The sequence below is a fragment of the Carassius carassius genome, chromosome 47 (assembly GCF_963082965.1).
Source record: "Carassius carassius chromosome 47, fCarCar2.1, whole genome shotgun sequence".
Classification (NCBI taxonomy): domain Eukaryota; kingdom Metazoa; phylum Chordata; class Actinopteri; order Cypriniformes; family Cyprinidae; genus Carassius; species Carassius carassius.
Window position 1 is genome coordinate 11,895,040 of NC_081801.1, and position 142,990 is coordinate 12,038,029.

Consider the following 142,990-nt stretch of genomic DNA (forward strand, 5'->3'; position numbering starts at 1 on the left):
TTTTGTTTTTTTTTTAAGAAGGCGTTTCGCTTAAATATATATATCAGAATAGGAAAGAATGAATGATTGCAACTTCCAATTCATTCTGACTTTAACTTATTTATTATTACATTTTCATTCAAGATTTTCTTTTTCTCCTTTTGAGTGATATACAAGTTTTACTTTACCCATCATGCCTTTTATATTGAGAAAAACATGACATTTAATATATGCCTTTACATTAAACATGTGGTTTTGTGTTATTTTCAGGTTCCTGCAACATAGGGGAAGGAATCACATACCTCCTACATCGACCGTTTATCTGCTCAAGACATCATTTAATTTTTTTAATAAGATCTTGAGTTCTGTCATGGAGGACTAGACACCCGTCATGGGATGTCCAGCAGAGAGAAAGACTTGAATGGAAACACTCTGTGGTCACATTTTTATGTTGGATTTTACAATTATTTCCAAAGAAACCACCATTTGTCATTTAAAAATGTGTTTAGGTCAGTGTAACTGTGGTGTATTTCTTAGTGATCCAGGATGAGCTCATCTTATACATCCAAACAAGCTGTTTGTTTGTGGCTTGTTTTATGAATCACATTATGTTCACGCAGTTTTAGTTCACTCCACGTGTCACTAGTTCTGTGAAAAACAAAAAAACAAAAAACCTTCTGTGAAGCCCCTCTTGTGTAATCGAGTCATGTTGTAAGTACATGATTGATAAGGAGGACTTTTTTTTTTTTTTTTTAAGGGGTCAGATGTTTGTGTTATCCTATTTGTCTGGCTCACACCGTTCATCTTCTGCACACACACAGGGTATTCAAGTCTTTCTCTCTGCTGGACATCCCTTTCCCCTAGTTTTGTTAAATGGAAATTATACAAAATAGTGCATTCCTGAGGAGTTTGTGTCGCAGTAGTGGCCCTGCAGATTTACAGTATGATAATTCATCTGAACTCTTTCGTATATCCACGTATGCTAAATTCCCCACCACTGCTCCAGTGACGGAGCGAAGTCTCGCTCGAGCGGGCTTTTATTACACTGGAGTGGGCGACTGTGTCCAGTGTTTCCGCTGCAATATGACGGCTGACAACTGGAAGTCTGGCGACTGCCCTGCTGAGCGCCACAAACAGCTGTCTCCCAACTGCAGCTTCATCCAGAGTTTACCTGCCACCGCAAACCTCCTGTCATCCTCCCACTCAGCCTTTTCCCCACTTCGGAACGTAGCCATCCTGCAGCTGTCCACCCCCGGATCCGCTGGAGCATTGACCACTGCGGCATCTGTTTCTGGCCAAACAGAGGAGCAGGTGGGTTACCTAAACATGGGTTTCAGCAACCTGGCACCTTCCAGTCCCATTTCTTCACGTGTAGTGGAGGATATGTCTCACCAGCGACCACCGGCTTGTCATAATCCCACTATGCGTCGGGAACAGGAGCGCCTTGACACATTTCAGAACTGGAGTCTTGCTACAGTATCTCCAGCTGAGCTCGCCAAATCTGGTTTCTATTACCTTGGCCAGGCCGACAGGGTGGCTTGCTTCAGTTGTGGCGGCCAGCTTAACAACTGGGAACCAGGAGACCGTGCGGTATCTGAGCACCTGAGGCATTACCCCAACTGCCGTTTTGTTCGAGGCGACCGTGCAGATAATGTACCGTTATCTGGTTGCGGCCTTTCCAATGTATCCAACTCGGCAATGCAACAGTGTGAAGAAAGGCTGCTTACGTTTGTCAATTGGCCCTCAAGAATACCTGTGCGACCAGACCAATTGGCTAAAGCTGGTTTTTACTATGTTGGTAAGAGTCTTGATGATATTACAAGTCATTCAAGGTTTAACTTTTCTGCTTTGATCTCCATACTTACAGTTATTTCTTTCTGTCTGTCGGTAGGTCGTAACGATGATGTGAAGTGCTTTTGTTGTGATGGTGGACTCAGATGTTGGGAATCTGGTGATGATCCATGGGTTGAACATGCTAAGTGGTTTCCAAGGTAAAAAAAAAAAAAAAAAGTGGCATAATTTTCTATCCCATGATGACGTTATGTGAATATTACTTATGCATGCATGTTTTTCTAGATGTGAATACCTGTTGCAAGAAAAGGGCCAAGAATTTGTTCATCAGATTCAAGCAAGATTCCCAAGACTATTTGAACAGGTATGTTAAAAATACTGGTGTCATTTGTTATTCAAACAATATGATGCATGCTGATGGATATCTTAACCTAGTTTACATGTTTTACAGCTTTTAAATAATGGAGACAGCAATTCAAGAGAATTTGTTGATCCACCTGGTAAGTTTTCAATTGTGCTGCCCTACATGTGATACTAATTTCCATATCTTTTAGCGTTGATTATGTACTTTAAATTTAGTCAGTATTTCATGTCAAGTTTTGTGTTCATTAATTTCAGTCAAGTTTATTCTGGCTGAAGTAGATTAAATTAGATTTTTTAATTTAAACCCATGTGTAGTAGTACACCTGGGTCCTGGAGAAGACCGTTCAGAAGATGCAGTGATGATGAACAATCCCGTGGTGAAGTCAGCGTTAGAGATGGGATTTGAGCGTAGCCTGGTGAAGCAAACAGTCCAGAGCAAAATTCTTACAAGTGGAGAGAATTACAAAACCGTTCAAGAATTGGTGTCTGATTTACTAAGTGCAGAAGATGAGAAGAGAGAGGAGGAGCGAGAGCTTCTTGCTGAGGAGATGGCCTCAGGTATTTCTACAAAATGTATTTTCTACCAGCTGTACAATGTTTCAAGATTTGGACTTGTCTGAATATAACAGTGTTTTTTTTTTTTTTTACAGATGGTTTTACTTTCCTTAAGAAACATCATGCTGCCTTGACACAGCGTCTAAAAAGCGTCCAGAGTTTAATGGATCATCTTCTAGAGGAGAACGTCATCTCACAGAAAGAGTATGACACTATTCGTAACTGCACTTCAGTCAAGCAGCAGACAGGGCAGCTCATTGATTTAGTACTGTCGAAAGGAAACGCTGCAGCAGAGGTTTTCCGCAACTGGATCAAGAAGAATGACGTGTACCTGCTGAGAGAACTGATGGGTATGTCATCTATGAATCAGATATGAGATAAAGTGTCTGTAAATTTTCAGTGTTACATGTTGTTAGTTGGTGTCCGTGTAAAACGTCACGGCCAATAGATAGAAACACTTGAATCACTTAATAAAAATAAAAAGGTGATGGCTTTTGTAAAAATCCTAAAAAGAGCAGGGACTAATCAGCAACAACCTAATCACTACATAATATTGACAACCAATTTTTATTTTTTGGTCTTACTGCATTTTCAGCCCAGACAAATGAAGCTGCATCACCGAGTCAAGATCTTTCAGGTATATTCAAACATGAGAAAAGGTTTTCTTTTGATTTTGCCCCTTTTTATCTCTAGTCATCACACTAAGGGAATCCGTTAGATCCCACTCTGAAACAAAGAGTTTGTTTAAAGTTATTGACTGTCCATCATTTTCACAGACTTGCCTATGGAAGAACAGTTGAGAAGACTTCAAGAAGAGCGCACATGCAAAGTGTGCATGGACAAGGAGGTCAATATTGTCTTTATCCCCTGTGGTCACCTAGTGGTATGCAAAGAGTGTGCACCTTCTTTACGCAAGTGCCCCATATGTAGAGGACTGGTCAAAGGCACTGTCCGTACTTTCCTATCATAAAAAGAATGGTTATCCTTTGACAAGTAACAAAATAATGGATTGGATTTACAAAAAATTTTTTTTAATTAAAATTCACAACCTGAATAAAAATTAAACGTGTTTCTGAAATAAATTAAAAGGTGAAACTGAACAAATGTCTGATGCTTATCTTTTTAATGCATTGACATTCTGTCTACAAAAATGTATAGAAATATTTTCATTTCAAGATTTGCACACAAGTTCTTCACACTTACACAGCATATGTTGATTCTTTTCAGATTAAAAACATTTACTATATATAATACATCTACACGTTGAATGTTTTAACAGTTCAAGCAATTTACATGTAAAAAGTAGAAGAGTAAATAAAATATTTGTTCTATATGGACACAAATTGAAGCTTTACACACAATTTCAAAACTCTCAATTTCTTGCGTCACAATCTGTTCCACCTTTAAAAAATATTAAAATTAGACTTGTCACCATTTTTTCATAGTCCAAGGTTAATGTAATATTTAGAAAGACAAGTCTTACTAATTACCTGCATGACATCTTCATCTGCAACTTCATAGATGAGTTCATCATGCAGCTGAAGTATATAAAAAAAGTCTCCTCGTGATGGTCTGACTTCTGTGCCTATCACCTGAAGAACGCACTATATTTACAATTCACATCTCCCATTTTAAAGTGAAAATGCTATAATATGAAGTCAGTCATACCTGATCTGATTGGAAGTAGGTGATGTGGGAACTCAAGGAAACGCTGCCTATAATCTATGCAGGATGTTGATGGTTGCTAATTTGTCAATGTCAGCAGCAGAACCCTGCAACAAATCTATTAAAAAAAGTTCAATTTAAAATTTTATTGATCAGTTTCAAGTGATAATGTAAGTGTCTACCATAAAGTTGTTTACATATTACTTTTGTGAACTTTTTTCCCATCATTTAGTGACTTTTGATACTAGTTTAGGGTCTTTTTAGATAATAGGTATTTTTGCTTCACGGACTGGGTTTTGATGTGTGGGAAAGTACCTCTCCACTGTGAGACAGACAACTATCATATGATCAAAATGTCAACAATTACTGGAAACCACACAAAAATACTGCCAATTTGTTTACCATCTCCCTTCTTCTGTATGTGTATAAATTCATTGTCCATCAGCCACTCTATGCAGGCGTCAAAAGCCCCTTTGCTAAGAGCTTCTGATTCAGCTTCTTCCGTGGCTGTTCGGCTGTAATACTGGCTGCCAGAAGAACGCAAGAAGCATCCTCATACTGTGGTGCGCTGACAGCTCATCCAACGATGATCTTCAGTCCAAATAATGAAATTAAATCCTGTACATGCTCAACCATAGCTGTCAACATTGAACATTGAAAATAAGGGAGATTTCCCGGAATCCATCCCCAAAATGAGGGATTTTTTTACACGATTCTTATCCACAAACTTAAAAAAAGCACTAATCATTAACAGTCTAAAGAGTTTATAACTACACAATATATATTAAAGAATGACAGACCAATTGATATGTTAAAAGTGATTTATTTATGAACAAGGTAATATTAATAATAATTTAATATTAATAATAATTGTGTGCTGCGAAACGTCGTTTTTCCTGACAACGACAATTTTTGCAGTAGGCATCATTTGGACCTACATGGCTGCTTGTCAGGTAGTGGAAGGTGGACTCCCATTTACTCAAATATCGGCATAATGTCCTCGGTTTTGGTTGGTGATTAATTCGGTCTAGAAACCCAAGTGCAAGCCACTTCACAGACACAGATAGTTGCGTGTTCTGAGTTAACACAATACGGGATATTTTACGGGAAAATACTAAAACGGGAAGACAGCGGGAAAAGAGCTAGAATACGTGAAAAACCCGGTAAAAACGGGAGGGTTGACAGCTATCATACAACATACTATAAGGAGAAAGACATTCACAAATCCAGAATGGCCCTGAGCATGCTGGTAGTGACGCCCTCACCCTCCCGCTTTTAAATACATTTTTTTGTAACAATTCTAGTTCTAACAGACATCCACGACCCGTGTCCCCAACCATGCTCATCGATCATAACAATTTCTGCAAATTGTGTGAAAATGTAGTTTTACAAGAGTACCTGTAAGAGTAGAAGACTTAAGTGGTATGGAAATGTCATTATTTTACTAAGCAGATCCAATTTGTCTTCTTCAGTGAGCCTGTTGATGTGTCCATTAGCTTTCCTCTATTGTGCAAAGAGCGACATCTAGAGCTGAAATCCAACCAGCTGCTGAAGTGTTACCCATATACCCCTTCACTCTGACCTCTGCCTCCTGAAATCGATTCTGGGAGAAAATAGCATGTATTTCATTAGCAAAATCTTGTCAACAAAATTCCAAGATGGACAGAAATACAAAATTCAGAAATCAACGATTAAATATGTATACTGCACTATGTACTCACAGTTAAAAATAAAATAAAAATAAAAATAAATGATCGACTGAGATAACTGACAGTTATATATTCACTCAGAAAATTGGAGCCAACCTGCAGATAAAAAATAAAATTAAAAATGTCTCATGCCACAGACATGAAAGGAAGAATAAACATGGCCTTTGTCTTGTTTCCAAAACTCTCTTCAGGATTAACAACTCTGAAGCCAATGTTTTTCCTGCACTGGTTGGAGCTAAAAAAAATAAATAAAATTTAGCCTGGGAAAAAATGAGATAACTACATATATTTAGAAAGGTACCATGTAAACAGAAGTAATTCTAAGTTATATACAGTATTTAGTACGGTGCCCGTAAAGTGACTTGTTCGGTTTACTTAGTTTTGTCGTGGCCACGACATAATAACTCGTGGGAACGTGATAATATGTCGTGGCCACGAGATATTAGTTTGTGGGAACATCATATTATGTCAAGGCCACGAGATCATTTTGTCAAGGTAACAACATCCTTATGTCGTGGCCTGGAGATGCTATGTTGAGGGAACAACATCCATTTCTCGTGGCCACGACTTCTTATGTTGAGGGAACAACGTGTTTTTCTCGTGGCCAGAGTTTAATGCGTAAACAAACCTGCTTGACCATAGCAACCCGGGATTATCAGAGATGGATTCATTCATATTTTATTTTGAATTAAGAAATTATTATATTAATTATACGTATAAAATTTATGCCTTTACATTTTATGCATTTATGACCTTTTATGTTAATGTCTAGCATTTACAGTATGCTATTATTTACAAAAGTATTCAGAATGTTAAGTAAAGAGATCGAAATTGAAGCAAAAAAATGAATATAAACGAAATAAAAAATATATAACCAATAATAATAGGCTAATAATAATAATAATGCACACATATTACGTGGGAATTACTATCAGTTAATGGACTTACAAGACTGTAGGATGGATAAAAAAAAGTTTTTATATTTTATTATTCACTTTATGTCATTTATTTATGATAAACTTCATTTGAATGATGACGATCGCATGTAATACAGCCCGGTAGCCAAATCATAAGGTTAATACAATAATTACTTAATTCAAAATAAAATATGAATGAATCCATCTCTGATAAACTGGTTTCTATGGTCACGCAGGTTTGTTTACACATTAAACAAGAGAAATGGATGTTGGTCCCTCAACATAGCATCTCGGGGCCACGACATAAGGATGTTGTTACCTCGACAAAATGATCTCGTGGCCACGACTTCATATGACGTTCCCACGAGTTAATATGACGTTCCCACAAATTAATATCTCGTGGCCACGACAAAACTAAGTAAACCGAACAAGTCACCTTAGGGGCACCGTACGATTCAGTTTGTTGAATGTTTTTTTTCTTCTTTACTTTTTTTTTTTTTTTGTCTTTTGGACCCAGTTCATCAATAGCTTGTAAAATTTCCACATCCATATCCAGAGTGGAGTCTCCTGGCTCCTTTGGTTATTCTGGTTTTGCTTAAAACAGAAAATTTTATTTTTTTACTTAGTGTAACACAGCTTATCAGTGGCATAATATTACATGAACTAAATAAAAAAACATACTTATGGATCATTAGATTTTCTGCTCCCAGATATATCTATTGCAGAAGAGGATGCTTGATGCAGGCAATTTGATTGTCTGTGTTATTTCTCATCTGCAAGAACAAAGGTAAAACTACCAGTTAGTGACAACAATGTTTACATGTAACATCTGACATAAACTACAAAAGCAAAAATAAGATGTTAAAATAAGCTCACCCTGAGAAAAATATATTAATTATAGCCTCAACAACATTAAAAAGCTCTGGGATTTCAACTCTATTGTTTTTAGTGGGAACTCATTTAAAGTCTCGCTTACTTATTTGTGTACATAGAGTTCTGTAAGGTGTTACCATTAAACAGCAAAACATTAAAAGCTGCATATCAACCAAGTTTGTAATCAAAACCATGGAAACGTACACAATCAATAGAAGATCTACAGTTTCAGATTTCCAACATATCATACCCCTTTCTTTACAATGCGATGCTGTACCAATCTATCTTTCTTGTCGTTCAAGAAGTCATCTCATATAGAAATCGTATGACTTTAATATAATTGTTGTTTAGTAAAAACATACAATGCTTTTTTTAGTGAATAAATAAAAAAATATATTACTCCACATAAACAATCTAATTATTGAGATAATTAGTGAAATTTTACTGAAAATAAATTACTGACATTTAATGTCATTCCAGCCAGTTGAACTGGCATATTCAGACCTATTTACTTGAATAGTAATAACTCGCGAGTTATTTCAATGGTCCTGTCGACATTACAATTTGTGTGTGTGTGTGTGTGTGTGTGTGTGTGTGCAAAATCATATTTAAATACAATTATAAAAAAACAAAATAACGTAAAAAAAAAAAAAAAATCAATCAATAAATTAAATCAAGAATATTCCCAGGGGCACAGTGTCGAGGTTCCCCAACTGAGTGTAAAAACATTACACAATATTACAGTACATCCTGTTAGATAGAAAAAAATCTAAATCATATAAAACAGCCAGTTGACATGTATTTTTACTTAAACAGTGGTGATAATACTTATATTACGTTCTTTTTAATGGTGAAGTGAATCAGGTTTTTGAACAAATCTTTTAAGTGAACGATCCGTTCTCATAACTCCAGTGATTCATATTTTTCGTCCAATGAAATAGCATCTGAGGTATCGAGTATATTTTTGTGGATTCGAAAGATTCAATTTATTTGGATGAATTGAAATCCGCACCTGTGCCTTCACTCTCAACCGCAACACTGACATCTGCAGCATGAAGCAAGCGCGCGGAGACATACAACGTGATCACAAAGGACCTTGAATACATTTCTTAAAATCATTTATACCTGAAATTATAATACAATTATAAGGTTTTATAATATTTATTGATCGTAATTTATCTTTAAACATAGAACATATCTTTTATAATATTGTACGGTAGATGGAGCTGTGATCCCTGAGAATGAAGGGAGAAAACCAGCGAGAAAGAAAATCGTTCTTGTATTGGAAATGCAAGCTTTGTAGCTCACTCTTTAGCTTCCGATCTTTTTCATTAGACATTTTTCTTTATTGCTGTATGGATTTAATAATATCCACTTTAATTACTTTTTTTAAGTTATTTAAAATCTGAGTCCTCTGTTTTGTTAGTATTTCCTTGTAGAGAATGATGGTAGTACGGTTGTTTGTAAAGCTTGTTCACTCTTTCAAGCACTCATGAGCAACACACGGGCTCTGGTGAGTTGCACAGTACTTTCTCTGCAAGACTCTTGTTTTTTATATCCATGCTGCAAAGGCTGTCTATCCAGATTAATTCAGGAAAGAAAAAGGTACGTGGTAAAATAAAGTCAATTTTATTATTTTTTATTATTATTTGATCTATTACAAATTCTGTTGAATGTACTTTAAATGTATTTAGGGAATTTATAATGCTATAACATAACTACATTTGTGTGTGTTAAATTAAAAAGCGTCTGAACATCATGAATAACTAACTTCTAAATCATTATCTTTAGGGCTGTATGTGGAAGATGTGGATTCACTTGTGACTTACAAAATGTGGACTACAGATACAGACTGTCGTTTAACGTGTCCAGAAACCAAGATATATTTGGTGTGACAGTATTCGGGGGATGTTTAAATCCCTTCTTTGGCATTACTGCCGGTGGCCTTCAAAGGTGTGTTTTAAAGCATTTACATATTTTAAACATCTCGAACAAACATTTCTGTTGATTCATTGCTGATGTAAAGTGTGATGTTTCCAGATGTATCGATTTGGAGAAAACTGAAGGCACGCATACTGTTCAACAACTTCTTGTTAAAGCTGTGGAAGACTGCTTTATAGGAAAATGTGTCATTTTTGGATTGAAGGTATGCAGCATTTTTTCATTCAATTTGGGGTTGGGCATTAAGGTTACACCCTTTTATTAATTTTGCTAATTTCTTGTTCTTTCCTAACAGGTTCCTCATAATGTTGCCAAAACGTCTTCGCTGTCTGGACAGTTAGTGGCCTGTCAGATCATTTCTCCATGCGAGTCTTTGATGGGATGTACTGTAATTGGTTATTTTAAAAACCTCCTGTGGGCAAATTCTCATTTTGCCAACAGTATCTGTCCATCACAACAGAAAGACTCACAAAGTACACAAAGAAATGAGCTCAGCAGTTTTGATTATACTCCTCCTTCATGTGCAAAGTTGGATTCTCAACACAGCAGTGAAGGATTCACACTCTCAAGTGCATGGCAGTCACCTGGGTTATGCTTCCCCCCAGAAGAATTAAGTAATGACTTGTTAAAGCAGTCCAGAGACTGTAATCATAATATTCTTTCACCAAAGACTGAAGAGACAAGAACATGTAAAAGCACTAGCCAAAGCAACACCAGTCAGTTAAAGCATGTTAACTGTATACAGGATGAACTGAAGAATGAAACACAGAACAGTCACAGAAAATATTTTTCCTCAAGTTGTGACATGTTTGAATCATCAGCACATTTTAACAGCTCTACTGCATGTGACAGTATAAATCCACTGGTCACGTTGTTCTGTGGAAATAATACTGACATAATTACATCCGAATACCTTGTAAGAGCTAAAACCAGAGAAGAATGTGATACAGCTTTATGTGAGAAGTCACTTTACAGTCATTCTGGTCAAAATATATGTTTTGATTTCGAGGACGCACCTTTATCTGAAAGTTTACAAGATTTTGTCAGCGTTGAGCCTCAGATATCGGAGATAATTGACACAAAGGGGTGCATTTTAGGTAAAAGTGATCTAATGATGCAAGTGCAAAACAGATGCTCTCTGACTGAAAATTCAGTGGTCACAAGCATCTCAAAAACTCTTCAAATGCATCTTTCTAGTGAAAAATGGCCCTCACCAATGTGCAGTGTGAACAACATAAGCTGGAAAGGGAACAATGAAAATGACTGTCCGGAAAATCTTGCAACTAAGTTGAACAATGCTGAGATAAGTAAGACTGTTTTGTGCATTAACAATTCTTCAAAAAAGATGATTCCTTTCAGTCCTGACATTATGTGTGCATTCAATCGCTCTAGAAACGACAGGTTGTCTTTTTCGAACAAAAACGAAATCCCTTTAAAAAGAAAAAAATTAACTAGGAGCAGACCCTCTGTAGCTTTTTGTTCAGTAAACAATGAAATGGGGAAATATTTCATGCACTGTGCTCAAAGTGAGGTCCATTTTGTAAATTGCAAAGTCAAGCAGGAACGTATTGTGTTTGATAACCATGAGGAGAAGTACAATTGTTCTGTAGACTTGTTTGCTTCTGGTCAGAGCAGTATGGACATGAACCTTTCGGTTGTGACGGATGTTTCCGAAGTCAATGAAGCTAGGAATGTCAACACATCAGAGCCTGGAGGTTCAGGCTCTCTGCTTTTTTCACCATGTTTGCAATCCACCCCAGTTTCTCATTATGATAACTCATGTGGACAGAAAACCAGGCGAAGTCAAAACTGTGTAGGCTCACTGTGCTCTGGAAAAATTAAGTGCAAGTTTAAAAGAAAGATAATGGATCAGAGGTTAAGTGATAAAAGAAAAAAGGTGGATCATTTGCCGATTGTTGAGTCTGCTGGGAGTTTCTCAGGCAAGTCTGACATGCAGGATGCAAGTTGCAATTTATCTATAAACGAGTGGTCCAAAGATCTTTTTGAAAATTCATTTTGAATTAAAATTGAGTAAGATGAATTACAATATTCTGTTTGTTAATTGTAATTGTAAATAAACAATTTTATAAATGTGTGTTTGAATTATATACATATGTTTGTTAAATTAATATTTTTATTATTATAAAGAATGCATATCCAGAATTGTATATTATTATGTAATCATAATTAAACAGAATCTGCATGTTTAATAATCAAAGTGCTAGCATAACAAATGTATAATAAAATGGTTGAGGAAAAAACACTTTTGTCCTTTACGTCCACCAATACTAATACTATTCAAAATAGACGATTAAAATGCAAGGTATGTAAACCTATTTGCATATGAATGTGCTTCTATTTTATTGAAAAAATAATACTCTATATGTTTTGAATCCGCTGAACCGCTCTTCTATGCAAATAATCCTAAACTGTATATTTCATTTTCAAGGCGATGACGACATTGTACTCTGTTGTGATTTTTGTTGATTTATTGAATGATTTAATTCTTATACGCTCTTCTTGAACATAATAGTTCTGTTTTGACCAATGAAATTGAGCACAAGCTTTCATCAGCCAATCAAACTCGAGCTTTTCAGCGCAGCCAATTGGGAAGCAGTGACGCACGTTCAACTATAAAGCATTTTAGATGACGCGCGGTCTCCACTGAAGTACTACGACCGACATTTTGGAACGCTTTTTCTAAACAGAAAATATCGTTATTCAGAAGCAAGACGCGACGAGGTCTGGCACGACATTCCACGTACAGAGGAAACTCGGAGGAAGTACAGATGTTTAGGAGGACTGTGTTGCAACTAATGTTTGTATAAAAGCTTAAATTGTTTGGCGACGGCCCTCGACTCAACGGCTCAAAGATGTCGGACGAAGGCGCGAGGGAGGACGCCTGCCGCGAGTATCAGTCCTCGCTGGAAGATCTGACTTTCAACAGCAAACCGCACATCAACATGCTCACCATTCTAGCAGAAGAAAACATCCAGTTCACCAAGGATATCGTCGCAATAATTGAAGCACAAATTGCCAAGGTTTTTATGAAAATAGATTTATTTTTGTTTCGTTTCAGTCATCGTCTTTTAGCTCGAGTGTTGCTAACGTTAGTTAAATGACTACGTGACATGAGGCCTGTAATATGGCGCCAGCACGACTACTTGGCTAACGCTTTGTATAAATCGGCGTAAAACACTTTTTGGTGCCATATTATAGTTGACTACTATTGAGGTGTCTTTTATGCGGATTTTTATTTTTATATCAGTCTGAATTTACTGTTTTTGTAGCTCAGAAAAGTCACCAAACCACATTACCAAATTAGGCCAGTTGCAACACAAGGTTTATCTGCTTGTTTGGTCACAGCTGCTCATGAAGTCGGACTTAATGTTGACGCACATTTGGCTTGAAGTTAATAATCCATGTTTTACTTGCTTAATAAGATTAGCAGATAATGATAACAGTCTGGTGGCTCCACATACAGTCTCACTACTATTTTAATACAACGTCGATTTATTAACTTGTACTAATGTTATACTAGTTTACAAGTTATATTTTTCTATGACACTATATAAATCATGTGTTATGAATCATAATTAATCTACAAGAACTCTAGATAGGAAAGAAACGAAATTTCCGTGTTATGTAATCAGCCCAGCGAGTCATCGTCGTTGTGTAGTTTATTCTGTACTTTCCATACATAGGAATTTTGTAAACATGGATTGATTAGAAATCTAAAGTGCAAGACAACCCGTGTTGATGCCAACAATTAATCAGTAATAATTATTTGTATACTCATGGTTGTAGTTATTTCATATCACCAGCTGGTACACGTGGTTTGCCACCAGTGTACATGGATGCATATTATTTGGGAAATCCGAGGAAATTTTTCATATCCTTGTTTATGTTTGCAACCTATTTGAAATGTTGCATTAGTTCTGCTAGTCATGTTGGGCTGTTCCGTGAATGAGCATGCCTGAATTTAGAGTTCTTAATACAAATGTGCGCCATTTAAATACCTGTGTACTTGAACCAATAAAGGGTTTGGGGTGTTAGATTGCTGAGTAATTTTCCATTCTTTACTGCAATGTTAATAAATGGTATACAACTGTGACAATAAACTATGTGAAATGTCCTTTTGTCTTTATTTCCCAGTGTATTTTTTTGTGTTAATGTTGGCTATATTGATTTAATTATAATCTAAAATGCTCTTTAATCCAAATACATTTGCATTGGTGCAGTGTCCTTTCCAATGACATCCCAAGGCTGAATGTGTAAAAAAAATTACTTTTAACAAAATTATTGCAGAATTTTTAAAAACTGCTTCTCTTTGCACGGGGGCATGTTGGTTACAACCTGTAAATTTCTTTTTATGGACTCCTGTAAAATGTAAAGACCAGATGCCCCAAATGAAGATCAAATCTAATTTTGAATTTACATGGATGCCTACAGGAATTAGTTGAATTCCTGGTCAGTACAAAAAATAGAAGTGGAAAAAAAGCCTCAATCATTTTTTTCTTTTTTTTTCCAATTTTAAGGACTTGTGCTTCTTGCTTAAATGATACCAGAAATTGAATTGCACTGACAACCTAACAAAACAATTTTCTTGATGGACTGAGCCGGAAGAGTGAACATTGAAGACGGGGTTTACAAAATATTTGCATTTTTTTTTTTTTTTTTTTTTTTTTTTTTTTTTGTACCTGGGACGTGGGCATTTTTTATTCCTGCATCTGACAAACTTTTACCTGATTTTTGATGGATCTAGGTTTTAAGGAACTTCTCATTTCCTTTTTCTTTTTTTTACTGCAAACAATGGACTTTCCCTCAAGTACTCGATTTTTGTTTTCTGTGCCAGTTCTTTTAATCTAACTTCAACCATTTAATAATCTCAACAGTCATACTCTAATTCTGTGTAGTTGTGATTTTTCTCCCATGTTGTCCTCTAAACTTGTCAGTTTTCTATCACTTTAGGCACCTGCTGGTGAGAAGCTCCCAGTTTTGTACTTAGTGGATTCCATAGTGAAGAATGTTGGAGGGGCATACCTTGAAGTGTTTGCTAAGAACCTAGTCAATTCCTTTATTTGTGTATTTGAGAAGGTACATAATTCTTTGAAATTGTGTCCATGGTATTACTACCGATTGAACGTCATGTGCTTTTTGTCCTCATTTAAAATACTGTTTTGTGCCAATTAATTCCTTTACCTTAATTTTCTGTTACATTTATGAATAGTAAACTATATAGTTTTGTCGGTGTTCTTTGAGATTAAACAGGAGTCAGATATTCTTTCCCCCCTTTCTTTTACTTCACTTTAGGTGGATGAGGTCACTAGAAAAAGTCTCTTCAAATTGCGTTCCACATGGGATGAAATTTTCCCCTTGAAGAAACTATATGCACTAGATGTGCGTGTGAACTCATTAGATCCTGCCTGGCCTATAAAACCATTGCCACCAAATGTGAATGCCAGCATACACGTCAACCCAAAATTTTTGAAACCGGTAAGCTTTTAAGGAGTTCCAACTAGGAGTTCTAATTTTCCAGAGGTGGGAAAAAGTGCACTGCTATGGTTTATCTGAAATGTGTGCTTTTCTCTTTGCGTAGACTGAAGAAAAATCTCCGAAGCCTCCTGCACCACAACCTCCAGCCCCAAGCTTGACACAAGAACAATTAATAAGACAACAGTTGCTTGCAAAGCAAAAGCAGTTGTTAGAACTTCAGCAAAAGAAGATCGAGCTTGAACTTGAACAAACAAAAGCTCAGTTGGTGAGTTTAATAGTCATGTGCTTTATAACAAGATGAACTAGAATGAGCTACATGATAGTATTGGCAGTCTTAGAAGTATAATTTTTTTGTGATGTCAAGTGCAAGTGATATGTTATAGCAGTGGATAGCAGCTTTAGTTGGTATAATGCCGCTAAACCATCATTCTTCATACTGCTCAATCTATTTTGAAAGAGAATTGATCTTTTTTATTATTATTATTATTCTCAAGGCTGCCAGTCCTACTATTGCTTCAAACCACCATGTCGGTGCTTCTGCGCGTATCTCAGCAAAAGTCACACATACAGTTCCTGCACCACAGGTCAAACCTTGGCTTCCAGCAACATCAGAAAAAATGTCAGCCAGAGATCCTAGATTAAACAGAAATGGTGCAACAGCTGTAAATGCAAAGGAACAAGTGATGCATAAGAAGGAGAGTCAGGTCACACCAAACTTTCAGAATACATCAGAAAAAAGAGGACAAGTCTTAGCTGAAAGACAGAGTAAGTTGGAGAAATTGAGAATTCCAAAAAAGGATAACTCCGCTGTTGAGGAAAAGATGAAATCCAAGGCGGTGTCACCCTCTGGAAAAGGTATCCTTGTCAGACCCAGAGGAATGGAGTCTGAACATTCAAAGACTGTTGAACTGAATAAGAAGGACCCAAGGCTACATAAGCAGATGCTTGACAAGACAGATACAAAAGATGATGATTTCCGAGAGAAGAAAAGAAGTTCAGAGAAGAAAGATAAGGACGAAGGTGTCAAAAATTTGGATCATCAGAAGTCCAGCAGCAACAGGGGCAAGCTTATAAATGGCTCTCTAAACAAGCATGAAAGACTTGACACATTTCTGAAACAAGAAATTAAAGTGAACAAAGCAAATGTTCGAAAAAGGTCTCGGTCAAGATCACGTTCCCCACCATTACATTCTCCCAAAAGAAAAGAGAGGCGTTCATCTCCAAAGAGAAAAACCAGGAGTATTACTCCACCCCCCAAGTCTGGAAAGGCTAGGATAAGTAAACATCCACATAATGATGATGCTTTTCCACAATCAAGTCTAAGAGATGAACGAAGTACCAAAAAAAGTGCCCTAGAACCAAGACGATCAAAAAGACCACTTGACGATAGACCTGCTGATCAGAAAGATGGACCACAGCAGAGAATTTTTCCTGCAGAGCATAAAGACACAAAAGATAGCAAGAGATGGAGGAGTGGATGGGAAGAAAATAAAAAGTAAGTGACTTTTAAATGTCAATTTTTAAACATCATTAGACTTTCTATTGTTGAACTTATAACCACTTTCATATTAATAAACTGCCTTAACAGTCCCAAGCAGTCAGAGTCGGATCTCTCACATGGACGACTAAGCACCCAAAGACACAAGACTTGGAACACTAATCAAAGACCGTCTGCACCTCGTACACCTAAACAGCATCGCTTGAGTGTTGACAGTAACATACAAATTCCAGAAGCACTTAATTCTGCAAGTAAACGGGATCTTTTAAGGAAGGTATGTCCATTTCATATTTTTGTTGTTTTGTAATCAGTTTTTCTTTATCCAATACGTTATTAATTAGAATATTGCTAATCAGGACATTTTCATTTCAGGCTAGCAAAAGACATGCTGATGGTGAAATATCCAGTGACGAATTCCTCAATGTAGCCCATCAAATAAACCAACTTTTTCAGTATCAAGAGGAAAGACAGCGGTCTGACTCTTGGGATGAATCATGTGATGAGGGAGTATATCAGTCAAAAAAGAAACAACAAGGAATATCTGATGCGGCGCTTTCTTATCTTGAGCACAAATCTAAGTTGAAAAGAACACAGCTTCAGCGTCCAGGTAAGATTTGTCCTGTTTTTAAATAATGTGTCTGTGAATTGTAGTACTTTTAAAGTTGTACCTAAAGTTTAACATTTATTGTATTTCACCATGGCAGGTAATAATTAAACATCCACTAGGTTGTTGTTGGTGTTTTATAAAGAGTCTAAACTTGAATTATTTTCCTATATTCATTTATCTATCTCTACAGTGCGAAAAGATGGCCAGTTGCCATTGCATGAAATGTTCTATCAGCCTCAACATGAAATGACTGAACAATACAGTGAAATCTCAGAAGTGCATAAAATGTCTGGTGATGCCATAAAGCCTGACCATGAAGATCCTAGAAGAACCGACAGGCCTCTACCATGTAAAGGTTCCACATTCAGGAATTCACCAAGCCCTGTCAGCTTGGACGGGTCTTGTGGAAAATCTGCAGGACCGCCATTTGAACGGTCATCATCTCCTATTGAAATGGATCAACAACCAGGAGACATCAGCCCACGTTTTGAAAGTCCCAACAGTGTGCACTCTGGCACAGGTCCAGATGATGGTCCTATAAGTGTAGAGGTTCTTCCAGGGCATAATCATTTCTTGGAACAGGCAACAAGTGGACGAAACCATGGTGAATCTCCTGGAAATACACCAAATCACTCCTCAGAAGGATCTATGGCACTGGTGAACACGCCACTGCAGGATGCACCAAATATTCCTCAACGGTTTGATAGATATAAGAATTCTCAAGCTCCCTTTGATGAGCCACCTAGCCACATGAGAGAGCCCAGGTTAGATGGTCCTACAAGACCTTATGCTCCTCCTCCTCGGTATGAAGGCAATACGGGGGGATTTGATGGTTCTGGTGGACCCGTGAGGTATCCTGGACATCGCTTTGATGCCCCTCACCGGTTTGAAAGATTTCCCAAAGCCCATGAAAGACCTGTGAGATTTAACAACCCAGCAGTATCACACAGGCCAATGAGGTACACAGAGCCTCGTAACGTGAGATTCGACTCTCAAACCCCAGTTCATTATGACCACCCAATCCACCAAAACAGATTTGTTAATCCACCAAGGTTCGATAATCCTCACATGCAACATGGTCCACCAAGATATGAGGAACCACGGTTCCCAGCTAGACTAATGAATTATGATGAACAGCAGGGTGCAGTTAGATTTGATTGTCCATCAGATGGGATGCGTTTTGAGAACCCGGTGCAGCCTGAACGCTTAAGATTTGATGCACCGCCTGTCATGCCAAGATATGACCCACAAGGTCATCCAAGATACTGCGGTCCAAATATTCCAAACCAGCTCAGACCACAGGAGCCAACAATATATGATCAAACTCAAGGTCAGGCCCCTGTGATAAACTCTGTAGCACCACCTAATTTCAACATCCCACCCATGAACACGTTTGGTGGCCCGGCCCAACAGTTTCCCATGCAGCAAAATGTTTCTCAAGCATCTAACTTCAGTGTGACAGTCCCTACGTCATCGGATTTCCAGGGTTCATTTAGACCTGCTCCTTTCCCTGGTCCGGGTGTTGGAAATGTTCCTCAGCCTGTACGTTTTCCTTACTCAAGGAGTCCTTTATTTTTGTTAACGTTAAAGAGTTTTCTTTTTGTTAAACTTGGAAAAATAAAGTTTCGTTTTTGTCTTGTGAATTTTTAGATGATGGGACCTCAACCCTTTATGCCACCAAACCAAATATCTTTCCAGCCTGGTGAGAATGTCTTTATTTAATTTTTTTTACAATAAAAGCCTGAAATTACTGTTAACTTACCAGCCTACATTTGTTTTGATTGTGGCTTCTACTTCAGACCTGTATTATAATAAGTGAATTGATTATTGATTCAGGTTCCCAGTTTCAGCAGCCTGAGCCCGAGCCATTGAGGCAAATAGATGTGAACGATCTGTTATCAAAACTTCTATCAACTGGAATAATAAAACCTGCACAAACGGACTCAACGACTGGTATGCATACTGTATTGTATTTCATTTATTACCGTTGGACAATTAAATTGCATTAATTACAGTCTTATTTCAATTGAACATGTGTAAAGATTAAAAATGTGTATATATATATATATATATATATGTTTTAGACTCCACTTCAGCAGGTCAGACTTTATCTGTTCCTGAAGAGGAAGAGGAGGAGGAACAAGAGGAAGATGAAAATGTCCCAGACTTGACTGGCTTTGTTTTGGAGGACATGAAACAGTATGTACATCTACATACTGTCTGGAGTCTAGACACAAGTGAATCTGACAGAAATATCTTTATTACTGTGTGATGATAAAAAAATGTATATATATATGACTTAAAGACACCAGCTGTTTTGGCATATTTGTGTAACTTAGGAGACACGACAGCATTATCACCAAACTGTATACTGGAATCCAGTGCTATTCCTGCGGCGTGCGTTTTACTGCATCTCAGACGGATGTGTATGCAGATCATTTGGACTGGCACTACAGACAGAATCGTTCAGAGAAGGACATCAGTAAGAAAGTTACATATCGCCGGTGGTACTATAGTCTGACGGTAAGCTGGAGGCAATCCGGTTTTATTTATTTTCCTTAATCATGTATATTTTCAGACATTTGTCACTAAGAACTGAAATGACCTCCTGAAAGCGGAACAAAGGACTTTTAAAATTGTAACATGATGAAGTGCTTTTTTCTTTTAGGATTGGATTGAATTTGAGGAAATCGCTGATCTTGAGGAGAGGGCAAAGAGTCAGTTTTTTGAAAAAGTTAATGAAGAAGTTGTACAGAAAACTCAGGAAGCAGCCAAAGAGAGAGAGTTCCAGAGCGTTAAGGCTGCCGCAGACGTCGTTCATGAGGTTAGACGATGTACATGTTAACTGTGTGATTATTCATAGTATTAGAAAAATGAAATGCTGAATTAAAGATATCTCTCTCTCTCTCTCCATCTTCTCAGCTGTGTGAGATTTGCCAGGAGCAGTTTGAGATGTACTGGGAGGAGGAAGAGGAAGAGTGGCACCTGAAGAATGCCATCAGAGTAGATGAAAAGGTAAGAATTCTACTAATACAACTAATTTGAAAAATAATATTGATGTTTGATAAAAGACTTAAATTGTTTTCCCTTCTCTTTTAGACATATCATCCCTCATGTTACGAAGACTACAAAAATGTAAGTGTTGATTTGGAGAATGGCATCTTGTTAACATGCATCACACCTACATGTTGAATTCAAGTGGCTAAAACATGCTGTATTTAGGATTCAGATTTTTAAGTGAAGTTAAATCTTTCCATCTTAATTTTTATTTAGTCAATTAAAACACTTCCCCTTTTTTCGTAGACATCCTCCTTTGTGGATTCCACGCCATCACCCAATAAAATGTTTACAGAAAACCCTTTAACAGCTTTCATTAAACAAGAGCAGGGTGATGAGGTGTCATGCTCCAGTATTAAAGAAGAGCCCTCCGAGGATGTTATGGATGCACCAACGGTAAAAGAGGAGGTTCAGGTTAAGTTAGAAGGAGAATCACAAACCAGTGCAATTATTTTCTAACAATGCTGCTCCTTAGCCACTTCTTTTTGTGGTTACTTTAGCTGGTCTTTTGTGTTTTTGTAAAGAAGGATAATTTTTTATATTGCAGAGCTCTGGGGCAGGGACCTCAGCTAGTCACTTTAAATACATTTTTGTATTTGTATTTGCCTGCACATTTCAGGTATTTTTTTGCCATGTGAATGCCCAATGAAATGTACTGTGAAAGATGTACGTTTGGGGTAAATGTATATGTATAATTTAATTTATAAATAAAGATATTTTTGGTATTCTTTGTGTAGTATTGATAAGAAAAGTTTGAATTTGGGTGTTTTTTTGGTTCTCAATGAGTAATTTGTTCTGACTTTTGGAGAATGGTTGAATACTAATTTATGGATGACTTTTTGTTTTGCCTCCAAAAAACAAGGGAAACCCCTTTTCATTCATTGATAATTCCCTAAATCCAGGTTTGGGGCAGATTGTAAATTATTAATAGTTGATGGAACATAATTTACTATGAGTATGTCCCTGACCTTAATATGTAAATGGTTATTTCAGTTTACTACTGTATTTGGTTCAGAGTAATGTTTAGTTAAAAATGAAAAAAAAACTGGGTGTTTCTTTTTCTCTTTTTGCAGAGGTTCAAAGCGCAATTTTGCTTTATTTGGAAAATTCAATAAAAATTGAGAGGAAGAAATAGTGTCTTGTGTGCGAAGTGATTATTGTGCGCTTTTTGACTAATTGAAATTTGTCAGTTTCATGCATAATCCTAAATAAAGTTTCTGTGCTAATGGAACCTTCTCTGTTCATTTATTTGGTTCTGATTATTACAACGTGTCTGTTACAATGTGTCTCACAGGTGTACCTATATTTGTAATATTTATAGAACATGTAAAACTTAATGTGTTAAACTTAAGCATCATTTTCATAGTCTAAAATGGTTAAACTTAAATGCTTTAATTACATTTTTTTAGAAGAAGAAAAAACCTTGGTCAACTAACGTACTTTCAAATGACTTTTCTTCAAAGATATACTACAGTGATTTCATGGAACTGTTATATGATTAGTCTAGTGGTAATGGAGCATGAAGATGGACATGGCTGATTCATATGTGTGTGTATATATATATATATATATAAAAAATAAAAACAAGTTCTACCTCGTCACAGCTAAAACTTGATTACAACAATAATTTAAGCAATTTATGTTTGTGCTACCTTGTAAGTATATAGTTTAACAAATGTTTATCCTAATAAGTTGAAAATATAATACTTATAACATGCTAAGCTATGTTTTTCAACATATTAAGTGAAATGACTGTAATACTTCAGAACTGGCTTCTGCATAAGGTTGAATAACCCCTATATAAAATACAATAAAGTGGCATTGTCCAAATTATTTTTAAATAGATAATATTTGTATTCATGCATATACACATGGTCACAAAATCTTTTAACACAAAGACATTTTCATTGAAATTATTTTTTTAATTTTTTTATGCACTTGCATGAAAGAGAATAATGTTAGATATACTTTAGATATACACGTTGATGTAAAAAAAAATATATATATGGCCAAGATTTTGTGCATTTATTGGATATATGTGTGTGTATAAACAACAAAACAATTGTTGGAATTTGTCATACTGAAGCAGAGATGCCTAAATATAGCCTTTTTCAATTTTAATTGATCTTTTTGTTTTAACCTTAATACATTGATTGCATTTAAATCTAGAGAACAGATCATTATATTTTAATATAATATATTCGGACAGAATGCAATGTTTTCTTTTCGTCCAACCAACTTCAAACAAGTTACATTTTTGTCCCTTTTTAATTAAAAGCTTGGGCACCTCTGATCTTAAAGAAACTTAAACAACACATTTGTTATTAACATAAAAAAAAAAGTTCTACTGAAATGTAAAAATATAATAAAATACATGTACATCAGGTGATTAAAACAAAAGGCAGAACGTTTAAGATAAAAAGTCTAGACATCATTTCTCTCCTGTTTTGTGAGATTCATTTCCAAAAGCGATAGAATCCCAAGGCAATTGCCAGGCAGGTGAAGATACATGCTGTGAAATAAAAGAATAAAAAAAAAAGATCACTTGATATAATGTTCTTAGTGCCCATAAAACTAAATTTAAATTGCATCAACAAACTGAAGAGCCACTAACGATGATTTTGTGTGTTATCAAATTGGGAGTCTTATCTTTAGGACTTGCAAACAAGTCACTGCTAAGTCAAATATATTTCGAGATACATGTCATCTGTTTGAAAAGCATCTTGGGTACATACCTGCAAGATATTTAATCGTCTCTAGCTTGAGTGATTCCAGGAGGGTTTTCAAAGAGGCAACTTGTATGTCTATTTTCTTTGAAGTTTCCACGGCTTCACTTTCTATATCAGCATTCTGAGAAAAGAAAAAAAAGAACTTGACTATAATAATATATTATAACACAGTGGCGGCTCCTGCCAAGTCTCTCAGGGGGGGCAAATGTTTGCTCGATTAATGAGGATAGGTCACCCATTCAATTGATAAATTAACGGCTAGTTAAAGATGTAAAGGGAACTGAACTACTATAGTATTAATTCAAAATAAACTGACATTAGGAATCAATCTCTTGCTCTCCTTATGTTTCTATATGCGCGTTAACACAATACAGCATCAAATAAAAACATTTTACAACGATTTCAGTTTAATAAGAAATAACTGAAGTCACATAAATCACTGTTTTCACAACTCACTTGTATTAATCACATTCCTCACTTACATTACACTGCTTACTTAAATTACAATTTATCCTTATTGCCACGACGAATGAATGGTATTTCTTTCAATGAAACGACACCATTAATCCGCGCTGAGGTAACGTTCGCCGTGATGTTGATCAAGTTCAGCTGAAAAAGGCATAGCTGTCCCCGTCTCTCTGTTTTTTTTTTGCTGTTGTTTTTTTTTCACATTTGATAAAGATATTAAAGTAGTTTTTTGATTTTTTTTCTTGTTGTTAAAATTCAAAATAGTTTTTAAATATTATTGGATGTCACTGTTCCCACCAGCTGTTGCACAAGTTAAGGTTACGCACGATGACGAAAGCACGTTAGGGCTAGCCCTCCCGGAACTCATTGAGATTGCATTGCAGTGCCTGCAGTTTGAAAAAAATGATCTTTGAATGGAAGTCTATGAGAGCACTCGGAGCGATTCTCAGTTTGACAGAAATCTTCCAAAAAGGGGCAGTAGTACACAAAACATGACTCGTCGCAGATTGGACTATTTAGAGGCAGCACAAACAGTCTAGAATAGTGAAAGCTAGCGTAACACTGTGGTTGAATGTAAAAGAAAAAAAATAATCCCTCCGTTTCCTTTGGTGGTGCGTCGCTCAATCGCCCTAATGGAGAAACCGCCACAATTAAAACATATTTACATGAATTATGACAATAAAAGCATTATAATGTAATCATATTGAATAGAAAAGCTTTCTTGTAATCACGGTTTAAATGATTGTGTTGCTGTTAAAACATGTTGTGATCACAACTATTTGTAAACCTCACCATTTTTTGGAACTCTGTTCTGACTTCCATAAGTTTCTTCTCTTGTTCTGTAAACTAGAATACAAAATATTGGATTAATTGTGAATGTTTAAAAAAAAAAATAATAATACAAACTTGCACAAAATGTTAACAAATAATGTTCACATACCATGTCTGTAATTCTACTTCGCTCCAAATTAATGTCTAACTTTGCATCTGCTCTAATTTTTTGACTTTCTTCCTTCAATGTAAACATAAAAGATAAATAAAATATTTGTTAAACAGAAACAATGGTACTGTGCAGAATGATTACTGAAATTCACACAAACTTCTATCTACGTCTACTCACCAGTAGTCTGTTCTTTATTTGCTCCAGCTCTGTTTTCATTTTCTGCATGTCAAATAATAAGGAAGGTGAAGAACTGAATAACTGACATAATATTGTCAATGACACATTTCAGTATGTGTTAAATTAGTATTAACTTTGTGGACAAACAAGTTTTTTACCTTATTTTGTGTTCATATTATGGCGCCAAAAAACAAAGGATGAAATACAGATTTAAACTTTATTCTTACAGCATTTTCGGAGCGTAAATTGGCAAATTCACTCTTCTCCAGGATAACCATGTCTTTCCTGATAGCGTCTAGATGAGCCATGATTTGCTGTAGAGCTATTTCCTATACCAGATGAAGAAACCATTATTGGATTCAATGGGTTTCATTAATAGTCATTTCTGCTGACAGTAGTTTTGTTGGTTGTTTACCTGATGTGCTCCAGTGACCATATCTCTGTATACAATGTCTATATTGGCTGTAGTAAGAGTCACCAGTGCTGTGACAATCACATCTGCCTGCTTTTTCTCAAAGCCTGGATTACATATGCAGGGGAACAAAACAAAACCATCTTAATTTAAACAAACATTATATAATTAATACATTTATTATTATAATTAATACAAATATAATTTCAATCACAAATATCTACATTAAGATTATATTTATACTTCAAAATCTTAAATATATATATAAAAAAAAAAAAATACAACAAATCGTAAATAAATAATTCAATTAATATTAAAATAGCTTGCCATACAGATTAGACCTAGTAAACATACCGCTGGCTTCCAGCTCTTTCACGAGCGCATGGGAGTCAAACGTGAGTTTTCTCTGCTCCAGTGGCGTTAACTCCACTTTTCTCACATCGAATGTCTTGACAGCAGTCGTTTTATGGAATCCTAAAAGGAAAAATACTTCTGTAAAGCCTTGAATTGCGGTCATTACTGCGCTGTGTCGTCGAGCAACACTTACCTCTCTGATAACACATTGGTTGGATGTTGAGTTGATGCAGTTTTAGCAGCGAGGAGAACTGGTATTGTCTCCGTATAAAGGTTCCCCAGCATGACATTGTTATATAAAAAGTAATAAGGGCTAACCTAAATAAATATAATTGTTTATGTGGGAAGTAATTGTTACGCGTATTTAGCTTCTATACTTTTTGTAAATTGCTCAACAGCAGCTAAGACGAGTTCTGGTGTCTGTCTTTCCTCTCTGTCATTCCAGCTCTCAGGGTCAACTCGATTAGCACCTTCTTTAAAAAAAAAAAATCTCCAGATCTGTTCGTTTACTATATGTGGTTTCCTGTTTTGGTACACTTTAGATGACGTTTCGATAGATTGTGAAGAAGGTGGAGTTTTTCTTTTCTTTTTGATGGTAGAAATAAAATAGGCAACTAGAAAGGCAGTTATGTTGAAACAATGCCAAGCGCCCGGATGTTGTCATGGTCACGTGCGACGGTTCTAAATATTATTATTTATTTTATTTTTTTACTTTGAACAGTGTACTGTCTATTTGAAATGAACACATTTCTATTAAAGTTTAACACTGCGATAATTTTTTAATAAATAATTATCCACTCCAGACCGCCACTCTAGCGTTACTTTTCAAAACGCTTTTGTGTTGACCAAACATAAATTTATAGGGGTTTCTGGAGCGTAATTCGTATTGTATATTAGCGAACAACTTTATAATGTTCACATGTCAAAGATTATACTTTTTAGGGCACAAATATCACCGATTATACAAAACAACGTCCTGACATGTACATTTGGCTCAAAGCGGCTTCCGGGTTTCTGAGCCGCTACGCGCCCCCTGCAGGATAGCATGTGTATGTCAGCAACTTTGCACCTCCCAAAGGTTGTAATTCGGCTTTTAGAAATAAAGTTTACCTTTCTCTAAGAATCTGTCATGGCTGCGCCCATGACTAACGATCAGAGCTGGTTTTATGCTCTGGCTCTCGGAGTTTCATTTCTCAAATGTCTTTTGATAAATGCCTAGTAAGTGAATTTATCTCACATAATATACTTTTTGTGATCACATTAAATTGAAAACCCACTGGTATGTCAGAAGAGCGAGCAATGAGACTCATCAATTTAATGAAGAGGAAATAATTATTTTGCATCACCTAATGCCAAGCAGTTTAATATTTAAAACGATTGTATTTCAGCCACTCTACGGACTTTGAAGTACATAGGAACTGGCTTGCCCTGACTCACAGTCTGCCAGTATCACAGTGGTATTATGAGGTAGTCTTATGGATTTATACAGTTTTCATATAATCATACTACATATAACACACAGGTATTCATTTTGTGGCTTAATTATGAAAATTTGTATTATTTTTTTCAGGATACATCTGAGTGGACATTGGATTATCCTCCCCTGTTTGCTTGGTTTGAATATGGACTCTCTCATATTGGGCGTTTTTTTGATAAGGAGATGCTGGTTGTTCAGAATCGGAATTATGCAAGTCCAGCCACTGTCCTGTTCCAAAGACTGTCAGTCATTGTGGCTGATGTGGTCTTCTTTTATGCGGTTAAAGAGTATGCAGCTTCTACAAGCTACAGTTTGATCCTTTTATAGAAAGATGATGTTAAAGGCTTGTTTATGTTGAATCTGGGATGAAGAACATTTGTACTATTCTAGATGCTGCAAGTGTTTGCGAGAAGACAAAGGAAAGGACCTTCTGGGAAAGCCATTGTTCATCCTGGCAGTGTTGTTGTTGTGGAACTTTGGCCTTCTAATTGTTGATCGTATCCTTGGAGATCTTGCCCATTAATAAGTCAAAAGTCATGCATGTGGCTGAGACATGTCATTTCCCTTACCTGAAATTAATTTTGCTTGACTTAATTACTGCAGATATTCATTTCCAGTATAATGGCTTCCTGTTTGGAGTTCTTCTTTTATCAATAGCAAGACATATCCAGGTATTGGCTGTAATTTCTGTGTTATTTATTGAGTTTTATGACACAACTAATAATGTGAAATTTGAAATAAATTTGTATTGTCTTATACATGTGAATTACATTGCATTTCATTATTATTTTTTTCTTATTTGACTTATTGGCAAATTTTTTGGAATATATGTATTTTTTCTGTGTTAACAGAATAGACACTTCGAGGGGGCCTTCCTGTTTTCAGTACTTTTAAACCTGAAGCACATATATCTATACATTGCACCTGCATATGGTATCTACCTGCTGAGATGTTTTTGTTTCACGCAGAGCAATGCAGGTAAGTAAATTTCATTATCACCATTATATATATATATATATATATATATATATATATATATATATATATATATATATATATATATATAAAAATATGAAGAGTTCAGATGCAAAAGCCTATAAGTGCTATCTGAAATTGTCATCTAAAATTAGGATTTTTATCAGGTTTCTATATTTATGTTCAGTTATTTCACTTTAATAGCCTGGAAAAGAACCTGCACATTGCCATTAAAGTAAAATGATTTAACCTATGCATAGGAGCTTAATAAGAATTCTAATTTTAGATGAAAATTTCAGATGGCACTTAGAGGCTTTTGCATCTGAACTCTTCATACATATATATATATATATATATATATATATATATATATATATATACATTCGTGGCCAAAAATATTGGCACCCTTGGTAAATATGATTAAATTCATCTGCATTGTTAATCCTTTTGATCTTTTATTTAAAAAATTCACAAACAAATTATCCTTTCATTGGATAATAAGAATTTAAAATGGGGGGGAAATATCATTATGAAATAAAGGTTTTTCTCAAATACTCATTGGACACAATTGTTGGCTCCCCTAGAAATTCTTATGAGCTAAAATATGTTCCCATTCATATTCACAATTTTGAGCACTCCAGCATGATTATAAACATGACATTTTCCAGCCATGGCTTCCTGTTTCACAGAAATATAAAGAGGAGTGAAAACAAAGCCCAAATTCCCTTAATCTTCCATCAAAATGAGAAAAAAACAAAGAATATATTTCTCATGTGCAGCAAAAGATAATTGAGCTTCACAAATTAGTGAAGTGGCTTTAAGAAAAGAGCTAGAGCAGTGAAAATTCCCATTTCCACCATCAGGGCAATAATTAAGAATTTCCAATCAACATAAAATGTTATGAAACTCCCGGGAAGAGGACGTTTGTCTGTATCGTCCTAATACATGGTGAGAAGGAGAGTTTGAGTGGCTAAAGACTCTCCAAGGATCACAGCTGGAGAATTGCAGAAAATAGTTGAGTCTCGGGGTCAGAAAACCTTTTAAAAAATTGTCAACAGAACCTACATCACCACATGTTGTTTGGGAGGGTTTCAAGAAAAATTCTCCTAGCTCATCCAAAAACAAACTAAAGCATATTCGGTTATCAGACATGACTGGAACTATAAATAGGACTGGCTTCTATGGTCCGATGGAACAAAAAAATGAGCTTTTTAGCAGCAACCACTCAAGATTGGTTTGGTGAACACAGAGATAAAAAGTACCCCATGTGTACAATGAAATATACTGCTGTATTTTTGACGTTGTGGGCCTATATTTCTGCTGGAGGTCCTGGACATCTTGTTTACATACATGGCATCATGGATTCTATCAAATACCAACAGATAGAAAATCAGTAAGTGACTGACTTTGTTAGAAATCTTATAATGGGCCATGTTTGGATCTTCCAACTGTACAGTTAATTCAAACACAAACTTCAAAAACAACACAGGAATGGGTCACTGAGCACAAATCCAGTCCTCTGACCTGAAACCTATAGAAAATGATAGGAGTGAACTGAAGAGAAGAAGATGGAAATCTAAAGGGTCTGGAGTGATTCTGGATGAAGGAATTGTCTCTGATCTCTTGTCAGGTGTTCTCTAACCTCATCAGGCATTATAGGAGAAAATTTAGATCTGTTAAACTGGCAAATGGAGGTTTCAAAAAGTATTGAATAAAAGGGGGCCGTTGATTGTGGCCAATGTGTATTAGAGAAAAACATGATCTATAAATGTATATTAAATTCTTGTTTTTCAGATGGATCTTTGCAGTGGAGAAGTTTCAGTGTTGTGCGACTTGTAACACTAGGAACTATAGTATTGTCTACTTTTGCTGTGTCATTTGGACCCTTTATAGCACTGGTTTGTTATCAATATATGAATCAATTTCTTTGCATAATCACATATATACATTACTGTTCGACTGTAAAGTCAATTACAATTAATAATTTTACTGAGCAAGGAGGCATTAAATTGATCAAAAGTGAATGCAAAGAGATTTATAATATTGCATAAAATGTATAATGTTACATAAGATTTCTGTAATTAATAAATTCTGTAATTTTAAACTTTTATATATATATATATATATATATATATATATATATATATATATATATATTTATATGTATATATATATATATATATTATTAATATTAATATTAAGCAGTAGAATGATTTCTGATGTACCAAGTGACACTAGAGACTGGAGTAATGGCTGCTGAGAATTCAGCTTTGCCACCACAGAAAATAAATAACATATTAAAATAGAAAACAGTAATTTTTATAATATATAATAATAATAATAGTAACGTCTCACAATATTACTGTTTTTACTATACTTTTGATCATATAATGCAGCCTTTGTTTTAATTACATTTGTTTTATTTTAACACAACGTTTCATTGATAAATCTGGTTCATCTTTATTCATCAAGGGTCAGCTTCCACAAATCCTGTCACGACTCTTCCCTTTCAAACGTGGTCTGTGTCATGCGTACTGGGCACCAAACATCTGGGCACTTTACAATATAGCAGATAAAGCTTTTTCCATCCTGGGTATGTTGAATAACTCATACATTTGTGTTGAGTTGCTATAGGTTAAATAGAAAAACTATATTATAATATAGAATCATTTGATTGTATCTTCATATTAGGAGGGTTGACACATTATTCACTTGTTTAGGTGTGAAATTCAAACTGCTTGATGTGAACAAACTTCCTAAGGCCTCAATGACTGGTGGTCTGGTTCAGGAGTTTCAGCACTCTGTGCTTCCTTCAGTCTCTCCTGTAGCAACATTAGTTTGCACGTTACTGTCAATATTGGTGAGTTCATTTAGATTTGTATTCCTAATCTAAATATTCAAGTAGATGGCCTTGTTTTAATCCATTGACATAATATGAATAATAGTCAATACAAAAATGGCAATTGATGTCGAGATTTGCCAACATTTATATATATTATTTTTGTCATGTTGTCCCTTGCAGCCTGCTCTTTTCAAGATATGGCATAGACCTAATGGAGCGAGAGGATTCTTGCGCTGCCTTGTCATTTGTGCCCTTGGATCATTTATGTTTGGTTGGCATGTGCATGAGAAAGCCATTCTGATGGCCATACTTCCTTTAAGGTGTTCATCTGATGGTATTCGTACGTGAGCATGTTCTGCCAGCCACCTACTAAACACGGTTTCTTGTTTTTCAGTTTGCTCGCTGTTGAGAGTCGAAAGGATGCTGGGATTTTTCTTATGCTCAGTGTAACCGGTCACTTTTCCCTATTTCCACTCCTCTTCACAACCCAAGGTATGTCCCATTCAGAAAAACTCATAACATCTCACAACAAGCATTTTGTGTCCTCACTGAGTGTAATTCTTAAGCATTTCAATTCTTAATTCCAGAGTTGCCCATCAAAATATTTCTCATGTTGCTATTTACAATCTTCAGTCTCACGTCCCTAAAAACACTGTTCAGGTCAGTATTAAAATGGGATTAATGGATTTATATTGCCTTGATGTTTGAGCAGAGTATTGGTAATGTGATTCTTTATTTGATTTTTCAGGAAGGGCGGGGCTTTGTTGAACCCATTGGAAGCGACGTATCTCTTGGGCCTGATTCCTCTTGAGCTGATCTGTGAGTTTGTTTACCCGCTGACAGTCTGGGAGAAGACATTTCCCTTCCTCCCTCTCATGCTTACATCAGTTTACTGTGCGCTTGGAGTGACATATACCTTCATCAGACTATATGTTTCATTGTTGACATGTTCAGACACCACTAAAAAGACTAAAATGCAGTGAATTGTGTGATGCAGATGCTGGAGGTTGGGCATAATATCGAGAAGCTGTTTATTTCTGTTAAATTGGACAAAAATGTTTCATTGGACCAAAATGAATGATTTGTAGCTGATATTGGGATTTGTTTGGGGTTGGTTTGTGGGATATGAATATCTTGGTATTTTAAATAATGATGTAATGTAGACTATGTATACAAATGTTTATTTTTTTAAAGGTGTTTCTGTTATTGTATTTGCTAAGTAAATCTGCCTCTGAGCTGCAGTGTTGTTGTTATTAATTAAAACTATAAAAATGAATTAATAGAAATATAAATAAAAATATAGAAAGAAAATAATATATATAAAATAATAGAAATAAAGCTGAAATAATTTTAGCTTATAAATATTAATGTAATTATTACACGAAAACACTTAGAAAAATGTTGCTTAAATTTAAGCACTAAAATTAAAACTGAAATAAAAATTAAAATAAATAGAAAAGTTAATAAAAATGACAAAAGCACATACTAGAATTACTAAATGAAAACTGAAAATACAGAATAAATGGTAATTTAAAATATTAATAAATACTATAATATTATAAAACTAAAATTACATACTTTTAAACATTGGTTTGTTCAAGCATTTTTATTAAGGCAATATAAATATTCCATACCTGATGACATATTTCCTGATTCTTACTAAGTGTAGGAAGACGATACCTCATTCAAGTATTGATGTTGTCCCATAAATATACGATAATCTCAAAGCTTCATATCCAGCATTTGTGGCTTCCGTAAAATATTTTAGAAAATAAAGTAACAGAGAAAACAGAGTCGTGGAAGTCACCTCATGAAAGAACTCACACCGTACTACCTCAGTTTTGGGGCCTTATTTATAGCATAAAATCAGATTCTAAGCAGGCGTATGCATTTTGTGTGTGTGTACATTCATTTCCCTGCATCACATGTATGCATATTTGAGAAATGATCATCAGATCAAATGTAGGATGGTTGTAACATTTTATAAACAAGGCCCCCGATCTTTGGTGTGCATCCAACTAAACTTGTGTTTTTGTACTGTATGCTATGGTTATTTAAATTTTGTGCTAAAAGATCAAGCCTGAGTATAGACATATGTACTGTAACTGTCTTCTTTTTAGTAATGCTGTTAAAATATTTCCAAGTGTAAAAGCACTTTTAGAGTCGTTTTGTGGTTTTCTCAAGTTTTCTAATGCAAGGCTTATCCAAAGGACTCAAGACTGGTAAAAAAAAACTGAAACACCTGCTGACTTTTAAACAGTGGCAATACAGAAATATACATTTAAATGTACATTTAAATATGTGGATTACAGATTCAGAATTTTGGGGTCTGTATGTGGTTTTTTCCCCACATCTTTTATGCTCACCAAGGCTGCATTTATTCCTGTGATGCCAAAGCTGAATTTTCAGCAGCCATTACTCCAGTCTTCAGTGTCACATGATCATTCAGAAATCATTCTAATATGCTTATTTGATTCTTAAGAAACATTTCTTATGATTATCAATACTGAAATCAGTTGTGTTGCTTTATACTTTTGTGGAAACTGACATCTTTTCAGGGCATTTTGATAAATAGAATAACAGCATTATTAGAAATCTTTTGTACAATTATACTTTTTTTTTACTGTCACTTTTGATCAGTTTAATGTGTCTTTCCTGTATTTTTTCCCAATTTCATTTCATAAAATATAATTCTTACTGAACCAAAACCTTTGAATGGTAGTGTCAAAATGCAGTTACTAATTTTGAAAAAGTTTTGACAAGTTTAGATCAGCTACAATGACCTTCTGCATCAGGTAACTTTAGCAGGAAAATTTGATACTTTCCTTTGATATAGTGCTATAATATTTGTGAAATGATATCGGTGGTCAGAGATGGGTTTTAGGGTCTGTTCTGGGTCACGGACAACACAATAAACAGTCACAACATCCCATTGTCAATAACACCAAAGATATTAATGTCAGCATTTTGTGGCCAACTATTGCATTTATGAATTTATCAAATAGTTATATTTCCCATTCAGCCTGGTCAGGTTACCAATGTAGGAAACAGTTCATTGTAATATTATGTTGAATACAACATTCTACAGAAATGTTTGATTTACAGGTACATTTTGTGCACTATTTTTGTTGCTTTTGGATTGCCATTTGATGTGCAATGTAAAATGTAGGCAAAAACCAGCTGAGAACCATTGCTGTATATACATTGTTCATTTCCCAGTTCTTAGTGCAATTCAGGCCACATCGGAAATGGACTGTGTCAGAGTTCACTCCCAGAGCAATATAGTCATGCCATAAACAGCTCAAGCACAAGTACATGGATTATATGATGTGCTCTACTGAGCCTTTCCTTAAAAAGCACCACACTGCTCACTTCTAAGCTTTGCCAAGTCTCCTGAATCCTTTACAGCATTAGAAGATTAATGTTCAGCTGAGGACAGCTCTGATGCAAGGCTTGGTATCTCCACTGGGGTCAAACCGCACCATGCTTGGACAAAAGTTTCCCTGAGAATTCTCTGTTGAGGAAATCACACAGGAGCTGTGGGAAGCTACATCGGTTCCTCAAGAGTGGGACTACCAAACTCCACTTTCATTTTGTTTTCAGGTGGGGAATTTTTCTGGTTTCTCTGTCCTTAAGATGGAGTTTAGCCTGCTTAACTTGCATTGATTGGTTTCTGTCGCCCTTCGACAATAATGATCAGGACTGGAGTGAGGTCCATCAGTTTCTTCAGCATATCCATGATATCCGGATGATCTCTGGCTCCTTCAATGAACTCTTCCAGCGTCAGTTCACCTGAACATTTAAGTAAAGGGAGATGTAATCAACTAGAATATTTTAATGCATATAGATGAAGTTTTTCATAAATCAACTCAACATAAATCTCACCTTCTCCGTTAACATCAATCTTTTCAAATATAAGAGCCACTACTTCCTCTGGCAGAATTTCACGATTTCTTGTAATGTCTTGTATAGCCTGTTGTAGAACAACAAAAACATAAAACTTTTTCTCTTTTATAGAAACATCAATGAAATTCTATTACAATTTTTCCATCCCTAGAACTGTAGCATTATTGTATGGCGTTGCTGAGCAGCCACCTGAGGTCAGCTGAACATGAGACCTTCATGACATGCAACACTATTTTCACTCTAAGAAGTGTCAAGTCCCAGAGACCCCTGTACAGAAACAGCTCAAGGAAGACCGTTCTCTAACTGGATTAAATCAGATCATCTACAAGTTAAGCAGACTGATCCAATGTCCATGTTAACATGATCTGAACTGCAGTAAGGTTCTAGTTTTGACTTTCTATTTTCAGCTCGTTCGCAAAGATCTAATGTGGGAGAAAATATAAATGTAGGTTATTCAGTGATTATCCTAAGCAGAGGTTAACATCTCCATATTGCGTACTAGTGCACTATTCTGTAACGTTTTGGTATAAATAGAGCAATTAGTGTGAACTGTAAATACCTGGATGATGCACTTAAATAATCCGAAAAATAAAAGAAGTGTGGAGTTTTGGACACTTCATGCTCTCAACTCTCATAGCTTTAATTACGTGGCAAAGAGGGAGGGGCTATCAGACTCTGATTATAAGTGACAAGATAAGCTCATATAATTCATACACTACGTGGTTAAGTGCATAGTGTGTATTGTATCATTTGTGCAAAAAAAACAAAAGTAAGCTAATTGGAATGGTTTATGGTATTTGTTAAAAAACATTCACTTACAGTAAATATTGTTTCCAATTCATCCTTGTCAATTTTTCCATTGCCATCCTGGTCAAAAAGTTTGAAGTACCATTTCAGTTTCTGATTGATTTCCCCCTTGAGCATTAAGCTGATCGCAGCGATATATTCCACAAAATCTATGTATCCATCCTAAAGAAAAGAAAAAGAGGGACAGTTCATATAACAATATATATATATTTTGTTAGGCCGTTTTAATATGAACAATTTGAACTAAGCAAAATGGAAACTAAATATATTTTCTATATATCCAGAGGGCAGAATGGAAACAACCAACAAATGACTTGGCCTCATAACAATATATATATATATATATATATATATATATATATATAAAACTACGTTTTACATTGTACTATATATATATTTATTTACTACCAGTATATATTTGCCATATATTTTGGCCCCTTGTTTTTTTTTTATAAAAATAGGTATTGTTAACCAGAGTTGACCTTGTTTTACCTATGAGCTCCTGAGCTCTGGTGCACAGGTCTATTTGAAACAACTATTTAGGATCACACAATAAATAACGGTTATGTAACACAGCTACGAACGATGATATGCAAGATTGGAAAATTACATCTTAGTCAACATATTCAGAAATTACAATGCTTATTGATATTACATGCAAATTCAAGAATGAACCCTCACCCCATCCATGTCGAAAGTGAAGAACACCTGGTCCACATAACTGCTGGCATCCTCATTCATGCCCTGCAGTCCCAGGATGGATTTGAGTTCAAAAAGTGTGATTAGGCCTGATGGAGACTCCCTCATGAACTTGTTATACCAGTGGTGCATGTCCTCAGCGAGGATGGCGTCCAGACTTGTGTGTGTGTTCCCCATGGCCCTCACACACCTTCAGTCCCGTTGCTGGTCCAGGCGGTTGCTGGCCCGTCAGCTCTGATGACGAGGTGTAAACTGGCCTCCGCACACAGTGACAGCACAGGATACTGAATGTCTGAAACTATTACATCCAGGTACCAATAAAAAGTGGTGGCACCTTAAAATATCTACTGCTAATGGGATAATGACAAGACCTGACCATTAAAGAGTCACTGGCACAGAGTAGCTAATGCTTATATAACAGCGTTCAGGCCTCAGATGAACTGTTCGTGCAGAGTGCATCAGAGGCCACCTCTCAGTATGTTGTGTTACACTTCTGGAAGGTCTAACAAGGTCTAGTTATTCATCTCTCTGAATGCAGATTTAAAATAACTCTTTTATTTGTACAAAATACATTTAAAATTTAAACAAGCATGATAAAATTATGCTAATACTGACTAACCCTAAAGTCATTTTGCCAGATAATGAAACATGAAAATTCAATACTATTTTGTCTGAAAATATATATATATATAAACACACTATAAACTATAACCAATCATTTTAAATACTTCTAGTGAATTTACGCATTGCAACATTAAAATAACAATTAATAATTAAAAATTTTGACATTACAACATTCAAATATTGTATATGTTTGTGAAAAATGGATATTCATTTTGTTATTTGCTAGCAATTAAATTCAACAGTGCTATTAAATGATTTTTTTAATGATTATTAAATACTTGAAAAAGTTTACACAATTAAATATTGACCATTAATGCGTATATTGTGCATACCTACATTTATTTGATCAATGGTTTCTTATGCATAATCAACATAACATTTTATTACTTTATAAAAGTATATTATTATATGATTTATTGTTTTGCATAATCTGTGCATCATTTAAATTGGAAAAAAAAAAAAAAAGTTTTGCATAACCAGCTAAACAATTTTACAAAATCCAAACCAAAAAAAGGTTCCAGATTTTTAGTTTTACAAACAAAAATCAGCTGCAAATTGTGTAGGTCTGTTTTCAAAATATGAACTAAACTTAAAAAAAAATGAAAAGAATAAAAAATTGTTTAATGATAATAGCAAATGTACAATCACTATACTGTTGCAGGTGAAAAAAAATTGCTGCTCACTTTAATTTTTGTATATAAAGCACTCAGAATTAAACAGATGAATGGTGAGAAAGCAGATTTTGCATTTTATGGGTAATGGAGTTGTCACAAAACTATTGGTGATATGACCTGATGATCTTCCATCCTGGTTTTGTTTGCATGCCAGTCTGATCGCTGACTTTTCTCATTTGAAAGTGGTGACGAGGCAGATCCGTGCTCTTCATTAGGTTCTTAATATGGTTTAAATGGGATTAAGTGACTGCAGTCATTACCTGAACCTCTCAACTCCTGCCATTTCTAAAGATCTACCAGTAAATTAGTGTAAATTTGTGATGCCGAGATTACCAGCAGCGACTCAGTCAAACGTCACGTGAAGGAACTAAACAAATGAACACATTAATGATCAAAGTGCCGCACATGCAAACATAAAAACACTGAAATGTGATTAGCTTGTGTGCAGTCTGCATGCTCAAACCTGACACTGAAAACCAATCAGAGAGCAAGACAAGGATGTCATATGTAATACATAGTATCAACTGTAATGAAAGTATGATTATCAATAATTATTTGTATTAAAATATTACATATTGTCCAGTCAGAACAGTAAAACGAAAAGTGAACAGGCTGTAATTCCTGTAATAATTGTTATCCTCATCATTTATTTATTTATTTACATCATACTTTGCCATGACAATATTAGCAATCAGGACAAACCAAAATTCTGGTTGTATTTCAGTAATAGCTGAAATAGATTAGGAAGCATTATTTGATCCACCATAATCCTTCCTCCCCTGACCTTAAATTTCTGAACCTAATCTTTAATTAATCTCATTGCCATTACTGAACAACACTGAATGCTTTCAGGACTTAAACAAGTAGCATGATATGTGACCCTGGAGCACAAATCCAGGCTGGGGTATATTAGTAGCAGTGGCCAAAAAAACCAAAAAACCTTTTATGCCAAAAATCATTAGGATATTAAGATCATGTTCCATGAATATATTTGGTAAATTTCCTACCATAAATATATCAAAACTTAATTTTTGTTTCGTAATATGCATTGCTAAGAATTCATTTGGAAAACGATTTTCTCAGTATTTTAATTTTTTTTGCACCCTCAGATTCCAGATTTTCCAATAGTTGAATCTCAACCAAAAATTTCCGATCCTAATAATCCTTATTTATTCAGCTTTCAGATGATTTATAAATCTCAATTTCGAAAAATTGACACTTAAGTTTTGTGGTGCATATCTGGGTCTATCCCATAGTTAAGTATTCTACTCTGTAGTCAGAGCCAATATTAAAACACAGAACACATGCTTAGTGAGAGAGCTCTATTTAAATGATAATCTGTCCCTCACTAGAGCTTCCATGAGGTCAGCACAGATCCCAGAGATGAGAACAGGTCTAACGCTGAAAATCTGTCAGTGCTCTGATTAAGAGATTTTATAAGAGAAATGAAATATTTATGGTACTTCTGCTCTGAACATATACATATATATACATATATATAGTTATTTGCGCATTTGTTTTAGCAAATATTTGTCTGAAGGCCAGATCTTATGCAGAATAGGAACAGCCTAGGGTCATGACCTCGAGGTAAGTCTTCTCTAGAACCAGAACTTTCCATCTTAATGATCCTTACATATACTGATGCTTAGATACATCAATATTTTTCATCCAACACTGCACTGAGAAAACCAATATTCTCCAATGAAATGTGGAAATGTGATTAGTTTTTTTCATTTTCCCATTTTTTATTTTCTGCAGGTCTCAATGATCGGCCATTCATATTTTTGATATGAATACAACTATGAACTACAAAAACTATATAAAAAAATATGTGAAGACTAATATTTATATACAAAAGTAAAAACCAAACCAAATCCCATATGATCTCAAATCAAACTAATGTGGCTCAGAACATTAACACAACTGTACAGGAGGGAAAATACGGTAGTTCTCTGCAGCTGCATGTTTCACTTGCACATTCAAACGCATCAAATCTTTGGCATGGACAAGAAGTCTAAAACCAATTCACATTATTTCATCTTCTCCTGATGTCTTCGCTGTGGTTAAGCAGTGAGTTTCAGTCTTCAGTCTGAGGCAGCTTTGACCTTTTTTTCTATTTAGAGACTTTACACTCCTGCAAAATAGAAATAATGAGATAAGCTAATGCATATAACATCATGCATGAACATGGATATGATACCTACTCACTTGGCTCTAATGGTTTACTTCATCTTCTTTCTGTTCCTCTTCTTTCTCATCTGTTGTGTCCGGCTCTGTTTGTGGTTGCGTGTCTAGCGCTTCACGTGTTTCTTCTGTACTGTTAGTCAGCGGTGGTTCATCTTCACGTTTCTCTTCCTTTAGCTCTGGTTCTGTTTTCTCTTCTTTCTCTTCTCCCTCTTTCTTTTCTGAAGTCACAGCCTCCAATTTTTCCTCCAGTTCTGGCTTCTCTGAATCTGTAGGTTCCGTTTCCTGCTCGATCTGTTCTTTAGAGGAGAGAGATTCTGCATCTGGTGACGTCTTGTGTTCTTCAAACACGTCTCCTTCATGCCCATTTGGAGTCGTTTGATCAAGGGTGGCTGAGGCTGTTTTATCCACATCATCTCCGCCTTCATCTGCACTGGACTTCCTGTGTCTGCGAGACGGTGGGCGCCGCTTGATAGAAAGTCGAGCTCTACCCTACGCAGATGTAAAAATGTGTGTGAATTAAAATTCTGCAACCAGTTTTTATCGGTTTGAATTCACTGACATGTGAAATGATATGAAGCCTCAAACCTTGTTGATGCTTTTGAGAACAGTTCCCTCAGTGGGACTCTCAAAGCTGGCAGGAGTTTCCTCTTGTTTGGGCGTGACAGTTACGGGAGGACTAGAGGGGCTGCTGGGAGAGCCGGGGGAGATGGACGGCACCGGTAACTTCAGCACCCCTGGGCTCTTTGAGAAGGACGGAGGTCCCGTGGGAGAAAGCGTAAGGCTGGCCTGTGTGAAATGGGATGGAAAATCCCTTTCATTATCTAAAACAATACTGACCACTGTCCACTAGAGGGAAACATTGCTGTGTAAGACTAGGAAACCTGTGAACAACCAACCTGCAGTTTCTCAATGAGGGCAGAGTTTCTGTTCTTCCTGGTTGATACTGTTTCAGCTCCTTTCTGAACGGATAAAAAATAAATCAGTTACATAAAAACAAAACCAATTTTTTTCAACAATACTGACGGTTTATATTGAAAAAGCTTTGAAAATCTACATCATTGCTAAAAACACATAGCAAATTTTGATTTGAGGTAGTAGTTTACAAACCTAATTTCTATATGCATTTAACTAAAGATAATTTTTTAACTACATTGTAACAAAAGCTAGTTTCGTCTCACCTCATTCTGGCTTTGACCTGCATCATTAACAGCAGGCAGCGGTAGTGAGCGTGGGGGTCTCCTCCTCACAGGCTTGTTCTGGAACAAAAGAAGAGTTCAGATCCACATGCACATAAACACGTGCATACCTTACCACAGAAATGACTTCCACAGAATCCTAATCATCAAAAAAAAAAAGAAAAAAAAAGGCACCCCCTTACAAACAAATAAATATTAATATTTTCTGTATACATAAAGTATTTATAGAATTAAATAAAACAATTTTTAATAATATTAAAAAAATAAAAAATTAATCATATTATATCTGTAAAAATAAAAACACACAAAATCTATAAAAATTTTAAACTAAAGAATAAATTTTTAGAAATAAAACGATACATAATATTTAAAAGAAATAATTATAGAAATATTATACTATAATATAGAAACAGAATAAAACTATTAAAAACTACATAAACCACAATTAGAATATGGTCCCACTTTATATTAAGTGGCCTTAACTACTATGTACTTACATTTAAATTAATAATTTGGACTTAGTGTACATGGATGTTTTTACATTATACTTATGTTTTTAAAATACTCGCATGTAATTACATCTGTAATTAATTTCCATAATTACATTTTTAATTACAACTGACCCATCCCTAAAACCTTATCCCACCATTAAACCTACACATAACACCAAAGCTGTCCCTAACCTTACCCGTTTCCCACCTTAGTAGAAGCAAAAGTGTTTTGCAATACAATATGAACACAATAAGTACACTTTACTTTACTTTGATGTACGTTCATTGTAGTTAAGTCCACCTAATATAACGTGGGAGCCAATATTTAAAAAATATACAATGTATAATATTAATACAAAAAATTTATATAGATATTTAAGAAAAAAAGAGAAATTAATAAAACAATTTAAAAATCCTGCCTAAAAATAAATCGACTTAAATTACACGACTAAATTAAACATTAAGATGATTGAAACATTTTTAAGGATATGCAATTGTTTGTACTTGTTTGCAATGAGGAAATGTTTGAGAAATAATACAAGAATGAGCAACAAGGCCTACAAAGGGGAAAAAGAAAGTAGTGGTAAAAACAAGATAACCTATCTGTCATCTGCACAGATATGCAGCATAGTATTTCTGTATTGCATAACATTCATTCTTATTAATATCTGTGCTTGAGGACGCCTTCCTTCGGTGTCCGTTTCCCAAGCGATAGAATGACACTTTGCCAAGCAGTTCATGAGGATTTGCACATCCAGTCTTAACATTAATACCTAGGCTCAAGAGTTAACAAGAGTTGTACATGCGTAAGGACAAAAATCTGGGTGGCATTGAATCTAACATCCATTGCAGAATTGTTCCAAAGTATGTGACAAGGGAATTTGCTTCCTTGTCTGCAATACAGGGGGCAGGCCCAGAACTAACCTAGAAATTTTCCCCTGAATTATACACTTCCTGTTTAAATGTACACAGCAGGTATTAAGAAACATATCTGTGTTGCATAATTATTCATTTTAGACTTAAAGGGTTAGTTCACCCAAAAATGAAAATTAGACTGTGTTTTACTCACCCCCAAAGAATCTTATGTGTACATGACTTTTTTCTTTCAGACGAATCCAGTCAGAGTTATATTAGAAATTGTCCTGCTATTCCAAGCTCTATCATTGCAGTCAGCAGTTGTTGCAGTGCATCAGTCCAAAAGAAGTGAAATTAAAAGCGCCAAACCATAAAAAATAAGTGTCTCACACAGCTCTGGGGGGTGAACAAATGTGTTTTTGTAAGAAAAATATCTATATTTAAAACATAATTATCACTTTAATCTAGCTTGCGCTCACTGTTGTAAATGGAAACAGTTTCGGGCGGATGATGTATGAGTTCGGCTTTGTGCATGCGCCACTCAGAAGTGACGAACGTGGAAACGCAGTGGAGATTAAAACAAAACAACGGTCTCTAATTGGAAATACAAAATGAGGATTTGTAATGAAGAATGTCAGAGGATTTGGATATAAGCCAAGAGGAGACTGGTTTTCCTTCGCTAAATTAAGGAAACGTTGTTTCCTTTGATCCTGTAAACAAACGTTGGTTTTCTCACCAGCGCATGAGCAACGGCGAACTCATACGTCATGCTCCCGGAACTGATTCTGTGTACAAATGTAGGTGCAAGCTACATTAAAGTGATTATTATATTGTGAATATGGATATTTTTCTTACAAAAAGGCATAGATTCGCTACAGGAGGCCTTTGTTCACCCCCCAGAGCTGTGTGATAGACTTTTAATTATAGTTGGGCTCTTTTTATTTCACTTCTTTTGGACTAAAGCACTGCAACACCCGCTGAATGCAACGATGGAGAATAGCCAGGACCATTTTTAATATAACTCCAACTGGATTCGTCTGAAAGAAGAAAGTCATATACACCTAGGATGCCTCTGGGGCGAGTAAAACATTTTTGAGTGAAATAACCCTTTAATGTTATGCTATACTATAATATAGAGTTCTTAATATACATACACAGATTTATTTGCTGTGGATAGATAACATCAGTTTCCAATTTTAATGTCAGTGACATTTATTTCATCATGTGAGTTTTTTTTTTTTTAAAAAAAGGTGAGACACTGCAGACAAAAACACTGTTTTTTCAAGCACCTGTCAATTTTGAGATTTTGGGTTTTTTAGTGTTTTTTCAAACTAGTGGAAGGAAAACACCCAAACGACACTGTTAAGTGTTTCTTTTATAGCACTTTATCTGTTTGTGTCAATAGATTTCAATTACAATACATATTTTTTTCTCAAAATAAGTTTTTTTCTCCAACATTGAGCCATAAATCTCCACTTTAGTAGCACTTACACACACCAAACTTTATATTTTTATTCCTGTCTATATTCTGAAGGTTTTTACAGAGGGATTTGTTCATATATATTTTCCCTTGATTATATGCAACATTTTATTCCACCCAAAATTTAGAAAATATGTTGTTTTCTGGCTGTTCAAAGTTTTTTCTGAATTATGGAGTGACAAAAAAATACCCAGAATTCCCTCTGAAAAATATTTGACTCTAATGTCAAAAAAAAATAAAAATTTGAAACTGACTTCATCTAGTGTTCAGATTTTTGCACTAGACATTTATGCAAATATATGTCTAGCCAATAGCGCATATTTCATTAAATAATGCATCATTTGCATATTTAAACATAACATTTTTTAAAACTTGTAATACAATTTTTTTTTGCAATAATCAATGTAATCAATAAACTGGGTAAGGTGATAACTATTAGATTATTTTTTTACCCTATTCACCTGCAGTGTCTCGCCTTACGTTTTTATCCACACTAAACTAATGGTTGACTGATTTTTAAAGGAAATTAGGAAAAAAGAGAGCAGAAAAGCTGAAGATTGAAAACAAAATGATAAACTATAAGCAAAAGCAGGGGAAAAAAAGATGACTTTGTTAAAGTCCAGAAAAAAAAAGTACATGGGACAAACTAGGAAGTTCAAGTGTGAAAGCAGAGAGGATGTGATCATATTCGGATAATATGAAACCTCACCACTTCAGCGTCTGTCATGTGGGGTATTGGAATACTGAATTTTCCAGCTAGTTCAGCCACCGAGCGCTTTTTTACAACAGAATGCTCCTAAAAATACAAAAATGTTAGTGTATGAATGAGAACAGCCCCTTCTTTTTGATATATTGCTTGTAATATTATTTTTTGACATTGCAATCCATGGCAAAGCACTCTTAAATCAATTTATTAAATGTAAAACACATACCACCTTTATACATAACTAGTTTTCTGAAAAATTTATAAAAACACATAATATTGCAAAGGGAAAAGCAGCACCCTCTATTTGAGAATTTTCGGCCAGACTAGAAAAAAATTCTAATTACAAGCCATTAGGTGTGTAACACTGACTTCCACAGTGAGGCTGAGAAAATGTCTTGTTTTTCTCCACAGGAAACCACATGAGTCATGAATGCACATTTGAGCACAGTGATGAAAAGATCGTATTTCAAAGGAAATCTTTGAGAAAGTGCTTTTTGAGCCATGCAACTGGCCTCATGGGGACATGGGCTCAGTCGGGTATAACTTCAGCCCGCTGCTATCATCCCTGACTCAGGCTCTTCCATCCACAGGCCCCCATCTAGGACCATTAGCGCTCTCACTATCAGTGAAGGGAAACCAGTGCTACCTTCTCAAAAATGATTGCAGAATGTGGTATTTTAGGGCTGGGGCCCTAAAACTGTTTGTTGTAAAGGATTTCATTCTCAGAGCTTTGTGGGAACCCTTCAACACTAAGCTGCATGCAGTCTATATCTTACAGGATGTTGGTTATACAACGATGAGGCAACTTAAGATAAACTGAAGTATACAAGACAAGTTAAAAACAGGAAGGGTGTTTGAGCAAGGCAAGAGCTTAACATCAGAAGCGGAATTTCTCTTCAAACCAGCAAAGCTATTATGAATGCATCTTCATGATTAAATTAAGTTGCAGTTTGTGGGGACAAATTGTTTTTTTATTTAAAAAAATAAAGAAATTTGTCGTCATCATCCTAAAATGTTAAGGCTCCTCTTTTCCATTAGTTGAAAATGCATGACGATCAGATCAGAGATGTGCAATTCTTTACTGTGACCCTGTCTGAAGTAAAGTGAAAAGACAACTTGTGTAGTTGTGTGTGAAATGTATGTTACTCAATATTAAGTTTAATTAAATACATTTTTTAATATACTTTTAATATGTAAACATATTACGTTGGCATTTGAACCTGAATCTTCAATTCTACACATACAATATGTCAAGCTAACACAAAGAACTACAATTTTTTTTAAATAATCTTGCTTTGGTGTCTATGAGAGCCTGCTAGCCTCTCATAAACACAAAATAATAAAAAAGGTACTGTACCTGACAGCCAGCTGCTTCTTAAAATATCCAAATAAGACCTGGTATATACCTGGTACCTTGATGCATTCAGGCTTCGGTTATTAAAAAATATATTTTGCCCAGTCTGTGCTGGTCTCAGCCCTGCCTGTGTCTGCTGCCCATGTGTTCCAGCTTCACTAAATCCAGTCCTCTTTAAGATAAAAGCATTCCATCATGACATCATTTGCCCTATTTAGTGCCCAAGATGGACAGAAAAAAAGTGTTCTGTGAAACAGCTTGTTACTAATTTAAATCTAGGCATTTCACTTATATATCAGTGCATCATGTTTCGAAGTAGAAATTATGCATAACAGAAACAGATTTAAGCAGTTTAGCCCATATCGTGCATTAAGGCATGCATTTTGTCACCCAGCTCACTTCGAACTACAGCCTGAGAAAACATTCTCCAGTGTGACCCCCAAGACACATTCACAGAAATTCTCAGTGTCACTGACAAATTGACAAATTTATGCTAACTGCCAAATCAACATGGGAAGATGATGAGGACCCAGCGACTGAACTGCTACTAGAGCGGAGCTCCAATGCCTGAAATGCAACATAGCAGCATGTTTGCCATTTTTAACAACAGCAACTGAGAAAAAAAATGATTTCCTTCATCCAGTTCCCCTCTATGATCAGATTTTTGAAGATTCAGCAAGTAAAAATGTTATAACATACCATTATGTAAATAGATATTAGGTAAATCTAAAAATAAAACGGCATTGTTAGCATGTATTACTCTGTGGGAATATTTTACAGAGAAAGGAATATTTTATCCCCAAAAATATACAGATTTTTTTTTAAGCTGAAACCATGGTCCATGTGAACATTATATGCATATTATATGACGTACACGTATATGACACTGTTGTTGCTCACTTTAATCCAAGTGATGGTTCCCATGGACTTTATAATATTATAGCTCACCAAGAACTATGGGTTCAGCTAAAAAATTAATTTACTGTTCTTCTGAAGAAAGAAAGACACCTACAACTTGAATGGGCCAAGGGTGAATCGATAAACAGCACCTTTTCATATCTGGGTGAACTATTCCTTTAAAGATTGAACATAAAGGACCAATGGTGTGGTTTTTACTTTTAAAAGGTTTAATGCACATGCTAACATGTTAAGTACAGGACATTGAGCTCATTACTACTCATTTAAGGCAGTGTGTGGGCAGCTCTTCCCTTGAGATTTACAACATTTGTGTGTGTGTGTTTCAGCTGTGCCTTTGCACACATTTAACACACACCTGCAGAGATGACTCCTGAAGATGACATCACTGCTGCAATCGTCACTAATAGTTTCTCCAACAATTTACTACCTTAATAAACACAATGTAAGCAACAAAAGACAAATCCGTTCCAAAGTTTTATCTTTACAAGAGTTGGCAGCAGTCAGATGACACAGCGTGAGAAACAAAAGAAACAAACAATCGATTCAGCCTTTCTTCGTCTCCAAAACAGAGGCATGATCATGATGACACTTGCTTTTTAACGGCCCTGCTGAAGCTAGAATCAGCTCATTAAGCACAAGGCCATCAGGAGTGTAGGAGCAGTTGTGTGTAAAAAAAACATCTAAGAGAGACTCAGGGGTATTTTGGGTAGCCACATCGTTACCTGGGGCATTTTGTCAGAGGTTATGAAAATCAGACAAATAATTTGTGACCTGACATTAAACAATTACATTTCTAGTAACACTTCACAAAAGCCAAAGCCCCAATTTCAGTTTGGAACAGTTAATAATTACACATTACTTTTTTTTTAAATTGCCATAATAATAATAATAGAAATATATACAGTGTTACTGTTTTTACAGCATTTTTTATCAAATGAATGCATCATAAAATACTTTTCTTAAAAATTTAAAGGACATGGGAAAGGATGCACAGGAAGGAAAGACAGAGACATTCCATTCTAAGACCCAAAACGTGTTCTACAGAAGGCTGTGATCACTACTTCTACCTGCATAGACTCGACTTATGCATCCTTGATTTTCAAAACATGTCAGAATCCAGTTTATAATGTAGAGATACGCACTGCATTGCTGCAAAGGGCTCCTCACAGTGGGCATTGGTAAAAAGCTATTTCATACTAGGCAGATGAGGGATCAAAACATCTAACATATTTACAATTTATATTTATTTGCAAAAAAAATTATAATTTAATCAGTATACACAGCAACTTTTAAATAACAATCAATAGAAAAACATCTTATGTACCAGCAGGGGCTAGCTGGGTCATGTTAACTAGCCAAACCTTGACCTCTTAAGTTAAAGTTAGCTAAATGTCTATATGTAAACAGCTAGTGACCTGAATAACACTCTTGGTTAATGGCACAGACATCTGTGGTTTGTAACACCCACAGTAATGCAAAGTTGCAAAAAGACCACATATTTTTGGACATGTGTATAGAGTATGTTTATGGCCTAAGTCGCTCTTTCTTTACTAAAGAGTTCAAAGACAATCAGGTTCTTCTAGAGTGATCTCTATCCAGAAGTGCACCAGTACTATGACATCATGTTCTGGCTCGGAATATTTGGAGTGGATGGTGTGCTGGAAAAGTCGAGCCTTCGCAAAACACTCTGGTGTGAGTCAGTGAGTCATGATGACGGACTCCACCTCACACCCAGATCCCATCAGGGTCCAGGTCTTGAATCAATCACACAGCATTCCAGGAGTATGTAATGACTCCATCTACAGCACAGACATCCACTTCCTGTGACGGGACAAGCTGTCTCCACTTGGCATTATCTGACATCTGAAAGGACTGTTTGGTTGGAATGGACAGTTACCTGACAGTGACACAACTATGAACCAAACAACTGTTTTGAATCATGGCATGGAAAAGACATGGACATTGTGTCCTGCACTGAACATTTACATCACTTGCTAATACTCCAAATGAAGTCATGTCCCTGAATTTTTTGATGAGTTCACACCCATATGCTCTCGCAGTCTCGCAGCACAAAGTTAAGCAAGTTCTTTATGAGGTAATGAATGATTGCTCTCCTAAATGCACAGAACACTATGAAGTACAAAGAACAAACCAAATATGCAAGCCCTTTGGGAGGAAAGCTTGCTGTAGTCAGTTAATAGTGTAGCAATAACATTTCCCTTCTCAAAATCTCTCCATCTCATCTATGAGCACACTCTGTGGTTGTGCACAGCTTAGACAAGAGAGGGCCATTGCCCTAACAGCTGTCGAGGTGGGACTGACACTGACCCGCATGCTCGCATAACTGACATTCAGGAGATAATCAACTTAAATATCCAGAAGTCCACGCGGTACAGTGCTCTGAGGGTCAATATCACCGAACACAAAGCTGTAAAACAGACATGCATTAAATGCAGTCAATCCAAACTTCACAACTATAACAGCCAAGGTACATTTTTTTAAAGGCAGGAATTAAATCATCTCTTTAAAAGTGGCTCAGCTCAGAATGTATCCACGAATGGTTCCTTCTGGCTTAAAGTATGCAAAAATTGACTATCATCATAAAATGAGCTGAGAAACCTATTTATTTGTATTTTATTAATCTTTTTGGGGTTTTTTCGCTATTCGGCATGCATATCTGAGCAAACAAACAATTCTTCTGACCACAATGTAATCTTCCGAACCAGACAACAGAAGCACATGCACAGCCAGGTGTTTTGTATGTTATACTGTCACTTCCCAATAAGCATCAGCTCATTAAATTAAGTTTTAATAATTCTGCTATAATATTGTGTAACGCCACACTGTTGTCTGCATGATCTGTAATTATAACAAATATCTAACATGATACAGCAACAATTATAGCACACGATAAATGTTGATGAGGCTTTCAGTTGTAGACTCATTCGCATGAACAAAAAAAGTTGTGAAAGAATTGAATAGCCATTTTTCACATGAAGATGAATTACAAATACTAATATCGAATGTGTGATAATTGTAGTTCTCTATTCTCTAATATTCTCACTGAAATTTGACAAAAGTTTATCTTTAAAATATAATTTGTTAGTCAAATAATTTCTTGAAACATCCATGAAAAAAAAAAAAACTTAAATAACCCAACTCAAACAATCACTTTAATATTAAGAAATGTTATTAAAATAATATAGTTATTTATTATTGTCATATTTGTAAAGCAACTTAATGATATATGGCAGCTTTAGTGGACACAATATACAGTACATAAGCAGTATAGAACATATAGTAAAAAAAACTGAAACCAATGGAAAAATTCACATTTTCCCACAGGTCTCTAAAGCTGCACTCAAAATTTGCAAGCTTTCAAAGCTTTTCAAAAAGGTTGCCTACATGTATGCCAGTTGTTGTAAATCTATAGGCACTCAAAATATTCACTGACAAAAAAAAAGTGATTAGAGTATTCAGCCACTCAATTAATTACAAACTGTATGCTAGAAAGCAGTTGTCAAAAAACCTCCAATCTGCAAATCAAAGCATACATGCACCTTCAAACTCAAGCACACAGGTCCATCATCCAACCCCGCCATTTTAATCTTTCATACGAATGAGGTTACACCACTTCCTGTGTCAGTTAGCTGGCTGTCACTCCACTTTCTTTCTTACTTGAGACTCGTAAGGGAACCAGTGTCAAAGCAATTCGAAGAGTAACTTGCACAAACACAACAATAAAACCGCTAGTGATGATGGCAGCCTCTGCAAACAAGGTTATGTGAATTATGATTGATGGAAGTTTAGAGGTGGCTTGGCCCATGTGAATTACATAGCCACAGCTATGCTTTATTCATATTTTATCCACCGACTCCAAACTCACATATGACATTGCCAAGATTGTTGTGTGGAAACCATTATCATCTCTTAAGCTTGACAGCACACATATTTCAAAGCCTAATTAATATGCCTATTAAAAAGGTTAAACAAACAACAACTAATTTATCCCAAACACGTATGTTAAATGAAAAACTATATAATGTATAAATATATTATGCATACAGTGGAGTCAAAAAGTCTGAGCGCACAAAATCTGAGATACAAAATGTAACTTGAATCTGGAAGCACAAGTTTCAGGATTTATATATGCTATGATGTAAAAAGAATAAGGCATATTTAACTATTTAAGCTAACAATCAAATTATTACACAAAAGTGTGGATTTAATGCAGCTTTAGTGCTGTTGGTATTAAAGCAAAGGGACAAACCAATACAAAAAATATTGAAATGTTAATTTATGTTAATTATGTGTGTGTGTGTGTGTGTATATATATATATATATATATTCTATTCATTATTGTCTGTAATGAAAAATATTCACTAAAGAAATCAAAACAAGCTTTTCACTATAATTTTGGAACTCAGTGTATAATCAAAACAGACTTGTCAAAAATGACGTCTATAAAGGTTGATGCTTTGCCATCTTGAATCATCTCGTTGCATCTCATGGACTGAAATGCAACAAGTTCTTGTTTACTCTGCAGCAGACAACGTATGAAGAGCAGTATAGGAAATTGCAACAACAAAGAGTGTGAAGCGCAAGCACAGTAAATGATTCCATACCTCCATCTTCCACGGTTGTTTGCGTGTTCTCAACTTCTTGTAGCTGTTTTGGTGTGACACTTGCTTAAGGAACGCGCGCGCTCTCTCCTCCTCACACGAGCGCAGTGTGCACGCGCGCTCTTGTAAGTCAAGAGGGTGGTCGTTAGTTATATTTAGGCCTGACTCTTACAACATTTCCATGGTCATAAGATTGTGCCATACTCTAAGAGTAAAAAAATGTTGTAGCGAAATGGCCTGTAGTTTCTTACGTATTTTCACAATTACAGAAATTAATCATGAAAACTCTGTGCTGAAAATAAAATGACGTTAATACCAAGGAGAAATAGGTTTTTTTTTTTTGCAGAAATGTCACAAAGAACAGCATTTTTGAAAATATAATTAAAACTGTTAATGTCTTGAAGACTGAAGACATCTGTTTTCTAGAAACAGCTGTTTTATTCTACATTGGGCAGGTCGCCCTCTCATGGGCGCAGCCATATTTACATCACATGACAAGCCATGGAATGGATAAAACTACTACAGCTAGTACCACAACAAATAAAACATTCATTTTTTAAAGCTCAAGACATTTTATAAAATGAAAAAATACATCTTTGTAAAAAAATAAAAAAAGACAAAAAAACCGCAAACACATACTATACAGCTTCCCAACCTTGTGGTGGTTCTCAGGGCCACAAGATAATTTACATCAACAAAACATAAAACAAAGGTGATTTAACAGCATAGTGCAGAGTGTTATTTACAAGTGTGTCATAAAAGGAACATCTTCATTGCAGTGCCAGAGGTTAGCAAACATTTCTTACCAACAGATCCGTATAAAATGCAAAGCCACGCTGTTACTGCTGGGATGAATATAGGTTAAATGAAAACTAAAACAAATGCTTGAATTTACCTGTAGTTATATTTGAAGTGTTTAAATTTGGTATTTGGTAGGTTAACATCCACATTATATCAATATTAGTTTCTCATATCAATGATTAATTTAAATGAAACATTTCCACAAGACAAAAGCATCAGCTGCTGAGCTTTTAAAACATGCTATTATTGCTTGGTGGCTAACAGTTAACTTGATAAACACTTTTGCCAAAATTGCTCTAAAGTGCTAAAAATGCAATCGAAGTCCATAGCTCACAAGACTTTAACTTGTGTGTTGATGCGGAGGACGTTTCTTATGTGCTTCAGTCAGGTTGAGCAGTATGCACCATAATGGGAGGAGATTTAGTGAGAGAACAAGTGATAATACTTCCATTTATGGATGAAATGAAAGAGGAAGCAGTATTTTTTTTTTTTACAGCCCATTCAATGTTTATGTATAAACAAAACAATTGCTCTTGGAAACAGTTCTATTGACATTTTCTCTTTAAGCATTGCATCTAAAAGAAAAAGTAAAAAAAAAGTACTGCAATACGCATGGGATGCATGTTTACAATGAAATCTGACCAGCAGTGACCATGACATAGGCTATTATAACAAAAGTGTGTCAAGTATGGCAACCTACAAAAGAGGAAGGGTGCAGTTTTAATGTGTCAACAAGGAGAGCTGTGAAAAGCAGGTGAATGGATGAAGCCACATGCTTTGCTTGCATTACTTTTGCTTCCTGATTGCGCAGAATTCAACATGGGACTCTGCAGACACATGCCATAGATGCACAGAGAGAAGCTTCAGTACAGGACAAACCATTTTAATTGAAAATATAAATTGAAACCATAATACATGCTATAGTACACATATGGGTGCAACAGCACTGGCTAAATATTAGCATGATTAACTTAACATTCAACACCACAATACTGAGGTAACAGTTATTTAGAGTTACCAATGGAAGCGCAAACACTGATCCGCCACCTGAAGTTATTGGATAATGGAACTGAGGAAGAGCACATGCAGTGACTTACATATCGGGTTCATTACAAGCTCAATCAACAGCATTCAATATTTCCGACATTAGTTAAACTCACCGTTATAATATTAGTAAATGGGTCCAATTTCTGGAGGATTTGTGATCATTTTAATTTTATAAAAGCAGTTATTTGCCTGGTTTCACAGACAGGTCTTAAATTAAGACAGGATTGGGCCTTAGTTAAATTAGAACTTTTTTTTTTTATGTGCCCTAGGAAAAAACATTACTGGAACTTAATGACTTATTTATTTTAAGGTATGTCAGTGCAAGTTGTGTTCAGTTTAGGCAGCTCAAAGATGCATTTTAGTCTGGGACTAGACTTAAGCTTTGTCTGTGAAACCAGGCATTAGTCTTCTATTAAAAACAATTTTAGCTGTATAGCTGTTGTCATCATTGTTATGGTTATCATATTGTAATACAGAAAAGGGTAGTATTTTTCCACACTAAAATCATAACACTCATTTTTACCTAAGTCTTCTATACTGAAACAATGAGTAGCCTATTTTAACATTTAAAAATTTGCCCTATTCAGTTTCTCTGGAACTGCCTAATTAAAATCAAGATTTATTTATTAAAAAAAAAAATAGGAATCAGTCTAAATTAATTTGCAGGAATCAAAATTTTGTTGAGTTTATCGTAATGAACCCAGAATATCTCTAAAGGTCGATCATTAAAACGTGACCTTTTTGTGCATCTATTTATGAAGTACACAGAAGAATGCGGTACTTCTTGTATGTTCTTTGTTTGTACCTCTGGTCTGTTCTTTGTTGATCTGATCTGTTCAACCATTTTCCATTCAGTTCTGCAAAACCCGTAACTCTTCCTGCTGTAGATTCCTCCCTGAAGCACAAGTGCTGGTTTTTCTTCCTCCTGTCCATTTAGCAAAGAATGTTCGGGAATTTTCCCCAACGAAGAAGAAGAGAAGAGGGTCCAGACAACTGTTAGCTGTGCACAAGCAATGCGCTATGACAGCAGCCTTACGGACTACCAAAATATAGTCACACGAGTCTTTGTATCCATGCATCTGGACATGCTTCTCAGTTGTTAAGAAGATTGTCCGCACTATGTGATACGGCATAAAGCACACCAGAAAGATCCCAAGGCTGATGATGACCAGAGCACAAGCCTTCTTCCTGCAAGGTCTGGTTCTACCGAGTGCAGGACTAGGCCTCAGAAGGTTCTTCGCAACCAAGACCGAGCAGAAAAGAACAATCACCAAAGGGAACACAAAGCCCACCGGAAACGTAACGTTATTGATGAGGAGCAACTGGTCCACGTTGTCCTCCGCCAGCTCTAAACATCGAAAATGGCCTTGGCTTTGATTCTTTTTCTTCGTGAACAACAGTGGACTGCATGCAACACCCATAAAGAGCCAAATCAGAGCACACACGATACCTGCGACGTAGTGCGTCTGTATGCGAACGTACAGGTACGGCCGCACCAGCGCCAGATAACGCAGGATGTTCAGGGCCACTAGGAAATACACAGAGCTGTACATATTCAGATAAAACACATATGAGATTAATTTACAGGTGACGTGCCCAAAAATCCAGTTTGAGTTCAGTATATAGTAGGAGACCCTCAGGGGCAGAGAGGACACCAGCATCAGGTCTGATACTAACAGGTTCACCATTAACAAGCTGACCGGAGTGAAACTCTTCTGGGTCCTCCATTGGCTGAAGAAGACGCAGACAGATAAAGAGTGACCGACAACTCCCAGGACAAAAAAGAGGATGTATGCTACAGGATACACTTGTCGTTTGAAGTAATCGGTGCTGTTGGAGCTCAGACAGGTGATGTTTTCCCTGAGCTCTGGAAATGACACATTCATGTCCTTCCCTGGAGAAAGATTCGAGTTAGTTTTAGTGATTTAAAACAAGCAACAGAACAGTTCTTAAAGAGATAGATTACCATTGTGTAGTTACAAACCTAACACTCTTGAACACACACACAAAAGTTATTTTAAAAGAATGTTTTGGCCAATACAAAGAAAGTTTTTTAAAAAGGGTTTAAAAAAAATCTAGACCCATCTGACTTTCAATGCATGGATGGGAAAAAAAAAAAATTACTTTTCAGAATATCCTATGTATCGACAGATGAAAGAGCAATTGTTTAGTTGAACTATCCCCTTATCCCCAACTATGCATTAACTTATAGTAGCATGACAATGTACTCCTCAAAAACTAAAGGTTCTTTGTTTGCATCAATGGTTCCCCAAAGAACCTTTAACATCCACAATTATTGGGAAAAAGGTTCTACATATTATAACCTTCTTCACAGACACACACCAAAAAAAAAAAAAAAAAAAAAAGCTAAGGTACTCAAAATGGTTGTTTTATGAACTATGAAAACCTCCTTTTGGAGTCTTTATTATTGAGAGTGCAAGTGCATTCTTACCGAAAGTTTTACAGTATGTACCATTTACAGGTCACACTTTAATTTACTTTTACTATTAAAAGAAAACAGGGTTTTCTAGTCTATTGTAAACAATCTCAATCACAATCTCAGTTAGTAAAGAGTCTTATTAAAAATAAATCTTTATCTCAAACTACTTCTCTTCATAGCGGCCACATACCATGTTAACACACAGTTGAATATTACGACAACTGTAATGTAGAGCAAGTTTATAAGACACATTATATATATTTAACAGCAAACTGTAAAAACAAGACATGTTACCTTTTCTGCAGTGTGAAGAGGTGAAAGCAGGTCGTCCAAAAGCGCACACAGCTTTACCACAAGCCAACCCAGCATAGCACTGTCAACTACTAAAGGAGGTATGAGGTAGAAAACTCAGTAGGAGGAGGATGTCCCAAGACCGGCCTCCCCATCATCACTTTAATCTGTTCAAAATGACTGATTCATTTCCTTCTATAACAAAATCAGCCACCATTCTACTTGCATCGTTCAGTATGGCAGTGCTTTCAATAGCTGTGGATAAGTGTTTTGAATAATGTCTTGAAAAACATATATAAAAGGTCCAAAGTCCAAAGCTTATCATAATGGGTTAAATGACAGAAGCCACTTACGTGCAAAACGAAGCACTGGTTACTCTGAATTTTGCATGTCAGCTTTAAACCACAATTATATGTGCAGATGTGCATTTTGCCGGCCCCAATATTCATTTCCTCGTGTTATATGGAATTTAACCCAGTTATGCTGCACTAAACTTTTCACAAGCACAAGCACTTCTGAGGATGATGATGTACTGATAACCTTAAAAAGAACCCACTGCTGACAAAGCAGAGCCTTTGTGAGCGTCTATTATGATGAGAGCAGAACATTAAAAACCATAAATGACGTGATGGGGATTTTGAATAAACACACTGCATTCAATTTCATCTTCTGCCTTCATGTATAGACAAGTTCTAGTATATGAGTCATGATCATTTCTTAACAATAACCTACTTATGAAATAGGTGATTTCACAACAATTGGGAAGCATGGATGAAAAAATGATTTCAAAGTCAAAATGATCAAGTTTCTAAAAAAATGAGACACTAAGAGATTATTCTCTGGTCTTTAAATACAACTACTGCGAGCAAGACATTTGCGAACGTCATTACCTGACAAACAGCATTCCGGTAGGTAGTATATCTGCCAGCGCTTGGCTAAACAGTTCATCGAAAAAAACAAACTGGAAAAAAAAACAAAAAACCAACGGTGATTTATCATTTTAGTAACATGTGCTATGGCTACAGTCTCGGTTTGTGGCAACGGGAGGCAGATAAAGGTGCCACTGTCTTCCTTAAATCAAAACAGGACACATTTTATTATTCTTTAACAAACAAATCAGTCGTTAAACTTTTGAGGCATTACATAATAATAATTAAAAAAAACATTACATAATCTTTTTTTTAATATTAGTAACAAAAGCTCTAAAACGCTCTTAAAATCCAACAGCAAAAACAACAACGCAGTCCAGAAAGAACATAAAAAGGTCAGACAGAGGACCGTCTGTGTTGACAAACACAAACACATGCACATCCACTTACACAACAATCACATACTAAAAACCCAGTAATGCTGAAACGGCTACAAATTTATAATAAGGTTTCAAAATTAAATCCATTTCCTTCTATCACGCAAAACAAGGGGTCCTCAAAAAAATAAGAAAAGCCACCAGCAAGGTTCAATACTGCCAAAGGCCTTCACAATACATGATTAAAGCAAACACTTTTGTAAAATTTGATCTTACACCCTGTGTAAATCACATTTTCATGTACAACAATGAGGAAAATAGGCAGCTCTAAAATTTATGGAAAACAAAAACTATCCCAAAAATGAGGTATGCGTCAAGTAATTTCTATAAAAGAATAAAACTTCCTTCATGGACCCTCAGAAGCTTAAAACAAACTAAAATGAAATAACACAGAAAAAGCACCTGTGCAATTTCAGGAAACGCAGTGCAGGAGGAGAAGTCCAAAGTGTAGTAGTAACAAAACCCAGGCATGAGAATGTTTCCCTTTCAATGGTGGAGTGGTTTTTCTCAGGCAGTACAAAGTGGACTTATTTAGGGCCCTGGATGCTCTTTAATGGACTCCTCCTTCAGTTTCTGTTCCTGCATACGAGAACGTGTCGAGCCTGAAGGGACGAGAAGAAATGTTCAAGCAATAGCCTTTAACGTGATGCTGAATTATACAACGATGATTTGCATCTTTTGATAACGGTATTTTGCAATGTTTCTATTTGAATGTAATTAGGCGCAATACAAAAATTTCATTTGTTGAATATTTGGCTGGAAAATATGGGATTCTTGTCATTCTTAATTATTAAAGAAAAACTCTTATGCTCATCAAGACTGGATTTATTTGATTAATCATAGTAAAAGTTATATTGAAGAAATGTATATATATTTCTACAATTTAAAATACATTTTCCATTTTGATATATTGGAAGAAAAAAAATTATGCATGTGATTGAAAAGCTACATTTTCAGCACCCATTACATATTTTTTAATGTCACATGAAACTTCAGAAATCATTCTTAATTTTTTTCAATACAACAATCCAAAATGCATGGTTTTTGCTTTACAATTAATAGTGCAGCAGGACTACTTCACATTATTGGAGTGTGAGAATGCAGAAAAAAAGTAAGTAAGTAAATGCAAAAAAGTAATGCAAAAGAAGTAATGCAAAAATATAGAGCAGGATGCATCCAAAACAGGATCAATATGAGGAACTTAAGGGATTAGTGTTTCTAGCAGAGCGACTCACAGGTGTGTGTGTGTGTGTGTGTGTGTGTCAGCTGTTGTATAACAGCTTCTAATGCGGCTCAACAAATCAGAATTGTTACATGTAAAGCTGTTATTGCACTGATGCCAGACTTACAAACAATATTTTCTTTTGGTTTGCATCCATCAGTTCTCACATAAAAAGAAAAATAATCAAATATGCTGAAGTACATTAGATTTCAGAAATATAGAATTAATCTGATTATTCAAAGCTATGCCATGTGCTTGTTTAACGTACACTAACATTCACAGGGAATTTGCAGGATTTCTAAGATCAGATTTAAGACCTTTTTTTTTTATTTGCACAAATAAAATAAAATAAAATACCATATTATATTAATTTAAACAATTATCAATCCTTACAATTGACATTTACAACTCTGCTTATTTGCTGCGTAGAAATATGTGTCTATTTCTACAACGGTCTGAACTAAAACAGCAGATGGGCTGTTTTTGTTCAGACTGTTTTACTTGCATTTGCAAATCAATCTCTAGCCTTTATATGTGTTTTTCTGGATTTTGTGGTTGATATTCTCTTTCTATCTGTTAGAATAAACCTACCATAAAAATTACAGACACTTAATTTCTTTGTAAGTGAGCAAACTTACAAAATCAGCAGGGGATTGAATAAATATTTTCCCCACTGTATAAGAATGATTTCTGAAGAATCATGTAACACTAATTCAGCCTGGCCATCAAAGGAATAAATAACACGTATATTCAAACTGAAACCATTTATTCTTTGAATTTCCTACTGTGATACGCAACAGCTCGAGACAAAGGATTGTGGTTATACAACTGACCTCTAATTTGCACTATATAATAAAAACCAACATCTGACTCATAAAGGAAAAAAATAATATATACAGACAGGAGGAAGTGTGATGGCTTAAGTATCTTTGTGGTTCTGGGAAACCAGCTCGCAATTTAGACAACAGACATGTACGGGGGATGTTGGAAACTTACTCATCTCAGCCAGCTTCTGGATCAGTGTTGACTCGCCACTCGATTTGCTAAAAATGAACAAATTCTATATGATTCACTGGATTTAAACTTGGAGAGGTAAATAAACAATAGAACATAACTCCCACCTTCCATCAGCTTCATCTTGCCCATCCATGTCAAACCGTAATCTCTTCAGGGGTTTGGGGGCGGAGCCTCCAGCCAGACTCCTCTTGAGGGTCCAATCGGTGCTGCTCACCATCTCATTAATTTTTTGAAATTTGTCTGCAGACTGTTGAGATCAAGAGAGAGAGATTTTATATAAAGCCTAACATATTTAAAACGGATTGAACATTCAATAAGTGCTTTTAATCACTAACCCCAAAGGATTCACCGATAGATATAAGAATTCTGTTCAGGATACCATAAAAGAAAAGATACAGCACAATTAATACCATAAACAGAACACAACAAAAAACTAGTCAACCTCATGCCTCATCCCAAAATAATAGCAAAAGATGAAAGTTATCTTGTCAAAAGACAATACAATTTAAAGAGTAAAGATTCCATGTCCAAAACTGATGACAGATGTGAACACAGACCTGCTCCGTGGGGTCATGACCACTGGGGACATACGGCTGCTTTTCAAAGGGGAGACATAGACGTTATTGCTGCCAGGCACCCGCAGAGGAGAGTTTTTATAGGGACTGCAGGGGATGCGGGGAATGGGAGACAGAGGCGGAGGCTGGGAGTCAAACAGAGACAGTCTCAGGTCAACCAAAAGTTGCTATGAAATCTTGAATTCATTTGAAATTGACTTCAGTCTACTAGGGGGCAGTATAACACAAGTAAAGATTTTAAAAGTGAGCGCCTCACCCGAGGAGAGGAATACTGAAGAATGTTAGTCTTCAGCTTCTGCATGAAGACCAGGTTGTAGAAAACAATGATGGAGTCATACTGTCCCTCTCTGATAAGCACACGCTTAAACGTCTAACACATTCGGGAAAAAAAAAAGAGAAAGATAGCTTGCGCATTTGTTGATATCACTTAAGGTTCTTTCTTTTTGTATTTGAATGATCATCTGAATTAAATCATTTAAAAGCAAACAAGACCGACTGACTCTCACCTCCTGATTAGTATTAGGCATCTCTTTGTAAGCGGTCACAATCGTTTTGAAGCGCAAGTCCACGTTCTTCACCTTGCATATGGCATACATAGCCGACATAATCAACTTTAAAGAAAAGAGGGAGGAGAGGGTCAAGTTTTTAAAACATGACATTGAATAAACTCAAAAGCGAATAGAATGCAAATACAGGTTATTATATCATTAATGAAAAAAGAGTTGGTAGTACCTGGTCTAAGTGTCTGTCTCGCATTAATTCATACTCATTCTGGAGGGTGTGCTGAAGCAAGGTCCATATTATTGGCTCCAGTTCTGGGTGTGAGGTCAGCAGGTGCGAGAACAGTGTTTTCAGTCGCAGGTAGGCCATCCTGTACACTGAAAAACAGAAAAAACAAACATATACATACATATATATATATAAATTGGTTTTAGGAGAGCAAAAAAGCTTTAAATGTTCTTTTCAGAACTCACTGCATTTGAATGTAAACTTTGCTTTAACGTACATTTTTTGTAGAAGAGGCTCAGAGAGTTTGAACGGAGTGCTTTGGAGCCTGGTGTGGGGGGCTCGGCCTCTGTTGCCGGGGGTTGTCGGCTCGGTCGAACAGGAGAGAGATACCTGAGCAAGGTGAGAATGTTAAACACATCATCATCATACTGCCAGTGAAATGAAGAACAAAATGAGAAAGCTAATGAATGTCAGTGTTTAAAACACTGTTCACATGTTTGAGAGATTTTATAACATTTTCGAAGTCTTAAGTCTTTATTTATTTGATCAAAAACACAGTAGAATACAGTAATACTGTGAAATATTACAATTTAACAATGTAACACACACACACGTTTTGAATGAAAATGTATATTCAAAAGAATTGGTTACAACGAGGTGAACAAACCATTCAGTCTTTAGATTTAGCTCTAGAATCAGATCAACAGGTTCATAAAAAAGAAAAAAAAACTGCTCAGAAGAAGGATTCATTCACAACGCAGACTGATTCAGAGATTGAGTTTAATTTATGATCACTGATTCTGTCACAGTGGTTTTGGGGAGATAATTCACTTGAGGGGAAGATTAGCAGCAAATAACTCAAATATTGGTTTGCTCATGCAAAATTTGATTGAAAAATGTTTTCAAAAAGGGGATGTTAACTTTTTTTTTTTGAGTTTTTTTTTTGTTAAACAGACTACAGTCTACCGTATGTATATATTAATGCAACATGAATTTGCATGAGCTGAAATGTCAACTGTTTCTCAGAATCACACAAAACTAGTGAGGCTGACTATATGCAAGAGGTTGACCTCATTTTAGAGAGACATTTGTATACCCTAAACTTACCACAGCTTACAGACAAAAGTCTCTTTGTGCACACAGCACCTGTTGTCTAATACTATATGAGCTTGTTTGCAACATAAAAAAAAAACAATCCCACACTTTTGGTTCCCCGTTTGTTAAAAGAAATCAAGCTACTTCGTCCTCACGCAAAGGTCCCTTGAAACTAGCATTAATCTTCTAGTGCAGCAATAGACCAACTATATATATATATATATATATATATATATATATATATATATACAGTGTTGGGGAGTAACTAGTTACATGTAACGGCGTTACGTAATTTAATTACAAAATAAATGTAACAGTAATCAGTTACAGTTACTAAGAAAAAATGAGTAATTAAATTACAGTTACTTATGAAAATTGTAACGATTACAAAGAGGATTACATTTGAATATTTACACACATCCACATACAGCTTATTTCTTTCCCAAATTGCCCTAAAACATATGGCCCATAATATCCGAGACGCGGAAAACACATTCGTAGAATCCAGTCATAAAAATGGAATTCAGCCTATAACGCGGACGCAATATGCCACATTTTGGACGAATAAATCAAAAGTAGGTCAGTACACTTGAATCAAAACCCGATATGGACTGATGTCTGTGAATATTAAGCCGCAAAAAGACTGAATATGAATCCTGCACATTCTGCGTGTCTGTGGAAATCAGGCGCTGACTGGACATCGGGAGAACCGGGACTATTCCCGGTGGCCTAGCAGACGATTTGGCCTTCTACTTTAATATTGTTATTGTATAATTGCAGGCCGAATATACTAAAGCGATTATTTCCGAATCCGCCATTCGATGATTAAATCTCTAATAAATCATGAATCGGTTAGTCATGACTGGCAATGGTTGGGCTCGCGCGCTCTCTGCGCCTCCGCCGAACGGTTTGGATCAGACTCCGAGTAATCAATGCGAGAGAGAGAGACCGTAGTGAACTGTGTAAGCGCACAGCTGGAGCAGAGAAGCGACACTTGTGTTCAGGGTTTCAGGTGCAGGTCAGTTTCATCTGTAAATATGCTAATGTAGTTTTGTCTTTGTTTACTTAGTCAAGCAGAAGCAGCACATTGCTCGCAATCACTCAAAATACTGTATAAACGACGTCATTATTATCTTTTGTAATGTTACAGTAGTAAGTTAGCAGACAAATCATCATATTTTATCATAGGTTTAGGGGGAGCTAGTGCATACAAAAACACAACCCTTAGGAAAATTAATGTAGCCTATGGTATGGCACTAACCGTGGTTTAACTATGGAATTTGTAGTAAAAATAAATACAAGTGGTAATTCATTTGCCAAAAAAACAAAATTGCACTTACAAAACATGGTAAAAGTCAAATAAAAATCTTCAGTATTAAAGTCATGAGAGAGATGGATGGATAATGGAAGTGAAGGTGCAGTTCAGTAGAGAACTCTTAATTACTTTGCAAGTCCCCCAACCTAAGGATTCAAATCTTTTTCATGTCAGGTCCAAAAAAAAAAATAGGGTTGTCCATGTTTCAGAATGGGTTGTGGGTGTATGAGTGTGAGATTTCCCAGCCTATTTTTTTCCCAGTCCGCCCCTCATGGAAATTAATCTCTAGAACAGTCACTTCATGAGCATTTTTTACTTATTTTGAGAAACTATCATCATATCATATAATATACAAAGAGACAGCAGTGTTTCAGAAAGACACCAATGTTTCAGGAGTTTAGTACACAAAATAGGACACATGCTTATTAGATAACCGTATTTGAGTTGATGTATATGCTTTTATTTTTTTTATTAACTATTTTTCCCCAAACCATTGTTAGATGCAGTTAGATGCCTGTAGTTATGCAAAGATTTGGTTTCAAAAACAGTATCTATAAACTATTTCTTTTGATTTTAAATCTGCTTTGAACTTCAGATCAATCTCTAAGTTAAAGGCAGTACTAAAGTCTGATTGTGTGGTGGATTTGTTCAAAATTGATCATCTTAATTCAGGTGATGAAGGATGGTGAAAGTCTGACAGTATTGAGCACTACTGTTAAGGTTAAACCTGCATGGTGTAAAATGGTTGAAGATGATTAACAGTTGCAAATTAACATTCATTAGAAATTTATAAAAGTAATCAAAATGTACTCAAAAGTAATTAGTTACATTACTTTATTAAAGTAATTAAAAAAGTTACACTACTATTACATTTTAAATAGGGTAACTTGTAATCTGTAACCTATTACATTTCCAAAGTAACCTTCCCAACACTGTATATATATATATATATATATATATATATATATATATATATATATATATATATTAGTGGTGGGCCGTTATCGGCGTTAACGTGCTGCGTTAACAGGAGACTCTTATCGGGCAATAAAAAAAAAATATCGCCGTTAACCTATTCTCAAAGTAGCTGGGTCTATACTACGCGAGTTGATGGCATGCATTCCCTTAAATTCAGACTCATGATCTTGGTGTTGCTAGTTGCATGCTCACTTTTTTTTTGCTTCATGTACACCAATTAAACAAAATCCCATAATCCCAAAATGCACCAATAATAGTCAAATCACATGACAAAATAATTTAGCAATCTAAGGAAATTTTAAATCCCCTTTCTAAACGAAGATTTAAGATAAACCTTTTACTAATCGGTGTCGAGGCATTTTGTGTCAAAGGCTGAGGGTAAGGTCCTAATGTTTGAGCATGACAAACATGCTAAAGATGTTGATTCAGATGCGAGTTCACATCAGCAGAACAACCTTGTACTGCTTTCCCATGCTTTGGTTATGCAACGACTTCCTATGATAGAATGGGACAAATTTCCTCTTTAACCCAAATTAATTTTAGACATTGCAGCTGCATGTTATGTTATGCATGAGTAGTGGTAGAAATTGACTCCTAGTGGTAGAAATTGATTCCTCAATTTAAAGGTGCAATGTGTAATATTTACAACGATCTATTTACAGAAATTCAATATAATATATATAACTATGTTTTCAGAGGTGTGTAAAGATCTTTCTTAATGACCCCTTATGTTTTTATTACCTAAGATAGAGCAATTTTTAGCTACATACACCACAGGTCTCCTTAAATGGAAGTCACCACCATGTTTCTACAGTAGCCCTAAATAGACAAACTGCTCTACAGAGCGAGTTACGTCACTTTGTTGTTTTTGCGAATAAAACACTGACACAATGATGAACAAGTACATTAACATTCGCAATAACACTGATTTATTGAATAAATAAATATAATTTCTTGATTTTCCTTTGTAAAGAAATCTCATTGCTTTCTGCCGTCTTTACAGACGACATCCTTTAACTGTCGGCCACTGTAGCTTCTCTAAAGGGAGGGGTGAGCGGGGGACTGAGCCATTGGTTGCTATTCACAACCTCACCGCTAGATGCCGCTAACATTTACACAGTGCACCTTTAAACTAGCCCTAATATCAAAGGTAACTATTAAAGGAATTTATTCTTTTACATATGATGCGATCTCCTCTTAAACAGGATGTTGTGAGTGGCACAGAATTGCACAGTCCTTGTTCAGAGGGATGACTTACAGGTCAGCGGCGGTGTGATTGTGATGTAGGGGTTGGTTTAGTGTCGAGGGGGGCTCTGCCTGTTCACCAGGTCCTTCCTCACGAGACTGTTTGAGGAGATCATAGAGAGGAGAGTCCTGCACAGAAGAACAAGATGTTCGCATACATCACTGATCTGAAACTGAGAATGACTCATAAGGCCAATTCACACCGCACAGACAAACGCCAACAAAACTAGTCCGTTGGATCAGTGTGTTAACCCTGTTGCCGTTGGTTAGAGTTTGTTTCCACCCGAGTGAACATGCTTGGTCTTCATTTGTTGGGTCGTGGAACATCTAAGCAGTGTGAAATGATTTTCCAACAAACTATAACAAAATCTGACGTGGCCATGAACCGTTGCCATGATGCTGCGCTGCACTTAAAGCGTGCTTCACCCACAGCCTCTTCTGCTTTATTTGCTGTCCTTTCATGAGAAGAATGACACGCAAAGACAATAATAACAGTAACATTTTGATTGTGGTTACAGGATCATCAATTTCGTCCCCAATCAGACCTACACCATTATAATCAGTGACGCGGTCTACACTGGATGCGGCACAATTTGACAACTGTCGCTTCCGGTGTAGATACGGTGCTACTTGACTCTGTGACTCGAAGTTTGTTGGGGCAGTGTGAACATGACAGTCATTTTTTTATATATATATATATATATATATATATATATATATATATATATATATATATATATATATATAACTCTAAATCCAACAGCCAACTTGAGCCAACTTGTTTGTTGGTGTTTGTCTCTGCGGTGTATAACTGATTAGAGGAAACAATGCATCTTACACTGAATGAGGCCCATTTCATTTGAACACTATGTAAAAAAATAATGCATTTATATAGTTTATTCCCAAATATTTTTTAAATATTTATAATAATTATATTAAGCTATAAAACACTTTTAGAGATAAAAATCTATAAAAAATATAAATAAAATTCCCTTGGTGATTTAATAATTCACACTTAAGATAAGAAAAGAGAAGGACAGATAAGGAGGGAAAAAAAGTTTAATATTTTTTGCATTAGTAAGCTTTTGACTCAAATAATTTCCTTCAAATAACCAGTTGGACAAAATGTATAATGAACTCTTGACACTCCCTTGATTTACAAGCTATTTGAGTTTGCATATTGTGTTGTATGTATGATGTCACGTCGATTTAAATGTGTGAACTTTGGACTGGCAATCCCTCTTTGTATGTACCTAGGAATCAATGATCAATGTGCTCTTGCATACAACACATACACACACCCCTTATATGAAACCACAAGGAAAAGGCAAAACAAAAATGACAAACCACTTTCTAGCAAAGATCAGAACAATGAAGTGTCCCAAAATACACATTTCAAAACTAAATACGGTATGTTGTATATAACTATAATATATGCATTTCTCGAAAAGCTAACTTTCACAATGGGATTCATACTGATTTAGTATAAAAGTATAAAATTAGACAAATCAGTCTCAAAGACCACTCATTCTAGCAGTACAGAATCGCAAATACTTAATACAACTACTAAAAAACTTTGCACTTTAAATGCACTTTACACAAACCTTTATCTTTTTTATTTTATAATGACCAGTGATTCATGGTTTAGGTGGACCAATCTTGGATCTGGATCTAGACCCCTGACCTATGCTAACAGAAGTAAAAAAAAAAAAAAAAAATTAAAAAGTCTCTAAATTATCTAATTAAGTAACAAAGCAAACAAATGAAAACCTTCTCTTTAATATTACAGAAACACTGCTTGCCCTTAATGGTCAAAGATGATTCTAAAAGAAACAAATCAAACCAATGTGAACTCTACAGGCAACTGATTCTCATGTATTGTACGTGCGTGAGAGAGTAACAGATGGAAAGGAGGTGCTTTAACTCCAGCCCCACCCTCTTGTCTGCCGTCCAGTCCTCCACATGAAGAAAAACTCCCTGCATAAACCACAGACCGAGCAGCAGGTTGGATACTAAAAGCCTCACATGGCTACACCAGAGTAAAAGGCAAAGACTAAGATCTCGATGAGACGAAGATCATCCAACTACAAATCACAGAGCGATGGGACCAATTCAAGGAACAAGAAACTGAAATTAAACCAGGTTGGTTGGTGGAAATTTCACATTGCTCTTCTTCGTGAAGAACGTCAAGAGGCTATGGATCATCCTTTCATGAAAGACTCAAGACTGAGGCCAAGAATCTTGTGAGCATTTTGGAACTGTGAATATGAAGAACAAACGTCTAGAAACTAACTTCCTGTGCCAGTAACAAGGTAGTTATTTTTTGAAATCACACCCAAAGCATCCACCATGCCTTGTTTAGAGGAAAAAGAAGGTAAACTTATGTGGTTGCAAATGCTTACGTGCAAGCTTTCGCACTTTGACAGTAAGATTATGCGATATGATAAGAGTGGCAAGAAGGCAGCTCTGTGAAATGTATACACACTGGCTCTACATAGAATTTCATGCTTGGGCTCTCTGACCTTCTCAAAGCACTGATTGACTCTTTTTAAGCCAAACTCTAATCAATGACAATGACAGAGATGAACAATTCAAGCTGTTCCAATGATGAATTTAAATATGTGTTATACAGCTCCGTTTTCAGTATTGTCTTTATTCTCGGGCTGCTCTTCAACATGGTGGCCATGTACATTTTTGTTTGCAGACTGAAAATGCGCAATGAGACCACAACATACATGATGAACCTTGTGGTCTCAGACATCCTCTTCGTCTTGACCTTGCCTTTCAGGACATTCTACTTTATTAACCGTCAGTGGCCTTTTGGTAATGCTCTCTGCAAAATCTCAGTGGCCTTGTTCTACACCAACATGTACGGCAGTATCCTCTTCCTCACGTGCATCAGCATGGACCGCTACCTGGCAATCGTTTATCCCTTCGCGTCTAGAACACTGAGGACCAAGCGCAATGCTAGAATAGCCTGCTCCGTGATCTGGGTGGTTCTGCTGTCTGGAAGCCTAACCGCAGGTTTCGTGATGGACACCACTTCATATACAAACAACCAAACGTACTGTTTTGAAAACTACTCAAACTCCCAGTGGAAGTCCATGGTATCAAAAGTTGTGGTGTTTATGGAAACGTTGGGTTTCCTGATTCCACTGATGATCAACTTCATCTGCTCTATGAGGGTCCTACAGACCTTACGAAACCCGGAAAGCATCAGCCGTGGAGGGCAGCTGAACAAGGCTAAGATATTGCGTATGATTGTGGTGCACTTGCTTATCTTTTGTTTTTGCTTCATTCCGTACAATGTCAATCTGGTCTTCTACACCCTGGTTCGAAGTCAGGTTATTACAAACTGCACTGTGGAGTCAGTGGTCCGGACAATTTATCCAATTGCATTTTGCATCGCCGTGACCAACTGTTGCTTTGACCCAGTGATCTATTACTTTACCTCCGAGACGATTCAGAACTCTATTAAACGGAAGTCTTTAGCTGTCCGCAAAAACACGCTAAACGACACAATTAACAATAGTGTTAACAACAGAAGTGATTCGATGAATAAAATCACATCTCTTAAAGTTAAATTCATCATTGAAGAGTCTACAATATGAGCAAAGTTCAGGCAGCAATTGTTTTTATTTATCCATATTCTCATCTGACATAGTCAATGTTAGCAATTGGTTGGCACGGGATATATTTGACTGATAACTAACTGAAGACTAGTGAACTTCAAAAAGTATAAAGTCTGAGTATCATCTTGGTGCTAGAATGGATGCGTGTTTACAGACCAAACTCAACTATCATTTTTCTTAATGAAGTATTGATCCTGTAACTGTATAAAAACTGTATATGGCCAAGAACTGACAAAGAAAAAGAAAAAATATTTTTGTACAAAGTGCTACATTTCAAGACAACAGATTGATTAAGCCTTAAACTTTCTTGCTTCACCTTGAAAAACAGCAGCACTTTACATATTAATTAATAATGAATATTTTTTACAGCATTTAATAATCCAGCTTAATATTAATTTATAAATAACTATGTTAATTCAGGTTCGTTCAAAATACATTCTTAATTTGTACAAAATGTACATGTAAGAATTAGCTAAATTGTTCAATGCTGTTGTTAATTGTTATTTCATATGAGCTATTGAGTTAACGAAATGTTAATTTAAACTTATTGTAAAGTGTTACCATCTAAACATACTTCATTATTTTGTTGCACATTTAAATGTATTAATGCAATAAACCTCTAGTTTATGTATAATAACATTCACAAAACTGCCAGTGCCTTGTAACAAATGACACTTGGAGTAAAAATGATCTGATAAAATATTCCCATGTGTCGTTTCGTGTTTATTCCTGGGCAAATCAGATAAGTGTGTATTGTTTTCCAAGCCAAATCACAATTAAGGTAAACAAATTCCATGATATCCATTTAATCAGAGGACAAATAGTGAGCGGAAAAGGGAGTGACTCTCAGAGAACAATGACACTACATGGGCTTTGGTCTACTGATTATATCAAGGCTTGTCAGTGTAACAAATTAAGGTGAACAGGTCTGCAGGGTGTGCCGCTTATATACTGTTAGAGATTAACCCAGCAATAGTTCAAGCAGTGTTTTTCATCTTTTCTATAATTTTTTTATGTACATTATGATTTCAGATTTTTATGATCGTAAAATACAGTTTTTAAAACATACAACTGAAGGAAGAAAAAGCTGCATTTCAGGAGAGTTGAACAGGAGAGAACAAGCCCTGCTCCATCACTCAACACTGCATTCCTCACACAGTCATATGCCCAGGAGGCATGCTGAGAAAGACTTTCAAATCATACCTCTAAAGGGTATTTTATGTACACGATAGGCAGCAGGCTTTGCATGTGATCTCGCTGCCATGCATACATACAAGTCTGAATGGAATGGAATGGAATAAGCCGGTGCAAGACTGGTCAAGACATTTTCAGCTCAAAAGCTTGAGAGTTAAAAACATGCTGCATTTTTGAGCAATTACTGTAAATGCTGTTTTCTGGATATAAATGGTAATAAAAATATCAAAATGTAATTTTACTTCTTAATAATATGCCTTGCATGCATATAAAAAATAGGACAGTGATACAAAAATAAATTATTAATGAAATGTCAGAGCTTAGGAAATCAGGAAACTGTGACTACACTAACTATATTTTTGGTTATAAATAAAATACCCTATGATTAGTCAGTGGAAACGGGTAGATTCACAAAAATATCATCTTTGTTGTGCATGTCACTAGCAGCAGGATTTCTGTGCATTCACTTGGCAAATATCCACTTCCAGTGTGACCCTAAAAGGCATTAAGTTCTTAAACTCTACAACACTGTAATTTTCACTTACAATGTTTGAGGGTAATCCATCTATAAACAAGAAGATAAAAAGACCATTTAATCGGATAGCACCTGTGAATCTTTGACGTGATTCTGAGAAAACTCTTGAGGAAATCTATCACTGAATGAAACGGTTAGTTAGTCTTTGTACATGCATAGACCAACTAATATTTCCTGTTAGTGTTGTCAAAAAACCCGGTACTTCGGTACCAAGTCGGTACTAAAAAAAATGAAAATGTGACGGGAGCAGGTTTCTTTAAGTACCGGTGGTACCGAGGCCCCGCTCATCCCGGTTCCTGACGCACACAGCGCTTTGATTTCCACGAAGCAGAAAACGCAGATGGAATCTCAAAATCCAGTCATGATAATGAAACTTACATTTTAATATGGACAGTCACGGAATTTGTTAAAGTTAGCATAAATTAATCAAATCAAATCTCCGTATGGACCATTCTTTAAATGTTAAGCCGCAAAAGTTGGTTGAAATATGAATCCTGCATGTTCTGCGTGTCTCTGTGTGAATGAATGAATGGCAGAGACGTGCGGGTTTGTTTACTACATCGACTGAGCGTGAAACTTGCAGTAATTTCAGAATCTGCCGTCTCAATGAGGACATAAATACATAAACTACATCAGCAGAACTGTTCTTAGTCACTTCACAAGCATTTTACCGTTTCTTCTGAGTAAAACCAATGTCAATTCTGAGGTATTCACGGTAACCCGTCAAAATAAAGGTTCATTTTTACATAAAGGCATTGTGCTAGATATTACTATTGTTTAGTAGAATGTATGTGATACTGCTACTACTGTGGAAAAAATGTATAAAACTTTATTTTTTAAAGAAATAAATCACACAATTGTTTTCCATGTTTAAAATTTAAATGTTTACATTTCATTAATTAAAAGACTAATTAAATTTGGGTGAAACTTGTTTACTGTTTTTCATAATTATATTACTTGTAGAAAAACTTTAAACATAATTGTAAAATAAGTATAAAGATTGTATTGGTTGTATTTTTAGTGATAAAATGTTTTTTGTTTTTTTTTATTAGAATATTTTTGTGTTTTGCTTTGGTACCGAAATTTGGTACCGAGAACCATGGATTTTCACTGGTATCGGTACCGAATACTGAAGTTTTGGTACCGTGACAACACTATTTCCTGTGTAGTGCTTAACATTTAAATAGATCAAAACATAGGCAGTCCTGGGAAAATCCAGCTAGACAGTGACTTACACAACAGATCCTTGGACCGAGACAGACAAGTGAAAGCAAGTTACTAAAAATAAATAAATAAATAATAATAATAGTTTTCTTTCTCCCTTTAGAAAAAGACAATTTTCAACAAGCTGGAATTTAAATAGCTATAATGTCACTATGGAAAATGGATGGCATATGAAGCTCAAAATTACTAAATTGGTTTTGTAGATTAACAAATTCTTATTAATGCTTTCACTGATGATTTCAGTGAAATGAGTCATTTTTGCCATTTCTGCAAAACCTCATCTACATTAGCCAGTAAGATAACATCTCCTTTGCAACAGCAATAAACAAGGTGTCACGGAAAACAAAAACTGCTTGTACAAGATAAAGGTGTTGGTGGTTTTTTTTTTTTTAAACACCTTTTTGGTGTTTTGTAAATTACCACTTTGTAGGAAACCGTGTGAATTCAGTTTATAAAAAAATAAAAAAGATAATAGAAGTAAAATATGCTTACTGAGTGAATTTAAATCTGCAGTAAATAAAGTCTAAATATCTGCAATTTGCCTTGTAAATGTGAAGAAATCAAATATCTTTTTAAAATTTAAACAGTATGATTAACAAAAGGTTTGCAGCTGTATGTGTGTTTTTTTACTTACTATTTAAAGTAGACTGCATCTGTATCCAGAGCTGAACTACTATATTAATAATAAATCCACACAGCCCCATCCAGATTTGAACAGTTATATGGTACATGCATACACACACACAAAAGTTTATTGATTTAGTGTGACAGTATATAAAGACTTAATATCTGTTAAAGGCACCTTCACTCAAGCATGACTGTGAACAGAGCATGTTCAACTAACCAAGAGAAATGGATGAGATAAAGCAAACCGGTGAGTTTACTCTATCTATGGTATCTATGATTTAAATGATATCTACAAATTTCCATTAAGACTAGATTGCTCTATGAGTTTATTAAAGCTCATTTATCCTTTACATGCTCAATTTAATAATTAAAAACCTTTTCTACCTGAATCTACCACATTATGGTAGTGTATGTATGTATATATATATATATATATATATATATTATTTATATATTAAATATATTTCCTTATGCTATATATAAATGTAGAAATTTTCATTTTCTGTAAAGCTGCTTTGCAATGATTTGCGTCTTGAAAAGTGCTATACACCTAAACTTGAATTGAATTTATATTAATCCATAGCATATAACATAAGCAGTATATTTGAGCACCATACCTAAATTAAAAAGTCTCAAACTATATAATCTACTCAGGTTTTATTATATAATCTACTCAGGATTTGAACATAAAAAAATGTATAGATAAATTTGAAAAAAATAACACTGAATAAGTCTTTCCATGTTTTTATACTAAGGTTAAACCAAACATTTCTCAAAGTATTCTTTAATCTAGCAGACAAAATTCATTCATATTATTCAATCCATTTAACATTCATAAGAAAAGTTTAAATGTGTGTATTTACAATGAGGACAAACAACAGGCAGTTTAACATGAATGAAACTTCTAGGGTCCTTTACTGGCAGCAACGGCTGCTTTTTAAATGAAGACCTCTGTCATAATTCAATCACTTTACCTTTCCATTTCATAAACACAGGTCAAATAGACATTGCCGCCCTTTCTGATTATAACCAGGTGAAAAGCAGGTGGTTCATTTTACATGAAGAGGAAGTTGTAACTTTGTAAATTTCCTTCTACACTTCGAGATGACTATATGAAGAGGTGACACTCAACTCCACTTCGGTGCCGGAAAACCTTTTATTATATCATAATTAAAACTGTTACTATCCGTATAACCATACAGTCATTTTCCCTCTCGCCAAAGACAGGATCCTCATTTGGTTCTGGACTGCAAGAAGCAGGTTTTGATTGCTGCAAACAAAGGCCAGCCAAGCTGAAAGTGATCATGGATCTCCATAACACTACGTACATATCTATTCCAGCCAACTGCACGGTGGACATCAGCTACCGCTTCACCTACTACAAGATCTCCTACAGCATGATCTTCATATTCGGCGTCGTCAGCAATGCCACAGCGCTGCGGCGTTTCTGCAGGATGCCTCAAACGTTCACAAGCACGGCTGTCTACATGGCCAACCTGGCCGTAGCAGATATCTTCTTCATGATCTCTCTCCCCCTGCGAATCTATTATTATCACAACAAAGCCGCTACTACCTCGAACTACACCAACGACTGGTCTCCAGGAGGTGCTTTCTGTCAGCTGACCTTCACGTTGAAGTATATCAGCCTATATGGAGGAATCTTCTTCCTGGTGTGTATTGGAGTAGACCGCTACTTTGCCGTGGTTCACCCTCTACATCAGCACCTGAGGAAGGTTCGTACCGCTCGTATGCTAAGCGTTGGGATCTGGTGCCTGGTCCTGGCCCTCAGCCTCACTCTGCCTTTTCTGTATTCGGCAGCATCCCGATGGAACAAGTCGTGCCTCTTGGATCCTTCTTCCAAACGCCACCGTACTATAATCCTAGCAGCTCTCGGCTTGGTGCAAATGGCCTATCTGTTGCCCGCACTGCTCCTGCTATTCAGCTACTGCAGCATACTCCGTGTGCTCTGCAGGCTGCCTCACCGCAGGAAGATCCGGCACCGACGCACACTCACCGTCATCTACTGGGTCCTGGTAGTCTTTTTTGTCTGCTTTACCCCTTATCACCTCAATCTACTAGGTTACACTCTCACACAGGTGGGCCTTGTGCACAGCTGCGGTCTGGCTCAAGTCACAAAAGTGCTCCATCCTGTCGTGCTCTCACTGGCCAGCACCAACTGCTGTCTAAACCCCCTCATTTACTATTTTTCCACCAGCCTGGTTCACAAAGAGCCGACCGGCAGTAGAGGAAGTGCTAGTCAATGAGGTGTTTGCTCAGCAACATCACAGATCCTAAACTAGAAATTGATGTAATGGACCATAAAAATTTTTAAACGTCATTTAAAGGGCTACTAAGGAGAGTAGCTAAACACGTTTCAGTGACTGAATGAAGGAAAGAATCCACATAAATGGTGGCAGAAAGTTACTCACGGCTTTCCATGCGAGACTCTCCATGATGATATGTTCGCACTGCTCCAGGTGCTTCATCATATCATGTTTCAGGGTGGGCTCAGCTTTAATGAAGCTCTCGATCACCTTGTAGAAGTGAAAAGCAGGCAGCTGGAAGACGTTTAAGATCCAGGGGAAGCACAGATCAGTTTCGACAGAATCACTGGCTCCTGAGCTGCGGCCAAAACCTCCACTCTTTAAGGAGTTCCCTGGAAAAGGAAGCAACATGTGTGGCTAATTTACACGAGCTTGTTCTCTTAAATACAAATCTATAAACTGAAGCTAAAAAATTACTTTTGGTCACACTATGAGTGTTTAAGAAAACACTTAAAATGACTTACCAACATAGGTTGCCATAACAACTTCCAGGGCGCATGCAAGCAATGAGGTATGAAATGCTGTATTGTTGAGAAGTTTACTAAAAAAAAAAAAAAGGAAGTAACATGATTGTCAGTGTATATTTCAGATCAAAATTACAGATTACTTATGGTCAACTGATAAATGACATATGAGCATAAGATGCTGCTCGTATTGTTCTTACCTGAAGTTTTGGACAGATAATCTCTTCTCCTCCTAAAAACACCACAAATGTGATCACCAGAAAAATAAAAGTACAACTAAAAATATGATTGGAAGTTTCAATAAGGCTTACCAATTTTAGCATGGACTCCATGACTTTGTAGTAGAGCTGGGCACCAAGGTTAAACCGCTGAAAACACACACAAAAAAGTTTGTCCCTTTATTGTACAAAAGCTACATTATGGTTAAAAAGTTTGGTGTTGATAAAAAAAAAAAAAAACATTTTAATAAGATGTTAAGATAACGTTATTGAAAAAATGTCTCACCAAGGCTGCATTTCTGTTTTTTTTTTTTTTTTTAAACATTTATAATATTTAATTTGACAATTTAAAATGACAGTTTTCTATTTTAATATATTTTACAATTATTTCTTCCTGTGATGTTCAAGCAGAATTTTCAGCATCATTACTCTCTAGTCTTCAGTGTCACGTAATAAAAAAAATATTGTGCAGATATTTATCATGCATTCCTAAAATAGTTATATTAAAGGCTGTTTTTCAACTTAGTTTTATATGTATTACTAAAAAATATTAAATTACTCACTTGATTTGCAAAATAATCATTAGTTAGATTAGTTAAATTAGTTAAAAAACTATGTAATAAACTATGTAAACTAATAAATCGCATATTTAGAAATATGTTGATATATTCTCCTGAGTTGGCATATGTTTGAATGATCTATGTTGCAAATCAAGTGAGTTTTCCCAGATGAACGTTAATCAAGCAACCCAAACTCACCGAATATACAGAGGAATAATTAAGCCCCTTTCACACATACAGTCTTTACTGGTAAATTAAAAGCAAGAGATCATATGTGAACAGGACCTTTTCAAAAATCTTATGTAGATGATGTGATTACTCTGAGCTGTTTACAAAGCGCTGTTGCTTTTTTAATAGCTTTTCTATGTAAATATGACACTAGATGGAAACCTTTGACCATTGCGCCTCGCAGCTTTTTCAATGTGTTGCGCTTGAGACCCAGGCTTCTTTTCCATTCATCAGCTAAGGCGCGTCTCGTATTTTTAAGAGAAAAAAAACTTCTGATTGGTTAGTAATGTTAGTTTGGTTTAGAGTGAAAGCTGCGTACCTCTCACACATTGGTAGGCGAACTCATGAATGCGATATCAACAAGCATTTTTTAAATGTAGGATTACTTTTTCCGCAGCCAAACACCACACGCCGGAGAACTTAAAAAAAAAAAAATACCTTTCGTCCCAGCCCCTCACAGTGCTGGCCCACAGCCTGAGCAAACCTCTTGATAAAGACCTGACCCAATTCTTCAACCCGCTTTCTGATCTCTTCAGTCGGGTCAACAGTGCAGTTCTGACAAACACATTACAAATAATACACATTATATATCACTTTGTGTCTGTATAATATAGATCTGGACTTTCTGTCAAGGAAACAAAATATATTTTTTAAGTAAATACCTTATAATAGACTAGGAGGTTGCTTGAGGGCTGGTCACTGGCTGAGGTGAGATCGACCCTGAGCTGCTGTATGGAGTTCATTGCAGCCCTAGAGAAACAAAACAGGGAACAAGAGTGAAAAGGAAAAAAGGTGTTGGCAGGACTTAAAATTGACCATAAGTTTCCATTATGGTCAAATAATTTCAAGACAACCTTCTGTACAGCAAGGTCTCAAACTCAGAAGAGGTACTTTTGCTCATATACGTTAGAGTACTATTACTGTACCGAGTACCCAGGATAAGCTTTGGAGGCCACATGAAAACATTGAAACCAGATCTAAGAGGGAATCCCGTCATGTGGCATGAGCTTAGAGCATTACAAAACTGTTGTGTGCGCATAATACCATTCACACAAACGACTTTGACCCAGACTAGTGAGCAAATTCCCAAGATGTTTTTCTTCAAGAAAGGTTTCAAAGATTAAGGATCCTTCAGAAATCATTCTGATATGCTGGTTTGGTGCTTTGTATTAATTTTAATATATAAAATAAATGTAGGAGAATTGTCTCATGTTGAAAGAGCAAAGTCGAACCTGATTGGGGTCTGTGGGACTGGAATTGCAACGTCATCTCCAGAAAGAATCTTCCTTGGAGTCATTTCCACCTTTGATCTATGAGGAATTTGGATATTTATTTCAAAAACATATGTAGCTACAGAAACGTAAGAAAACAATATTTTAATTCGAACACACTCACACTTCTATTTTGTTGGGGGAAAGAGTCTCATCATCAACCAAGAACAACCTGGCATCTAAGTCCTTGTTTTTGTGGTACAGCTCTTCATATTGCTTGGAAAGTGTTTCTATCTATAATAACAGGAAAACAGATGGCCACAAGGATTACTTTAATTTGGCTTTGGAAGGAAATTGTATTGTATGTCTTTCTCATAGCTGTTACTTTATTGTAAATAATCAGAGCTGAACCTTTAATAGCATTCCTAATTATCACCGTGCAAACAGAGAATCTGTAAAACTGTGTACATAGTCCAACATGTAACAGGCCATAAAATACTATACAGGCAAGTTCAAATTCATAGTCCAAGGTGGGAAGTACCCCATGGGGATTTGATTAGTTATCTAAAAACCCTATAGCTGAAAAAAGCAGAAGCAGCTTTCATTGTTTATTACTCACGGGAGGAAGCCCTTGAAATCCTGAAAGACCCACAGAGTCCAGGAACACACGGAAAGTGGTCTGGTACACATTTTTCACCTGGAAAAGAAAATGTGGCCTCTAGTTAGAAAAAATTGCATGCATGCAATGAGCTACTATTCACGCATGGTCTCGTAAATGCAGATTTTACGGACACAAGCTGTATTTGAAAGCTTGCAATGGCTGATGGGATTGTGTCTGAATGATTGTCAACCTCATCCAAACTGCAGTCGCTCTCCTTGCACAGTGTTTCCAGCAACTGCACATCCATCTCTGGAGGACGGGGTTTGGCTTTGCCTTGATTACGTCGGGATGTCCTGGTCGGAGGACTCAAGGTGGATGAACTAACTGCTGACTCTGACATGAAAATGGGAGAAAAATTGGATTTTTGTCATTCCAAGTAAATAAGGCTGTTTTTAAGAAGGCGTCACAAATGGAAGTCACACACATTTCACTGACCAAAAATTACACTAAATAGATTGTTATTGTACTAAATTCTGCAAATATCAGCAGGAAAACACTGATAACAATAATTATTTGTATCTGCCCAAAGTTTTGGGAAAAGGGTTTCTTAGTGAGGCATTGACAATATCACTTATCTCAAATGGCATTTATAACATTTGCCCCTGCTGTCCCTCGAGCAGAGGAAGGTCAGGAAAACTCACTGTAGGGTGACTGAAGCAGAGAAGGAGTGAAACGCTTGGTGAAGAATTCCAGAACACACAGCAGCAGTTGGAAGGCTATCACAAGGTCATCCTCCATCTGCAGAAATGTTCCTGTACAGGACACAAAAACAAGTGACATGTGCTGCTCATGAGGATACACTATCATATAATCCAGAGATAAGCTGGAGGAAACTCCACTCACAAAATCAGAAACTGTAAACCAGAAACTGTTTGCATGGACAAATAATAGAATGTGAAAAATGTGTCCATTTTTCCTTAATGACTCACCCTTGGCCAAGAGGAACATGGTCCAACTGCTTTCCCAAAGCTCTGTTCTCCTTGAAGGAAACAAACATGGGACAGTAAGATCACTGGTGTTTCATGGAACAACTCTAGAATCTTCTTTTGGTAACTACAGGTGGGCGAACAGCAGACTGAAACAGAATTTCTACTTACTTTGCTTTGTCAGGCTCTGCAGAGATTTTTTCACAAGTCCTGGAGGAAAATTAAAGATGGACTTTGTTAGTCTCAGCATACTTAAACATTGCATGCACTAGAGGTGATATTGATATTAATAACACTTTTATTAGCTAAAAATATTTACAAATATTATTACTTGTAAATCTTTTTTTTTTTTTTTTTTTTTTTTTTTACAATTTTTTAACATACGTTTATCATTTATTAAGATAATCTTTGAAATGGAAGAAAGTAAAGTGAACTGAAGGGCGAATATATAATAAAAGCATTTAAAATAAATAAAAACAAGAACAATACTTATAAATACATTTATTTATTCCAAACAAATGGCAATATATATATATATATATATATATATATATATATATATATATATATATATATATATATATATATAATTTATTTATTTATTTCAATATATATAGATTAGAAGAAGAGACTGAACTGGGGCCAGCTGGCTCGAAATCAAAGGCAAATAACCCACAGAGCAGGTCTGTCTTATAATGATACGGCTGCTGCCACCTTCAGGTTTACAAATGACACGGAGAAATGTTTCATTCAAATGCACGAAGAAAGGAATGAGCCAGTTATAGTGCAGATCACGCAACAAAAAAAGCGTAAGCAATTATTGAAGGCAAAACAGAAATCCGTTTAAATGCAGTAATACATAACAGGTTTCATCACCCAAAGAGTTTCGTGAGATGAGTCACGGATTCTTCAAATATGATGCAATACATGCATTATCTAAAAGTGTCATCCTGAGGGAAGGGCGAGCACAGCTTGATGCATGCCCAAGCATCACCAGATTAGCAACTGTTCAGTCCTTCACTGTAATGAATGAGCTTGTAACCTGATATATCCTTGCATTCTGTATACATTCAGGAATAGTTTCTGTTTCCCTCTTAGATCTGGTTCTCAGATGCTAAAGACCTGTTTACACCAACGATGAGAACTATAACGATAAAGACTTCTAAATGAAAAAAACATTTCTAAATGAAAAGTCCACACCACAGCTATAACAATAACGACAGAGGAACAATATTGTCGGAATATTGTTTTTCAAGCTGATGAACAATAAAAAAAATAAAAAAAATTGTCAATCAATCCTGGTTTAAAAAGCTCAAGCATTTAAAGTGGCAGACAACAAAACTGCAATGCATGCTTAACATAAACAGAACATTTCATCATGTGACACTGAAATCTACTACATTTTAAAGTACATTAAAATAAAAATAAAAAGTTGTTTTAAACTGTAATAACATTTCACAATATAACAGGTTTTTTACAGACAGTAGATCTTGGTTGTGGATAAAAATCTAATGTCTAAACATTGCTAAACATTGCTAAATTAATCATATGTTCATTATATATCACTACTACAAATTTAAAGGTCCCGTTTTTCGTGCTTTTTTGAAGCTTTGATTGTGTTTACAGTGTGCAATATAACATGTGTTCATGTTTCGCGTGTAAAAAAAACACTGTATTTTTCACACAATTCACCTGTATTCACCTATCTGTATACCGCTGTTTTCACTGTCATAAAAACGGGCTGATGACTTCCTTGTTCTATGAAGTCCCTCCTTCAGAAAGACGTGACGAGTTCTGATTGTGCCAGCGGTTCCTGTGTTGTGATTCGACAGCAGCTTAGCGCACGCGGCCCTCCTGGAAATGCGATTGGGCTAGTTTTGGGCTAGTTTTGAGAAGCAAGTGGGCAGGATTTGTTTTGAAAAACTGGCAATCCTGATCTGAACGCACGTGCTGGAGATGTACTTATAATCACAGGAGCGTTTTTACTGACAAGATACGCATGAAAATCGCATTCGATTTTTTTTGCACAGCCCTAACATCTAGTTAACAAAGCTAAACAGCATTGCCCTTTGTGTAATAAGTTACAGAAACTGTTAAACGCACCAACTTAAATAATAAAATACACTTAAGGTTGTGGTCCATAAACAACGTCTTATCCAGACAAAGAGGGAACTGCTCCATCTTTCAAGAATAATCTTTGTGCGAATCCCACATTAAACTGATTCAGATTGAGGAATCTGTCCTCAGCAAAATGTGCTGCACATAGTTTTACATGTGGATTATAATTTTCGGGAACCGAGTTAAACATAAATTGTAACCATTGATCTCCAAGTACAGCGTCCCTGGGAAGCCCAAACAAACAAAGCTCTTCCTCTTCTACGTGCGAGCGCAACAAGACCACGCCCCCTTTTATGTTTATTCCCGTGGGCGGAGGTTAGTCAAAAAACTGTTTTAGTGACGTCATTGCTGCAGGAACTAGAGGGATGTAGTCCAAACGGGTCGTTTTTTTGTAGGCGAATTCTGTTAAATAAAATATCTCGCTTGGCATTGAACTTTGAGCTTTAGAATTTTACAGATATTATTTATACTCTAACAACAACATTACACACTAACTAAAGTCTAAAACATGGGATCACGAAGAACAGGACCTTTAAAACAAAACTGAACAACAGCACTTACTTCACAAATCTTTGGTAGAGAGCCAGTGTCACATCGTACTTGTTCTCCAGTCGTTTCAAAGCAGTGTTCACTTTAGGGCTTATTGTGTCCACGTTTACATCCATCTTCCTAACGAGACTGATGAACTGCTTTACACTGCACAGGAAGGGCGACTTAATTCAAGTGTAGCACATGCATTATTAACACTTTAAAAGCATAATCACACTCCGACAACTTCCATCATCCTAAGCGAGAAAACCAGGACTTCTCCATGATATTCAATCATTTGCCAAACATACCTTAGTCCAACTACTTTCAGGAACTGTGTGAAGGTGAGGCTGATGCCATCAAGCTCCATGCCTGCAATGAACAGACAAGCTCCCCACTGATGTCTGTTTGAATATGGCATCTAGCATGGAGGACACACACGTTTGTGTTAGAAGACAATAATAATGGAACTACACTAGAATGGTTGTGCAGATATGAGAGGATGGCGTACATTTGCCTTGTCCATGGACCTGATCTCCCTCTCCCATATTCTCCACGCATGATCACAGATGGGATTGGTGGCCTGAAGCTCCTCGCTCAGAGACACAAACTCAGACTCCTTGTCCTTGTGTCTGGTAAAACAACAGAGTTGACAGACATGAGTAAACACATTGTGAGGTGACTGACAGTAATTATGGGAGATCGCCATACTGGCGCTGCTGGTCATGCAACACTGCTTATACACAAACGCTTGACACCTGTTTAGGCACTACATGAGCCATATGATCACTTTTCCTTTTATATATTTTAATGAGTACAGGTCAGAAGAAGTACGTTGTTTCATTTTTACATAAATATGTCTATTAGGCTGAAAGACAATGGAACATTATTTCACACATATATTGACATTTTTCCACAAGTTATTTTAAACATTAAAGTTGACACTTTACTTGCATTTATTATAATTTCTATGTCACTTTTGTAAATTCTATTTGATCTGGACCCCTAAATAGAATAAATGGTATTTGACCCAATAAATATATACAGTAAATGAACATAACTGCTGAATTAAAAAATTTACACAATATTTACTTGACATTTCTTTTAAAAATTATAATAATGAAATTGTGCATCCTTCAATGGGCAAAAATAAGCTGATAACTGCTACTGTAATAATACCATAATACGTTAGCTAAATATTGGGTGCGTCCTTATTATCATGTTCTTACAAAATAGCTAAACTATTAAAAACAATGTTATCAAAAAAATCGCAGCATTAATATGTTTAGAAACTGTCTTTTGTAACTATTACTTAACGTTAGTTACTACAAATAAAAATAGGGTATTTATTTATTGTTTACATCTTTTCTTAAGACGACTGACATACTGTCGAGCGCTGGCTTCCTCTCCCAACATTATCAGTAACTAAAGACTCTCTGTACTGAACATTCATTAGAGTCAGTCTATTGTGTCATTGAGGTATTTTTTAGGGACTGTCTCGTGGTGTAACCTCACCGTTCGGGGCTCAGCACTGCGTTCTCGCTGCTGTCCGGGGATCCGCTCTTCATGTTTCCCTTCAACTCTTTCTTCGGCGGGGTCCCGCTGCTGCGCTTCTTCGGCGGCATGTCGACGGTCTCGTGATGAGGAGCGCGTTCACTCACAGCACAGAGAGCGATCACGAGCTGCGGGTCTGTGTTGTTGTTGTGGTTAGTGGCTGAATATCGGAGCTCGAGATCGCTTGTTTGTGTCAGCAACTCTCCACTAGTTCCTCTACTACTATCCAAAACGCGGGAAAATTGATCGACGCAACATCCGCCACATCACGTCCGGTTTTCGCGCGTACTGGTCAACAGCAACATTTTAAAAACACTTTATGTTACAGTATTTTTAACTGTTACTGTATATCCGTAAATGTAATATATATTTATAACCATTTCGATTAGATAGAATAGATTTCTGTACTGATTTGCAGTTTAAATTCTCGAGGTCGGACATCCGGGACTTTTACTCCCATAATGCACTGCACGCGCATAGCAACCGCGGCGAAGGGTAAAACAAACAAGCGCTCGCCATTAAGCAACACGAAGCGGAAGACAAACGAGCGCAGAGCTGTCGAGAAAACTGCCGAGAATCATGCCTAAAAACTGTTGTGTTGTTAGTTGCACAAACAACAGCGTAAATAGGAGTGAGCTCTCATTTTATATGATACCTAGCAAGGCAACTGAGCCAGAAAGGAGAGAGAAATGGCTCCAGCTGTGCCACTGACAGACTGAGCTCATTACAGCCATTGTGTAACACAGTGCTTTGAATAAACATCTTTTTTTTTCTAAATGAACAGTTAATGTAATCGATGCTTGATGGGTATTTAAACATGACTGCAAGTGTAGGACACATGGTATGTACACATGGTGTTCATACCAGGGGATTTGATGAGGTAATTGTATATGTCTGGATACTCGAGCCTGGGCCATGCCTTTGGGTTGTTCTCCCAGGACTCAGCTGGATGTCGATAGGGACAAGATTGTAACGTTAAACCTACAAGCGACAGCTTTCTGTGGTACCTGGTCAATGCAGGCGCAAGTAGACTTTCTATATATTGATAAGACATTCTTTAATAGAAGAAAGAAGATCTGTATTTGTATAGCTGCTAGCGCCTTTCACATACATATAACTTTAGCTAACGTTAGTCACAAAGCGCTTTACATGAGTGTTTTATTACATTCACTTCACTTCTCACCACCGACATACATTCGCATACACAGATATCATTCATCATTAATACAAAGTAGTCCGTTAGTATCCATAACTGACATAATCCACAACAAAACTTATGTGAATAGATACCTTTTTGATTTTCCTCGGGCTTTGCCTTGATTGCCTTCGGTTTGTTTTACCCTTCAAACACGGCGGCGACTTGTTGCTATGCAGGTCACATGATTTGTGACGTAACGCCGACCAAGAGAATGGGGAAATGCGTGCCTAAAATGAACAAGGTATTTTTAGGTAAAAAAAAATTGCTCATTTTTGACCATAAAACACGTTTTATTAATAGGTATAACATTTCTAATATTGCATTTTAAATTATATAAAATATGTAAAATTTTAATAGTATACAACACCATCTTTCAATCTACACCAAACAAAATTATGAAACACAACATAGGTTTGAAACACAATATGGGGGTTGTTTTTACCCCCATATTTCATGAGCTGAACTCAAAGATCTAAGACTTTTTCCATGTACCCAAAAGACCTATTTCTCTCAAATATTGTTCACAAATCTGTCTAAATCTGTGTTAGTGAGCAATTCTCCTTTGTCGAGATAATCCATCCTCCTCACAGGTGTGGCATATCAAGATGCTGATTAGACAGCATAATTACTGCACAGGTGTGCTTTAGGCTGGCCACAATAAAAGGCCTCTATAAAATGTGCAGTTTTACTGTATTGAGGGTTCCAGGGGGGTGTGACCACCATTTGCGTCACGCAGTGCAACACATCTTATTCTGTCCTCAGTGTGTGTGACTGTACACAAATCGACAGATAGCTAACAGGCTTCAAGAGAAAGTCAGAGACTGGAGTAAAGTTCAAGGCTCTTTACTTTTGTCTTAATTCTCATGAAGGAATCTTTGTAAAACTGAAACGATACATAAAGATAGCACCAATCACTGAATGCTGTCCAAACACGTCATACATTAACAGACATAAAATAATATACCTTTAAGCTACAAAGTTGTAACACATATATTACATTCAGCTAATATGCTTATAACTGTAAAAAACTTAGTAAATATAGTATGTGCAGCTCAACAGCTAAACTAACAAACTATTGACGACCTCTTCACTGAAAGGCTATACAATAGCAGTTTTCATGTGTAAACAAATAAATATTCAAGAACATTGCAGAAAGTTTTACATGACATATGTATCAACGTAATTAACTATAAACTCAAATACAACTTACAAGCGATGCTTTCTCAAGGCACAAACACAAGATGAAGACAGGATTAGATGACTAGAGCTGCAAGTGGACCGCATGGAATATAACTACTGATGAATTTCTTGATCTGACTGCATCATGTGATAAAATCAATCAATGAAAGCAATGTAAGAATTATATATGAACACAATGAATTACTCCTAGATGACCACTAGGGGGAGAAAGAAACAAACTAAATGCAAAGTATTCTTACAGAACATGACACATCTCCTTCGGATAGAGTTGATCATGTTGTTAATTGTGGCCTGAAATGACTGAATCCTGAATCGACGCAGCTGACACTGTGGGAAGGTGTACTGTCAATCTGAGGTGGAAAAGGTCTGTGCAATCTAGAACTTTTATTTTTATAGCTTTTTAAATGTAGCAATGCCACAAATATATATTCTTGCTCTTATTTTGTATTATGAGTATGGGGGGGGGGGGGGGGGGGTGGTATTTTTATTTTGCTATTCAACATCAGACAGTTATAAATCAGTTCTCCGATGGGTTCACAGTAATAGGCAGTTTATGCGGGACCCCTGACATGGTAGCTAGATTGACCGTGCTTTTTGACTTGGCGGCTGGCTTGAACGCAGTCCATAAAAGGCCACTCTAAAATGCGCAGTTTTATCAATGCCACAGCTGTCAGAAATTTTGAGGGAGTGTGCAATTTGCATGCTGACTGCAGGAATGTCCACCAGAGCTGTTGCCCGTGAATTGAAGGTTAATTTCTCTATCAAAAGCTGTCTTCAAAGGCGTTTCAGAGAATTTGGCAGTACATCCAACCGGCCTCACAACCGCAGACCACGTGTAACCACACCAGCCCAGGACCTCCACATCCAGAATCTTCACCTCCAAGAGCGTCTGAGACCAGCCACCCGGACAGCTGCTGCAACAATCAGTTTGCATAACCAAAGAAATTCTGCACAAACTGTCAGAAACCGTCTCAGGGAAGCTCATCTGCATGCTTGTCCTCCTCATCGGGGTTTCCTCCTGACTGCAGTTCGTCATTGTAACAGACTTGAGTTGGCAAATGCTCAGATTCAAAGGCGTCTGGCACTTTGGAGAGGTGTTCTCTTCACAGATGAATCCTGGTTTTCACTGTACAGGGCAGATGGCAGACAGTGTGTATGTTGTCGTGTGAGCGGTTTGCTGATGTCAGCGTTGTGGATTGAGTGGCCCCTGGTGACGGTGGGGTTATGGTATGGGCAGGCATATGTTATGGACAACGAACAGGTGCATTTTATTGACGCCATTCTGAATGCACAGATATCGTGACGTGATCCTGAGGCCCATTGTTGCGCCATTCATTCACGACCATCACCTCATGTTGCAGCATGATGATGCACAGCCCTGTGTTGCAAAGATCTGTATACAATTCCTGGAAGCTGAAAACATCCCAGTTCTTGCATGGCCAGCATACTCACCGGACATGTCACCCATTGAGCATGTTTGGGATGCTCTGGATCGGCATATACAACAGCGTGTTCCAGTTCCTGCCAATATTCATCAACTTCACACAGCCATTGAAGAGGAGTGGAACAACATTTCACAGACCACAATCAACAACTAGATCAACTCTATGCGAAGGAGATGTGTTGCACTGCGTGAGGCAAATGGTGGTCACACCCCCCTGGACCCCCAATACAGTAAAACTGCACACTTTAGAGCCTAAGGCACACCTGTGCAATAATCATGCTGTCTAATCAGCATCTTGATATGCCAATTTTGTTCAGTGTAATTAAAATAATAGTGGATAACGTCAACACAGAACATCAGATAAGACGATTATACTTTCTTTATGGTATATTATATTCTCTCTATCACATTAAGTGATTATTCCTTATATAAATGAATTGAATTGTAAATATACATGATACGCTGCATGACATGGTGTAAGAGTAAGATTACACGTTCATTTTTAGGAAACGTAACAATGTGCAACATATATTTGAATGTCCATTTTGTTTATTCCCTCTCATTTATTCTTAATTTCTTTCATATTAAATATTGATGTAATAATGGTCATACTTTTTCCCTCATAGAAAAAAAATGTTTGACTCCATTTGTTCAAACGGCTCTGACTGCATGGCAAAACAGCTTTCATAAGCCATTTTTCTACATTATATAAATATATATATCCATTCTAGTGTTTTATTCCATCTGGCAACCTTTCTTTTGTTTCTCCATAGGTTTATTTATAACAGCAGTTCACCCCATGAATTATGCGTTATTCATTAAAGAATGATGTGAAAATATAACCACCATTTAAAAAAAATAAATACCAAGGTGCTACAAACAGGAGCAAAGGCACTTATGTGCTTTTCTGAATCGAAACGCTGCGAAGGACCATCACACAGGAGGAGAAACAATCATGAATACGTCAGATATTTAACTCGGAGAGTGACAGTCCAAATATATGTTTACTATGCAATAATACAGAAAATAAAAATATGCACAAAATAATGTCATAAAAAAAATTCCAATTGCAGTCGGACATTATTTGGAACACACACATGTCCAGATGTCATCATGTTTTTTTCTTATATAGAAAGGACACTCGCATTGTGCCAATGAATGTGTCATTGATACATGGAAACAATTCAAAGCTTGCAGGTATAGACCCATGAGACACAGATAGTGTTCTTTGATCTAATGGCAAACATGGACTTACAGTGCTTGTAACAATATCCTGAAGGAATATGAAAACCCTTGTCCAGCAGTATCTTCCGACACTCCAGATAATTACCTTAACTATGACTTTGGGTTGAGAAGTTACTTCAGGCTTTAGGAAGCAATGTTGTCAAATTACAATATATGAAAGGGAGTATGTGAGAGGAGAGAAAAAAATCCTGTTATAATTCCCAGGGAGAGAATATAACTAATGAGAGAGACCTCTCCAAATCTTAGAGTCCATTATTTTTTTTTTAATGGGGGGCAGGGCCCTTAAACTGCCTGCTCACAGGAGCATGGTGTACGGTTTCTCCAGGAACTTGCGAAACTCGGCCAGCCACTGTGCACCGACAGAACCGTCTACCACCCGGTGATCACAGCTCAGGGTGACCGACATCATGCTAGCCACGTCAAACCTACGAAAGACACAGAAAACAAATGCACTGACTAAAGGAACTCTTTTAAGAGCGCCATATACTTTACTAGGACTGATGGCAAATTAATGTTTCCCTACTTCCCTTGCTCACCCTTTTTCGTTGTCCGCAGGCAGCAGTCTTTTTTCTGAGCCACCCACAGCCAGAATGCAGGCTTGAGGAGGGTTAATAACAGCTGAAAAATGCTTGATGCCATTCATGCCCAGATTGGAAATAGTGAAGGTGCCACCCTAGAAAAACAAAAAATGTTTGCTTTGAAAAAACAACAAGTAATTCATTTTTGTATACAAATTACATTTTTATACCATTTTATCTATTTACACACATATTGCTGATTATATTAGTAAAATAAAAAAAACTATTTATTCAGCAAGGAAGAACTAAATTTATCAAAAGTGAACACATTTATTATGTTACAAAAATATTATTTCACCACCTAGATGGACCACCTAAAACACTCACCTGGAATTCATGCAGTAGTAGTTTACCCACTCGTGCTTTAGCAGCTAATATAGCTACATCTTTGCTGATAGTCGCAAGTCCCTTAATATGAGCATTAAATACAATGGGAGTGATTAGACCCATGGGCGTACTGACTGCAACATTGATATCCACCACATGATTTCTGTGTAGAGAGAAAAAAAAGCACTTGATTTTACTGTAATTTCAAAGTCACAGCAGTTATTTTACGTTTACTGATAATTGCACTCAAATAGTTAAGAGAAGAATTGCATTGTGGAAGTCCACTCACTGTCTGATGAATGTATCCATCCAGTAGGAGTTGGCCTCTGGCACCTTTAAACAGGCCAGAGATGAGGCCTTGATTATAAAGTCATTGACCGAGAGTTTGATGTTATCAGCTTTCAGCTCCTGATCATGAGGAAAAGGTACAGTTTCAAATTAGGACTCCTGCAATTTGGTGTTCACTATCATATCACAGCCATGTAACCTGAGATCCCTCACAGAATTAAGTTCTTTCCGGAGTTCAAGAACTTGGTCCATGTTGACATCGATAGACAAATAATAGTGAGGAATAGTTTGTTTGGACTGCGTCAACCTCTGGGCGATCACCTAGGTAGCACATCAGCAAAGAGAAAAGCAGCGAAACAGAGCATTATGGGTAACATACTGTAAAAGTCTTCACGTATGCATAGAGAATATAAAGAGGTTTCTATGGTCAGTGGACTCACTCTGCGGATGTTGCTAATGGGTATGTCCGTGAAGGTTCCTGTAGGTACAGAAGCAACAGCTGGGGCAGCTGGAGGACTGGGTTTGGGGGCAGCTGGAGGACTTGGTTTGGGGGCAGCAGGGGTTGGAGCAGCAGCTGGTGCCTGGTGGTATCAAACAGAACGTTTCATGAAAGAATGAAAATAAAATATGAAAAAGAAAAGAAGAAATGAAAATGATGAAATTACTTTTACACTGCATTTTTACTACTGTAACAGAACAAAACACGTTATGCATTTTCTGCTAGGGTTGGGTACCGAAACCCGGTACCTTAGGAACTGGTATGCACCGAACCGAATAAGAACGCAGATTTCGGTGTCTCTTAAATGCCTGAGTGATCGATTGAAATATTTGTCCTGGTTCTCCGAAATGTACACAAGAAGCACGGGCATCGCTAGGCTTTTTTAGTGGGGCTATGGAATTTAGCTCCATAAACTGTACACAAATTCACTATCGCCACAGAGTCAGTCCCCTTAAAATTCATATATAAATGGCGGCAGACCCGTCTGCTCTACGTCTTTCAGCGCGCTCTTCAATTCACAGACCGCTCAAACAGAAGCAGAGGAAACAAGGTGTGTTTATTAATAGATTGTTAGAATATCCGTATCTGTGCAGTTTTTTGTCATAAATACAGTTTACAAAAGGTCACGAGGGAGCAGTCAGTTTCTCATTTACGGAAAGGTTTTCTCTGTTCACCGCTCATTACACCACAGCTGTTTCCTCCAGTGACAATCAAGCCTTTAACACATATGAACACATAATTTAATTACACTTATTTAAATATACTTAATCTAATTATACGTGCTTTATACATACACTACTGTGCAAAAGTCTTAGTCTTAGGCAGTCTGTTGTCAGACTGCTTGTGCATTCAATAATCAAACTAGATTATAATGGCAAAATGAATGTTTGGAAATGTAAACTGATATTTCCTACTGACATACTACGGCAAAAGATATAAATTACTGGCTTAAACCCCTTTTTTGGGGTGAAAATACTAATGTGATTAAGACTTTTTGAACAGGACTGTACTTCACAAACAACATTGTTGCTACTTTATAAAGAATGACCATACAGTCATTCACAGAACTGATTAAAGACAGTGACAGACAGCACTCATTTTAACTAAATATCAGAGTGAGTGACAGATACAGTAGAAACATTATGTGTGACTTTGTATTAAATAATCACCCAGATCATGAAATACATTTATTAGCCTTAGAGTAAGGAAAACTTGGGAAAAGAGAGCATCTAAGGAGTGTGTGAATGCTATGGATTTATTTTAAATCATTTTAATGTTCTTTAATGTTATCCTTTTTAGGCTTTTTAAATTAATTAATTAATACATTTTTATAGAAGTATCGGTTCAGGCACTGTTTAGGCACCGGTACCGTTTTAAAAGTATTGAAATGGTACCGGTATCGTATAAAACCCAAACGATACCCAACCCTACTAATAACTAAGAAATCTATGGACTTGCATTTTCTAAACTGATTTTGGGGGAATTCTGCAAAAAAAATAAAAAATAAAATAAAAAAAATATGTATGTATGTATGTATGTATGTGTATAGATAGATAGATAGATAGATAGATAGATAGATAGATAGATAGATAGATAAAAAGAAAATTATTTTAAATAAATTTGACAATATACTTCATAAAAGAACATGTAAGGGGTGAGAGACAGTGCTATTTTAGTATTAATTATATACTACTAGGGCCGGGTATCGACACAAATTTCATGATTTGATTTCGATTCACAAGCTTCCAATCTGATTCAATTCAATATTGATTATTTTGCATATATATCAGAAACAGTACATGGCAAATTTTCTCAAGGAAAAAAAAAACTCAACTAATACTGTAATATATGTATGTATGTATAATGTCAGTTAGTACTACATTACTATAATATTGAAGGTTAAAATTAACAGATTTGTATACAAACACTTAAATTACACTAATATAGTTATACGAACTTTACATTACATAATTATCTTTCTACTCCAATTAGTTGTTTTGAAATATAAACATTTAACTAGTGGCTGTCATTAAAACTTGATGGATTTTTTCAAACATAATTATTAAAGAGCAGTGAAAATTATAATGAATATGTTATGTGGTTTACTTCATACATTTAGCAGAATGCCCCTATTTGGATTATATTTTTCTAGCTAACTAATGTGTTTGATGTCACCGAATATGTTTTTTTGGATGTAAATGTGACATGACATATTGTTTACAAGCTGTTATACTAAAGTCTTTCCGTGTCTTTTCTTCTGAATGAGCGATTACATGAGAGAGAATTTTGGATTTCAGTAAGTTGTACTTTTTCTTCTAGTCTTGAGATGTTAATTCGTGTTTATTTCATGCTGAAACTGCTATTATAGTAGAGGAGATGATTAGTTCGATTAGCTTCTCTTGAACTGAGGTGCTACAACGACCTGTCACCCCACATTAAACAGCATCAAAATAGTTTTCATTTTTTGAAAATTGTAATAAAATGAACAGAACTTAACATCTGAGACTTTGTTTCATATCAAAAGTAACAAAGCACAAAGCTTATTGTGATTTATGGGATGGGAGGGGCGCTACGATGTTCCATTCACTAACTGAAAACAAGCTAGACTAATCGATTCTTGGGATTTAAGAATCAATATTGTTTCATTAAAAAAACAAATTTTATATATATATCCTTCTGTATTTTTTATTTTTTTATTTAGCTTTAAATTAGGCCATTTTTTTATTAGCTTTATTTGAATGAACCATTTTTAGATAGTTTTAGATAATGATAACAACCCTGGTGAAAGGTTTTAAGAACTGTGGAATGGTGGGAATTCTGTGGACATTTGTGCAGCATTATCTCACATTTTCAACCTGGGCTTTCTCAGAAATTTCCATTCCATTATTGGAAAGGCCAAAATCAATTTTGGTGGATCTGGCCGCTTCAAAATGTAATGACTTACAGGAGTAGGCTTAAGTGGAACAAAACTGTTGACATCTTTCCAGGTGACTCTGCCATCTGGTCCAGTTCCTATGGACACAGCAATATCATATTCCCACTTCAGTCAGTCACATATAAATCACCCATAAATGATACAAGTAAAATTATATTTACTCACACTTATGCAGCTAGTGCCAGAAAGACATCTAACATGCAAAGGAAACGAACTGATAGTATTAAAGATGCAGTAGGTAACTTCTGTAAAAAATTATTTTTTACATATGTGTTAAACCTGTGATTATGTTCTGACAGTAGATTATGAGACAGATAATCTTTGAAAAAATCAAGCTCCTCCCAGTGGTCCTATTGCCATTTGCAGAAATACACCGCTCCCGGTAAGAAACAACCAATCAAAGCTGCGGTTCGTAACTTGTTTTGTGTTCAAAATTTACAAAATGTATATAATAAGCGAGTATAAATCAATTTTCCAAACAGTGTTTTTAGCCTGTCCTGAATCACTAGGGTACACCTATAATAAGTGTTTATATTCTGACTATTTTAGATTGCTTTGGGTAGGTACCACAGCGGAGTAACCCGGTACCTTTGTGATTCTTCATTGACATAAACATAGAGAAGTAGCTCCGGCTACAATGTTCTTCCGCAAGACGCAAGCAGTTCTGTTAACTGCTAGAGCGTCAAAAGTTACGGACTGCAGCTTTAAAAGTCAAAGCAATCCAACCTGTGACTTGGGCGATGTCAATTGCCTTCTCAGCAGCCAGTTTCTTGGCTAGAGGACTGGCAAACACTCTACCCTTCTCAGGAGAAGCAGGGTTGGCTAGAGCAGTGGGAGGTGCTGGGTTGGGAGCTGCTGGAGCTGGTGGTGGGGCAGCCACCTGAGAAGAGAAGTACAATTATAAGTCATGTAAGTGAAAGTCGTGACATTTGTCAAGTATGTTAACCCTTGGCAAATGTCATGTAAGTGAAACCCATACTAGGAATTGGTGCTCTTCATTTAACCCATCTAGAGCAGTGGGCAGCTATATATCCAGCACCTGGGGAGCAACTGGAGGTTCAGTGCCTTGCTTAAGGGCACTTCAGCCATGGGTATTGAGACTTGACCATAGCTGCCCCCAACATAAAGCACATACTACATTAAACTTTTGGTTAAATTGAATAGTCAAAATTCTGGATTATTAAAACAGAGATTAGAACATGTTATGTTTCTAAAATTGCAACTACGACTGACAGCAATTTGTTGTAGTCTAATATTAACATCGACTCCTGGGAAACTGCCATGGCCTGATCGCAGTACTTCAAAACACTACAAACATTTCAAAGTGACCTTTCACTTTTATTCATAGCATGAACGGTTGATATTACATTTTCAGTAAACATGACCTTGACTTTCATCACAGCTATCTTTAGGTGGCCACGTATAAAGTTTATTACACCACATGATGACCTGTTGCTCATGTCAATCAAAGTGCTGTTGCAACTGAAAGGAAAGTGGACAATAAATGACTAGGGATGCATCGATCCGATATTTGGGATCGGTATCGACTCCAATACTGGCATTATCTGTGAATCGGGTATCGTCAGACGAGACCGATACATGAAAGGTGAACCGTTTGAATCATTTCACCAAATCAGACTGAATCGTTTGAACCGGTTTGCATCTCCAATAAGCATTAATCCACAAATGATTTACTTTTTTTTAACCTGGCCAACACTCTCTCTGAGTCTAAATAAACCAATACCCTGGAATCATTTATTTACTCAAACAGTACACTGACTGAACTGCTGTGAAGAGAGAACTGAAGATGAACACGAGCTGAGCAACATGTGTGTTGAACTAACTTCTCTATGTGGACTCGGAGGGCTGTGCAGCCTGCATTGTGACTCCATGTCGTTTCAAAATCATCATTCTGCGCACAGGATGTACATAAGCCCTCTGTACCATATGTATTGGTGCCTTTAGTATTATAATACTTTTCTGCGCAATCAAAGATCATTAATAGTCTTTCTTATTCTGTCCTATCTATCACATGTTGCTGCCTTTATTACTGTGCTATACATTTAAAAGAAACATCTTTTACATTTCTATATAAATGTATATGCTTGCTTTTTCATGAATGTATTTTACAACAATACAAAGAGCAATGTGTAACATTTTACCTGATTTTAGACTTATTCACTTTTATTTGTAAATAAAATATTTCATAAGATTTTATAAAATTATTGTGCACCCGAGATTTTTCTAGAATCTAGAGTATCTTTTGCTGCTGAATTATCCACTAGCCTAGTTTATAATAGTATTTTTGTCATAGATTATGATTATTTATTTTTTCATTTGTTATCTTTCATTAAAATTAAGTTGTGTATATTTAGTAGATTTTGATTAACACAAAAGAGTGATGATCAGGTCAACACAGAAAAGTATAGAAATTCTACATTGATTTAAAAAAAAAAAAAAAAAAAACCTGTGCTGGATTGGATCGATATCAGCAGATAGTCAAAATTTTCGGTATCGGATCCGATCAGTTCTGAAAAAATTGTACTGAAAAAAATTGACTGATGTTAATGTATACTGATGTTAAAAATTCCAAATCTTTTTTTTTTTTTTTTAATATTTATTAAGTTTTCTGCAGACATATAAGAGGTGTTACAACAGATGTAAAATGAAACAAGGTGTCTGAAAGAAAAAGGAAATCAACAGAACAGTTCCACACAGCAATATAGACCCAACAACACCCCCACCCCACCCCTAAAGTCACTCGTAGCACTCACAAGTAGATTAAAAAATAATAATTCTTGACATCCCGATAAGGCCTTCAATAGTAGTCAGTACAGGGCTCCAGGTTTTATTAAATAATCTCAGCGAACCTTTAAGAGAATGTTTAATTTTTTCAAAGTGGATGCATTGCAATACCTCTTTTCCAATCGTCATGTGATTGAGGAGAAGCATGCTTCCATTTAAGGAGGTTGGCACACCTGCTCAGCAAAGTAGTAAAGGCAATGACGCAGTGCGCTGTAACTGGTATACACAAGCTTGGGGAAAGGCCGAGCAGGACAGTCAAGGAATTAGGGACAATACAATAATTGAGGGCCTGTGAGCGAGTTCAGAAAATGTCGGAACAATAATCTGATAGCACCGGGCATGACCAGAACATGTGAAGATGATCTGCTGGGGACTGTCTGCATCCAGGTGTCAATTCTGTTAGGAAACAGTTTAGCCAGTCTGGCATTAGTGAAATGAGCTCTGTGAAGCACTTAACATTGTATTGGGGCATGTCTAGCACAAATAGATGAAGAGTGAACTAAACTGAGAATGTTTTCCACTGGTCATTGGAAATGGAAATGTCAATGCCCAAATCATTCTTCCAGGTTAGCTTAAGGGAGTCAGTCGGAGAAGGGGTTAAGGAGATTATTTTACTGTAAATGGTCAAAATCAGTCGTCTTTGACCAGAGTCGAGTCGTAAGAATTGAATCAATTTCTGATTCGGGTGGATGATTGGGAAAATCGGGAAATAGCTTTTGAATAAAGTGCCTCACTTGAAAAAAAAAAAGATTAGGGTTAAATTTTGCTGATAAATAAGAGAAAGAGGAGAAGACTTTGTTTTCATATAGGTCGTTTAGAGTAGAGAGACCCTTAGCTGCCCAAATATCAAAGAAGTAATCTGAAAGGGATGGGGAAAATAAGTGATTATTTGAAATTGGCATATGAATCGATGCTCTATGTAGACCAAATTGTTTTCTGAATTAGTGCCAAATCTTAATAGTATTAATAACTATTGGATTGCTCAAGATTTTGTGTACCCCAAAGGAAAGCTGGGAGTAGATATTAGAAAGTAAATAATGAGACGATAACTCTACATGGCCCAATAGTAGTATCGAAAATTTGGCAGATTTGGGAAACTGAAGAACTGACTTCCTGGTGCGAGCTGGTCTGGGAATCCATTCAATTGCTGATCTAAATTAGAGAAAAAGGATTTATTAATGCAGACTGGAAGATGCTGGAAAAGATACAAAAACTTTGGCAGAACAACCATTTTAATAAGGTTTGCATGACCTATTTCAGAAAGGGAAAGGGAACTCCAAAAATTCTAATTCTTTTAAACAATAGCATTAGGTGTGCAAAATTAATCATAGTAATAATTACATTAAACAACAGATACAAATAAATAATTGAGGTCTTTCAGAAATGATAGAGCACTTTACCGGTGTTGGAGCAGGAGGAGGGCTTGCAGCAACCCCTGTCTCTGAATAGTCAGCAAACGCGCTAATGTCGGATTCCTTTTCCACAATGATGCAAATGGGACTGCCGAGGGGAACATCCCTGGTGCCCTCAGCAATCAATATCTTGGCCAGGTAACCCTCTTCCATTACCTCAAAACCTGAATGTCACAGGAAGAAATTACTTTACATACAGTAGTGTGGTTAATGCAAACTCTAGACATTCTACATTTCTTTAAATCTGGTTTATGAATATACATTTGTTTGTGTATGAATGTTTATTGTTTTCATATCTAAATATACACTAATGTTCAAAAGTTAAGGGTCAGCAAGTTTTTTAAAGCAATTAATACTTGGTGACAGTAAAGACATTTATAATGTTACAGCAGATTTTTATTTCCAATAAATGCTGTCCTTTTTTCTACTTATTTTCTACTTATCAGAAAATACTGAAAAAATGCATCATGATTTCCACAATACATACAATATTAAGCAGCACAACTGCTTTCAACATTAATAATAATAAATTATTATACATTTTTTTTTAGAATATGATAGACAAGCAAAAGTAAGTGCTATTATTAGATGGTTAAGTGCTGGCGAAAAAGAGGAGTCTTTAGATGTTTTTTGAAAATTAGTAAAGACTCAGCTGTTCGAATTGAGATTGACCTGTAGTATATAAATACTACTCTAACCACCACTTGATAAATTCAGAAATTATTTAATTTGCCAAAAAGATTTTAAATTCTTGCTATAAACCTATAAAAATCACCATGATTAGAAACCGTTATCAATGCATTTATTATTGCAGAATCATAAAAATGTAAGGCAAAATAATTGACAATTTACCGACTGTTGCCTTATCTGTCTCAATTTCAGCCAGCAGGTCTCCCTCATTTAGCTTCTCACCCACCTTCTTCTCCCAGCGATGCACGGTGCCCATAGTCATGGTGGGGGAGAGAGCTGGGAGAAGAATCTAAAGAAAAGCAAAACGGAATTTAATAATAGTATGTAATAATAGCTTGCTTATATGCTTAGACTGTTAGAAATTAGAAACTTAGAAATGTTTTTACGTCTGAATTAGCAATTTGGTTTGTAGTCATTTTCATATTTGGTCAACATCTCATACCTTCATGTGAGGTGGGTAGGAGCTTCCAGGAACCTGGAGCGGTGCAGGAGCAGCCGCAGGCGATGCTGGAGGGGGAGGGGCGGGGGAAGCTGCTGCAGGAGGGGCGGAGCTTGAGATTTTATCCAATGTTAAGTCCTTAAATGCAGGGATGAGGTCTGGACTAAAGGTCAAAGAATAGATGATGTATATTAGGTTGAAAATTCAAGAAAACATCAGACATACATTCTATATCACACACAGACTTTATGCTTTCATAAAAAGCCAAGATCAAGAAAATTAAACATACATCACTAAGCCCTTTTTTATGATGCACCGTTTCTCTGTGATACAACAAAATTGATAGGAAAATTCCCTCTCATCACAAGTATAAAAACTTTATTTATTTCACCATTTATTTAATCATTTTACATTATTAAGGACATAATGCAATATGTATACCACAAACAACAGATCTTATGATGATCTGTATCTTGGCACTGCAAGATAAAAATGATGCTTACTTGTCGACAGTAATACAAATGACACCTCCAATGGGCACATCTCTTGTACCCTGAGGGACTAAGATCTTGGCAAGGTAGCACTCCTCCATCATTTCAAATCCAACCGTAGCCTTGTCTGTTTCAATCTGACCAAATCAAAATCAATATGTAGAATTCAGACCTCATTAATCATTACCATCATGTCTTCACTACCACCTGAGATCTGCATTGATATTCAAAAATTCAACAGCTATCATCAATTATTACTCACTTAATTTTGTCATCAATATTAAACTATCGACTATAATTTTCAACTCTGAATACTGATGTAGCGGACTGTGGCTTTGTCTTGTGAGTAAAATCCTGAATGTGCCCCACCTCAGCAATCAAATCTCCCTCATTGATTTTGTCACCTTCCTTCTTCTCCCAGCGTGCAATAGTGCCCGTCTGCATAGTGGGGGACAAAGCAGGTAGTTCCACCTGTAATAGAATCAATTAGGATAAATAAACAGAAACTTGTGAGCATTTATCATGAATTACTATAAAGTCTTCTCATAGAATGAAATACATTACCAGTTAGAAGTGTGGAATAATTAAGAATTAGGATGACTTCTGATTAGGTTGATCATGCAACCCGGAATATTCTATCACAAGAATATTAAAATAGAAAACAGTTATTTTAAGTTGTACTATTATTCTACAAAATTATTTTTGATTGAATAATATGGGGGTAGGATTGTAGCAATATTCCAAATAAATAGTGTATGATCCAAAAATAAATGTAAAGCTATTCACAAAAGAAATAATCATATCCACAAATGAATAGAATGAGATCCACAAATATATGTTAGGAGTTTAAATTCACAAATATATAAAATTTGATTTGCTAGTAAAAAACATATTCACAAATATGTTTTTATGTCACAAGCACAATTCTGCCTGCATTCATTTGTGAATTGTTTTCTGCGCATTTGTGTTGCTCCCGTGTTGTGCTGACCAATTGTAGCACGCTCTCTCTCCAACCAATCACGTTTTGCCTTCCAACCAGGGCGGGAACAGCCCCTGAACTTGAGTCACTCGCTACCAGTCTCTTCAACGTGGCCGATCGGGAGGAGTTAAGACAGGTGAATGATGCTAATTGAACACAGTAATTAACTGAAGTTTTACCAGGTTCTTTGTAATAACTAGTGAGGCAGTTTGACAATTTACACCATGATTGAATCAGTTATTATTTGCTACCAAGCACCATTTCAAAGTCTGTTACATTTGTCGACCACATACATCAAGGGTAAGGGCTGGTATCATCAGGGTCCTGCTGCAGGTAGAAGCCTTGAAGTATCTTCCATTCCAAACTTTCACCTGAAGAATCTTGGATGGGACTTCCCATCCAGTCCAAAATGATAAGCTTTGGTAGCTGGTCTGTGGTAGCTGTGTGGACCAGTGTTAATTTCGTTAACGAAGACGACTACGAAAAATATTCGTTAACAAACTTTTTTATGTGACTAAGACGAGACGTTGACGAGCTAAAAAAATTATATCTGATGACGATATTATGACATAATTTATGCCGCGTTTTCGTTAAATAGACGAGACTGGACTATAATGTTATTTTAGGGTAACCGGACATTCAAAATGCATCCTATAGGCTATTGTCCTTTAAAATGTGCGTCCCTGTCATTGGATTGCGATCGGATAAAGGCCGTTTGCATATCTAGTCAGTATAGCCACCGCAGTGGATGGATAGACTAATAAAACACGAACTAGTGGTCTGAAACAATGGCCTCCGCACCCGAAGGGGTAGGGATAAGGTAACCAGACGTCCCGTTTTTCCCGGGAGTCACAATTTGTTGTCGATTAACTTAAAGTTAGTGAAGGCGTGATAGATGGAATCGTGCTGATAGAAGTGCTCTCTCGCGCGCACTCCACTTCCTCAGTTCTCATATACAGTGCGCGATCAGTTCTCAGCGCTCAAATACACACACAACAGTCCAAATCGTTTATCGTGTAGAGTATACCATGTAAATACAGTAGGCTATGGATTAAGTGAACGTAAACAGGTTTGTGAATATTGAACGTGTGTCAGTATTTCATGCATGCCTTCCGTCTTAAAAGGAAGGCATTCCAAATTAAATACCTATCTGTCATTCATTTTAACCAACAAAAGATGTTAAATAAATGTATACATGTTAAGTAAGACCTACAGTATCTGAAAAATGAGTTTAGTAGACGGTGGGAGGAGTCGACCTATTTGTGGATTTTTCTGCAGTGGTGACGCTAGAATTATTTTTTGTGAATAGCTCTTATTTATTTGTGGATCATAAACTATTTATTTGGAATATTGCTACAACCCTATATAGAATAAATGCATTATAACAAACTTATTTGAAGTGTACATGATCTGCATTGAAATGGTAGTTCAACAGTCATGTGGTATGCGATTGTGACATTCAGGATTCCCACAACTTCCAAATAATACATCTCCATGACTTCTGTCCAAATTTTTTATATAATTAGTTTTTTTTTAAATAAGGATTTTTATTTATAGAGACTGGACTCACAAAATGCCATTTCCAGCTGATAAAATAGTTAAGAACCGAGTATTTATGTATAATCACTATGGAAATGTGCACTTAACTATTTCTTACCTTTTCTCGGCATGAAATCTATGACTGTGCAGTTTTGAAGCTCAAGAATTGTGATTATTTTAGGTCATATGAGAAACTCTAAATGCTGTCTCGTGAGATCCATGTCAGCAAGGACCTCTGACAGCACACATAATTCATGGCATATATACTACAGCACTGCTTTAACATCTTGAAGGTGACACCAACAGGCAGTGATGCGATATACCAAAATGTTATTTTTTGGTCCACTGAAAAAAAGCAAGTAAAAAAGTGGTGGATCACATAATAACATTAGTTTATCTTACCTTCTGATGTGGAGGCAGACTGTATACTCGTATGCTTTGACTGAAACTAGCCATTCGGCTTCGCAAGCCCCATGATCCGTTACTGAGGATGCTGTTGTACTCTCGCCGACCGTGACATAAGCTCTGGATCCTGGCCGGACCGTTGGACTGGTATCGTCTGAGATGATGGCATGACACCGGACCGGATCGTTGACTAGCAGCAGCAGGACCTGGGAGGACACTGGGCCGGGTAAACCTGGCAGACGGGCGCACCTGCAACGCTAAACGCAACATTTTGAACGTGATGACAACTGTAAACTGTAAACAGACTCTGGATCTGAGTAAAGCCACTCTGGTATCAGAATATCTGACACCTCTATAAGAAGCGGCGGTCTGTTCGCCCCAAAACGTACCGAGCAACCTCACTTTCCAATGACCTCCCCACTCCAAAACATCCCACTTTACGACAGACTCGACAGTCTCCTTCGTTTCGCCCTCCGGGTGACGCATAAGGGTTGCCAGATATGTTTTTTTACATGATTTACAAAACCGCTCGTTTAAAATGTCTTAAAACTGAGAGAATTGCTATCGCATATTATAACTATAAATACGACGTACGTAACACTGACATCCTTAGTTCAGCTCAGGAGATCATAAGATTATGGTATTATACAGGGGCGAAAATCTCATCTAAATGTTGGGGGGAACAATAAACATAACATTTCTCACGAGCAAGTTTTGAAGGGGACACCAATAAAATAGGCAAAATTGTACTTAAGGATATGTGTACAGAGAGGAAAGCCTTACTATTGCATGGAGACCGTTCCATTATCATCATTCTCAAAGTTTCTTTCTGGTTCAATGAAAAAGCTGACTAAATTGACCAAAACATTCTTCAAAACAATTTTTTTTTGCAATGTTTTTGAAGTTGTTTACACAATCAAGCCACCAAAATACAATGGAATTTGAACTTAACTTCAACTTTTGTTTATTTATATAGCACCTTTAATAGCAATGTTGTTGCTTCACAGTTATAATTAAAACATGCATATAAAAACATTTGCCAAAACATGCCTAGCAAAATGAAGGCATACACACATACACCCTCACACAACTGTATAGTGTTTTCGGTATAGACGTGAAAGTGACTAATTATACCGCGAACCGGATATCACAAACTGCTTTGTTTTGAACTGTCTTACAACAGACACAGAAGAGAAGACAATGCTGATAGTCGTAGTTTTTGCTATTTTTGGACCAAAATGTATTTTCGATGCTTCAAAAAATTCTAACTGACCCTTTGATGTCACATGGACTACTTTGATAATGTTTTTCTTACCTTTCTGGACATGGACAGTATACCATACACACAGCTGAAATGGAGGGACTGAGAGCTCTCGGACTAAATCTTAAATATCTTAAACTGTGTTCCAAAAATAAACGGAGGTCTTACGGGTTTGAAACAACATGAGGGTAAGTTATTAATAACATAATTTTGCAAATTGGGCGAACTAACCCTTTAATCAGTTTTTTGTTTACAAAAAGTTACAGTCAAAGGAATTGTGATTGTCCTTTAGGTTAATAATTTGAAATAGTAAAAACAGTATGTTCAAACTTTTGACTACTTTCTTTAATAACTACATAACACAATACTTGTACTTTTACTTTCAGTACTTGAGTAGTAAATTTTCAAAAAGGCTACTTGCAATACTTAAGTACAAAAAATGTTGCTATGTGGTTGCTAGGGTACCCAGGATGGTTGATAGGGTGTTGCTATGCGGTTGCTAGGGTACCCCGAAGTGGTTGCTAGGGTGTTGCTATGCAGTTGCTAGGGTTCATAGAGTGGTTGCTAGGGTGTTGCTATGCGGTTGCTAGGGTACCCAGGATGGTTGCTAGGGTGTTGCTATGCGGTGGCTAGGGTACCCAGGATGGTTGCTAGGGTGTTGCTATGCGGTGGCTAGGGTACCCAGGATGGTTGCTAGGGTGTTGCTATGCGGTGGCTAGGGTGTTGCTATGCAGTGGCTAGGGTACCCAGGATGGTTGCTAGGGTGTTGCTATGTGGTTGCTAGGGTGTTGCTGTGCGGTTGCTAGGGTTCCCGGAGATGTTGCTAAGGTGTTGCCATGCAGTTACTAGGGTATCTAGGATGGTTGCTAGGGTGTTGCTATGCCGTTGCTAGGCTACCCTGGGTGGTTTCTAGGTTGGTTTGGATAGTTGCTAGTGTGTTGCTATGAATACTCATTATAAATACTTGGTAAATTATCAGCCCAGCCGCTCCGGGAGACGTTCAAACCATAAGACTGTATAAAAACAGGTTCAAACTAATAGCACGTAATTTATGTCTCCATGATGGTTGGTTGATATACCACAAGGGAGGCTAGCCTCCTCTATGATGTTACTTTTCTCAGCACTACTCAGCGTTGAAAGTGAACACTCAATGCTGATTGGTTCCCCTGGCCTCCCCCTCCCCTTCTCTTTCACTTAGTGGTGTAATTACATCAGCAGATTCGCCACATTCGTGATAGAAAAGCGGAGCTTTCGTGTAATGGTATTACCACTGTGAAATTACAAACAAAATTATATACATTCTGAGACATGAACTGAAATGAGTAGTGAATTTTATTAAAATTAAATCTTCCTCATTTTCAACTCAAAATTTGGGGGAAAACATCTCGGTTACGTATGTAACCTTGGTTCCCTGAATAGGGAACGAGATGCTGCGGTGACGTCACCACGTATGGGAACACCTTCGGTGTGACGAATGTCTGAAGCCCTATACCATCCCGCCAATCTTATTGGCCAAATAGCGCGTGGCACCGCCCAGCATGCGTAAGCATATATATACCTGGTGCCGCGCGCCATTTACCTCAGATTTCATGACGAAGAAGAAAGCTATCAAGGTACGGCACGGCCAGAACCGCAGCATCTCGTTCCCTATTCAGGGAACCAAGGTTACATACGTAACCGAGATGTTCCCTTTCATAAGTCACTTTGATGCTGCGGTGACGTCACCACGTATGGGAACGCTATACCATCACGCCTGACGTACCTGATAGCTTGGATCCAAGGAAGCATCTGGTCAAGCGGAGAGAAACCGGGAGCCAGGAGCCATCCTCACATCCAGACTGTAAGACCTGATAAAAGTGCTCGGTGAGGACCAGCCTGCCGCAGCACAGATATCATCCATAGAAGATCCACTGAGAAAGGCTTGAGAAGAAGCCACTGCTCTCGTGGAATGACCTTTTACTCCTAAGGGCGAAGCGAGCCCGCGCGCCTCATAGGCCAAGGAAATAGCCTGCACCAGCCAATGGGACATGTGCTGTTTCGTAACTGCATGGCCTTATTCTTATGTCCAAAACAGACAAACAGCTGGTCAGACTCACGCCATGGGGCAGTACGATCCACATAAGTCTTTAACGCTCTCACAGGGCAAAGACTTAGATCTCCAGACTCCGCCGCAGCAGGAGAAAAAGCCTCCAGGACCACCTGCTGAAAGCGAAAGGGATAGATGCGACCTAGGGACATAATTAGGCCTTGGTCGCAACAACACTTCCACAGAGTCTGTGCTATAAAAGTCAGGATTTATCCGGAACAATTCCAAGGGCTCAAACAGATGCCCTGATAAACCATGCAACACAATGGAAAAACCCATGAAGGGACCCGCACGGGGCGGAAAGGCCTCAGCCGTCGCACACCCTGTATGAACGAGAAACAGTGGATGACGGCCCACTGAGGCACCATTTATATATTCGTGGTAAGCTGAATGGCTGCCACGTAAACCTTAGGGTAGCTGGTGTCACTCCATCCGAAAAACGTTCCTGAAGGAACTCCAGTACTGACGCCACTGGGCAGTAAACTGGATCCATATTATGAGTTTCACACCAGGCCGTAAACAGTCTCCACTTGAAAGCATATAAGCGTCTCGTAGAAGCTGCTCTAGAATTCAGTATAGTCTCGGTAGTTTCAGCAGAAAGACCGGGACATATGAACTCACTCCGCTCAGAGGCCACGCCCACAGATTCCATAGATCTGGCCTCGGGTGCCAAATCAGTCCCTGTGCTTGTGATAATAAATCCTGTCTGAGGGGAATCTCCCATGGAGAGCCCGCTAACAGATTGATCAGATCCACAAACCACGGCTGTGTGTGTGCCACCGCGGAGCCACCAGCAGCAGCTGTTCCACCCTGTCCACCCGTATTCTGCATAATACCGCCGAAATCAGACAGATTGGGGGAAAACGCATACAAACTGGTCCTGGGCCAGTTGTGGGCTAATGCATCCAAGCCCAGGGGTGCTGGAGGGCATAGGGAGAACCAAAGCGGGTAATGCGCAGTCGTGTTTGACGCAAACAATTCCACTTCGCTTCCCCGAAAATCTGCCATAGGAGACTCACCGTTTGGGTGTGTGAACCGCCATACGCTGGCCATCTTTGCCAGCCTCCGCGCCGTCCCTCAAACTCTGAAGACTGGATTGTGCAGAGTGTCTGAGGGGGCGCGCGAATGATAGCTCAGTTCAATGACGCTCGAGGTGCCCTTGCTGCGAGACAGTCAAAGTTAGAGTATGGGGACTGCAGTGAGAGGGTAGATGTGCATTAGCAGTCTAACAGCACTCTCAGTGAAGGGCATAGTCCCTGGCATATTAACATGAAGAAAAACGTGTGCGTCAAACTCGCTGCGTTTCGTTGTATATAATCCTGAAGCGTATCCACGGCAGGATTCAATCCAACAAGATAACATCGGGCCAAGCCGCTAGCGAAAACGCGGCGGCTGTGTGAGCCGTAATCCACCATTTGAAGAGCAAAACTGTTGATTAACGCGCTCGAGTGGGGGAGAGCGAGCACATGGAACTCCAGTGCATCACTGTATTCATAGTCAAGCCGCACATATCGCCCCTAACCAACACCTCGTGCGGGGCCTCGGCGACCGCAGAAGCGAAACGGTGGGGGTTAGACGCGAGGCGACTTAAGAAATACACTCCAGAGCGCGGATACTTCCTAATGGCGTTAGTGCACAGGGGAAGTGTATGCATATTTTACTGTAGCCATAGGCTATCAAGGAGAGAACCTGTAGAGAGGCTGCAACGAACCTCTCATAAGTGCCTCCTCGTGATAACCCATCATACGGCTCCTACCTTTCGTTGACTCATCGCGTCCACGGAGAGGAGTATACTGCTCGTAGATGATCGCTGAGAACGTGAGATAATAGGGCACAGAAGATTCGCTTCGTACTGAAGGAATGAAATCTGAGGTAAATGGCGCGCGGCACCAGGTATATATATGCTTACGCATGCTGGGCGGTGCCACGCGCTATTTGGCCAATAAGATTGGCGGGATGGTATAGGGCTTCAGACATTCGTCACACCGAAGGTGTTCCCATACGTGGTGACGTCACCGCAGCATCGAAGTGACCTATGAAAGGGAACTGTGCCTTCCCTGCCTCACCCGACGAGCCGCCACTGAAACCGACTAAATCATAGTGAACGCGGGAAACCCGCAAAAGACTTGTATATGGGTGTGTGTAAGATGTTATTAAACAAGCTAGGTAAACGCCTGTATAAAACAAGGGTAAACGTTAAAATCGCTAACAGCGCAGACTACATCGGTGAAAAGTAAATTGGTACACAATAATATTTTTGGACACGATTTATTAATGACTCAGCGTCATCTATATTAAAGAGAAAATAATCGTGTCATCCGATGTTTAATGTGAATTAAGCAGAGATGTATAGTAACGAAGTAGAACTACTTCACTACTGTACTTAAGTACTAAAAGGCAGTATCTGTACTTTACTAGAGTATAATTTTTTCTCCTACTTCCACTTTTACTTCAGTACATATTTTCGATGAGTTTAATACTTTTACTCTGATATTTTTTTTATGTGTTGCATCATTACTCGTAACAATTATACATTAAAATGTTACGAATCATTCCATTACAAACAGAACTGTAGATGGCAGGTTTGATGAAGCTGGCACATCATTGAGCGAATCAAGCGATTAAGAAGACTGCGCGTGCTGACTGAACTGCTGTGAAGAGAGAGATGAACACCGAGCCGAGCCAGATAATGACTCGTTCACGAGTCAAGAACCGGTTGCATCGGTTTTTGAATCACCAGTAGTTCTTACTGACAGTTCGATTCAATAAACCAGTTGAAGAAAACAGTTCACCAGTTCTTTTGCGCTCGACGTAATGGCGTCATTGGCGTTGACTGCAAGCCTTCGGTTTACCTGGGCTCATAACATTAGCACAGAATCAGTTCAGAATCAATCACCAAAAGAATCAGTTCGGTTCAGACGCTCTGTGTGTCGGTTTGCTTTCACGCTGAATCACACATGCGCAGTATCATCAGCTCCTCGGTTCTCGAATCGGACACGTCTGACAGAAACGGTTCTTGACCACTGATCTATAATATAAGTTATAGGATATATAGATCAGTGTTCTTGACTAGTGAACGAGTCAGTCTGTTGTTCGTAATCTGGCTCGGCTCGGTGTTCATCTTCAGTTCTCTCTTCACATCAGTTCAGTCAGTGTACTGTTTGAGTAAATGAATTACTCCGGGATATTGGTTTGTTTTAACACAGAGGGAGTGTCAGCCACATTAAACAAGTTAACAGCTTAAGCAGGGGCGGCCTTAAGCATCTGGGGGCCCGTTTCAATAACTAATATGGGGCCCTGCCCACATAAAATGTAAACATAATAGAGCAGAAAAAGCAAGGATTCCTGTTGGTTTGCATCATATTATTTTATTACTCGCACTTTCAGCTTCATTTAAAGGCAGCTTTATACAAACTATATACAATACAGCGTTTTACGTTGGAATAAGCCTCGCCCTTTCACGCAGGGCAACATCACTGCTTATTTGATTTGCGCAGTAGCTATATTTTCAGCTGTCTGGGCTGACTTAAAAAAAAAACTTGCCGTATTACGGAGCCCGGGAAGTCACCTGTGTAAGTAAAAATAATTTTTAAAAAATCCGTGACGACAGTTTTGGCAATCCGTGCGCCCTAAACCGTACTCACGAATTCTCAAACTGTTCCCTCGGTTTAACAAATCGTGCCCACGGATTAATAAACCGTACCCACGAGTTTCTAACCCGCGCTCTCAGATTTGTAAACAGTGCCTGCAGTTTCTGAAATCTGTACCCACGAATTCATAAACCGTGCCCACGCTTTCGCAATCCGTTCCCACGGGTTTGTAAAATGTACTCACGGATTTGTGGCTCACTCATTTTAGAAGATCATTTGAGAGCTACTTTTTAAAAATGAAAGTGGCCGAGAGCTACTCATGCAATAATTAAATCTCTTAAATAATGTCTCATAACTCTCATATTAACAACTATGCTAACTGTTTTAGACCTAAAAGAGTTATTGTAGGCCTATATATGTCCCCCTTAATTGACATAGGCTATATATATCAAAATATTATACTGTAAAAACACATAATTATTGTTGATTTTATAGTGCATCATAACTAGAGATAAAATGGTATGAAAATGTAATTTCATGATTATAGTGACCAAAATGAGCATGGTTATCACATAATCCTGTTCAAAAAGTACTAATACTACACAATAAAATCAATTCACCAAGTTTTATGTAGAAAACCAAATAACAAATAAACTTACCATCAATATGGACTTTTTGTTTACATGAACATTAAAATAGTAACATTAAAAATGATGGCCAAATTTGAAAGGAGTGTCTTGCAACATGTTATCTAACATGTACATGTTCAAATAAAGTTTTGACAAAAAAGTTTTTATAAAAAGATAAACCTCGCATATTTAAGCCTTTAAATCATTTTTATAGAAAGAATGATTCAAAAAAAGACAAAATACTGACATTTACAATGCACATTATTAGCTTATCTTTTATTATTAATAGTAAAATTCGGTTCCCGTGGCGTCTGTCGTTGCTATGCACCATGCGCTCTCCACAACGACAGAGAAGTTTTAATAGCTAATGGATTTCCACCACCGAAAAACGCTTTGCTGTAACTCTGCTAGAAGATTTATTTAGGTGCACCCCCATCCTTCATGTTGACTTGTTGCGCCTGGAAAAAAATGAGCGCGTCGCTTCAATTATTTGAAATAATGAACTTGAGCGTGCTAAAGACGCGATATTGAACGGCCCTCGAGCTACCTCCAATCAGGTCACGAGCTACTCTCGCGAGCGACGTGTTGGAGACCACTTTAGACATTATGTCTGAAAATCAATATCCTAGGGAGAAAATGAATGGGATTTTCCTGTTCTGTTGGGGGCCCCCTTGGAGGGCGGGGCCCGTTTCAATTGAAACGGGTGAAACATAGGTAAGGCCGCCTCTGAGCTTAAGTCATTTGTGGATTAATGCGTATTGGAGATGCGAACCGTTTAAAACGATTCAGTTCGATTTGGTGAACTGGTTCAAAAATCCGGTTACATCGAATGATTCATTCGCGAACCGGATATCACAAACTGCTTTGTTTTGAACTGTCTTACAACAGACACGGAAGAGAAGACAATGCTGAATAAAGTCATAGTTTTTGCTATTTTTGGACCAAAATGTATTTTCGATGCTTCAAAAAATTCTAACTGACCCTTTGATGTCACATGGACTACTTTGATAATGTTTTTCTTAACTTTCTGGACATGGACAGTATACCATACACACAGCTGAAATGGAGGGACTGAGAGCTCTCGGACTAAATCTTAAATATCTTAAACTGTGTTCCAAAAATAAACGGAGGTCTTACGGGTTTGAAACAACATGAGGGTAAGTTATTAATAACATAATTTTGCAAATTGGGCGAACTAACCCTTTAATCAGTTTTTTGTTTACAAAAAGTTACAGTCAAAGGAATTGTGATTGTCCTTTAGGTTAATAATTTGAAATAGTAAAAACAGTATGTTCAAACTTTTGACTACTTTCTTTAATAACTACATAACACAATACTTGTACTTTTACTTTCAGTACTTGAGTAGTAAATTTTCAAAAAGGCTACTTGCAATACTTAAGTACAAAAAATGTTGAATACTTTAGTACTTCTACTTAAGTGAGGTGCTTAAAGAGCACTTCAACTTCTACTCAAGTCATTTTTTTGATAGAGCACTTGTACTTTTACTCAAGTCTGGGTCTGTAGTACTTTATACATCTCTGGAATTAAGTAAGCTTGACTTATGGAGTTCCACAACTACTGAAACACGTTGTTCCCTTATCGAGTCGGTCCCTCGACATTACGTATGGGGAAATCCATTTCCTCGAATTATGAAGTCTGATTGAATAACTCTTTTGCTTGCAAATAGCCAATAGACAACGTCAGTTATTTTGGTAATAGCTGCGGTTGAGGTATTCATGCACTATCTAATGTGGTCCCTTTATTATGCCCGCATTATAAGCTGGCAGTGTATTCCCAAGCACCAACATATTGCTGCATTTTCCCCATATCACACCAGTGTTGCTTATCTAGGTGCACTGGATTACGATGGTGTAGGAGCTGATTTGGCTCTGTGCCAAGAGGTGTTTCAACCAGGTCCGGTATCCGACCTAGAGCTAATGCGCTGTAAGAAATAGTGCTTATGCTCTTCTGTGGCTCGATGCGAGCTGGGCCGGACAGTATTTCCGACACGGCGGGGTTTTATTGTTCCCCATACGTAATGTCGAGGGACCGACTCGATAAGGGAACGTCTCTGGTTACTCACGTAACCTTAGTTCCCTGAGAGGAGGGAACGAGACATTGCGTAACCTGACGTGTGGAAAACCTTCCAGCCTCATAACTCTCGTTCAGTCGAAGATTCTGATGTTTTTGGCGCCCCCCGTCACCTATATTGATAACTGTCAGCCAATCAGGTGAGGGCGAGTGCCAAAAACATCAGAATCTTTTTTTCTTCACTTGAGTCTGGTTTCGCCATAGATTCACGCATACAGAGCGAAAAATTGTGGAAAATTATCCCCTCTCGCGTTCCGGTGATTTTTACTCTTAAAATGTCACTTTGCTGCATGTGTGGTGGGCCCATTGATTTCCCGGACGCACACGAGCAGTGTGTGCTGTGCCTGGGTCGGGCTCACGCAGAGGCGGCATTCGAAGGATCCGGATGTAAATGGACAGTTCCTTCCTCGGCGCGGGCCGCCAGGCTCAAGCCCCGCAGAGAACCGCGCCTTTTTTCTCTGAGGTCCACGAGGAACTCACCCGGTCATGGCGCTCCCCTTACTCAGCCCGAGCCCATGCGCAGGGGACCCAGCTGCTGACGACGGTGGAAGGGGCGGAGAAATTAGGATACCCGCGACCGCCTCCCGTCGAGGATGCTATCGCGGCCCACCTGGCGTCTTCTCCCGGCTGGAAAACCGCCTCTTTGCCTTCCAGGCCATGTCGAGCTACTGCTCACATCGCCGAGAAGGCATACATATCGGCTGGACATGCAGCATCTGCTCTCCACACGATGGCAATCCTACAGGTCTTCCAAACTCAGCTCCTGGGGTCCCTGGATGAGGGAAGCCCGGACCCAGAGTTGCTCAGGAAGCTGCGCACGGCGGCGGATCAGGCTGGGGAGCCCTATGCGATGGCAGACCAGCATTCGGTACGTGGACAGGGGACCAGACGCGCTGGCATATAAACTGCTTGGAGATGGAAGCGGTTCATCTAGCGCTGCAGAGTTTCCTTCCGTTTGTGTAACACCATCATGTTCTCATCAGAACGGACAACACAGCGGTGGTGGCATACATCAATCGCCATGGAGGTTTGCATTCGCGATCCCTGCAGGGATTAGCGAGACAGCTGCTGTTATGGACAGACAGGGTACTTCTGTCGATTCGAGCAGTGCACGTACCGGGCAGTTTGAATTGCGGCGCGGACATGCTGTCCAGGGACGGCATTGTACACAGAGAATGGAGGCTCCATCCGCAAATGATAAATATGATCTGGAATCTGTTTGGCAAAGCGGAGATCGACCTCTTTGCGTCGCAAGAGAACGCCCACTGCCCTCTGTACTTCTCGCTGACAGCATCCCCCCTGGGGGGAGACGCGCTGTCGAGCCGCTGGCCCAAGGGACGGAAGTATGGTTTTCCCCCAGTCAAGTTAATGCCGCTGGTGCTGCAAAAGATCAGGGAGGAGAGATGTGCGTTGATCCTGGTAGCACCCAAAAGGCCCAACCAGCCGTGGTTCCCGGAACTGGTGAAAATGTCGCGGCTTCCCCTGTGGCAGATCCCGCCGGGAAGGGACCTCTTATCCCAGGCGAGGGGCACCATATGGCACCCCAACCCAGAGCTTTGGGACCTGCATGTGTGGCAGATCAGCGTGGAGTATATCAGCGAGTGCTGCAGACAATAGCAGAGGCTAGAGCCCCTTCGACGAGGCGTTTATACACTCTGAAGTGGAAAGTATTTGCTAACTGGTGTGTTGACAAAAATGAGGACCCCAGGAGTTGCGATATCTCCATTATTCTGACCTTCCTACAGGAACGTCTGGATGCTGGCAGTTCCCCATCTACAGTGAAAGTCTATGTGGCCGCTATCGCCATTTTTCGTGACCGTCTAGCGGCCATTCAGTGGGGAGGCACCCCCTGATAACAAGCTTTCTTCTGGGAGCTAGGCGGCTTAATCCACCCCGCCTTCGTCAGATGCCGGTCTGGGACCTGTCGTTAGTGCTTAGTGCGCTGTCCGACCCACCTTTTGAACCACCCGAGTTTAGCGACCTTAAAGTGCTCTCATTTAAGACGGCACTACTGCTCGCGCTAGCTTGTGGGAAACGAGTGGGAGACTTGCATGCCCTATCAGTGAACAGCGTGTGTATGCAGTTTGGACCAGACGATTGTATGGTCAGACTTTTACCCAAAAGCAACTATTCGCCTAAAGTACTCTCAACGCCGTTCAGAGCTCAGATAGTTACAATGCAAGTATTTGGCCCCGAGGAGGACAGTAATTCAGTGTCTCAAAAGTGCGCTTTGTGCCCCGTGCGTGCCCTGCGTGCATATGTGAACAGAACTAGCCAGTTTCGAACTTCAGAGCAGCTTTTTGTATGCTACGTGGGTGCCAAGAAGGGCATCGCGCTGTCGAAGCAGAGGCTATCACACTGGATAGTGGAGGCTGTGCAACTAACTTATGCTTCCCGGGGAACTGCCTGCCCAATCGAGGTGCACGCCCACTCCACAAGGAGTTTGGCGTCGTCATGGGGTTGGGCAAAAGTCATGTCTATTCAGGACATTTGTTTCGCAGCGGGCTGGTCGTCTTGCAACATGTTTGCGAGATTCTATAATTTGGACATTCCCTCATTCGCATCACATGTGCTGTCAGTGCAGGAGGAGGGAGTTGAGCAGTCATTGGACTAGGCTATGGGCACGCATCGCCTGGTGCGTGCCCTAGCCATGGTTTCGACCAGGTCATATAGACAACGTCAGTTATTTTAGTAATAGCTGCGGTTGAGGTATTCATTCACTATCTAATGTGGCCCCTTTATTATGCCCGCATTATAAGCCAGCAGTGTATTCCCAAGCACCAACATATTGCTGCATTTTCCCCCACACCAGTGTTGCTTATCTAGGTGCACTGGATTACGATGGTGTAGCTGATTTGGCTTTGTGCCAAGAGGTGTTTCAACCAGGTCCGGTACCTAGAGCTAATGCGCTGTAAGAACTAGTGCTTATGCTCTTCTGTGGCTTGATGCGAGCTGGGCCGGACAGTATTTCCCACATGGCGGGGGTTTTATTGTTCCCCATACGTAATGTCGAGGGACCGACTCGATAAGGGAACGTCTCCGGTTACTCACGTAACCTTAGTTCCCTGAGAGGAGGGAACAAGACATTACGTAACCTGCCGCGTGGAAAACCTTCCAGCCTCATAACTCTCGTTCAGTCGAAGATTCTGATGTTTTTGGCACCCGCCGTCACCTATATTGACGGCTGTCAGCCAATCAGGTGAGGGCGAGGGCGCCATTGGCTATTTGCAAGCAAAAGAGTTATTCAATCAGACTTCATAATTCGAGGAAATGGATTTCCCCATACGTAATGTCTCGTTCCCTCCTCTCAGGGAACTAAGGTTACATGAGTAACCAGAGACGTTTTCTCGCACCGGACTGTGTGTGTGTGTGTGTGTGTGTGTCGGTGGTGGTGAGGTAAAAGGGGAGCAGGCAGTGGACCAAAGCAATGTGAGACAAAGCAGGGGGAACTCGAGATGTTTAAAACTTTTTTTGTTGTTGCTCCGTTTGCATTTGTATTGTTTTACTACTTACACAATTAGTTTAACTATATATCATTATATTATTTAAAATACACATATTTCAATTATGGACCCCCCCGACCGCTCCGCGATTTCCGCTTATGGTATTATATATTCCAAGTAGGTATACCCATCTCTTATATTCTGAAGGAGAGTGTAATTATAAATACATGGCAACCTTTAAAATGTCAAATGTCATGAGAAATCGAGTCCGCTTAGGACCCCGAGTGATCCCATGGCTCAACGAACATTTAATGTGTATTATTTTTTAGCGCCTGATTACAAATCCTGCAAAATCGGTTTTTTATTTTTGTCGTTTGAACTTTGCTATAATGACCATTAATGTCTTTTAAATTACATGTTTCATAGTCTAGTATATAGCCAACGCTATAGGTTGTGAAATGAAACATTTCTCGTTTTTTTTTGGTTAACGTTACTCACGTACCAGCATAGCATACAGATACTCGATTAGGCTGCTAGGTTAGCTTATACACACAAATATATGTATATATATATATATATATATATATATATATATATGTGTGTTTGTGTGTGTAAATTTACATTGTTAATCTACATTATATAAAATCGCAATTGTTTGTGCAGAACAGTGTTATTGTTGTATTATATAAAGTAATATATTATTATTTTGTGTAAAACGAATATTATATTAATTTTACATAAAGTATGTCAGTATGTATGTCAGTATACCGTATTTTTCAGACTATAAGTCGCACCTGAGTATAAGTCGCATCAGTCCAAAAATACGTCATGATGAGGATAAAAACAAAAATAAGTCGCACTGGACTATAAGTCGCATTTATTTAAAACCAAGAACCAAGAGAAAACATTACCGTTTACAGCCGCAAGAGGGCGCCCTATGCTGCTCAGTGGTAGACTACAGGAGCAGTGAGCAGCATGGAGCACCCTCTGGCGGCTGTAGACGGTAATGTTTTCTCTTGGTTCATTTCTCTCGGTTCATGTCAAATTAATTTTGATAAATAAGTCTCACCTGACTATAAGTCGCAGGACCGGCCAAACTATGAAAAAAAGTGTGACTTATAGTCCGGAAAATACGGTATATTTATACCATTAAGTATAGTAAGTGAATAATGGTTGTTTGTGCACTGAAAGTAACTAAAAATACAGCTAAATAGTTTATAATTGTTAATTATAACTTGCAATTATAATATAAGAATTCTACAGAATTTTTTTTTACATATAAATGTTCAAGCAATTGTCACAGTGTCTGGGTTGTGTCCCTGGGTTTCCACTAGATATCCTCCTTTCCCACGGTGTCTGTCACCTTATTAACTGTCTGTTCCCTTTGGTCCCATTTGGTCACCTTCCTCCTTGTTTGAGTTAATTAATTATTCCCCACCTGTCTCCAGTTCCCTCATCACCTTCTGTGTATTTATACCCGGTCTGTCTGAGTATGTGTCACGGAGTCCTTATCTTATGTGTTATGCTAATCCAGAGTCTTGATCCTGCCTTGTGTTTTGTCTGTTAATGTTTATTGGATATTCTGGTTTTGACCCTGCCTGGACTGTTTACCCCTTTTGGATTACCCCTGAATAAATATCATACCTGCAATTGGTTCTCTCTCTGTGTTTCCTGTATCACCGAACGTGACAGAAGGACTCCGTCAACACGAGAACCAGAGGTATGTCTGCCTTTGTCTCATCCCCAGCCACAGAGCGGGAGAGAGGCGGTTTTGAGGGAACTCGTCTGGTGGTTTTCCGGGGGGACCAGGGGAGGTCGCCGAGGAGGGAGTGGTCGAGAGGAGACTCAGCATCACTCTCAACCATGGCCTCCCTTTGACCCGGGGCTCATGTGGAATGGGTCAGAGCCACCGTCTCACCATGGCGGACGGAGAGGTGAGAAGAAGCGCACGCCCGCCATGGTGGCGCCACTGCCCATGATGGCCGCTAGATCAGCTCCAAGAGGCAGGATGGACGCCAGCACAGGGCCACAACCCAAGATGGCCGCCAGCCCAGCGCCACAGCACCAGGTGGTCGCCAGCCCAGCACCACAACACAAGATGGCCGCTCGTCCAGAGTCCGGGCCCAAGATGGGCGCCAATCCAGCGCCACCACACAAGATGGCCGCCAGCCCCGCGCCACAGCACAAGATGGCCGCCAACCCAGCGACGCTGCGGTGCATGGCCACCAACCCCGAACCACGAGGCAAGATGGAAGCCAGCCTCACATCACAGTACACGATGGCCGCCAGCTCAGCGCCACGAGGCAACATGGCTGCCAACCCAGCGCCACGAGGCAATATGGACGCCAACACAGCGCCACAGCACAAAGTGGTCACCAATCCAGTGCCACGATGCAGGATGGCCGCCAGCTCAGCGCCGACGCCCAAGATGGCCGCTGACTCATTCTTAGAGTATTTCTCCATGCTGTCAAAGATCCTAGAAATTCCCAAGACAGTTCACGTCATGGCTGCTGAGCCAGCGCCACAACCCAAGATGGCCGCCAATCCAGCCCCACAGCACAAGATGGCTGCCAGCCCAGTGCCACAGCGCAAGATGGCCACTCACCCAGCGCCAATGCCCAAGTTGACCACCGGTCCAGAGTCATGGCCCAAGATGGCTGCTTGCCCAACGCCGCTGCAGAGGATGACAGTCACAGTGAACCCTCCAGAGTCGAGTCAGGTTCCAGTGAACCCTCCAGAGTCGAGTCAGGTTCCAGTGAACCCTCCAGAGTCGAGTCAGGTTCCTGTTGACCCGCCAGAGTCGAGTCAGGTTCCAGTGAACCCTCCCGAGTCGAGTCAGGTTCCAGTGAACTCTCCAGAGTCGAGTCAGGTTCCAGTGAACTCTCCAGAGTCGAGTCAGGTTCCAGTTGACCCTCCAGAGTCGAGTCAGGTTCCAGTTGACCCTCCAGAGTCGAGTCAGGTTCCAGTTGACCCTCCAGAGTCGAGTCAGGTTCCAGGGTACTCTCCAGAGTCGAGTCAGGTGTTCGTGACTTTAGAGTCAGGGCTAGTCACCGATGATCCTCCAGAGTCAGGGCTAGTCACCGCTGACCCTCCAGAGTCAGGGCTAGTCACTGAGGACCCTCCAGAGTCAGGGCTAGTCACCGCTAACCTTCCAGAGTCAGGGCTAGTCACCGCTGACCTTCCAGAGTCAGGGCTAGTCACCGCTGACCTTCCAGAGCCAGGGCTAGTCACCGCTGACCCTCCAGAGTCAGGGCTAGACACCGTGGACCTTCCAGAGTCAGGGCTAGTCACCACTGACCTTCCAGAGCCAGGGCTAGTCACTGATGATCTTCCAGAGTCAGGGCTAGTCACCGCTGATCTTCCAGAGTCAGGGCTAGTCACAGCTGACCATCCAGAGTCAGGGCTAGTCACCGATGACCTTCCAGAGCCAGGGCTAGGTACCATGGACTTTCCAGAGACAAGGCAGGTCACTGTTGACCTTTCAGAGTCAAGTCAAGTCACTGGTGATCTTCAAGGACTGTGTCAAGTCACGGGTGATCTTCAAGGACTGAGTCAAGTCACTGGTGATTTTCAAGGACTGAGTCAAGTCACTGGTGATTTTCAAGGACAGAGTCAAGTCACGGGTGATCTTCTAGGACTGAGTCAAGTCACTGGAGATCTTCATGTACAAATGCCAGTCACCAATGATCTTCGCGAGCAGAGTCAGGCCAGCACCGATCTTCTGGAGTCCAGTAAAGACACCAGGGAATTACCTGAGTTTTGTCGTCCCGTTGGTCCGGCCGCACGGAGGTCTGCTCCGCCTTGGGGGGGCTCTCGTCCTGACCACATGGCTGTGGTGGTCTTCTGCTCCGCCCTGGGGGGCTTCCGCCCTGACCACACGGTTGTGGTGGTCTTCCGCTCCGTCCTGGAGGACTCTAGCTTTGACCACACTGTTGTGGTGGTCTTCTGCTCCGCCCTGGGGGGGCTTCCGCCCTGACCACACGGTTGTGGTGGTCTTCCGCTCCGTGCTGGAGGACTCTGGCTTCGACCACAGGGACGTGGTGGTCTTCTGCTCTGCCCTGGGGGGCTCTCGCCCTGACTACACGGTTGTGATGGTCTTCTGCCCCACCCTGGAGTCTGTCTGAGTATGTGTCACGGAGTCCTTGTCTTATGTGTTATGCTAATCCAGAGTCTTGATCCTGCCTTGTGTTTTGTCTGTTAATGTTTATTGGATATTCTGGTTTTGACCCTGCCTGGACTGTTTACACCTTTTGGATTACCCCTGAATAAATATCATACCTGCAATTGGTTCTCTCTCCGTGTTTCCTGTATCACCGAACGTGACAGCAATATGCAAACTATCAAAGACATTTATACATTTTTCTAAATACATAACATTTCAAAGAATCTTTATAGAAAGACATACTGTTGTGCTTATATTGTCAAAAACTGTTTTAATAAGAAGTATTAGATCGATAACTTTCATAAGAAGTATTAGATCGAAAATTGATCAAGTTCATCATCTCTTACTAAACTCAAATTTAGATTTCCTTTGTTTATCAGAGACTTGGCTTAACGAAAATGTTTCTACTGCATTAATTCAGGTGCCTGGTTTTAATGTTTTTAGAAAGGATCGAGAAGGTTCCAAGGGTGGTGGAGTAATGATATATATAAAGGATAGTATTCAGTGTAACGATATCAAGTGGGTGAATTGTGAGGAATTGGAATGTATTGGTTTGAACATTGTCTTATCTCCACAAATGTCGTTTACTCTCATTGTAATCTATCGTCCCCCCTCTTCTAATTGCAGTTTCTATGAAAATTTTGATACTTTACTGAAAGAATGTAATTTCAACAAGGAGGTAATAATTATGGGTGATTTTAACATTAATTGGGAAGATAAATCTACCAGGAAAAATCTTAAGCAGATTACTGACAGTTCTGATCTTAAACAATTAATTAGTGGACCTACACGAATAACTAATTCTTCTAAAAGTCAAATTGATCTGATATTTACTAATAGACCTGAGCGAATTCTGAAATCTTTTAATATGTTAACTGGTCTGTCTGACCATAATATGATTCTGGTAACTAGGAAATTAACTAAGAAGAGGTTTAGCCCATTTGTTAAAAAATGTGAATTCTTTGGGATACCAAAGTATAAACAAGAAAATTTTAAAGGTGCTATTCAGCAGATAGAATGGGGTAATCTATTATTGGGTATTGATTGTGAGGAAGATAGTGAGATTTTTACAAAAAGATTAGGAAATATTATTACTGATTATACCTGTAAATTTAATCATAGAAAGAAAAAGAATATGGTCCCGTGGATAAATGTAGATATTCTGAATGTGATGAAAGACAGGGATCATGCTTTGAAAACCTCACTTAAAACTAAATTGAGTAGTGATAGATATCGATTTACTATGTTGAGGAACTCTGTGGTAAAGAAATTTAAAAAAGCTAAAGCCGATTTCTTTCTCACTATGATAGAAAAAGCAAGAGGCAATCCTAGAATTATTTGGAATCAGGTGCCATGTACAGGCAGTAACATTGTTTTCCCAGGTGATGCAGGCAGTGTTAGTGAAGAGTTCTAAGGTGCAGTCATCCATTAATGAATCGTTGCTGTTTTGCTGAAACTGGAAACAGTTAATCCTATGTGAAGTCCATTGTTCAAGATTGGGGAATCATCAGTCTCAGCATAACTCGAGAGTGTCTCGGGACAGAGCTTCTGTGGTAAAGAAAAATATAAAAATGTTTAGGAACTGTAATATAACAATAACAATATTTTCTCTGTCTATATTCAATATTCCTCTCTGCCTTTGTAATATACAGTATGCTGGAAGACTTTCTTGACATCATGCAGAACCCCGACCCCCAGGAAGTGCGTGCTTCTAATTGACTTCACTTGTCTCCGTTGAATCCAATGGGGTCGCTGCTGTCTCCATTTCTTTTACTGTCTATGGCAGTTTTAAGACCCCGGCTATAGGACCCTGGATATAGGACCCTAGTTTTTTGTGACAGCGCCACCTACCGAACTGGATGATATAGCAACGGTTGCAGTTTCAGGACCGCAGTTATAACCATGCGGGAAGGAAGTCGACTGGAAGTTGAAGTCGGCCGCGTGCCGCCATCTTGTAGCAGAACTTCACTTGCGTTAGCATCCCATTGACTCCCATTCATTTTGGCGTCACTTTGACAGCGAATAACTTTACATCTGAGGCGTTTGAAGACTCAATTTGTCCATTATTTATTTCTAAAGATACACGACAATGTATAAAGGGCTCCATTACCTTCTATGTTACATTATGGCCCCGTAGAAACAGTTTTTGTAAAATAGGCTAACGATTGCGTCATAACCACTCGACTCTCTGTCGCACAGTAGAGAAATTACCGTACAGACAGGAGGAGAAGCTCGCAGGCAATCGGGGAGACGTCAAGAGAGAAGCCCATAGATACAAGCCCTGGCGTTACATTTTAAAATACTATACAAAATAATTAATCAGAATACTTACTCCTGCTCACTCACGCCAAAGAACTCCCTGCTCAAGCTCGCCGTTTCTGCAAGATTAACGATGGCAGTTTGCACGCACAGCTACTAGAAGATTTACATCTGTCAGACAGGTTGCTGACGTCATCAAGCTTAGTTTGAGTCTGCGCGTCAGAAACGGAAGTGCTAAAAAACGCTAAAAATGGGCTTCACTTGTCTCAATTGAGTTCCAATGGGGTCGCTGTGTCCATTTCTTTTACTGTCTATAGACAGCCATTTTTAGCACTTCCGTTTTCGACGCAATGACTCAAACTAAGCTTGATGACCTCAGCAACCTGTCTGACAGATGTAAATCTTCTAGTAGCTATGCATGCAAACTGCCATCGTCAATCTTGCAGAGACAGCGAGCTTGAGCGGGGAGTTCTTTGGCGTGAGTGAGCAGGAGTAAGTATTCTGATTAATTATTTTGTATAGTATTTTAAAATGGGCTTCTCTCTTGACGTCTCCCCGATTGCCTGCGAGCTTCTCCTCCTGTCTGTACGGTAATTTATCTACTGTGCGACAGAGAGTCGAGTGGTTATTATGACGCAATCGTTAGCCTATTTTTACAAAAACTGTTTCTACGGGGCTATAATGTAACATAGAAGGTAATGGCGCCCTTTATACATTGTCATGTATCTGTAGAAATAAATAATGGATAAATGGAGTCTTTAAACACCTCAGATTTAAAGTTATTTGCTGTCAAAGTGACGCCAAAATGAATGGAAGTCAATGGGATGCTAACGCAGGTGAAGTTCTGCTACAAGATGGCGGCATGCGGCCAACTTCAACTTCCGGTCGACTTCCTTCCCGCCTGAGTTATAAGACCCAGGTGGTTTAAGTTTGTACATACATAGTTTGAAAGACATTTAATCTCAGGAGTATTTTTATTATATTTTATAAAATGTTTTTTTTTTTAATTCAAAATACATCAGAGATTAAATTTAAACAATTTACACAAAACAAATTACAAATGTAAATGTAAATCTTTAAACAACTGAAAAAGTGAAGTCTTAGTTACTTGAATTATACTGTATATTAATTAACCTCCTTAAGTTTAACTAATTTGCTTGTTATCAGGTAAAATAAAGATGGAATCAGAATATGCAGTCACTAAATGATATAACCAGATATTTTAATGGTTGTAGAGAGGCAAGACAAAACTCGAGAATGATTAAAGAATATATACTGTATATATATATATATATATATATTTATACACACACACACACACACACACTTACATATAAATATGCATTTTATATATATATCATTTGTGCAAGAACAAAAGCACCAAAAAGACTCCCTTTTCCATCAGTTGCTGCACATGGCTGTACGCTTCAACTCTGAGAGTCTAAGAGAGAGAGAGAGAGAGAGAGAGAGAGAGAGTGAGTGAGTGATTGAGTGATTGAGTGAGTGAGTGATTGAGTGTTTGAGTGAGTGATTGAGTGAGTGAGAGAGAGAGAGAGAGAGAGAGAGAGAGAGAATTAAGAAAATTAAATAAGAAACAGTTGTTTAACATGTTCTACTGAAATATATCTCTCTGATTTAACACTTATGAAATGTTTTTGAGCTTTTTCACATTTGGCTCCCAAACTCTGGAATAGCCTTCCTGATAATGTTCGGGGTTCAGACACACTCTCTCGGTTTAAATCTAGATTAAAAACGCATCTCTTTCGCCAAGCATTCGAATAATGCATCTCTTAAATTGTGAGTGTAGTTGCATCTGATCAAATGCGCATTCTTATTCTTTAGCTTGGGTTAAACTAATTAATTTTACTTTGTTGGAACAGCAGCTACGCTAATTATATCTCTATTTGTCTCTCTGTTTTGCCACAGGATTTACATTCCCTGGTAACTCGGATTTACACAAGCTCCAGTCTGGATCCAGAACACCTGAGAAGAGATGATGCTGACCCTCAGAGGACCCCACATGATGCTAACCCTGAATCAACTTACAGAATTAACAAATATTGCTACAAGTGTGATTGCATCATATAATAATTGCTGTTAATAATGTTCATCGTCTGGCTGACTACGTCTTGTATACATTTTTCTGAAAAATCCTGTCATACGCGCACAAACTGACAGTCCCCACTGATAAACTACTACTAAATATTGTAGAAACATAATTTTCTGTAAAGTTGCTTTGTAATGATTTGTATCGTAAAAAGCGCTATACAAATAAACTTGAATTGAATTGAAATGTTGGAGTTGTAGAGAGAGAAAGTCAAATATCAAATTATCACTAACAAAAGGGTGCAATGGGCATTGCTCAAAAATAATTAATAATACACTCTGACCTGCAATGATAATCCAGACCTGAAAGGAAGACCTGCTCAGCCTCCTGTAAGGAGACATTCCGGATGATAGCCAGGGCATTTATGATGGCCTATGAAAAACATTAATGTATATATACTATAATACCACTACTGAACATTGGATTGTTATATGCATCTTGAAAAAGAGAGAGCCTATTATATATAGAATATTTTGAGGTAATCTCAAGTTAAAATAACCCTAGTGCATTTTTTTCATCATATATCCTACAATGATCCTAACCAAATCCATAAAATTCATATTGGCCATGTAGAACATCACAGAAACTAACTCATGATAACCATGGACTGTGTGTGTCCTAGGCCTGCAGATTAGGCTAAATTGTTACAGACTTCGCAAAACAATGCTAAAACCACAGGCTAATTTGTAGTGCAACCAGGCAGTTGAATTATGAAAGGTATTTTATACTTAACTAATAAGGTAAAACAGTTGTAAGGTTTAGAAGTGGAGTTCATATTTCATATTGGAAAGTTGTAATGCTTAGAATATAATATGATTTATATTTGAGTTAATATACTAGAAGTGTATTTACAATGTTTAGTCAGTTAATTATTTACACCTTTATGTGTTTACATATTTAATGCAGTAAGGATATTCTGCTGAATTCACTAACGTTTATCTCAGTCTAAGTCCTTGCTTCTGATTGGTTAGTGACGTCACGTGAAAGGCTGTGTTTAAGGAAGTGTTGTTGTTGTGAGGGTGTTCAGTAAAAAGTGCCGCTTGAGGAAGTCTTCTGTCTCCGTTCTGCTGTTTATTATCATAAAGAGTGATCTACCACCACATACCGAACCTTCACATTACACAATGATTAAGCAAGTTTTCGTACTAATACAGTAAGCTCCAGGTAAATCTTACACATTTAACATCAGCATGCTTTCATGCTCATCTTTTAAGCTAAATGAATGTGCTGGCTAGATTTACTTATTATAAAACACAACAAGGATTAATTAAAACATGGCCACGAATTAAGAACGTCGTAGTAATTAATACATCTAAAATACGAATTCTAAATTCATGGGAATTTGTTATTAATTCATACTTAGCGGCTCTCACTTTGGCTATGTAAACTTTGCTTCGTTTAAACGTAATATAATAAAAGTTAATTTAATATCGGTACTCACAGTCTGACTGTCCATGTCGTCCATCTCAAATGACTGTTTTCGGTGATCCAGTTTGGTGGGTGGTGCTGTCAGAAAAAACTAGGGTCCCATAATATGGGATTTAAATCCTGCCATGATTCAAAACTGAAAATAAAGTTCTGAAAGGTTGAAACTAAGTGTTCGAAAACTCAAAATCTTACCAAAAAAAGTTTTGCAAGATCGAAAAATAAGATTTGCAAGCTTGCAAAATGTAAAAAAATAAAAATATCTCTGCAAACATTGTTGTTTTTGAGATTTACTTCTTCAGAACTGCAACATTTTTTTCACGATGTTGTGCAAAGAATTTTCAGAGTTCTCCCAGTGTATAGTTTGCTTTCAAGATTTGAAACCTTGTAAATAGTGATCTGAAAACTGGTGTGCGAATAGGTGAAAAAAAGTTTTGAAACTATGAAAACTGAGGTTCGAAAGGGAGAAACTTTACATTACATTACATTTGCACTCCTATTGCAGACAATTTTTTCAGAGCTGAGTTTACAACACCCACTTTGCGGAGATACGCCCACACAGTTGTGAGCTTGCGACTCACGTGATTTGTGGCAGCGTTGTCACGCAGCTCTGCTCTGAAACTCAGACTGAGCGAAAATGAAGCTTCGCAACCAGTGTTGCCAGATTGGAAATGTTCAAGGATCGTACCAGAAGTTCAAAATTATCGTATTTGGAAGAAAATGATCGTACATGAGTCAAAAGAGTTATTTATCTATTCTAAACCAACAACATTTTGACACGACATGCAAATTACCACAATAGATAACTAGGCGTATGGTTGGATGGAAGCAGTGCAACAAAGTACTATCCCATTATTTTCAGTGACTTTCTGCTTTGCGGCGCATATTAAAACATGTTAAAATTATTTTTAACACTTGCTCTGTTGTGTCCAGTGTAGGCGGAATTTAGCTGTTGTGGCGTGGTGCAGTTAACTCCACATCTGAGCCGCTGTCATTGGAAGACTGTGTGTTGCCAGATGTTGAAGGGGTTCTTGCTGTCATGGACCGCAACTAGTGCTCCTTGGCTTTAAAGCAGGGCCACCTCCTCTGAGGTGCACACGAACGCATTTAGAGTGTCTGTAATGAGCCAATTTCGTGTATGAGTTAAGAAGCCCTATGACTTCAATTAAATCTTCATAAAAATCTGAAATTATCGTACATTACAGGATTTTTGTTCATTATTAATCGTACATCGTACAGAGGTAAAAATTATCGTACAAATATGATAATTATCGTACGTCTGGCAACACTGTTCGCAACCTCGCAACAAAAAAAAAGCCTGGAGGGAGGGCCTTCTGCTCTTGGCCAATGCTTTGCTGTCTGCTGACGTACAGTCCAATCACAAGTCGTATTTACTGGAAAGGTGGGATTGACCGACTGCTCTGCCAATGACAAAAGCGCACAGGATACGCAAACAGAAGATGCACAAATTTCTGGCCACAAGGCGGTCCCGTCTAGGATGGCGTGCGGTCCGGTTCTAAAATAAGGTTACCGACTTGTCGCTGGAATTCACCATACAATTGCCAGTAGCCACTGAGTTTACCACTGATAGGCCGGAGGTGCCTCAGTATACACACTCACCTCACTTTCCTTAAGCAGTGAACGACTCACTTTCCTCAGCTGGCGACTCACTTTCCTCACGACTCACTTTCCTCACGCAGTGGACCACTGACTATCTCTTCATGTAGAGACCAAATATTACAATTAAAGTGACTTCTATAGTGCATCCAAAAGAATATTTAGATATTATATTTAAATATTAAGAAAGGTGTACAGTGTATTTTTATAAATAATTGCCTATTACAAATTTATGAATGCATGGTTAACTTTTTTCTGCAATCCCTATAGGCTATGTGTATTGACATTTTAAAATCTATATTTTGTAAAAATAGTAAAAAAATAAACCTGAATCATAATCTAAACATCGGTATTTTCATACATTATATAAATAGTATATATATATAAGTATATAACATAAATAAGTAGGCTAATAAATATATAATGTTTAAAACATATGATAAACTATTTGTTCTCCATCACATCACTAAAATTGATACTGTGTGTGTGTGTGTGTGTGTGTGTGAGTGAAAGAGAGTGCTTTCTGCATTGAGGATATTCTGTAGTCTCAGACCTTCGTTTGGGTAAATCTTTACTGGATTGTCTGTACTCAATCGGTCCGTGTACCTTCGTATAATTTGTTTTTAAATTTAATATTGAAATCTGAAAAATGAAAAAAATGCACATTTTTCTTTTTTTCATTTGTCCAAACAAAACGAAAAATCAAGACTTGGGCTTCGTTTTTTTGTTTTTAAGTTCAGGGACAGAAAACTACAGTGGCCCAGTAGTGCACAACACAACGACATTAAAAAAGCAAACATAAGCTCACAACACAACGACATTAAGCCACAACACAAATACATTAAGCCACAACACAACGAAATTCTCACAACACAACGAAATTAAGCCACAACACAAATACATTAAGCCACAACACAACGAAATTCTCACAACACAACGAAATTAAGCCACAACACAAATACATTAAGCCACAACACAACGAAATTCTCACAACACAACGAAATTAAGCCACAACACAACGAAATTAAGCCACAACACAAATACATTAAGCCACAACACAACGAAATTCTCACAACACAACGAAATTAAGCCACAACACAAATACATTAAGCCACAACACAACGAAATTCTCACAACACAACGAAATTAAGCCACAACACAACTGAAGTGCTCCCGACCACTAGGGGGCAGTGTTGAAAGTTAAACACCGATATTTCATTCAGAGGTATGTGTAACTTAGTATGTGTAATCGATTTTTAAATGAAAAACGTCTCCGGTTACTATCGTAACCTCGGTTCCCTGAGAGGCGGGAACGAGACATTACATCAGCTAAGACGTATATGGGAACTCCTCCCTTCTCCCACTTTTGCTGAAATCTTATTGGTTAACGCCAGCTGGGGGCAGCTGGCCAATTGACGTGAAGCATGCAAATACTGACAGGTTCGCGGGCAGTATAAATTGCATGGGCGCGAAAATTACGTCAGAATCACGACTGAACGCTAGCACAGCTGATCAGACAGCGACCACGGCGGCTAACGTAATGTCTCGTTCCCGCCTCTCAGGGAACCGAAGTTACGATAGTAACCGGAGACGTTCCCTTTCGAGGAGGGAACTCAACATTACGTCAGCTAAGACGTATATGGGAACTTTATAAAATCCCGCCGTGAGAGCAGTGAAGATAAGCCCTGAACGGAGTCAATCACCCCCACACATAAGCAGGACAGTTCTAGCCAATGGCCGTGTCGCTAAGAGTGCTTGCATCTGATAGGCGGAACTAGACCAATGAGACATAGCTCCGACCCTAACAAAATTAACATATCTTCATGCAATAAATGTGAAGCCCGCACTAAACAGGGCAGACACAACACAAAAGCACTCAAGCTTGAGAGTAAACACAGAGTCGACAGCTTAGCGGTGACAACTGCATAAACCATAACACATAGTTAGCAGCCATGGTAACTACTGTATAGCTGGTTATAACAGAATGAATAAAACAACTCACCGAAAGTACATGTGACGCAACAGAGGGTACATCCAGCTTGTAAAACCTGGCGATTGTGTTCTGGGAAGACCAGCCAGCAGCAAAACATAAATACTGGATAGACATACCTCTAGACCAGGCCCATCAGGAAGCATTTATATCGTCCTCGCAGAATGAGCTCAGATGTTGAGGGGATAACCCTTCCCCTGGCATTCGATAGCGTCCACGATCCAGTGAGAAAGTCTCTGTTTAGAAACAGCACGTCCCTTATTTCATCCACCAAGCACAAGAACAGCTGGTCCGACTGACGAAAGGCGGCCGAGCGATTCATATACATCCGTAAAACCCTAACAGGGTCTCGGCGCTCTGAGTATCAGCGTCACGCGAGGCTGAAGGCTCAACAGATAAGGCGGGCAGGGAAACAAAACGATGTATTGAGTGACTTCGGAACGAAACCCGGTCTCGGCCGGAGAGTGATGTTACAGTCGCCAGGTCCGAAACCGATGCAATATCGTTCACCAAACGCAAAGCAGACTTCAGGGAAGCTCCTTAACTGCAATCGAAGCTAAGGGCTCGAACGGTAGTAAGAGATAGAGCCCTCAAAACTAGAGCTAAATCCCACGGCGGCACGGAGGGCGGCCATGAATTACACGATCTCCTTGCTCCCCTGAGAAAACTGATTACCAGAGCGTGCTTACCGATCGCTTGCCCGTCAACCGGGGAACGAAAAGCGGCACTAGCGGTCACATACACCTTCAGCGTGGATGGTTTCAAACTCCCGCTATCCATACTGTGCTGTAGAAAGCGCAAAACATCCGACACGGAACAGGTCCCCGGGTCAACATAAATGTCCTTGCACCATTTTGTGAAAACTCCCCACTTCTGCGAGTAGCAGCGAATGTTTGATGATGCTCGCGTCTCCGTAAGTGAGTTTAGCACTCGTGAGTGCAGAGCGTCCCGCTTATTAAGGTCCACGCAGCGGCCACACATGAAGGTTCCACAGCTCGGGGCTGGGGTGCCATATTGTGCCGTTAGCCTGAGACAGCAGGTCCTGCCTGAGGGGGATTCGCCATGGGGGAGCCATCACTAACTCTCTCAGGTCCGCGAACTAGGGCTGATTCGGCCAGTTCGGGGCCACGAGTATAACTGACGCTCTCTCCTCCCTGATTTTGCACAACACAGGCAGAATCTTCACCGGAGGGAACGTGTAGGCCTGGCTTCCGGCCAACGCGATGTCAGAGCATCTCCCGGCAGGGGGGAGTGAGATAGCGAGAAAAACGTCTTACAGTGTGTGTTCTCGCTCGTGGCAAACAAATTCACTTCCTCCCTCCCAAATCATTAGATCTGATCCTGGGTGAAGCCTCCATCTCCTTGAGGAATCCCGTTCCTCGAAAGCATGCTCACTCCACGGTTCAAAGTACCGGGGATGTGCGGCGCTCTTATGGAGATTAAGTGTCGGTCCGCCCACAACAGGAGCCTCGCTGCCTGTTTGAATAGAGCTCTGGAGCGCACGCCGCCCTGGCGATTTATGTACGAGACCACAGACGTGTTGTCGGTTTGTATCAGTACAAGTTGCCGCTCCAATTTCAACCGAACGGATTGCAGGGGTAAGGACACCGCTTTCAATTCCAAATGGTGTATGTGCCACCTTCTCTGTGACTCCGACCACAGGCCTGGTACGCCCAGACGCACTGCTCCCCAGCCTGAAGTAGATGCGTTCGTAGAGAAAAGAGCTCCTGGGCTGAACATATCCGGGCTGTTTCACGGTCTCAGAGTGCTGACGCAACTGTGAATGACCGTATGTGCTTGTGGACCGAAGACCACGCACTCGGCGGAACTCGAGTTACAGCCAAAACAGTAGCGGCCGCAATGTAGCAGACCCAGATGGCGCACTGAAGAAGCCGCCGCCATTCAGTCCCAGAAGCCTCTGAAAATCCCTCAGTGTAAACGACCTGCCCGGTCTGAAACAGCGCAGAGTCGATGAAATGCTCTAGAGAGAGATGGGCTCGCATCGCCATCGAGTCCAAACATATTCCCAGATATGTTACAGTCTGACTCGTGAAAGCACGCTCTTCTGCTTATTCACACGCAGTCCCAGCGTATCCAAACGGCGAAGCATTGTTTTCACGTGACTGATAGCACATCTCTTGAGTGGGCTAAAATCAGCCAATCGTCCCAATAATTCAACATGCGCATTCCGCTCGATCTGAGGGGAAATTTCGCTCTATCGCTCCCTATCGAGCAGACTGAGAACTTCCTGTCGCAGAACAGGACGGTTCTGGGGCAAAGTCAGTGACGGGACCACGCCATTGAAGCGGGGAGGTCTGCGTTTGAATTAGAGAGAATATCCATCGTGAATATTCCCAGTATCCACGGTGAAACGCCCGGGATAGCCTTTTTACCGTCCATGAAATGACACCGCGGACGCGTTACCTCTACAGCCACGGATGGCTTATTATGACCAGGGCCCCGCCCCCGCGAGGCTGGAAGCACTGGCGGGAGGGCGGGTCGCGTCGCGTAATGGTGTGACACTCTTGCACCATCGAGAGGCCATTATAATCATGGGTTTGTGGCTCTGCGCTGTTAGAGACAGGGCGAGTGACACAATGTTGGGTGCAAGAATATGGATACATGCTTCTAAAGTAAAGTTTTTACTCACGCAAACATCATATAACGCATATAGCAATCGTCACCCATAGTGACATGGGGGACACGATGCATGTGTTTTGTGGTGTTGGCACTCTCGCTCGCTCGCGAGGCCATTGATTATAATGGCCTCGCGAGCGAGCGAGAGTGCCAACACCACAAAACACATGCATCGTGTCCCCCATGTCACTATGGGTGACACTCATCACTGTGTCACTCGCCCTGTCTCACTCATCACTGTGTCACTCGCCCTGTCTCATAGCAGCGCTGAGCCACAACCTATGATTATATAGGTTGTGGCTCAGCGCTGCTATGAGACAGGGCGAGTGACACAGTGATGAGTGTAAGAGGAAGTAAAGCTCTTTTGTTGATTGTATACATGCTTTTATTGTGGAACTCACACAAACAGCATTTAAACAGACATAGCAATCGTCGCCCGAAGGAACATGGGGGACATAATGCATCTGAACATGGAGGGTGACACCGTGTTTCTTGTGGTGTTGGCACTCTCGCTCCCTCGCGAGGCCATTATAATCATGGGTTGTGGCTCAGCGCTGCTATGAGACAGGGCGAGTGACACAGTGTTGAGTGTAAGAGAAAGTGCACTCACTCTTTCACTATCGGTCAGTCAGGGAGACGGATCGATGGCACGCTGGCTCTCTCGCGGCGCGGGGTCCTAAGCCGACCCTGACGTTTCCTCCCAGGTTCTTACCAATGCTGGTTTCGGCCGAAACGAACGTCCGGTTCAGAGCGGGGTGTCACGGCGGGCTATTTTAGCTGGTCTTAGAGCCTGACGAGGTGCATAAGAGCGGAACCTCGCAGTTGAAGACTGGAGTGAGCGACGGGGTATCACGTGGCTCATCGCCTTGGCGCGCTTTCTGCGTCTCTGAGAAAAGCTCCATGACGTCACCAAAGAGGCCGGAGGGAGCAACTAGAACGTTTAGGAGCGTCCTACGGTCCGCGTCTCCCAGGACAGCTAGGGTAAGCCATAGGTGCCTGTAAGGACGACTTAGTAACCATCAGCGCGAGATCAGTTGCCGCGCGCAGTTTAGGGGTTCCACCCCGTCCACGTGCGTGAACATGGCCTGCGTAGCAGAGTGGGTGCACGCCGATTGGGGTGCAGCCCACGACTTCACCACGAGCTCTTGCATGCCTCAATGCCGTCTGGTAGCAGCTCGACTGGAGGAGCCACGAGTCCAGTTATCTTTCACAGGCTCGTCAGGTGCGTTGCAAGCGAGACCCAGCTCTGTGACGGCCTTTTCGAAGACCCTGACGAGCTCCCCCTGGAGGTCTGCAGGGCCCTCTTGGTCGGGGCGATCCCTCTTTACTGAGAGGTCCAAACCTTTTCCGACGTCGAAAGCGACATGGAGTCGTTTTCCTCGCCAGCTACGAAGAGGACGAAGTTCGCGGGGCGGAAGCTATCGCCCATCACGCCGACGTCAACTCGTCTTCGGGCGGGGGAGGGCCCACCAGCGGCTCGGTGGCGGCAGTGGGCCTCATTCCCGCTGTTTTCCGAGCCACTCTGGCTCTGGGGGCGCGCACTGGCAGCTCGGCACAGTGGGCGCACGTGTGGTCCGTGTGAGAATCCCAGGCAGGTCACACAGAACTGGTGAAGGTCGGAATCTAGCATTAGCAGCCATCGAATGCGGAGAGGAAAACAGGGTGAGTAGTCCTCTATTGCAACTTCCATGATGACTTAGATAAGACTTCTAGCGTGAAGAAAGAGATTCTGACGTAATTTTCGCGCCCATGCAATTTATACTGCCCGCCAACCTGTCAGTATTTGCATGCTTCGCGTCAATTGGCCAGCTGCCCCCAGCTGGCGTTAGCCAATAAGATTTCAGCAAAAGTGGGAGAAGGGAGGAGTTCCCATATACGTCTAAGCTGACGTAATGTTGAGTTCCTGCCTCGAAAGGTAACGTGTTTTTATTAAATGTTTTGATATCCTGATAATCTTAATGTATCGATTCATGAATCAAGCAAAAAATAAATTGATAATATTTTCAATTTGGACCGTTTAGCTCTGTTCTTGAACACAATGTTTTTCCTGAGGGGGCTTATTTAAATCCGGTGCTGTGCGGGGAAACCATTGCTCTTCCCGTAGAGCTTTCAAATTGACAAGAGGAGAAGATTTTTCATTTTACAAGAACTTCCCCTGATGACTTTAAATGAATTTCATCGCGCGGAGAAGGGCATTAAACGTTTCAAATTACATCAACAACTTTAGGGTGAGTATTGTTCTATCGTCTTCTAGCAAATCTAGCTAATAAGGCTGGATAATGCTGCTGCACTGACTTGATCAGCTCAAAAATAGCAGGGCTAAGTTAGAGTTTAGCTTTAAACTCCGTCCGCCTCATCTTTTTATAACTCGTAAGAGATAGTAGAAATAAAAGCAGGACTCCCGGTAATCCACGTTGATTTGCATCGGTGGTTCTGATAGGTGTTTGCTGTGATAGGAACTTCTAGGAAAGGACCGTTCACACCAAACTATAAAGAAAACGATAAAGATATTTAGTTTTAAAAATCGTTCTCACTATTTAAAAAAAGAGTCCACACCACAGCTATAATGATAAAGACATAGAGAAACAATATCATTGGAATCGCTTTAAGGACTATTTTTTTTCCAGCTGATGAACGATTAAAAACATTGACAGCCAATCAGAATCCTGCTATAACGATCTCGAGAATGTAAAGCAGCGGACGAGCGTGTGCGCGCTTAGAATAAACAGATTATATCGTTCGCTGCTGTGGACTCTATCGTTATCTTAATAGTTATCATTCATTGTGTGAACGGGGCTTTAGTCTGACAGTTATTGTTATATTTTCAAATTGTATTATCTGTAACCTGAAGCTTGAATTAATTGTTCACATTTATATAGCAGTTTTCCAGGGATCCCCAACACAAGCATGATAAAGCTATTCAGTAAAAAGCAAACAAAATCAGAAATGGTTAAGAGAGATAGGGACATCCTTTGAAATATTACTGATCTCTTTACAGTCTATTAGCATGTTTGTAACATTATATAAAATGTTAATTATTTGTCATAATTTATTTTAAATATAGAGTAATTTACAATGTAATAATTTAAAATGCAACTGAAAGTAATTCAAAATGTATCTGAAATCAATTAAATATGTAAACCAATGTTATTATCTTCACAGATTGTTTTAACGGACTCCCATCCATACTGTTGCAGCACTGTAGCAGACAGCATACTATTCAGAACTGAGAATCAGTGCAGTTCCTCCTGTACAGAGCTGCACTGAAGGGAGCAGAGCTGGCACAAACCTAGAACAATGGTAAGTAAGAGAATTAGCAAATTCTTTAATGTATGACATAATTAATAAACTTTGATTAATAATATTAACATGCCCCATTGGTATGCCTAGAAAGTCAAGCCAGGTCCTGTCAGTGGGATGGTGGTCCTGTTCTCAAGAGAGGAAACTCGCTGAGTGGTTAAGGTAGGAGGAAAGTGTCTAATATTGATATTGATCATCTTTTCATATCTTGCTTTTATTCATAATGTATAACATGCCTATTTGATTAGCCCTAACAGAAAAAAGACAAAAACACAATCATAATGATTATGGCTCTATTCATTATGCATGCAACTTGTAATGATGGTGGAAATGTTTTATTTTTCTTAATGGTCAATTTACACTATACCTTTGTTTTTCATCTCAGGAGAATGTTTACAGTGATGTCACCAGTGATCTGCCTGACCTATCAGTCCTCCAAGTGGTAGAAGTGTTATAAATATAGTGGTGTTATAAAAATATAGTAACAGGCCATTACACTGTCATAGTTATTAGTATTTTTATTTTACATAACTATTAAAACTGTATCAAAGTTTAAAAAATGTAAGTGTGGATATTTACATGTTTACATTACACTGGTGAGCAAGAAAACATATTAAAGTTACATATATTTGCACTTACATAATATTTAATTTACATTTTATATTGTAGTCTATACAAATAAAACCAAATGAATCCATCCCAAGTTTTTTGTGTAAGGCCAGATCTCTCTGTGGAAGATCGACTGAAAGGTGGACCATGAAGAGGGGGAACTCATCGAAGGGCTGCAGAGACTGACACTGTCAAAATAAATGTTAAATAATTATGATACATGCATGTAACGTGTGCATTAAAAAGTGAAAATAAATATAACATCTTCTTTCTCTGTCACAAACAATACAATATCAATATTTACCATTGCATTGCTTGTTATTCCAACTTCTCTCCTCGCTGTAGCTGTCCTTGCTCTGGTCACACGAACCATGTGGAATGCAGGTTCAATAACTCTCCAAAAGGCCATTAAATGGATCTACTTCTCAAATCTAGATTGGATGAGACATGTTTTCAGAAAATACACACCAAACAATGTAAAAAGTTTGTTTGCCTACACTGAACCTGAAGGATACTTAAAAATGTATAATGTATTGACATACAAGTGGAAAAAAGGTAGGTCTGTAAAAAGATTTTAGCTTATTCTCCCTTGTGTCATTCTAAACTGTTCTGAATTTATTCTGTGGGGTCTATCTAGATAGCTGACTGAAGGTAACATTATTTACAACATTTCTGTATGCCAATGAACAAAGCAAGCCATATGGGTTTACAGCGACATAATGCTGAGTATATGATGACAGCTTTATTTTTTTATTTTTGAGTTAATCATCTATTAACACGTATCGCCTTGATCCACGGAAGTGGTTTTTAAACAAACAGGCAACCACAGCGACAAAAAATAAATAATGACAATTAAAAAATTCACAATAGGCCTACATTGTGCTCGTTAATATAGTAATAAAGGTTTAGATCTTACCTAGTGTAGATTCGCATGCTGTTGTCATTCCTGAAGAGGCGCCTGCAGACTGAAGTATCAGAAGTGATGTTGAAATCCTTAAATCTTACATTACTAATTTGAATCCACTTATTTCGAGTTTCTACATCCAGGGGAGAAGTGTGAAAAACCTTTGAGGAGCCTCACAAAACGGGTCACAGCAATAGCTGTGTAAACCACCCTCACAGATGTCTATGGAACTCTTCATTAAATAATTATATTGCTGTGGTATACTTAATTTGTTGTATTATAGCAAAATGTATAAATATTATTTAATATTCATCGTTTATGGATAAAAGTTTGCAGCTGGTAATGCACTTACACAGAATAAAGACAGGAACCTTTTATTCGCCCTGAGATTTCACAGGAAATACGTAGTCTATTGCACGTTTCTGCAGACCAACTGCCCCCTAGTGGTCGGGAGCATTTCCGTTGTGTTGTGGCTTAATGTATTTGTGTTGTGAGAATTTCGTTGTGTTGTGGGTTAATGTCTTTGTGTTGTGGCTTAATGTATTTGTGTTGTGGCTTAATGTATTTGTGTTGTGGCTTAATGTCGTTGTGTTGTGAGCTTATGTTTGCTTTTTTAATGTCGTTGTGTTGTGCACTACTGGGCCACCTGAGCCACCGTACTAATGCCTAGTAGTAAATGTTAATAATTGTTTTCTAAAAACAGAATGTCAAGTCAACGACATCCCATATTAAAATGATCTTATCAATCACAACTCATCAATCATGTCCAGATACTTGACTGGTGGTGGTGTCAGTAAGGTTAAATTAGAATTTTCTGTTATAGGATGTTAACCAAAGTGTCAGGGACAGGCAAGAAAAGAATGCTTGTATCAATGTAGGCAGCTTATCAGCCCTCCACACTTCTGCTAATGCAAGGATTTTGTGTTTGTATTTTTTTTCCACAACAAGCCACGCCCCCATAAGCCCCTCCCCATAACAAAGTCACGCCCCAAAATCTCACTCTAAGCTGAACTCAAAAGTTGGCAGCCCTGCTATCATATGTAAATCAGGATGCATACTATTGAATTAAATTTGAATCCGTTAACACACTAATTTTTTAAACATACAGTATTCCATCTCAACTTCAAAGGGTGTGTCTTGTTACTGGTTCCTAGAAGAACCTTTTGATGGTGGTTTTAGCCACAGAACACATACTATTGAAAATGAAACCAACACTTAATTTAGTTTCAAATAAATACAGTCTTCTATCTCAGTTACAAAGGCTGTGGCTTGTTAAAGATTTAATAAATTATATTTTGCAGCAGTTTTCATTTTCAAAAGTGATGCCGAAGTTATGCTATTGACTTTCAAAAATCGCTTGCGCAGATTGAGTCTCCAGTATTACTGCCCTCTAGAGGAATGTGCTGCAGTTGTTCTGAACTAGTATGACATTCAAAGTTATAAATTATTTTTAAATCAATAAAGTCTTCTATTTCAACTTCAAAAGTTGTGTCTTGTTTCTGATTTCTAAATGAACATTTAAATTCAGGTTTTTTTCAGGGCACACTGAAAAATAAAGAAAATGTTTGTCTGAAAACCACAAGTTTTGGATTTTGGGTGCCCTGTACAGGACATTAATGTAAAAACATTCAGTGTCTGTAGCACCAGTGAGCCCTGTGCAAGACATTCATGTAAAAACAATCAGTGTCTGAAGCACCAGTGCTATATGAAAAAAAAAGTTTACATACAGCCCTGGTTTGATATTTATTGTTTTTACTAGGGGAACAATAGGAAAATAACAGCTAATAAAATTGGTTTACAGAATTATAGTGTTTATTAAACTGACAAATAATGTACAAATAATTGCTTCTTTTCCATTTGGTTTTCTCAAAAAAGTACATCCATCTCCTTGTTTCAGTTTCCTGTTCAATCTCTCTCCTATATGTTGCAGGCTCATTAATATTAAACATACGATTACCATACTGGGCAGAAATGCAAATTTAAAAAGTACTACTATCTATTAAGTTCATGGTATCTCAGGTGTAAGAAGTTACTAGTAGTTCTTTTTTGTTGTTGTTAAGAAGAGTATAATTAAATACTAGTCACTATTGGAATAAGTACGTGTATCTAATGATTACTAGTAACTTCACAAAAGACTAGTACCTGAAGAATAAACACTAGTAGCTAATGAATAAGTACTAGTACTTAATGGGGAAAAATAAGTACCAATAACATAAAAAAAGATGGTAGCACTTTATTTTACAGTCCTGTTCCCCATGTTCATACTATGTACATATTATAGTAGTTACAATAACTATGTAATAACTAGGTACTAACCCTGAACCTACCCCTAAACCTAACCCTACCCCATGTAGTTACCTTGTAATACCAGAACTTTCTACGACAAATACACTGTAAGTACACTATAAGTACATGTAAGTACACGTACTGTAAAATAAAGTGCAACCAAAAAGATACTAGTGTGGCTTATAGATTAAACGTTACAATGGCTTTCCATATTCACATTCTTACTTTACCAATTCATTGTGACTAAAAAAATAATAATAATTGTAAGGTATGCTCCACTTCTCACTACATCAATAAAATTTACTCTCCATCATGTTGTTTCAACCCGACAGGACTTTCTTTCACAGATCACAAATGGAGATGTAAGGCCCCAGGCAAAATTCCCTTTAATTTGCATGGCAAAAATACATTGAAAGTGAATACTGATTAAGTGAGTCAGTCCATACCATTCTGCCTAAAATTTCCATTTGTGTTCACATTTTTCGAGGGGAATCGGGGAGGGGGATGGAGGGGTTTAGAAACTTCAATAAGATTATATATTATAGAGGGGTTTAATTAATTTACTGATTACAAGGTATACTGATAAGAGAACTTGCATGTGCTTAGAACAACATTTATTAGAATGCCTTTTTCAGCAAAATAGAAAAATATAGAATACAATATATGTAAGAAAAAGCCACATGTAGCATTATTTTGCGCTGGAACTGCTGTCTATTTGATGATTTTAGTGAGGGCTGCTGCTCGTCTCTCTGTGTTCTTGAACAGGGCTCGAATAAGGCTCTTCATCTCATTACAGGAGAACTCCAGTGCCAGAGGTCCTTTTCCTTCTGCCCACCTATGTTAAAAGAAAATAATTTTTAATGTGAGCTCCAATTAAATCTATAAACTACATGCATAATCCCATAGAATTCCATAAAATGAACCATATTTAAAGATTAAGTGTATCACCTGTCCACGATCTCCTGTAGATTAGCATTTAGCACCATGGAGATCTCTTTTAAGGTCATCCATTGCTTTACATAGACTGGAACCTCTTCTTGATATTTTTTGTTCTTGTTTTCATCTGGCAATGGATTGAACACCAGTGGCCCTTCCTCTATGATGGTTTGACACAGTGTTCGCAGTCGCTCACCATCCATATTGGAGATGTCCTGGAATGAGAGCACTTGGTTTACACTTCAAAATGTTTGGTGGCATCACCAAAAACAATGGCATTATGTATTGCCTTACCTCCAACATCATAATTTTGTTAATGAGTTCTGATATTGCAGTATTGAGGAGAGTCCCAATGGCTTTGCAGTATATGTTCACAGGCAAGACATCTTGCCAAACTTTTCCTAGCCTCCTCAGCTGATGAATTACCTGAAGTAAACAACAGCAATTAAACCGCAGTGACAAGCACACTAGGTGCAAATATGCTTACATGCTGGTAACTAAATACTTGTCTGATAGCCTTGCTGGCTACAGAGAAATTGTCTTCATCATCCAAGTTGGAAAAGTTACGTGCAGTGGACAGCCTCTCCAACATCTCAGCTTTTTGAACATTAATTTGTGCCACAAAGCACCGAGCACCTTATTTAAAAAAACAGAAAAAAAAACTTCAAATAATTAAATTTGCTATGTTCAAAAGTTTGGGGATGGTAAGATTTTTTTAAGTCTCTTTTGCTCTTACAAGACTGCATTTATTTGATCAAAATACAGTTATATTGTACAGTAATACTGTAAAATATTACAATTTAAAATAACTTTTCTATTGCATTGAATGTATATTACGGCAAAGCTAAATTTTCAGCAGCCATTCCTAGAGTCTTCAGTGTAACATGATACTTCAGAAATCATTCTAAAATACCATTAGGTGCTGAAGAAATATTTGTTATCATCAATGTTGAAAATAGTTTTTCTGCTTAACATTTCTAAAACAGCATTTATCCGATCTTGTCTTTACAGTTACTTTGAATTTTTATTTTGACTTGAACTACACTGAATTGTAGTGAATCCTTAATTGTAATGCTGAATTAAAGTATTCATTTCTTTACAAAAAGAGACCAGTTTGACCAGTATCAAAAAATATGTTTGTGTGCCCTTACCAAGTCTTCTGAAGCCTGGGACCAAATCTACAAAATAAGCCACTCCATCTTTCAAAGGAAGGTGAGGTTTAAACTGGAAACCCAAGGTTAAAAGGTGGTGAGCGATGAACATGCAGTTATTGTGTTGGATTGCAGCCAAGTGAGGCAACTTCAGGAAGTTGTCCCTTAGTTATGAAAACATATAATAAATATATATAGTATAGCAAGAAAATTGTTATAAAAAAAGAAAAAAGAAAAATACCAACAGTATACCAAGAATACTGCTACTTACTTGTGATATGTAGGCACAACATCATAGAACAGGTGAAAAATGTTTCGGACAGTGTAGAAAAGCTGCACTGCAAGAAAAAGACCACACATTTATGAAGTTCAGCAATTATAGCTTCCACATGGACCTAAAAACATATCTTAATTGTCATTTGTCACATGACAGTCATGGCCAAAAGTTTTGGCAGTGACATACATTGTGTTTTGCAAAGTTTTGCTGCTTAAGCTGTTGTAGTGTTCATTCACCTTGTTTCTAGATTATTGTGTGGTCCGCTGCATTTAATAATTGCTCAAAGCTTCATTGGCCAAAAATAAATAAATAACAACGTCACTGTTTTTTGATCCTGATACAAAATGTGACGGCTAACATTAACTAATAATATCAGCAGCACATGTGCACATGTGTGAATATTAGATTGTTAGAGCAGACTGATTGCCATAAAAGGAGGGAAGACGCACTTCCAATCCTTGTGTTCTTGTTAGCAATGGTTACTTCCAAAGAAATGCATGCAGCCATCATCACTTTGCAAAAAAATGGGCTCACATGCAAGGAAATTGCTACAAAGAATATTGCACCTGAAAGAACCATTTACCAGATAATCAAGAACTTCAAGGAGAGAGGTTCGACTGCAGTGAAGTCTTCAGGACATCCCAGTGTCCAGCAAGCGCCAGGACCGTCTCCTCTTGAGGAGTCAGCTACAGAATCATGTCCCCAGCAGTGCAGATCTTGTTCAGGTATTGCAGCAGGTTGGTGTGAGAGCATCTTGCATGCACAGTGAGACCAAGACTTTTTGAAATTTGCCTGGTGTCAAAAAGGGTAGCAAAGAAGCCACTTCTCTCCAAGAAAAATGTCAAGGACAGACTGAAATTCTGCAGGAAGTACAATGATTTTACTGCAGAAGACTGGTGCAAAGTTATTTTCTCTGATGAAGCTCCCTTCTGACTGTTTGGGACATCAGGAAAATCGATTGTTCGAAAAAGAAAAGGTGAACACTACCATGAGTCCTGTAACTGCCAACAGTGAAGCATCCTGAGACCATCCATGTGTGGGGTTGCTTTTCAACCAAGGGAGTGGGCGCTCTCATGATTCTGCCCAAAAACACTGCCATGAATAGAGAATGGTAACAAAAATACCTACAAATACAAATATCTACAAATACTGAAGCAGCAAACTTTGCAAAACACAGTTTATGTCACTGCCAAATCTTTGGGCCATGATTTTAGTGCCTGTAATGCATGCTTCGTACCATTGGGGGGAGCTGCCCACTGCCTCAGACAGAGTTTGTATGGCAAGGTCCATTAGCTGCTGCACTGACTCGCTAATGCGACACACAGGAAGGCACAGTGTGTTTGGACTCAACTGCTTCTCGTTTTCCAGGCTCTGCTGATCGTAATGGCCACTTTTCTTACAAGACTCCTTCCTCTCCTTCTCTCCTCCACTGGGACATGGTAGTTTAGGGATAGAGAGTTTATACTCTGGGGTGATCTGGATGTGAAGAGCATACACAAGCCTGCAACTAAAAACCTTTTATAGCTAAATTAACATTAGAAACTTTGAACATTAGAAAGGTCTTACTTTCACGGTGTTGTGCATCTCAGACGTCATCAGTTTCCGTGCAGCCACAATGACATCTTGGCATTTTTTGCTTGCGAAATGGCAGTTGACATTCCGAGTGTATTTTAAGAGGTCCGCCGAGTCCCCTGCGAGGTACCCCATCTTTTTCAGACTGCTCTCAAAATCTTCTGTCTGTTTAATGACCTGAAAATACAATTGAATATTGTATTACACAGAATGCTGCACAGTTGTCATATGCTGACAGATATTTCTATGGCCCTGCAGTCTTACCTCGCTATACTCTGCTAGCTGACTACTGTTAGCCGGTATGGAATGAACCAAGCATTCACGAATGATGCATTCAGACATCTCCTCCCATATCAGGTCACCTTAAATCTCAGACATTTTCTTTTCATCTATAGAGACATCTGAAGAAGAAAAAAAAAAAAAAAAAAAAACCCACAACATAATCAGCCTACTTCGGCCTTTTATAAGACTGCTTGTTGGATACAATGACATATTAGGGACCCACATTATATATTGTATAAAATATAGTTTTTATGCCTGACCTATAATAATGTGCATATAGTACCATAATACTTAAAGGTTAAGTTCACTACAAAGTCTATGGTTAAACAGAATCAACTTTTTATTTCTAGACGTACCAAAAACGTGTTCATGTAGTGTTTTAAGCACGGTGAGCACTTTGGTGTAAACCTGGTTGGGATCAGGATGATCTGCTTTGGTTTCTGTACAGTGTAGACTCAAGACTGCCCCCTGCTCCAGCGGACTGCTCACT

At 38.1% G+C, this 142,990-nt stretch overlaps 13 protein-coding genes across 17 annotated transcripts in view; 6 read left to right on the forward strand and 7 right to left on the reverse strand.

Moving 5' to 3' along the window:
* Positions 1–648: 648 nt before the first annotated feature.
* Positions 649–3,792, forward strand: LOC132130108 (putative inhibitor of apoptosis). 2 transcript variants are annotated; one of them, XM_059541760.1, is made up of 8 exons: positions 649–1,777; positions 1,871–1,970; positions 2,056–2,134; positions 2,222–2,270; positions 2,449–2,691; positions 2,784–3,038; positions 3,284–3,325; positions 3,465–3,792. In XM_059541760.1, exons 1-8 carry the CDS (start codon positions 853–855, stop codon positions 3,656–3,658), a joined length of 1,887 nt encoding a protein of 628 aa, XP_059397743.1. In that variant the 5' UTR covers positions 649–852; the 3' UTR covers positions 3,659–3,792. The 2 variants fall into 2 exon arrangements, with proteins under 2 accessions (XP_059397743.1, XP_059397744.1); XM_059541761.1 differs by lacking the exon at positions 2,449–2,691.
* Positions 3,793–9,095: 5,303 nt separating this feature from the next.
* Positions 9,096–11,974, forward strand: LOC132130410 (DNA damage-induced apoptosis suppressor protein-like). The gene is made up of 4 exons (XM_059542114.1): positions 9,096–9,457; positions 9,644–9,805; positions 9,893–9,998; positions 10,089–11,974. The coding sequence occupies exons 1-4, from the start codon at positions 9,345–9,347 to the stop codon at positions 11,811–11,813; spliced, it is 2,106 nt and encodes a 701-aa protein (XP_059398097.1). The 5' UTR covers positions 9,096–9,344; the 3' UTR covers positions 11,814–11,974.
* A 463-nt stretch (positions 11,975–12,437) lies between these two features.
* LOC132130408 (pre-mRNA cleavage complex 2 protein Pcf11-like) lies at positions 12,438–21,682 on the forward strand. Of its 2 annotated transcripts, none has more exons than XM_059542111.1 (16): positions 12,438–12,834; positions 14,765–14,890; positions 15,107–15,289; positions 15,393–15,554; positions 15,784–16,784; positions 16,878–17,061; positions 17,160–17,394; positions 17,585–18,936; positions 19,045–19,096; positions 19,231–19,347; positions 19,479–19,593; positions 19,734–19,917; positions 20,063–20,218; positions 20,317–20,409; positions 20,494–20,529; positions 20,698–21,682. In XM_059542111.1, the coding sequence occupies exons 1-16, from the start codon at positions 12,667–12,669 to the stop codon at positions 20,908–20,910; spliced, it is 4,377 nt and encodes a 1,458-aa protein (XP_059398094.1). In that variant the 5' UTR covers positions 12,438–12,666; the 3' UTR covers positions 20,911–21,682. The 2 variants fall into 2 exon arrangements, with proteins under 2 accessions (XP_059398094.1, XP_059398095.1); XM_059542112.1 differs by having other exon boundaries at positions 19,491–19,593.
* A 783-nt stretch (positions 21,683–22,465) lies between these two features.
* ccdc90b (coiled-coil domain containing 90B) lies at positions 22,466–26,168 on the reverse strand. The gene is made up of 9 exons (XM_059541755.1): positions 25,728–26,168; positions 25,535–25,654; positions 25,184–25,287; positions 24,996–25,097; positions 24,769–24,810; positions 24,589–24,660; positions 24,441–24,494; positions 23,187–23,301; positions 22,466–22,963 (listed from the first exon to the last, which is right to left on the reverse strand). Exons 1-9 carry the CDS (start codon positions 25,822–25,824, stop codon positions 22,908–22,910), a joined length of 762 nt encoding a protein of 253 aa, XP_059397738.1. The 5' UTR covers positions 25,825–26,168; the 3' UTR covers positions 22,466–22,907.
* A 389-nt stretch (positions 26,169–26,557) lies between these two features.
* Positions 26,558–32,077, forward strand: LOC132130114 (probable dolichyl pyrophosphate Glc1Man9GlcNAc2 alpha-1,3-glucosyltransferase). The gene is made up of 13 exons (XM_059541768.1): positions 26,558–26,752; positions 26,923–27,001; positions 27,105–27,298; positions 27,402–27,508; positions 27,615–27,682; positions 27,863–27,989; positions 29,781–29,884; positions 30,459–30,579; positions 30,707–30,846; positions 31,009–31,148; positions 31,223–31,320; positions 31,416–31,488; positions 31,577–32,077. Exons 1-13 carry the CDS (start codon positions 26,664–26,666, stop codon positions 31,809–31,811), a joined length of 1,575 nt encoding a protein of 524 aa, XP_059397751.1. The 5' UTR covers positions 26,558–26,663; the 3' UTR covers positions 31,812–32,077.
* Positions 32,078–33,643: 1,566 nt separating this feature from the next.
* LOC132130412 (guanylyl cyclase-activating protein 3-like) lies at positions 33,644–36,725 on the reverse strand. Its single transcript, XM_059542116.1, has 4 exons — positions 36,223–36,725; positions 35,554–35,703; positions 34,714–34,801; positions 33,644–34,620 (listed from the first exon to the last, which is right to left on the reverse strand). Exons 1-4 carry the CDS (start codon positions 36,415–36,417, stop codon positions 34,481–34,483), a joined length of 573 nt encoding a protein of 190 aa, XP_059398099.1. The 5' UTR covers positions 36,418–36,725; the 3' UTR covers positions 33,644–34,480.
* Positions 36,726–39,260: 2,535 nt separating this feature from the next.
* On the reverse strand, positions 39,261–51,503 carry LOC132130364 (capZ-interacting protein-like). 3 transcript variants are annotated; one of them, XM_059542058.1, is made up of 7 exons: positions 51,351–51,503; positions 44,457–44,543; positions 40,904–40,981; positions 40,622–40,684; positions 40,311–40,511; positions 39,747–40,214; positions 39,261–39,672 (listed from the first exon to the last, which is right to left on the reverse strand). In XM_059542058.1, exons 1-6 carry the CDS (start codon positions 51,354–51,356, stop codon positions 39,753–39,755), a joined length of 897 nt encoding a protein of 298 aa, XP_059398041.1. In that variant the 5' UTR covers positions 51,357–51,503; the 3' UTR covers positions 39,261–39,672; positions 39,747–39,752. The 3 variants fall into 3 exon arrangements, with proteins under 3 accessions (XP_059398041.1, XP_059398039.1, XP_059398040.1); XM_059542056.1 differs by having other exon boundaries at positions 39,743–40,214; positions 51,351–51,480; XM_059542057.1 differs by lacking the exon at positions 44,457–44,543 and having other exon boundaries at positions 51,351–51,489.
* Positions 51,504–53,820: 2,317 nt separating this feature from the next.
* LOC132130363 (cysteinyl leukotriene receptor 2-like) lies at positions 53,821–56,844 on the reverse strand. Its single transcript, XM_059542055.1, has 2 exons — positions 55,930–56,844; positions 53,821–55,089 (listed from the first exon to the last, which is right to left on the reverse strand). Exon 2 carries the CDS (start codon positions 55,079–55,081, stop codon positions 54,047–54,049), a length of 1,035 nt encoding a protein of 344 aa, XP_059398038.1. The 5' UTR covers positions 55,082–55,089; positions 55,930–56,844; the 3' UTR covers positions 53,821–54,046.
* Positions 56,845–57,093: 249 nt separating this feature from the next.
* LOC132130992 (retinoblastoma-associated protein-like) lies at positions 57,094–83,682 on the reverse strand. The gene is made up of 27 exons (XM_059542934.1): positions 83,374–83,682; positions 82,370–82,490; positions 82,170–82,279; positions 81,892–82,026; positions 79,384–79,422; positions 79,216–79,265; positions 78,928–79,038; positions 78,477–78,619; positions 78,245–78,322; positions 77,810–77,919; positions 77,647–77,724; positions 77,077–77,164; positions 76,853–76,969; positions 75,720–75,776; positions 75,609–75,640; positions 75,409–75,485; positions 75,050–75,276; positions 65,422–65,537; positions 61,053–61,165; positions 60,779–60,924; positions 60,553–60,657; positions 60,303–60,416; positions 60,029–60,171; positions 59,807–59,837; positions 59,576–59,718; positions 59,451–59,497; positions 57,094–57,834 (listed from the first exon to the last, which is right to left on the reverse strand). Exons 1-27 carry the CDS (start codon positions 83,481–83,483, stop codon positions 57,764–57,766), a joined length of 2,712 nt encoding a protein of 903 aa, XP_059398917.1. The 5' UTR covers positions 83,484–83,682; the 3' UTR covers positions 57,094–57,763.
* Positions 67,197–69,028, forward strand: LOC132130993 (lysophosphatidic acid receptor 6-like). The gene has a single exon (XM_059542935.1). The coding sequence runs from the start codon at positions 67,976–67,978 to the stop codon at positions 69,017–69,019; it is 1,044 nt and encodes a 347-aa protein (XP_059398918.1). The 5' UTR covers positions 67,197–67,975; the 3' UTR covers positions 69,020–69,028.
* On the forward strand, positions 73,364–75,040 carry LOC132130994 (lysophosphatidic acid receptor 6-like). The gene has a single exon (XM_059542936.1). The coding sequence runs from the start codon at positions 73,925–73,927 to the stop codon at positions 74,882–74,884; it is 960 nt and encodes a 319-aa protein (XP_059398919.1). The 5' UTR covers positions 73,364–73,924; the 3' UTR covers positions 74,885–75,040.
* Positions 83,683–87,826: 4,144 nt separating the features above from the next.
* On the reverse strand, positions 87,827–102,329 carry LOC132130209 (dihydrolipoyllysine-residue acetyltransferase component of pyruvate dehydrogenase complex, mitochondrial-like). The gene is made up of 14 exons (XM_059541903.1): positions 101,884–102,329; positions 99,333–99,434; positions 98,976–99,100; positions 98,476–98,635; positions 98,196–98,322; positions 97,332–97,507; positions 93,853–94,006; positions 93,136–93,203; positions 90,133–90,273; positions 89,906–90,013; positions 89,694–89,812; positions 89,405–89,567; positions 89,036–89,172; positions 87,827–88,924 (listed from the first exon to the last, which is right to left on the reverse strand). The coding sequence occupies exons 1-14, from the start codon at positions 102,154–102,156 to the stop codon at positions 88,795–88,797; spliced, it is 1,983 nt and encodes a 660-aa protein (XP_059397886.1). The 5' UTR covers positions 102,157–102,329; the 3' UTR covers positions 87,827–88,794.
* Positions 102,330–138,879: 36,550 nt separating this feature from the next.
* The window catches only part of LOC132130927 (centromere/kinetochore protein zw10 homolog), a 6,778-nt gene continuing 2,667 nt past the window's right edge, over positions 138,880–142,990 (reverse strand). Inside the window, 10 exon segments of the mRNA XM_059542805.1 lie at positions 138,880–139,117; positions 139,231–139,433; positions 139,513–139,644; positions 139,724–139,854; positions 140,370–140,533; positions 140,641–140,712; positions 141,884–142,122; positions 142,213–142,395; positions 142,483–142,619; positions 142,857–142,990. The exon segment at positions 142,857–142,990 is cut by the window's right edge and continues 61 nt beyond it. Of these exon segments, the coding sequence (XP_059398788.1) occupies positions 138,994–139,117; positions 139,231–139,433; positions 139,513–139,644; positions 139,724–139,854; positions 140,370–140,533; positions 140,641–140,712; positions 141,884–142,122; positions 142,213–142,395; positions 142,483–142,619; positions 142,857–142,990 (1,519 nt within the window). The 3' untranslated portion in view covers positions 138,880–138,993.

Coding starts and splice junctions, on each gene's coding strand:
- LOC132130108 (XM_059541760.1), top strand. CDS start 853: ATGGAAATTATACAAAATAGTGCATTCCTGAGGAGTTTGTGTCGCAGT. Junction 1,971..2,055: donor CATGCTAAGTGGTTTCCAAG/GTAAAAAAAAAA, acceptor ATGTTTTTCTAG/ATGTGAATACCTGTTGCAAG. Junction 3,326..3,464: donor ACCGAGTCAAGATCTTTCAG/GTATATTCAAAC, acceptor TCATTTTCACAG/ACTTGCCTATGGAAGAACAG.
- LOC132130410 (XM_059542114.1), top strand. CDS start 9,345: ATGAGCAACACACGGGCTCTGGTGAGTTGCACAGTACTTTCTCTGCAA. Junction 9,806..9,892: donor ACTGCCGGTGGCCTTCAAAG/GTGTGTTTTAAA, acceptor TGATGTTTCCAG/ATGTATCGATTTGGAGAAAA. Junction 9,999..10,088: donor GTGTCATTTTTGGATTGAAG/GTATGCAGCATT, acceptor CTTTCCTAACAG/GTTCCTCATAATGTTGCCAA.
- LOC132130408 (XM_059542111.1), top strand. CDS start 12,667: ATGTCGGACGAAGGCGCGAGGGAGGACGCCTGCCGCGAGTATCAGTCC. Junction 18,937..19,044: donor TTGGAAATGTTCCTCAGCCT/GTACGTTTTCCT, acceptor GTGAATTTTTAG/ATGATGGGACCTCAACCCTT. Junction 20,410..20,493: donor CCATCAGAGTAGATGAAAAG/GTAAGAATTCTA, acceptor CTTCTCTTTTAG/ACATATCATCCCTCATGTTA.
- ccdc90b (XM_059541755.1), bottom strand. CDS start 25,824: ATGTCATGCTGGGGAACCTTTATACGGAGACAATACCAGTTCTCCTCG. Junction 23,302..24,440: donor GAACAGAGTTCCAAAAAATG/GTGAGGTTTACA, acceptor TTCTTTTCTCAG/AATGCTGATATAGAAAGTGA. Junction 22,964..23,186: donor GACGATTAAATATCTTGCAG/GTATGTACCCAA, acceptor TTTATTTCACAG/CATGTATCTTCACCTGCCTG.
- LOC132130114 (XM_059541768.1), top strand. CDS start 26,664: ATGGCTGCGCCCATGACTAACGATCAGAGCTGGTTTTATGCTCTGGCT. Junction 30,580..30,706: donor TAAAGCTTTTTCCATCCTGG/GTATGTTGAATA, acceptor TCACTTGTTTAG/GTGTGAAATTCAAACTGCTT. Junction 30,847..31,008: donor GCACGTTACTGTCAATATTG/GTGAGTTCATTT, acceptor TGTCCCTTGCAG/CCTGCTCTTTTCAAGATATG.
- LOC132130412 (XM_059542116.1), bottom strand. CDS start 36,417: ATGGGGAACACACACACAAGTCTGGACGCCATCCTCGCTGAGGACATG. Junction 35,704..36,222: donor TCACTTTCGACATGGATGGG/GTGAGGGTTCAT, acceptor TCTTTTCTTTAG/GATGGATACATAGATTTTGT. Junction 34,621..34,713: donor GATTGATGTTAACGGAGAAG/GTGAGATTTATG, acceptor TTAAATGTTCAG/GTGAACTGACGCTGGAAGAG.
- LOC132130364 (XM_059542058.1), bottom strand. Junction 40,982..44,456: donor ACATGACAGACGCTGAAGTG/GTGAGGTTTCAT, acceptor CTTTTGTTCCAG/AACAAGCCTGTGAGGAGGAG. Junction 40,512..40,621: donor CCCTCATTGAGAAACTGCAG/GTTGGTTGTTCA, acceptor CATTTCACACAG/GCCAGCCTTACGCTTTCTCC.
- LOC132130363 (XM_059542055.1), bottom strand. CDS start 55,081: ATGAATGTGTCATTTCCAGAGCTCAGGGAAAACATCACCTGTCTGAGC.
- LOC132130993 (XM_059542935.1), top strand. CDS start 67,976: ATGACAATGACAGAGATGAACAATTCAAGCTGTTCCAATGATGAATTT.
- LOC132130994 (XM_059542936.1), top strand. CDS start 73,925: ATGGATCTCCATAACACTACGTACATATCTATTCCAGCCAACTGCACG.
- LOC132130992 (XM_059542934.1), bottom strand. CDS start 83,483: ATGCCGCCGAAGAAGCGCAGCAGCGGGACCCCGCCGAAGAAAGAGTTG. Junction 65,538..75,049: donor AGAGTCTCGCATGGAAAGCC/GTGAGTAACTTT, acceptor TCTTCTGTGCAG/GACTCTCCTCTCTATGATCT. Junction 60,925..61,052: donor GAGCCTCTTCTACAAAAAAT/GTACGTTAAAGC, acceptor TCTGTTTTTCAG/TGTACAGGATGGCCTACCTG.
- LOC132130209 (XM_059541903.1), bottom strand. CDS start 102,156: ATGTTGCGTTTAGCGTTGCAGGTGCGCCCGTCTGCCAGGTTTACCCGG. Junction 99,101..99,332: donor AGGGAGATTTGATTGCTGAG/GTGGGGCACATT, acceptor TGATTTGGTCAG/ATTGAAACAGACAAGGCTAC. Junction 90,014..90,132: donor CCATTAGCAACATCCGCAGA/GTGAGTCCACTG, acceptor TGTGCTACCTAG/GTGATCGCCCAGAGGTTGAC.